Source organism: Phyllostomus hastatus, unplaced genomic scaffold (assembly GCF_019186645.2).
Source record: "Phyllostomus hastatus isolate PE091 unplaced genomic scaffold, TTU_PhHast_1.1 phas_scaffold_78, whole genome shotgun sequence".
In the NCBI taxonomy this organism is placed as follows: Eukaryota; Metazoa; Chordata; class Mammalia; order Chiroptera; family Phyllostomidae; genus Phyllostomus; species Phyllostomus hastatus.
Window position 1 is genome coordinate 76,395,058 of NW_025334041.1, and position 144,179 is coordinate 76,539,236.

Below are 144,179 nucleotides of genomic sequence, written 5' to 3' on the forward strand. Positions count from 1 at the left end.
GGCATTAAAAATATGAAATGTTGCCATTTGTGACAACTTTATTATTATTATTATTATTATTATTATTATTATTATTATTATTATTATTTAATCAGCAGTGTCACCCACATTAACGTGGCCTAAGGGATTAGTAGAGGCTTGTGAATGTCAACTTCAACAGGGCATAGATTTTTATCTGCTTATTTCTGTTTTTACCTGGCACCTGGAATAGTGCCTGCATGTTTATAGCATGGTTGCCAAACTCATTTTCACCGGAGGCCACATCAGCCTCACGGTTGCCTTCAAAGGGCCAAATGTAATGTTAGGACTGTATAAATGTAACTACTCCTTAACAGTTAAGCAAGAGCTCAGCGCTGCTGCCAGGTAGAAACAAGGTGCTGGGCCGGATAAAACAAGGTTGGAGGTCCAGATTCGGCCCTCGGGCCCTGCGTTTGCCACCTGTGATTTATAGGTTAGATGAATCAGACTATACTAGTGACTATCATTTTGAACCTTTTATTCCTGATTGGATTTGTTTAAACTTACTTCTTGGCTTCAATTTCTATCTCAGGCTGCTCTAGCACTTTGCCTGAACTAATTTTTCAATTCGTCTCATCTGCAAATTCTACTTTGCAAATATGACAAGAACTCTTTTTAACTTCTTAACATTGATAGGACAAAAAATGACAAAACAAGGAACAATAATATTTGGACCAAGAACAAATTTCATGCTAGAGATGTGAGTACAGAAATAAATGTCAGCCACCTTCAAGGAGCTCATGACCTTTAGCAATTACATGCATTCAAGTCAGAGTTATAATAGGTGAGTAAATGCATTTGCTAATTTTTACTAAAATACTGAACTTAAGACACATTGCCTAAGTAAAATTTTCAGGAGTATGCTAAGTTTAAATTGGGTAATTTATCATTTATTCAGAAAAAATAGTGACTATTCACTATACAGAAGTCACTATAATAAGTGCTGGAAATATAAAAGTGAGCTCAGCCCACACTACCATTGCCCGCATGTAGCCTATGGGATTAGTAGAGGCATGTGAAGAAAGGAAGAGTGACACTTGTTTCAGAGGAAATGGGATGAGAAACTGCATGTGGGCTGTGATAAATTAAAGATGATCTGGAATGCCTGGGGTCATCAAATGATTTAAGCAGAAGAATAACATAATCTTCAATGCAATTTAGAAAGATTGTTCTGTAACAAGTGTGGTAGATACATGAGAAGAGGACAAGATTATAGACAGGGTGTCTCATTATAACAATCCTAAAGAAAAAATATAAGATTTAAAAAAAAATTAGTCATGGCAGTGAGTGAAGAAGGTAATTGATACTGCAAAATTTAAGCTTGCACATCTCAAAGAAAAAGATTGATTCAGAAATAAAGTCAACCAAGACATTTAAGCAAAACTTTTATTCAGAAGTATCCTGATTGAAAATAGTCAGGTAGTAACCTTAATTTAATTGGGTATTTTCCATGTGTCCTAATAATGATTTTATCCCTCTTAGATCTTAAACCATGTGCTTAGCTTCAAATGCTTTTATTTTTTATGGCCTTCTAGATAATGCCTGTTAATCTCCTCAGAAGATATTCAGTTTAAACCATCCAAATATTTCAGACTAAAACTTAAAAAGGAACTGTGAAAACTGTAATTTTTGACAGTGATGGAAGTCTGCTTTGATTTTAAATTTGGAACACATTTATGCATTCATCAAGTAACCTGCAAAGTTCTTATCCCACTATCATTTATGTTGCTCAGTGACAACTTTTTGTTTGTATCTGTTGATCATGGACAGTTAGAATTATACAGTTTTCAAAAATCTGAAATTTTGTTGAGATAAACACAATAATCTCACCCAATCTTAAGAGGGTCCTAAGCGAGAAAACAAAAGCAATTATCAGAGTGACACTGAAACCTGAAATGAGATGCTTTTATCCTTAAACTGCTGTCATAATAATGGCTTTGATTTAAAGAGCGGTCGCCTGTTCTGGGCTTGTTGTCAGCATTTCACATACATTGCCTCAAGCAGTCTTCACAATAGTCCTACACACAGGTATTTCTGCATTTAACAAAAAGGGAAATTAAGCTCACACAACCTAACTCATGACACCAGTGAGGAGGGAGAAGAATAGAATGAGTTCATAACTGTCTGACTGCAGTCATTTCCAGTTTTTGTTATTGAAACCTCCCCTGAGTTTTAACCCAATTATGATCCAGTGTATTATTCCTTCTGATCCTAGAAAAGGCTTTGAGCTTTCCCAAACACTTTGAGTATATCATTACTTGAAGTTACTGTGATAACGAAGATTTGACATAAAAACATGTCACTTAGCTGGTTTATCCAGACAGAATTCAAGAGACAAAGCTGAACTAGGTTTGCCAGAAGTGAGTTTAGTATGAAGATCATGGACATGGTGGGCATTCTCAGTAATGGTCAGGGTAGAAAAAAACAAGGAGGTTTGTGTTATTGACACTCAACTATTTTGCTAGGCCATACCTGCTGTCACTTGTGTTCCTTCCAGCTGCAGGACGGAAGAACAAACAATATCACAGACAGGTGCTTGAATACACGGTGTAGCATCCAAGGAGGAGGGCGGAAGATAGCGGGGCACATATTATATGGGGGCTGGGATCATGCCTTCTCCATGACATGATGTGTGAACCACTGCTAGCAAATAACTATTAAATATTTATAACCTGGATGACACTGGGTCCTGACCACAGCTGCGAAATTACAAACAAAATTCAAAATAGTAAATTGACAGCATATAAGTGAGCCTATTTCTGGGTGCCAGGTGGGATCTACCCCATAGTCACAGCAAAAGATAAGCCAAACTGAGAAAAACTCAGTAAAAGAAACTGCTGGCAGGAATAGAAGGGAAGAAGAAGGAGGCAAATTAGCAAGAAACCTGGCACAACCTCAGAGATTAGTTTTGATTTGTTTTGTTTTGTTTTGTTTCCTCTCAATAGAAAACAAAGTAATATTGTACCTTCATTAAAATTTAAACTCTTTGTCCCTTGACCACTATCATCATCATGTAAGAGCAGTAGTATTCATGGCTAAAAGTCATCCACAGTGCAAACCAGGTTCTAGGGGGCTGTTGTGTCTGTATTGTCAGTTTCTCACCACATCTTTATTTATGAATGTTTCTCTATCTTTGGCTGGACTCTTTGATATTCTCTTCTAAGGCCCATTTCAGCATTATGACGCCCAATGTAAAGTAGATATCCTTAGAAAAGCCCTGTTTTGACCTTTCCTATAATCGAAAAACTTTTTTAGCAACCTCTGTTAAACTTCAAATTCACTTAATAATGTGATATTTTTTGTGGCTGCTATGCTAAGCCATTGCATTGTCCAAGGATGAGGAGGTAGGTACTGGTTGAATCAAACAATGCAAGTAATGTGTATAGCACCAAGAAACAGCCAAATAGTATAGTTCCTATTTCATTGTGGGCAGAATGACCATGATAAAACTCCCAGATGCAGTTCTAATTGGCATACAGTCTAAGATGTTGAGATATCAGATAACATGAGTTCTTTTTGCATAAACATTTAAGGGGCACTTAAGGAAAAGTATGAAGAATCATAACAGACATGTGGAGTCTGGCTCTGGACAAAGTCTTTTGCTCAGATGAAACTTGGGAAATATCTGTTTCAGGGTTTAGAAATGGTGCCTTTGAAGAGCATCCTAGGGGAGAGAAAGATGAGGTTCTTCAGACTGGACAAGGACACAAAATATTTCTTTGAGACCATGCGTGGTTCCAATTTAATATTCTTTTCTGTGTTGAGGTACATGTTGAAAATTTATCCATCAAGGTTTACTCAAAAGTAAGAAGCCAAGAGTATATAATTGCAATCACAGCATTCTAGGAAAAAGAGAGGGGCTTTTTTTGAATCTTGGTGAAAGGATTTAAGAGAGAGAAAATTCTCAGTTCTGTGAGCATTTCTACAGTTCTCAAGAAGCTAGTGAAAGGTATGTTAGTGGAAGCAGATGGAATGATGGGCACAAGGTAAGCATGAAGACAGAGTTTTACTCTGGCAAGGTCTGAGCCAGGAGGCAGGAATAATGATGGCAGCGACTTGACCAGGCAACATTAGGGCTGCTAGCAGGGATAGCTAGTGAAGCCATGTGGTTCTAAATAGAACCGTGAGTAGTAGAAAACATGCCTGTACCACCTGGATGGCACCAGCACAAAGAGGTGGGCTCCACAGTAAACACTGGCTAGGGACAATATGGAAGGTAAGAGTCACGATGTCACGTTGGCAGTACAGAGAACTGGCCCAGAGGCAAAGCATGCTCACTCTCCAAGACTATTTGACCTATTCTTTTTTCTTCTCTTTCTGACTACTTTAGGCAAGGAAATCATTGGTTAGTCTAATAAGAACAAAGGAGATTAATAAACCCCAGTATTTATTCTCAGTATTTAATCAGAACACCCTAAGATGTCCCTGCAAGAGAACAAAAGGAATTTTTTTTCCAGTTGAACTTTGACAACAAATTGTGCAAATTAGATTCTTGGCCATTTACTAAGTACTGGACATTCAGCAAAAATAATTAAAATTTTGATTTTGCTTTCCTAAAATATAAAAACAATCATACATAATTTTCAGATATATTCTGAGGATTAGGGTAGAGGTATATTTGGTAATATTTAGCATAATATTTTACTCATCACAAATATACATGCACACAAATTATAGTTTTGCTTTTTCCTCCCTTACTGGGAAAGAAAGACTGGGTGGTAGCATTTAGATTAACAGTGGATATAACATAGGGAAAAAAAAACAAAACATTTGTCTTGGTGATTTGGATTCTAGAATTTACCTTACTATGAAATGATTCAAGTATAATTATAATTATGTTTAATCTACAGTTAAATTTAACTGTGCTTATACAAGGCCAAAGGTAACATAACCTCTCCAGATTTCAGTACCTGTGTAACTTGATGAATGAACTGAGGTCAACTGAAGTCTTCACTGTCACTAACACTGGGACTCTGGCATACAGGAATGGTATGAGAGGACGTGCACACGGCCACTGTCTACAAAGAAGGCCCACTATGTGGTGAGGCTAGTCTGAGATGAAGAAAAGACAAATTCTCTCACCAAGCTCTAACTGCCACATACTTTTCAGATTTGTAGCAATTTGAAAATATATAAAGGCAGATATCTTGGGTATAAAATTTACCATCAGGTATTAGCAGTTTCAAGGATCAACAGAGAAAATTGGGTGGCAGGTTAAATGTGGCTCAATCATTGCCTTGAACAAAAATAGCACATGCATTGTCATACATGTGGTTTCAGTCTACAGAAACCATTGTACAAGAAATACCTGCCCTCCTGCTTAGAGCTCCAACAGATTTCTGGGTGGGGTGAGAAAAAAAATATTTCTTTTACATCTCACAGTGAAATTAGTCCAGAGTATTCTGGGAACTCATTCATTTCTTTACAACATCTGGAAAGAAGACTGAATATTGATCTCTTTGGACTGCTATGTTTTGTTGATGATATGGTTTCTATATTCAAGGGAAAAAGTTATTTGAGAATAATGAAGATGTTTCACATAGCAAACTCCTATACACATCTAGATAAAAAGCTGAATCCTGTCCTCAGGTTGTGCAATAGAATACCAAAGGTAAAAGTAAAAATGTAGAGATCACAGCTGCTCTGTGGCCAATTCACCACAGAAAATCTACCTCATAGCTGTGGGCTGGTGTCAGCTGGAACATTGTTTTTTGCTTGAGGAGATGCACACAGGTCAAACTGACAGGAAAGCAGACTGGGTCTCCTGATGTTGTCCTTTCCACACCGTTTCAATTGCATTGCCCTGGGGTTGCATAAGCTTTTTGTTAACACTACATATTCATCCCTTAGAATGCATGTTATAAGGGCAGAAAAAAACACAGTGTTATGCTGTCACTTTTCCATGAATTAATAAGTTATAATTGACATTCAAGATATACCCAGATGTGACTAAAATCATTCCAAATACAAATCTGTCAGCACGCCTCATTGATCAGTTGCAGTTAGTGTGTAAGTATTAATTCATTTAAATCTAAATGTATCATGTACTATTGGATACTGGTAAAGTCTGACCACTCTGTAAAATAAACAAGGCTTTTTTAAATGTGTAGGCCTTACATGACCAAAGATCTGGACATTATATTCCCTTATCCTTTATCTTCCCCATCAAAGCTGTTGTATCAGCAACATCATTTTATCTGGTTTCACAAACCATATACATTAACAATATTTTTTCCATATTTATCCAAACATGATCATGTTATTGAAATTAGAGACTGAATAAAACTTAGATCTACTATTTTATTTATTTTTAAAGATTATTTTAAATTTATTTTTAGACAGAGGGGAAGGGAGGAAGAAAGGAAGAGAAACATCAATGTGTGGTTGCCTCTCGAGCACCCGCTATTGGGGCCCTGGCCTGCAACCCAGATATGTTCCCTGACTGGGAATTGAACCAGCGACCCTTTGATTCACAGGCTGGCATTCTATCCACTAAGACATACCAGCCAGGGCAAAGAGCTATGATTTAAAAAAAAAAAAAAGATACTTATGAACTTAAAGGTTCAAATGTATAAACATCTAAATATTAAATATTATTGATAAGGATAACCATTTTAGAACACTTTATTTTTCTCTTGTTTTATGAATATACTACTTCAAAACCTCAGAATGTAGGAGAAGGGACTATTGCCTACTCTGTCTCATAAAATCTTGGTCTTTATTAAAATTTTTCAGTGCATAACAAGAACAAATAGCATTAAACCTTGATTCTAATATACTACACAATATCCTCAATAGTGATTGCATTTATTTATTTATTCATTTAACAAATATATATTTAGAACCAAATATAAACATGATTCTGCGTATATGTAGCCTGTTATTCTATAAAATATTATTTAATTATTCTAAAATTATAAACATTTTTTAAATAATAAGAACATGAGGTCTGCTTTTAGAATTTTTAGTTGCACCCTACAAAAAGATAAACTAAGTAAAAAGACTCCTGTTACCCAACTTTGTTTCACTTGAGTGGTAATAAGGCTTACATGAAACAGACACCATCAGTTCTAACTCTGCCATCCATGTCACCATGTAATTAGTCTTCAGATTTATAAAAATAATCTTAAGTGATCCAGGCCTTATTTAGTTGCCAGAGCCCTTATGCAGGTCATATAAAGCACTAAGGTCAGTAAAAGCCACCAAGAAACTGGAGTTTCTTCATTCAAATAGATGATAATGTTGTTTGTAAATACATATTTTCAGCTAGGTCTTGCTCCCCTCTCTGTCCTGTGCCCTCTTCACCATTTACATTAAAGCAAAGATGGGCAGTCATTTTAAACAGACAGCGTGTTTTTCCAGGGTATTCTCTCTTTTATCATCCACCACATCTCTTTTATCTCTGTTCTTAATTCAGACCATAATTACACCTCTGACCCTAAAGTATTTGGTTTCTCAAAAACATTAGAGTTGAAGGTGTCAATATTTTTAGGCATTGGTGTTCTGGAAACATTTTTTTCCTGTCATTTTTACTCTCTTTACATCATGCCTTCCTCTAAAAAAGTAGTTTTGCATGCGAACACTGACCTTACAAAGCCCAACAAGAAACGGTATTTTTAGGCCACAGACCCCTCTATGCTCAATGAAGGTAACCACTTACTCTGCCTAATTATACAGCACACTCTGACAGGGACGTTAGAGACCTTGGGTTAGAGGTAATATCCCTTCCTCTGTTCTGATTGTGTGCAAATGTGCTTTTACTAAAATATCAATCAGTAAACAAATGAATGTATGTATATGTGTATATATGTGCCTTTACTTCCAATATGAAATAGGGTCTGAGGATCTGTTAACTATATAATGAGAGTCTAAAGAACAACAGCATTCATCAAAAACACAGTAGTAAGTGGAAGTAACTCTATTGTGTCTGGTGTAACAAAATGTATATAAATATATACTTAAAAATGGAAATTTCATCACCTGGTGTCAGACTCTATAACTTTAAAGACAGTAAGGAATATATAAGGACTTGGGAAAACAAAAGAAATCAAAGTTAAACATAATTTCTTTAAAGGGGGTATGAAAATGGCCCTGGCTGGTATAGCTCAGTAGATTAAGAGCCAGACTGGGAACCAAAGAGTCACCTGTTCAATTCGCAGGTAGGGCATATGCCTGGGTTGCAGGCCAGGTTCCCAGTAGGGGGCACATGAGAGGCAGCCACACATTGAGTTTCTCTCCCTCTCTTTCTCCCTCCCTTCCCCTCTTTCTAAAAGTAAATAAATAAAATCTTTAAAAAATAGAGAGGGTGTGAAAATGAAAATATATTCACATATCCTTTGACTAAAGTAAAGCAAATTAGTTGGATTTTCTGAGTCATAAGCTTGAATGCCAAAACAAAACAAAACAAAACAAAACAAAAACCTATACTGAGGCCAGTCTATGGAAAGTAATTAAAATACTAGCAAATATTTACTTTGTGTGGGTTGCTATACTAAAGACTTTAAATGCATCATGTATTTAACTCATACAACATCCTGTTAAACAAGTACATATATATCTCCATTTTAGAAATAAGCAGATCAGTGAAGGTAGAAGTCTGCACCAAGTTGTACAGCTAGCAAATGGTGGAGCTGAATTTAGAACCTAGATCTCTCTAGCAATAAAGCCCAGCACTAAAACAGTGCAAGACCCAAAGCAGGTGTTCCATAAATATTCTTAGTGCTATTTAAATACTACATTCTACTGCTTTCAAGTGGCTGTAGCAGACCTTACACATAGACTTGGCTGCCGCATAGCTCTTCTGATTTTTTAGGTTCTACAGGCTCCACTTAAATGAATAATATATTTGCCTCTAAAACTTAATTTTAAATGCCACTCTTAGATGTTATCCCTTTAACATTATTCTTTAACTTTCAGAAAAGTTCAAATTACCCTTGAAAATATAAACCATAAAGCAAACTCTTTATTGAGACTATGCTGAAATTAGGTGGGGGTTTGGGAAGGAACAATCAAATGAACATCTTAAAAAGCAAGAGAACTTACTTTTGTAGATAAATTTCAATCCCATTCCTCAACCCTCACACCCACCAAGGACTAATAATAATGAACCAATAATGATAGTAATGTCAATAGTAATTTTTGGTATTGAGGTATTACCTTTGATATTTCTATTATCATTAATATATCTCTAAGAACTACTAGTCTACCCTTTATGAAAATTCACAGTGCTTTGGGGACCCTATATAACCTTGCTCATCCAAAAACCGGAGCTAAAAAAAAAGTAATGGGAAGTCAGCCAAAAAAAAGGGGGGCTGAGTGGGAAAGGAAGTGGTATCATTCTTTCCATTTGGGACATAAGCTTCTTATACAGCTTCGCTGTTGTCTAAGACTAAACTAGACACTGAAGAGATGTAGCTATGACTTACATGTTTCGCTTTACCACATAATAAAATGTTATAACGCAATGTAGCAAAAATGAACATCAAATGAAAGGGAATAGAAAAAGAGAGATATAAAAGATATCTGAGATAGTCATTTGGTGATTTGGCTGCCTATCAATATTGCCTATGGATTCAAATTTCCTGGCCTCCTGTTCCCATACCTACCACAAAGATCATTTTTATTTTATATCTCAAATGTAAATGTGACATCTTTATTTGCAGCTGTTGAGAATTTCCAAAGTAATTTATTTGAAGGCAGATGAGAGGAACTATACAAATTTGGATCTCTAAGACTATCATTTTACATGAGTTCTACTCACCATTTCTGTGTCTTAGTCTTTTGTATTTTTCAATTTTGCATAATTTTAATGAAAAAAAATATAGTACATTCTCTATAAATGCAAATAATTTTTGAAATTTATAAAGTGAAACTTGCCCTAGTTAGGTGGCTCAGTTGGTTGGTGCACAAAAAAGTTTCAGGTTTGATTCCAGTCAGGGCACACTCCTAGGTTGTAGGTTTGACCCTCACTTGAAGTGCATACTGGAGACAACTGATTAATGTTTCTCTCTTACATTTGTTTCCCTCTCTCTCTCTCTCCCCCCACTTCTCTCTCTGTAAAAAACAAAAATAAAAAAAGTGAAACTTCACTTCTCCCCAACCTAATACAGTTCTTGGAAATATATCGATCACAGATTATTTGCATTAGATGCACTCTTACAACTACACACAGGTATGTAAGCATCATGTTTAAAAGCAGGAATATACTATCTATATCATTCCATAGCCTGATTTTAATTTTTTTCTAATTTAATTTTGGTAAAATACATATACCAGCTTTTTGTTTCTAGTCCAGCACATAAGAAGTTTGAAAGTCTTCATCCTAGCAATAAGTAAAAAGCTAAACAAAGTGACAAATAAAGAACTCTTAGATCTGTAAAGGAGGTCCCAGGAAAAACTGTTTCCCCTAAAATTGTAGATACTGCTAGATGAATACAGAGAATTACGGCTTATTAGAGTAGAAACCCAAAGACAAAATATTTTGTAAGAACTGGTGCTGGGGTAGAAACCTAAATTGTTATTGGCAAAATGATGGAGGCTTAGTTTGGACAAGTGTGAGACATAAAATATCCAGGAGACCTAGGCATCAGAAGCTTCCCAAACTTTTGTGAGTTTTACCTATTGGGGTTTAACCAGGTTCTCACAGTGAAGTCAGAGAAATAAGTTTAAAGTAAATGGATGGAGATAGATATACCATGTTAACACTAATTAAAAAGAAAGCAGGAATTGTTATATTAATTTCAGATAGCCAACTTCTAAGCAAGGAAAACTGTCAGGGTTAAAAAGAGGCATTACCAATGATAAAGGGTTTAATTCTTCAATGAGGCATAATAATCCTTAATTTGTATGCACCTAGTAACAGCATCAAAATACATAAGGTAAAAAACAAAACAACCGCAAGAAGAAATAGATGAATCAACTATTACAGTAATAGACACCCCAAATCGTCTATTAAAAATGGACAAATAAAGCAGGCAAAAATCAGTAAAGACTTAGGTGAACTCAACAACATTATCAATCAACTGGATATAATGGACATCTATAGACTACTTCATTTAACAACAGCAAAATATACATTTCTGAAGCTAACATGCAATAGTCACCAAGATAGAACACATTCTTGGTAGTAAAAAACATCATAACTAATTTAAAAGAACAGAATAACACAATACCTGTTTTCTGACAATGAAATTAAGAATCAATAACAGAAAGATAAGTGGGAAATTCCAAAGTATATGGAGTTTAAACACAAATATCTAAGCATGGTCAAATAAGAAGTCTCCGGAGAAATTAAAAAAGCATTTTGAACTAAATAAAAATAAAAAAAAACACATATAATTATGGGATAAAAGTGAAAGCAGTGCTTAGAAAGAAAATTTACAACATTAAATGTGTATATTAGATAAAATGAAAGATCTAAAATTAATAATCTAAGTTTCTACCTTAGGAAACTAGAAAAAGAAAATCAAATTTATTTTTAATATATATTTTATTGATTATGCTATTACAGTTGTCCTATTTTCCCCCTTTATTCCCTTCTTCCCTGCATACCCCCTCCCACCTACATTCCCCCCTTTAGTTCATGTCCATGGGTTATACGTATAAGTTCTTGGGCTTCTACATTTCCTATACTAGGTTATTCCATAACCTCTCCTTTCTATTTTCTACCTACCATTTATGCCTCTTATTCTCTGTACCTTTTCGCCTTCTCTCCCCCTCCCACTCCCCCACTGACAAAACTCCATGTGATCTCCATTTCCGTGATTTTGTTACTTTTCTAGTTGTGTGCTTAGTTTGTTTTTGTTTTAGGTGTGGTTGTTAACAACTGTGAGTTTGTTGTCATTTTAGTGTTCATAGTTTTTAACTTCTTTTTCTTAGATAAGTCTCTTTAACATTTCAAATAACAAGGGCTGAGTGATGATGAACTCCTTCAACTTGACCTTATTTGGGAAGAACTTTATCTGCCCTTCCATTCTAAATTATAGCTTTGCTGGATAGAGTAATCTTGGATATAGGTCCTTGCCTTTTATGACTTGGAATACTTCTTTCCAGCCCCTTCTTGCCTGCAAGGTTTCTTTTGAGAAATCAGCTGACACTCTTATGGAAACTCCTTTGTAGGAAACTGTCTCATTTTCTCTGGCTGCTTTAAAGATTATCTCCTTATCTTTAATGTTGGGTAATGTAACTATGTGTTCCTCCTTGGGCCCAACTTCTTTGGAATTCTGAGCTTCCTGGACTTCCTGAAAGTCTATTTCCTTTGCTGGATTGAGGAAGTTCTCCTTCATTATATGTTCAAATAAGTTTTCAATTTCTTGCTCTTCCTCTTCTCCTTGTGATACCCCTATGATTCAGATGTTGGAATGTTTAAAGTTGTCCTGGAGGTTCCTAAGCCTTTCCTCATTTTTTTTTAATTCTTCATTCTGTTCTGGTTGAATGTTTCTTTCTTCCTTCTGCTCCAAACTGTTGATTTGAGTACCAGTTTTCCTTCCTGTTACTATTGGTTCCCTGTACATTTTCCTTTATTCACGTAGCATAGCCTTCATTTTTTTCATCTAATTTGTGAACATATTCAACCAATTCTGTGAGCATCCTGATTACCAGTATTTTTCACTGTGCATCTGATAAGTTGGCTATCTCTTCATCACTTACTTGTATTTTTTTTCTGGAGCTTTGATCTGTTTGTTCATTTGGACCATTATTTTTTTTTGTCTTTGTGCGCCTATTATGTAGTGAGGGGAAGAGCCTTAGGTGTTCACCAGGGCGGGACAACCGATGTCTCAGCATTGTGATGTTGTATGTGAGGGTGTGGGGTCCAAGAGGGAACAATGGCACTTACTCTGCTCTCTGCCTGTTTTTGGTCACTTCCCCCACTACTACAAGCAAGCAGGGCTCTTCCAGTGCTGATTCCCAGGTAAGTGGGTTTGTGTATGTTCTAGGACCCTGTGGGTCTCTCCACTGAAATCTTCTGTGAGGCTGGGAGTTTCTCCTGCCTCATCAGCCTCCACAGGTGTTTTCAATCAGAGGTTTGAGGCTTTATTTCCCCACATTGGAACCCTGTGTTGTGCAGTCTATCTCGTTCCCCAGTTGTTCCTCCCAGTTTATCTACACTCGAATGTGGGAACACCCAGTCCACAATCTGCTGCCTTGCCAGGTCTGCCAGCTGCCACCTCGCTCTCCAGCTGCAGCCTTGCTCACCTGGGTCCTCCTCAAGTCTTCTCTGCCCAGCTACCTGTTTCCATCCCTCCTACTGGTCTAGATGAGTATATCTTCTTTAACTCCTTGGTTGTTGGACTTCTATACAGTTTGATTTTCTGTCAGTTCTGGTTGTTTTTTGTTTTAAAATTTGTTGTTGTCCATTTTTTTGTTTGTGCAAGGAGGCACATTGTGTCTACCTATGCCTCCATCTTGGCCAGAAGAGCCCAGATAATCAAATTTAAACCTAAGTAAGCAGAAAATAAAGAAATAATAAAAATTAGAGTAAAAAATCACAAATATTGAAAATAGAAAATGGACAATAACATGGAAAACAAAAGCTAGTTTCTTAAAAAGAACAAAACTGATATGCCTAAAGACAAACTAAGAAAAACAAAGGGAGAAGACATCAAAAAATGGAAGAAAAGATATCACTACAGAGCCCATGGAAGTTGACTAGATAATAAAAGAATTCTATGGGCAATTCTATGCTCATGACCTTGATAATGTAAATGAAATGGACAAATTTTTTGAAAGACACAGTATGCTAAAACTCAACCAGAAATAAATTGGCAATCTGAATAGACTTACAACTATTAAAGAAATTAAATCAATAATTAATATCTTCCCCAAACAGAAGTTACCATGCCCAGGTGTGTTCATAAATGAATTCTACCAAACATTTAAGGAAGAAATTATACCAATTTTCTACCATCTCTTTCAGAGTCAGAAGCAGAAGGAGTATTTTCTAACTCATTTTATAGGAACAGAATTACCCCAATACCAAAATTAGGCACAGTATGAAAAATAAATTACTGATAAATACCTCTCATAATCCTAAATGCAAAAACTATCAATGAAATATTAGCAAATTTAATTAAAATGTAAAAAAAGTATATATCATGACTAAGTGTGATATATCCTGAGAATGAAAGGCTGGTTGAACATTTGCAAATCAACTAATGCAATTTATCACATCAACAGGATTTTTGAAAAAGCAAATCATCATACCAATAGATGCAGAAAAAGCATTTGAAAAATTCAACACCCATTCATAATGAAAATAGAGGGAAACTTTATTAACTTGATAATGAATAGATAGAAAAACATGAAAACAAACATTATACTTAATGATGAAGAACTGTAAGCTTTCCCATTAAGTTTAGGTATAACGCAAGGATGTCCCCTTGTACCTCTCCTTTTCTCTGTCTTTCTTCCTAATCTGTAGACATTTACTTTTTTCTTTCCTTATTGTATCAGGACTACTTACTAATGTAATTAGGCAAGAAAAAGAAGTAAATATATACAGATTGGGAAGAAAGACATAAAACTGTCATTGTCCACAGATGACATGATGCCTGCACTGAAAATTCTAAAGAATTGTCAAAAATCATTTGAAACTAATATATTATTGTAGCATGATTATAAGCTATGAGGTTGTAGTTTGGGAGACAATATTTGCAAAATGAATATCTGATAAAGTACTGTTATCTAAAATATACAAAGAATAATGAACTCAACAATAATAACACAAGCAACCCAATTAAAAAATGTGCTAAAAATATAATGGACACCTCACCAGAGAAAAAGTACAGAAGGCAAATCAGCATATGAAAAGATGCTCCACATCATGTTATTAGAAAAAATGTAAATTGAAATGACAATGAAATACCTCTACACATAATGACCAAAATACAGAATACTGACTCTAAATGATGAGGAGGATGTGGAGCAACAGGGCTCTCATTCACTACTACTGGGAATGCAAAGTGGTAGAGCTACTTTGTAATACAGTGTGGTGATTTCTTACAAAACTACACATATTTTACCAAATAATCCAACAATCACACCCCTTAGTATTTACTCAAAGTAGTTGAAAACTATGTTCACACAAAAACCTGTACATGGATGTTTATAGAAGATTTATTTATAATTATCAAAACTTGGAAGCAAACAAGATGTCCTTCAGTAGGTGATTGGATAAATAAACCATGGTACAACTATAAATTGGAATGTTATTCAGCAACAAGAATAAATGAGCTATCAAGTAATAAATAGACATAGAAGCAACTTAAATGCAAATTACTAAGTGAAAGAAGCAATCAGGAAATGATATATATTATCTGACTGCAACTGTATGACTTCGTGAAGGCAAAAGGATGGAGACAACATGAAGATCAGTAGTTACCAAGGGTAGGGAGAGGGAGGATAAATAGGTGGAATACAGTGGATGTTTAAGTTAGTAAAAATACTCTGTATGATAATATAACACTAGATCCATGTTGTTATATACTTATCCAAACCCATAGAATAAATAACCCCAAGAGTGAACCTTAATATAACTCTGGACTTTGAAGAATAATGATGTGTCAATGTAGGTTCATCAGCTGTAACAAATGCACCACTCTGGTGGAGGATGTTTTAATGGAGAGGATGTTATGTGAGTGTCGAGTGTCAAGTGTCAGGACAGGGGATTTATGGGAGTCTCTGTACATTCTGCTTAGTTTTGCTTTCAAACTAAAACTATCCTTAAAAAAGGATGACTATTTAAGAAAATGCGCATAACATAGAATTTGCATGTTAATCACTTTAGGCCTCAGTTTACTATTGTTAAGTATGTTCATGTTGTGCATATAATCTCCAACATGTTTTGTATCTTACAAAACTGAAATTCTATATCTATTAAAGAAAACCCCACTCTATCTTAAGCCCCTGTCAAGCATTATTCTCCTTTTCTCTCTAGGAATTTAAGTACACTGGGCACCTCACATAAGTAGAATGATACAGTATTTGTCTCTCTGTGACTGGTTTTTATCACTTAGCATAATGTCTTCATGGTTCATCCATGTTGTGATTGTGTCAAAATTTTCTAACTTTTTAAGGCTGAATAATATTCCATTGAATACTACATTATATTTAAATATTCATCTATTGATGAACACTTAGTTGCTTCCATGTTTTGACTATTGTGCATAATGCTGCTATGTTGTGGGTTTACAAATATCTTTAAGCCCCAAATTTTATTTCTAGTGGATATATATCAAGACATGGAATTGCTAAATTATACAGTAATTGAATTTTTAACCTTTTGAGTGTTTGTTATGTTGTTTCTACAGCACCTGCACAGTTTCCCATTCCCACTAGCAGTGCACAAGGGTTCTAATCATTCCACATCCTTGCCAACAGTTATTTTCTGTCTTTGTTAATAGCCCTTCTAACTAGTATGAAGTGGTATTTCCTTGTGGTTTTGATTTATACTATTTAATAATTAGTGATGTCAAACATCTTTTCATGTGCTTATTGGACATTTGTTATATTCTTTAGAGAAATGTCTATTCCAGTTCTTTTTTTAATGAAGTGGTTTTGCTTGTTGTTGGTACAGTTGAGTTTTAAGAGTTCTCTATTCTGGGTATTGATCCCCTGTCAAAAATGAGTATGTGATTTGTAAATATTTTCTCCCATTCTGTGAGTTCTTTTTTTATTCTGTTGATGATATCCTTTGATCCACAGAATTTTTAATTTTGGTGAATCCCAGTTTAATATTTTGTTATTGCCTGTGACCTTGGTGACAGAGTTACAACTTGCTTTTAACTTACTTTGTAATACATTATAGACATAATTTCCCACAACAACTGTATATAGGTATATCTCACTCTTTTCAATTGTCACATGGGTTTAACAATATTTATGTAAGATAATTTATTTTATACATTTATTTATTAAGGAGCATTTAGAAGACTTCTAACATTTTATTATTGTAAGCCCCACTGTAATATCATCATATACTCATATTTTTTTCACATCTGTAAATCTTTCTATATATTATGTTATTAAAAAGAATGTCAGATGATCAAAGGAAAGCACATTGTTATTTTGCTATGTGCTACTAATTGTCCTTAAAAGTCTGTCATTTATAGTATAATCTATTTTCTTATTCCCTTCACTTTAATTACTACTATTACTTCAATTTTTAAAATCAGATGGGTCAAACTGTGATATATTATTGCTGCCTGAATTTGAACAGTAATGATTATCAATGTCTAAATATTGTTACTGATATTATTTCAGGAATTACTTGCTTATTTTTAGTCTGTCCTTTTTTGGTTACTTTTCTTTAGAGACTCAAAGATCTTTTTATATTACGAATATTAGCTCTACTTTATATATGTTTATTTTTTAATTTTGGGATGGTATTTTAACCTTGTTTATGGACAAGGTTATGTTTATTAACTTTATTTTGTAGTATCACTTGCTAATGTTTATATACTTATTACATTGAATCAATTTTTTTCTTCTGAGCTTTATTAATGACTTCTGAAAATTTTCCCTACCTATAAGGTTACAACAATATTTGTTATGCTATCGTATGCTAATGATCACAGCTTCCCACCATCTGGTACAATGTGGGAGGAGATACACAGAAGTATAAAGCCAAGAAATGGATTACCAGAGCCACCCAATAGGCTAGTTACCATACACTGTAATCAGAATAAACCATAGTGCTATAGAATAACTTTAATTGTAAATAATGTCTGTTTTGCTCTCTTTTCATTGAAAATAGCAGTCACCTCCTCTTGTGTTTACTATCTTCACACGAGAGAGTATCTTCCATCAACCTGGCTACGTATTCTGAGGCTTTCTGAGAACCTGTAGGGATATGCTCACTTGTAAGGATATACACTTCTTGCTTCCTCTTATGGCAGAACTCTTAAGTTTACATGTTCTCTCTCTCTGTCCAGTAATACACCAGGCTGTGTGATAACAGCTTCCCTATTGTTTTTCCAAGTGTGGTACTAAAAGCTGTCTAGTTTGTAGTTTCTCCCTGCCAGCATATTTGGGCGGCTTTCTGCATGTCTGCCAACACTCACCCTCACCACCATCAGGACCCTGCACAGGTAGACTGCCATGAAGTGGGGTCGTGTGTTCATAAGGTATACAAGGTGCTGTGGGTGCCAGTGGGCCAAATAAGGAAATCTGTAGACAATTTGTCCCAGCAGCTCATAGGTGAACCTCTTGATGGAGTCTGTGATGCATTAGTAGGAGTAGAATCCTTAACCCCTTTCCTTTGCTCCACACTTTGGCTGCTAGTCTCCCAGACATTCATTCTGCTCCCCCATCACCATTTGTGCAGCTCCTGACTCAGTACTCTGGATAGTAAGGGAAAGAACTGGGTTGCTTTGGCAGAATACTCCACAGCTAGGAAAGCCAGGTGATTATTTGCATGCTTTCACTTTATTATTATTATTATTGTTATTGTTGTTGTTGTTGTTCAAGTAAAGTTGTCTCCATTTTCCTGCCACTACTTTCCCCTACCCCCCACCCCACCTCCTACCCTCAATCCTACCCCCTTTTGGCTTTGTCCATGGGTCCTTTACACATGTTCCCAGGAGAAATTATGGTACTGATATGTTGTTCCCTGAGGAAGTAGTGATGCAGGTAAAATCAAACTGTTCCTTCTACAGTTCCTCTAATCTTATTGAATGTTATTTTTTGTTTCCATCCATTCACTGAAACTCTTCTGCAGGACCCCTGGACTTCCACAACAGCTCTCTTGTCTTTAGGTGATTTTCCGAGTCAGTGTTCTACAGGTGCTCCCAGAACACAGCTGAGAAGGGCTGAAACTAGTTCATAGGACACTCAGGGTGTACTGTACGGACCAATGTCTATATGCCTATTACCTAATGCATGGGAGGGTGAAACTCTGCCTGAGTCCCTTGGCCTTTGCTGCTGAATCCCTACAAAAAGCTCTTTTTTTTTCTTTGTGGATAAATGCCAAATTGTTGTTTTTGAGAGGAAGGTTTGACAAAGGACATCTTACTTGGGCAATTTGCTGATGTCACTCCTGCTCAAAATGTTCTTTGAATTTGCTTGACCCAGATTCTACATAAAATGGAGATCTCAGAAAATGCTCTAAATGACCTGACCACTGCCAGTGAGGATAAGGAGGATAATTCTTTCTGAAAGGATAAATGTTCAACCCAGACCTTTCATAACTCTCACAGTGAAAGCCCTAGAAATATGAACTCAAACAGAAGAAAATTCATCATATAAAAGGGAAGACCAAAACAAAGAAGAGAAACATGAACATAATTTAATAAAATTATTAGACATAGCCCTGGCTGGTGTGGCTAAGTTGATTGGAGCATCATACCATAGACCAACATACTGCAGGTTTGATTCTCAGTCAGGGCACATACCTAAGTTCTGGGTTCCATCCTCAGTCAGGGAGTGTATGGGAGGCAACCAATCAATGTTTCTCTCTCAAATTGATGTTTTTCTCCCTCTCTCTCTTGTCTCTCCTTTTTTTCTCTCTAAAAGCAACAAAAAAAAATCAGCAGGTAAGGATTAAAGAAGTTATTAGGCATAGACAATAACTATCTATGTAATCTATATATTTAAAATAGAACATAGAGATAAAAACAAGAAGTAGATAATAAAAAGGGTCAAGTTTATTTACCACTTTACCCCCACAAAGATGGCTATAATTTAAAAAAGGGGGAAAAAGGAAAAATGACAAGTGTTGGTGAGCATGTGGAGATACGGAGATCTTCATACATTGCTATTGGAAATGTAAAATGGTGTAGCCACTATGGGAAACATTTTAATGGTTTCTCAAAAGGGTAAATACAAAATTGTGCCATAGTGGGGTCTGGGGAGTATAAAATTTGTATAACAAGCAGCAGGCTGGAAATTTAGGCAAGAGTTAATGTTTCAGTTTTGAGTCCAAATTCTGTGTGACAAACAGCTGGAAACTTGACCAGGATTTCTGTGTTGTCATTTGGAGACAGAATTTCTTCTCCTTCAGAAAACCTCACTGTTAATCAAACAACTAGCTGGGCATCATAACCTCACCACTTCGACATATAAATTAACTGTCACATTGCTTGTTAGTAGAAGCTTTCAATGCCATAAAACATTGGCCTGATTCAATTCTTTTGTTGGAGTTATGGTAGAAGCACATTTTGTGGGAAGGACTTTATCAGTCCAAGATCATGACCAGTCCACATTGGGCATAATAGCAGTAGTTAGAAATAGGCGCCACTGGTTATTTGGGCATGTTTATTTCTGTAGTGCAATCTACTCTACTCTATGTGACACACCAGTTGTATGTGTGTGATATTTTGTGCTCAAATTAAGAAATATGCTTTAAAATGAAGGCAATTTAGTAGAAGTAAAAAGGACTGGATCTATAATAGTGTAACAAATCTCTCAATTATAATAACATTTTGCTTGTAGCACTAGTACATTTCAAATTATCCAAAGTTGTCCATGCCCAGAAACTTATCAGACTGTGACCAGGCACACTTATTTGAGGGACATCTGGGAGAATATTTATTGAATGAAAAACCATTTTAATGATATGAATGTAATTGTCTAAGAAATATCAGAGTAATGTGAAAAATTTGTTGATTTTAAATATTCGGAGATGTTAACTGATAAAATGAAGAAACACAGTATAAGTTGAATATTTGGACTAGGATTTAATTATCCAGCAGTATTATTGGAAAAAGCAAAAATAAAAGGTAAATTACATACTCCTCTCTTGCCCAACTCAAAAATTACTAATCAATCAGTACAATAATGTTAAAATATGTTTTAATTTATTTTTATTGATTCATATTTTATTTTTAAATATATTTTATTGATTATGCTATTACAGTTGTCCCTTTATCTCTCCCCTTTATGCCCTTCTGCCCTGCACCCACCCTCCCATCAGTATTCACCCTCACCCCCATAGTTCATGTCCACAGGTTGTACATAAAAGATCTTTGTTAGCCCTGGCTGGCGTAGCTCAGTGGATTGAGCATGGGCTGCGAACCAAAGTGTCGCAGGTTCGATTCCCAGTCAGGGTACATGCCTGGGTTGCAGGCCATGACCCCCAGCAATCGCACATTGATGTTTCTCTCTCTCTCTCTCTCCCTCTCTCTCCTCTCTAAAAATAAAATAAATAAATGAATAAAATATTAAAAAAAAGATCTTTGGTGTCTCCATTTCCCATACTATCCCTAACTTCTTCCTGTCTATTTTATACCTACCATTTATGCTTTTTATTCCATGTACCTTTTCCCCCATTCTTCTCCCTCCCCATTCCTGCTGATAACCCTCCATGTGATCTCCATTTCTGTGATTATGTTCTTGTTCTAGTTGTTTCTTTAGTTTGTTTCTGTTTTTGTTTTACATTCAATTGTTGACAGTTGTGAGTTTGTTGTCATTTTACTGTTCATACTTTTGATCATCTTTTTTTTTCTTAAATAAGTCCCTTTAACATTTCATATAATAAGGGCTTGGTGATGATGAACTCCCTTAACTTGATCTTCTCTGGGGAGCACTTTATCTGCCTTTCCACTCTAAATGATAGCTTTGCTGGATAGAGTAATCTTAGATGCAGGTCCTTGCCTTTTATGACTTTGAATACTTCTTTCCAGCACTTTCTTGTCTTCAAGGTTCCCTTTGAGAAATCAGCTGAGAGTCTTATAGGAACTCCATTGTAAGTAACTGTCTCCTTTTCTCTTGCTGCTTTTTAAGATTCTCTCTTTATCTTTAATGTTGGGTAATATAACTATGGTGTGCCTTGGTGTGTTCTTCCTTAGGTCCAATTTCTTTGGGACTCTCTGAGATTCCTGGACTTCCTGAAACTCTAGTTCCTTTGCTAGATTGGGGAAGTTCTCCTTCATTATGTTTTCAAATAAGTTTTCAATTTCTTGCTCTTCCTCTTCTATTTCTGGTACTCCTATGATCTGGATGCTGGAATGTTTAAAGTTGTCCTGGAGGTTCCTAAGCCTCTCCTTGTTGTTTTTGTTGTTGTTGTTGTTTTAAATTCTTGTTTCTTTATACTGTTCTGGTTGAATGTTTCTTTCTTCCTTCTGCTCCAAACCATTAATTTGATTTGAGTCCTGGTTTCCTTCCCTTCATTGTTGGTTCCCTGTATATTTTCCTTTATTTCACTTTGTATAGCCTTCACTTCTTTCTCTATTTTGCAATTACACTAAATCATTTTTGTGAGCATCCTAATTACTAGTGTTTTGAACTCTGCATCTGATAGGTTGGCTCTCTTTTCATCATTTAGTTCTATTTTTTGGAGCTTTGATCTGTTCTTTTATTTGGGCCACATTTATTTCAGCTCACCTGTTATGTAGTAAGGGGCAGAGCTTTAGGTATTTGCCAGGACACTGCAACCTACATTGCTGTGTTCTGGTGTTGTATGTGGGGAAGGGGTCCAAGAGGGAACAGTGCTGCTTGCTGGGCTCTTGGCTGGTTTTCAGTCACTTTTCCCACTACCCACAATTAAATTGGATCCTTCTGATCCTGATTCCCAGGTGAGTGGTGTATTTGTGTACATTATAGGACCCTATGAGTCTCTCCAAAGAACTCTCCTGTGAGGCTGGGAATTTCTCCCACCACTGCAACCCCCACAGATGTTTATAGTCAGAGGCTTTCAGGCTTTATTTTCCCGAGCTGGAGCTGTGGGTTGTGTAGTCTGTCTTGCTCCCCAGTTGTTTCTCCCAGTTTATCTGCATGCTCCCACATCCATTGCCTCACCTGGCCCTCCAGCTGCCACCTTGCTATGAGTCCTCTTTGCCATGGCTGCCCATCTTTGCCTCTTCTTCCAGTCTGGATGAATGTTTCTTCTTTAACTCCTTGATTGTCAGACTCCCATATGGTTCAATTATCTGGCAGATGTGATTATTTTTTGTTTTTAAGTTTGATGCTGTCCTTTTGTTTGTGCAAGGAGGCAAAGTGTATTTGCTTATGCCTCCATCTTGATGAGAAATCAACATCTATTTTATTCTTAAAAAGCATAATTCTTTATTAAAAATCTACCATAAAAATAGATTTCTCTTTGGCCAATGTTATTAATTTATTCTATGCAGCATAATAAAGATCTTAATGCCAGGAATAATGTGGAGTATACTTTTACTTACATTATTTTGATAACTTTATCTAGTATCTTACTTAAAATATACTTACAAGATAAAAATATCCACACAGTGGCTGAACAGAGCAAAAGATATATTTGGTAGTAACTCAGTTCAAAATTGTTCAAATGCATCCTGTAGGAAGCATTCATAAAGCCAGCTCATATGAGACATTATTTATTGTATACCTTGGAACAGAATCACTACACACTTAGTAATTTGCTTGAACTAGCTTTCTTCTTAATATGGGGAGATAATTTGTCCCAATTGTAGGTAATATGTAAGTTATATCCTCCTTCTAGTATGTCTCAACTCTGCAGATTTTGCCTGTGGTATAGAGAAAGAAAAAGTGTTCTATTAATATAGAAAAATCCAACCTCACCATAAATAGAACTCAGAAATAAGGAATATATAAATGCCTTGCTTTTAAGATTTGTCAAGATTTCAAAAGTTATAATTAATGGTGAATGTGTTACACTGCTTGTAAGATTGCATATGAGTAAAATACTTTTTTTTTGGACTATTTAGTATTGATTGTTAAAAAAATGCACTCAGTTGTTGACTCAAAAATTCTATATAAATTATCCTGAATACAATATAATGGAAAATAATAATGCATGTACAAGGAGGTATTTCAGTGTATAAAGTTGTAGAACATGGGGCAATATAACTAGCTATTTTTAAATATTAAATAAAATATGATGTAGGATTTCCATAGATATAATTGCACACACAAATTGGTCATTTATATATGAGATACATGAATATCATACCATTTTGTAAAAAGTCACTTAAATTTATTTATAAGCACATATATGGAAATCAGGTTGTCAATAACTGAGCACAGAAAAAAAATTAATGAAGAATATCTATAGATTTCAGTAACCAGATCGGAGAAAAAATGTTATAGGTATATGGCATATACATGGCAATACTGAGAATTTTAAAAAATGGAGGGGAAGCTTATGACCTAGAAGAGACTCTGAGAAATGACAGTGAACACTTTCCCAGCTCCACACCATGAGATGCTGTGGGTGTGAAGGATATGAAGTCTCCTCTAGAGAGGTGATTTGATGATATATCAGAAGACAGTAGAATTTTAGATAAAGCTATATGATTAAGGGAATGTTCCAGGAAAATTTGAGAACATCGGGGAGGTTGTATAAGCTGGCAGCATCAAAATAGAATTTGAGAAGAAAGGGTGTGGTGGAATCAGTTGAAGACAAAAGGGAATGTATAGGTCACTATGTGGGTGAGATTTCAGGAAATAATAAATAATCAAAAGGTCTGAACTGTAACTAAGTTGCAGTCTTAAATACTATAAACACATATAAAAGAAATAAAACTGTATGGAAAATAAAATGTGTATGAAATAGAAATATAAATTTATGTTATAATTAGTTTTTCTTTTGCTTTTTTAACTTTCTATACCTTTTTGTCTGTCTAGTCTGTAAATTTCCTCAAATGAGTAATCATATTGTGAATTTTCCTGTAATTTCATATCAATTATTGAATATTTCTGGATTTATTATCTAAGTCCTTCCAGTAAAAATTAACTTTCCAAGGTAGTCATAGCTTATTTGTACCAGGCCACTATGGAATAAGAGGATTTCAGTGACTAAACTAACAATGTGACATAGAAGAGACTCTGAAGAACAACAGCAAACATATTCCCAGCTCCACACCATGAGATACTGTGGGTGCAGAGAATATGAAGTCTCCTCCAGAGAGGTGATTTGATGATATATCAGAAAACAGTAAAATTTTAGGTAAAGCAAATAACAGGATTTCAGTGACTAAACTAACAGAAAGAAGAAGTCAATGTGATTATTTCAAATCTACCATTTTCCTGAATAACATAATAACTAAATAACTATTTGTTCTGTTCTTCCTCCCCTGCTCCCCACCCCCACACACAAACACACATTTTCTATACACAGACTTGAAACAAACCTTAAAAATTAGTTATGTTTGATAGAGGAAATGAGGTATTGATACAGTTGATTGAGATTTTTTTCCAAAATGAAATTATCTCTGCTTATTCAAATGTGTTTTTTCAAACTCTACCTCAATTGATTCATAATTATACACACACACACACACACACACACACAAATGTTTCTGCATTATATCTCTCTTCTTCAAAAGGCAGAAGTGGTGGTAGAAAAAAGGAAACTGTCAAAAGTTTCATAGAATCTGGGATCTGTTCCAGTACACTGTTAAAGAAATGAGTGACATTAAACTGAGGCATAATTGTGAGACACAGAAGAGCCTAAACATTTCTGAAGATTAAAATGAAAAAAACTTTTATGATGGAAACTAACAACCAAGAAAATGTATGAGCAATATCTTCCATCCAAGACTAAGAGGCTCCCTATTCTGCACTTACACTCATCTCCCAATCCAACATTGTCAAGGACAGTAAAAGAAGACAAGTTTCAGTGAAATTGGAAAACATAGCTAAAGATGTCCAAGAACAGAAAGGACTATTTTTTACCAATAGGGAGCTTCCCCATCCTGGAAATGGTGAAGTAGACATGATCATCTATTAGTTACCATGTAGAATGAGGTGAATCTTCCATTGGTTGATAGACCTAGGTGTTTTCCACTACCTCTTTACTCCAAGAAATTTAAATCAGTAACATGACTACAATTGTGTGGTATTTCTGCTGGTTTTACTGGCCTGAAGTATCAGTTTAACTGGATAATTGGTGACTGACACTTTTTTGATTTAGTGTCAGCACAACATATGTCCAAAGCTCCTCTCTTTCTCACTGAACTTTGAAGGCTAAATGGTTGAAGGTTTGTTTTGAGCTTGGTTCTTCTGTAATTCATGCAGCTTCAAATCAATGTCTGTCTACTTATGGACTCAACCAAAGCCAATACCGCTGCTGATTGCTAAGGGGAAGAAAAAGGCTCCATAAGAGATCCCTGTGTACCCCTGCCTCAGCAGTCATTCTGCTGTTTCTATGGAAACATTCACCAGACAGAAGCATGCTGTACTGTGCAAGTGAATGAGAAGGCATGTAGGCATGTTCCTTTCATCACCACATCTCATAGAGTGCAATCACTCAATAAAATGAAAATAGGTGAAATTAATTATTTATTCTGACAGATAAATTTTTCGGAAGAATGTGAATTTTATTCAGAGATCATATATGCTACTCATTTATTTTTTCTTTCTCACAGTTAAACATTTTCTTCAGAATGACTTATAGAAGATTGGGAAAATTAAGAAAAAAAATAATTCACATTTATAAAGTGCCCTCCATGCACTAAACACTTTGCATGCATTTTTAATATTTCCTCAGGAGGAAATAGAGGTGTAGAATTTGCATGATTTTCTCTAAGTGGCACAACATCTGAATTGGAAAGCCTGGGCTAAAATCAGTCTATGTCTGATTGTAAAGTCCAGTGTATTCTTTGTGTCCTTAGCAGAAATGAAGGTCTCTGGGAGGTAAGCCAGCAGACAGTGGGAAAAGGGCACAGATTTAGGACCCAAATGCTGAAACAATGAAAAAGGATCATAAAAGCAGCAGAGACAAGTGGTGCAGTGGATTGAGAATGGGCTTGAAAGCTGGTAATAATATCACAGATCTAGGAACTGGTTCACTCTAGAATGTATTAGTATTGAAGCTCAAAATTGGCTAGTGGGCATAGAATCCCAATGGTTTAGTAATAGAAATCTATGTGAGATTTTGAAATTAATTTTATATATACCAAGAATACTTCAGTCTTTTGCTGCCAATCATCACTCACTCTGGGAAACAATAGAGGAATATTCAATTAAAATGTTCTTTTTAATTAATAGTAACTACTGTTCATTTTAGGCAAATGAGCTTAGGTAAAAGGCTGAATTGACACCTGGCCTTAGCATGAAGCCTAGGTAAGACTTCTTATATCATACCAAATCTATATAGTGCCTGTACCATGCTCATATTTTCTGAGAGGAAAAGTGGTGATTGGGTAAGTCAGACCAGCCATTCCTTGTCTCAGCAGCCTCTTTGAGAAATGTACAAAAGCGATTTATAACATTGCATTCTTGCCATTTCTGAGGTCCATTTAGGTGGTTAATCTGTCATCACATATTATAGCCTTACTAGTCTTATCTTGTTGTCCTAAACTTCTGATGTCCACTGGAAGAGAGAGATCTCTGGGCCTCTTCTGAACTTCCCTCAACTTCACAGCATCCTCTCTGAGGGAAGTCTCAGCACACTATTTGGGACAGTGTTTACTACTGTGCCTCAGGTTTCTATATCTAAAGCAGAAAACCTACTTCTAACATCTGTGTATAGTCTTCCTCTGTATATGGGGGTTTGTCCTCTTCCTCTACCCCTGTCTTCTTCTCTCAGTAAATTTTTGAACACCTTTCCTAATTTATCACATATTCACATGAGCCACTTAGCTGTCTTTCTAGGTAGATTTTAAGTTCCTTGAGGCCAAGGATTTTGTCTCATTCACATTTATACTCCCAGTATCTATCATAGTGCAGGATATGCCACAGATGTTTTTTAATCACTTGTGAATTAAGTTGCAGCATTCATGTCATTGGATTCTCCATTGTCCACTGGATCCACACAAATAATTCTAACCCTTTTTCCACATGACAACTTTTGATGTATTAATATATGAGGCACTTAAAAATGTCCCCCATTATTAACCTTTTGTTTTTTGGTCCTTAGATTTCACTGATTTTTTTCTTAAGGTAACACTTTGAGTTGTTCGTCATGTTGATAGTCTTTCCAGCATTCCTCCAAAAGCTTAGCACCCTCATGAAGAATGATAGTGGGTAGGCATGTGCCACCGATTTTTTTTCCCATATACATGTTCAACTCTAGTTCTATTTTATTGGCAGCTATTTCTTACAGGCAGATGGAAAGGTTTAAAATGTTGATGAGGAGTGTCTTATCTCTTTCATTTTGTCTGTATTGAACCATTTTCTAATGAATTTCAAATATCTTCTTCCTTAAGATATTTTTTATCTCTGTTGCCTATATCCTCCCTTTATGCCAGTTTTCAGTTTCATAGTTTTAACAAGAACTTTTCATTTTTAAATGCTGATCTGCATGAATTTTGTCAAGTCTAGACAATGCCTTTTTTTGTTCATCCCCTTCTCCTGGTCAAATTACAATTGGCAAGCATGACAGAAAGCAGTTTTACCAATTTTCACTTAAGAAGTAGAACTCAAACTAATCAGTTTTGCATTCAAGGTTTTTTATTATCTTTCCTTAATGTGTTTCTTTACCCTACATTCAAATATCTCACCCCTTATGTGCTCCACACTGTAGTCAAAGGTGCTTTTCCTGTTTTTCCAAATATGTATGCTTCCATTTGTTTCATATGCTCATAATCATTCTCTCTACAGCAAATCTAAATATGCTTGATAAAACCCTAACCCTCAAGTCTTTTTATTAATTTTTTTATTCTCACTTATTGTATCCAAAAGACACTATATATAAAATTTCCATCCCAGAAGTGTTTTGGTTATCATCAGAGGGACTTCTTAGAAGTCAGCCCACCACAACGGCCTTGAGTAGGATCCTATACCTGGTTAACATAGTAGTGTCAAATATGTGCTTTCTAAGTTAAATTGATGTACTTTTCCATACAAACCTATTAGTAGATAATAATTGAAAGTATGAAACTTTCAAGGCTATTTTTAAAAGATCCTTATAGATTGAAAAGTTTTAAATTATAACGATGGGAGGTCAGGCACGTTAATTTTATATCATATTTGTTTCTTTCAATCTTTTTAAATCATGGCTACATTTCTGCGCATCATTTTACCCTTGCTGATTCCCAATCATTTCTATTCCTGCTCTAAAACAAGAGAATAGTAGGAGTCTGTGGTGTATCCCTTCTTGAGCTATATTTGTTGCTGCTATCAATTCTGATTACTCCTTAACCAGTTTAATTTCTGCTGCTTTATTTGCCTTAATGAATACAGTTAAAATGGTATTAAAATCAAATTAAACTGAAATTCAGTGATAATAATAATATAGTATAGCTGTTTCTCATTAAGGTTTCTCACACTAATATGAACTCCTGCCTCTTTCAATTTACATACAACTTCTTCCCATGTGAACTTAAAATAGAAGTTGTTATAGGAATTATAAAATGTTTGGTTACTCTGTATCGGAACGTCTTTAAAGTCATAAAATGATGCCCATGTTGGAGTGACCTACTTGGATTTTGCATGCCCAATTGCTCACATTGATATTACTAAGCCATTTAACCTCTATTCTAAGGTTTATTTCTATTCCATCACAAATTCTTAAGCTCAAGGAAGTACTCAAGAAAGATTCTAAGGACTTGTGTGATGTAAACATAAGAATTTAGTATTAAATCTTATAGCTGAGTACCGCAGTTCATACTGACTGGGTTCTGTTATAATTTCTAAATTTGCAGTACATTTGTTCTATGGGTCTCTCATAGAGAGAATTCCTGCATTGTACTTAGTCATTTGAGTTCCCACCCAATGAATCTTTACTTTGGAATCAGTCATTTGAGCTTCTCTCTAATTTAGACTCTTTCAATGGCTGGATTTCTTCCACTGAATTCCAGTGTCCCTGTGACTAAGTTCCCAACATCAATTTCCCTCTCACTAAGTGTCATTTTCACTGGATAATTATGAGATTTTTTTTGGCCAGACTGTATATACAGCAGTTCATTTGTATCTTTGATAATATACTCATTTATAACTTGGGGAGTTCATAGTTCAATTATGTTAACACATATTCTCTTCCATCAAAGTAATAGAATATTTTTGCTTTCTAATTTTAAGATATGTCTTAATTGCAAGTTCTCCATTTTGTTTTCAGCTTTTGTCTGTTCAAGCTTTACCCTAGCAGAAAACTATGAAAGCCTGCTCTCTAAGACTCGGCCCTTTGGTCAGTCTCTCTCTCTCTCGGTATGAGTGTCTCCCTTTCTCTCTTAAAAAAATAAATAAAAGTATTACTGTAAGGTTCAGCCTTTTGTCCCAAGACAATGAGAACCCAGCCTAACATTACACTGAGAAATTTCCTTCCATTAGTTTGGTAGAGTCGGGTCTTATTTTGCTTACTGAAGTCTAGTTTACAGACTGTTTGCAGTTGACCAAACCCTTAGACAGTATATTTCTTACTTAGGGACTGTGTTCTCCTTCATGTAGTGATGAACTGGCATTTTTATTTTTACATTAGTCTAAGGCTACATTGCTGACATTGGTTCAATGACTTGAGGAAAACATGACTGAAGTCTGAAAGAGTTTCTTGGATTGGTGTGTATGTGTGTGTCTTTCTCTGACTGGCTTATTTCACTTAGCATACTACTCTTCAGATCCATCCATGCTGTTGCAAAAGAGGAATGTTCCCATCGATCTCTACATTTTACGGAAAATCCCTTACAGTCACAATCAATTTCCTTCATTAATATAAAAATTTGTCTATCTTGTTTTTCTTAGGTCAATTTTTTCTCCTACTCTGGAGCTCCTTCTATTACAAGTCTACCACTACCTGGTTTAGCTAATTTGAACACTGAAAATAATTATATCAAAGTAGTTTGGCCCTGGCTCGAGTAGCTCAGTGGATTGAGTGTGGGCTGTGAACCAAAACATCGCAGGTTTGATTCCCAGTCAGGGTACATGCCTGGGTTGCAGACCATGACCCCCAGCAACCGCACATTGATGTTTCTCTCTTTCTCTCTTTCTCCCTCCCTTCCCTCTCTAAAAATAAATAAATAAATAATCTTTAAAAAAAAGAAAAAAAAAGTAGTTTGCTCACTAAACACCTGACTGATATAATTTTTAGGTCTGATCCATAGTTAGCACATCTAGAGACAGAAAGCATAGCTTTCCACTCATATAAATAATGCTCTTTTAAAGATTTTGTTCTTGTCCTGGTAATATCACAATTATTCCATTGCATTGCTCTGATGTAGCATGGGTACTTTTTATTATTTCTTTTATTTAAAAAAGAAGGAAATAGAAACCTAGATGACTTGTTGAAGACTTGCAAAGATATTACTATTAAACAATGACAGAACTAGATTAAAATCACAGCAACCATTGAATAGACTAGCACGTTAACATTAAAGCATTTTGCATAATACAGAGAATGCTAAGTCTTTAAAATATAATATACTTATTTAATAGGGGCTATAAGTAGTGTATAATATGTCTCATTTTTGGTGTCCTATTATTCTAAAGTAAATGGATGAAATAAGGCATACTGTTTTTATCCTGACTGAAATAAGACACATTTTCAGATCATATTATAGATATTTAACAAATTATTAATGATAATGTCTTCCACATAAAAGTAATTCCCACACACTTTAATAAATAGTTAATATTATTTATTTTATATAAAAAAATTCAAAATATGGTGTTGCCATGATATTAACTGTGGAGTATGACTTAATGCATCCTCTTCAAAGTGGAAGGAAGGTTTTGGGCATCATTATCCATCAATTTTCCTATGTCCCAAATCTGGAAGTTGTCTTTCATTAAAAGTATATTCCTATTAACTGTAGTCAACAAACCCAGTGTTTTTTTTTTTAGTAAATACAGCTCCAAATAACATTGTCATTATGTTCCTCCTGCTTCCACCTTTATTTTGATCCTCATCACATGAACTACTAGAAAATATTCCCTAAATATTTTTTTTCCTCATGTCTCTTCCACCGTCAAGCTGTTCTTCACTGAACTGTATGAGTTGTTTTACTTAAATATGAGTCATATCCTTTTCTATAACTTAAAGTATTTTAATGGGACATTTCACCAGCAAATACAGTCTATGTATAATTTACATTATCTAAATAAATTCTACCTTTTCTTCATCTCTTCATCTGCTTCTTCACTATTTCCTTCAAACTTTGCATTTAAACCTTGAGCCATTCCTAAATATGTGTAACTTTCTAAAGACAACATGCTGCCTTTTGCTTTTCTTTTCTTATTCCTCTCTTCTTTCATGGGCTCCCGTTCCTCCTTCTAACCTTGTGCTCTTTAAATGTGGCTTCCCCACTTGTAATGCCAAGCCATACATTTTATTTTTGTTGCTGTTAGAAAATGTCTCCTTCCAAAACTCTGCTCAAAGTTCATTTTTTTGTTTGTTTGTCTGTTTTTTGTCCAAGACTTACTTGACTTAGGAGAAATAAACTTCTTACCTTTGTGTGGTAAAGGTATTTTATGCGTATGTTATGATATGTCCTACTGTAGATTGTATATTAATCTTGATTTTTATTATAGCCAAATTTTTCCTTCTGATTGAGCCACCTCTACCAAATAAGAACTTAATTAAATGTCTGGTATATAGCTGGGTTCTCCCAACATCATTGAATAAATGTATAGAATGGTATCAACAAGACAGGAAAGACTGAAGTGGAGAAAAAGTTGCACAGCCCTCTTTTATCAGTGAACTCTTTAAACAGAGTAGCTCACCAAACCTGCAAACCAGGTCTATGGAAATAAAGCTACAGTTAAACTTTTCTCTACCTAAGAAATGATTCTATTCACAAACATTTTTTTGGGGAGTATGGGTTAGGGGGGTAGTTAATATAGTTGAAATCTAAAACAGGCTCCAGAATGGTTTCAATACATTTTTATTTTGTGATTAAAGATAAATTAAGGAAAAAATGTGCAGAATAAGAAGTATAATATGCTATTGTTTATAAAAATAAAAACAATATATATGTCAATGTAAAAGTGTGAATGTCTTCATCTCTGTATGTGCATAGAATAGCTTTGAAAAATTGTGACCTTTAATGGGAATACTATGTGTCCCCAGCCAAAAATAGGATGCTGATTTATTTTTCATGCTTTTTATAAATACATTCTTTTCTAATTTATTAATTTTACTCTTTATAAATATGTACATAGTTGAACACTTACTGTGGAACTTTTTGTGATATAGTTACCCAAATTATGTTAAAAAACATTAAATAAATGGATAAGTTTTTAGATATTTATTGAGCAGAATCACTCAGTAGTTTACAAAGAATACCAAGAATTTTAGGCTTATTTAGGTTTTATTCATACAAGACTACACTCCTAAACAGACTAGTATATCTGTTTTGCTGATTTTTCCTTCTGCAAATTAACTAAATTCACTAATTTAACAAATTATTCTATTACCAAGTACATATAGTTCGAACTTTTATCTCTAAGAAAAATAAAGCATAATTTGCTGGTTCATTTAATCTATACAGACAGCTCTCATGGATAAGTCATACAAAACTAAATGATGGTTTTTTCCTCTAATACATTCATTACCTGAGCTATTTCTTTTTTTCTCAAGTCTTTTGTTCATTTGGTGAAGTCAGATCAACCAAGATAGTGGGAGATGTCCAAGAGAAGCAAGATTATCCTGACTAAAGATGAAAAAAAAATTTTAAATATATTTTATTAAGCTATTACAGTTGTCCCATTTCCCCCCTTCACTCCCCTCCACCCTGTACACCCCCTCGCACTCACTTCTCCCCACTTTAGTTCATGTCCATGTATCATACTTATAAGTTCTTTAGCTTCTACATTTCTCATACTATTCTTATCCTCCCCCTGTCTATTTCCTACCTATAAGCTATGATACTTATTCTCTTCACCTTTTCCCCCTCTCTCCTCCTCCAACTCCCCTGTTGCTAACCCTCTATGTGATCTCCATTTCTGTGGTTCTGTTCCTGTTCTAGTTGTTTGCTTAGTTTCTTTTGGTTTTGCTTTAGGTGTGGTTGTTAATAATTGTGAGTTTGCTGTCCTTTTCTATACATGTTTTTTTTTTAATCTTCTTTTCTTAGATAAGTCCCTTTAACATTTCATAAAATGAAGGCTTGGTGATGATGAACTCCTTTAACTTGACCTTATCTGAGAAGCACTTTATCTGCCCTCCCATTCTAAATGAAAGCTTTGCTGAATAGAGTAGTCTGGGATATAGGTCCTTGTCTTTCATGACTTGGAATACTTCTTTCCAGCCCCTTCTTGCCTGTAAGGTCTCTTTTGAGAAATCAGCTGACAGTCCAATGGGAACTCCTTTGTAGGTTACTGTCCCCTTATCTCTTGCTGCTTCCAGGATTCTCTCCTTCATTTTTACCCTGGCTAATGTAATTATGATGTGCCTTGTTGTGTTTCTTCTTGGGTCCAACTTCTTTGGGACTCTCTGAGCTTCCTGGACTTCCTGGAAGTCTAGTTCATTTGCCAGAATGGGGAAGTTCTCCTTTATTATTTGTTCAAATATGTTTTCAATCTGTTGCTTTTCCTCTTCCCCTTCTGGTACCCCTATAATTCGGATGTTGGGACGTTTAAAGATGTTCTGGAGGTTCCTAAGCTTCTTCTCATTTTTTTGAATTCTTATTACTCCATTCTTTCCTGTTTGGTTGTTTCTTTCTTCCTTCTGGTCCATTGTATTGGTTTGAGTCCCAGTTTCCTTCCCATCACTATTGGTTCCCTATGCATTTTCTTTCATCTCTTTTATGGTAACCTGCATTTGTTCATCTAATTTGTGCCCAAAATCAACCAGTTCTGTGAGCTTCCTGATCACCAGTGTTTTGAACTGTGCATCTGCTAGGTTAGCTATCTCTTAGTCGCTCAACAGGATGAGTTCTGAGGCACTGATTTGTTCTTCTGTTTGAGCCATATCTCTCTCTCTCTCTCTCTTTGGTCTGGTTGCTCCTGTTCTGGTGAGGGGCAGAGCCTTAGGTGTTCACCAGGGCTGGGCATCCCAGTCGCTAGATTGTGAAGTTGTATGTGGGGGCGGGGACGAGAGGGAACAATAGCAGTAGCTCCATTCTCTGTGGGACCTCAGTCCCTTCCCTGGGATCCTGGCTTGCGTGCTCTGCCCTGCTCCACAGTCGCCGCCTCACTGGGTCTGCCAGCTGCCGCTTGCACACTCAGAGTCCACCCGCTGTGATCTTGCACATCCCAGATGCCTTACACACTCCTGGTTGCCTTAAGCACCCAATTCTCCCTGTTCTCCACATTGTGCCCGGCTGTTTGTCTCCGCCCTTCCTACCGGTCTGGATGAATGGGTCTATTTCAACTTCTTGGCTGTCCAACTTCCATTCAGATAAATTTTCTATCAGTTCTGGGTGTTAGTCTGCCTCTAAATTGTTGTTGTTCCAATCTTGGTTGTGTGTGGAGGTACAGTGCATCCACCTATGCCTTCATCTTGCTGGAAGTTGAAAAAAAAATTTTTTTAATGCTTTGCATTAACTCTTCTATCAGTGGCAGATTGTTCCCAGCAGACACACTTTTCAACATGAACTCAAAAGTTAACTTTTGAGATGACTTATAAAATAGAGGTAGGTCATAGCTATCCAAAGTAAATCCATTGAGAAATATTGACAAAGCAAACATTTCCTATCATTTTCTCACATCTTTGTGCTTAAATGAGAATCTATTTTTCTCAGGAGGACACTATCAGACTGAACTGCTGGTCCTTCGAATGGAGTTACAGCTTAACCGATGTGAACTCACTCTTGACAATGGTTTGCTATCACCTATGAATCTTCATTTACTTCAACACAAAGTTGTAGTTCTTGAAGTACTAGATATTGCACCTGAATGACCTGCTATTGACAACAAATCTTTAGCAATAAGAGTAAAAGGAAGAAATAAAACTCCCCCAGTCCTAATGATCACAGCTTAGACTAAGTGTGATATCAGGGTTATTAGAGGAGGCTGAGTGGTTGGACTTCCTACCATTTCCTCCCAAAAAAGATGAGATCACCAACACTTCTTGGATGAAACTTTTCTGTGTTTCTGATCCTATTCCTTGATATAGGCTTCCCCTGTACATCTAACTATGAACTGTCTCAGAACAGCTCCAAATGCCAGATAAACCATGACATCTCTTAGGAAAGACTGACCTCTAATTACAGTGCAGACTGAACATATAACATAGCACAGGTTTACATATTACAGTACAATGCCTTCTTATATGTAATAACTGTGGTCAAAGACTCAATCTACAACAATGCTTCCAAAACTATCTGTTCATGTTCCTGAAAAAATTCTAAGAGTCCAAGAGCATATTACAAAATAGATATTGCACAATAACATTAGAAAATGTTTAGCAAAAAATGAATTATTTTAAGATAATTAGAACAATCTATCTTGATTCTTTATAAAATAGGAGCTGTAAATAAACTATGGTCTATAGTGTCTATGAGCACCTATTCAATTTAAAAGTGTTATATTCAGCACTGCCTTTTTGAATCCTTATAGCAATCTCGGAGACAAATGGGTTCTGCAGAAGTGATTCTGAGGCTCAGTTTAATGACAGAAGTTTTATGAGAAGGTACCTTATAATAAACACATCTGGAAGAAATAAGACATCAAGATTAGACAAAAGCAAAGTCCAGGTGAATAGCAAATCCAAACAACAACGATGACAAGCTCAACATAGCCCTGAAGCTAAAATGCTCCACGAGAGTTGTCTCATACTGGGCTGAAATGCTGAAGCCTTAAAACCTATTTCTAGCAGTTATTGCACATGGACTGTCCCCAGAAGAACTTGGCTTTGGGTAAAGTGGCAACTGAGGCAATCGTTGAAGGGGCTGTTAGCTGAAGTCTGCCTGTAGATATCATTACCATCAACCAGGGCAACAAGTCCTTCTTTGAAGAAGAATCTGGGCAGCAGGTCTCCATGCCCATTATAACCTCTTCCTAAAATAGAAGAACATAACAATCAGAGAGATAAGAGGAATCAATGTGTATAAAACCTCACAGCAAGTGGCAGATCTGGAAATCATAGTAGGATTTTTTTTTACTCTATTGTAAAATTACAGCTTTTCCCAATATTCCCAAACTACCTCTTTAGAACTAACAACAACAACAACAACAACAACAACACCCCTGAAACTTTTTAATATAATCTGATTTAACACCTAATTTACAAAACATCTTCCTTTCTTTCTATTCCAACATATCACAGAATGTTCATCATATGGACTTTGTCTCAGAATAATATTCTCTGATTTTTTTAAAAAAAATCCCCTGCCTAAACATTTCATTATATTTTATCTATTTCTCGATATGTCTGAAAAATTGCCCCATTAATCATTCCCTCTTTCTTACCTTCAATTTCCCCCCTATGGTTTATTTTTCTTATCACATTTAACATACATACAAGATTTCCTGCTTCTAAAAGAAGGCTTCCCATAGTGGCTTTTCTCACTTCACTGTCTCCACTTGCATCTAGTTCACACAAGTTTCTAAAATCCTGTAAAACTAGCTTTGTCCTAATTTTTTATATTTAAAATCTATACAAAAAAAATCCAGATTTGTCTCCATTTCCTATACTTTCTCAAAGTACATTGCAAGTGGAAATTTGCAAATGCAATACTCTTTTATTTTCCCATTGACTTAAAAATTAAACTTCTATCCCTTGCTTTCCACAACTGTGCATCTCTCAGTGTGCCCCGTCACCCTCTCCTATTCTCTGGCCTCTTGTCAATTCTCTGACTGAGGATTTAAATTCTATGCACTTTTCCCCTGGACCTCTTTTCCCCTTGTTTGTGCTGCTTCTGCGGTGAGTTCATTTTTATTTATATCTCAAGCTATGATCACATTTTTTTAGTTTATGACAGGAATCTACACCTACTGCTATACAAACCGTTAAGTTTAAAACAATTGATAGTCTAGTCATCTTACTAGTTCGCTGACCCAGGAATGCACTTTACTCATTTAATTTCTTTAACTTTCTCAACATTTTATTTTTTACCTAATGAAATTCTAAGTATTTTTAAATTCTGTAAAATCTCAAATCACTTATTTTTTTAACATATTTTAATTTAGTGTGTATGTAAGGTCCTTGGAAAATCATCATCTTGAAATTGCCAGAGTATACAGAATATAGAAGGTATTAAAATGTTTATTCAATGACTTAGATAAATAAAACAACATTGATTCAGTGGTCATGTGGGAATGTTCCCTGATGGAAGATGAATGCAAGCATTCAAAAAATAATTTTAGAGTGTCTATTATGTGTCAGGAACTGAGCTAGTTATAAAGAAGACAGAAAAACAATGAGGTATCTATACTTCAGGAATGTATGAATTGTGTGCAAACATACATAATACATCATAGTACATTTCTATAGTAGAGTTCTAAAGTAACATAGGGAAGTATCTTAGATTCCAAATTAGGTAGTCAGAAAACTATTTATTCAAAGGTAAGTAGTGTACTATATTGCTTTCTCTTTTCCCATTGTGTAATTTTAATGTTATGCCCTTAGTTTTATATAATAAATCTAACATCTATCATCTATCTATCTATCTATCATCTATCATCTATATATATATAAGATACACATAGAAACAAACACATATGCAACACACTCACATAATTGTTTAAGATTTTTGTGGTTCATAAAAATGGTTGCATGGTATTTCAACAGGTGTTTGATAATACAAATAAAACAAGTAAAATCAATCACTGACTATACAGCCAGTTAGATGTTAAGGAAAGGGAGGGGAGCCAAACATCTAATTAAGTTGGATTTACTAGGAGGCTAGAGCTTCCAGATGCCCCAGAGTACAGCTGAATCCTCTGCAAAATGCACAATAATCCCCACTAAGGAGGTAAGATTGGCTTTCCAATATCCCTCGGGACAACCAACCTCTTCTTGCATATTGAGATGGGAGGGGGCCCTGGCTAGTGTGGCTCAATGGATTGAGCAGTGACATGCAAACAAAAAGGTTGCAGCTTGGATTCTCAGTTAAGTCATATGCCTGGGTTGTGGGCCAGCTTCCCAGTAGGGGGCACTTGAGAGGCAACCACACATTAATATTTCCTTCCCTCTCTCCCTCCCTCCCTCCCTCTATAAAAATAAACAAATAAAATCTTAAAAAAATTAGAGGGGGTTTAGGGAGAGAGTAAGGAGGAGGGAGAACCAGTAGAAAGGAAAGTCCTTTCCTGAGAGCATGAGCAATAGAAGCCAAGATGATGCAGAAGGAAGACCCAGAACAAGCCCATGCAGATCCAGGAAAGACTGGTTAGTTTCACAGAAAGCCTCCTCTTTCCCAAGCCACAGATATATAATTAAAGCTTAACGAAAGCCGGGGGGTTGTTGGCTTTTGCTTTTGCCCCTTTGTTCACCCATGTTATCCCTCTGTAGCACATGCAAACCTGGACCCCTGTTGCAGGGGTCCAAGCAAGGATCCAAGTGCAGTGAAAGTCACAGCCCAGACACAGCCTTGTTGGCAGATGTTCATGTAAGGAAATGAGACACAGAGTTGTTCTGCATCTCTGGACCCTGGCCCTCCTGGGCCTGATAGCTTGGCATGCAGGTTTGTGGCCACAGAGGCTGGTCTTCTTCCACAATGAGATGAAGCTGAACCACTGGTCATGGATGAGACAGCAGACACCTGGGAGCAGTCCTTTGTTTTTATTCCAATAAATCTCACCACAATTACTCACATGTGTGGGTCCCCAAAATGTTTTTCTTGTGACTTTGGAGAACACATCGTGATGTGTTGGCTTGGTGAGTCTCCACACAGCTACATCAGTTCTGTCTCCATCTCCTCTAGGCAGGCTTCCTGGCAGGACTCCTCTTTCTTACTCTACAACTCATGGCATGGTCTTACTCCAAATTGCGTGGCTTCTCCTTTGTGCACCAGAACTTGTTCTGCTTTACAAAAAGTGAGCAGGGTACCACCCCTGAATGTGATCATCCAAATAAATCCCAATGTCTGCAAATTGAGATCTTATCAGGAAGCTGTAAAATCACAAAAATTTATGGTAACTTACTCTCCTTTTCCCCTTTCTCAGTTTAAAAAAAGCCTTGTTACTAGAACAAAGTCTGTGTGTCAAACCTTAGAATGTCAGAGTTTGGACATTTCTCAAGATGATGACAACTGAGAAGTTAGGAGACTTAGTGGTGCCTAAAACTCATTTTCCTTGCTGGTCCAGGCCAAAGATTTTTAAAGAGTTAGGGGAAACAGATATGCTGTGAGGGTGCTTGCAGGGCAAGTTTTAATGAGAGGACCTTGGAACTCAGTCATTTATAGTAAACGGCTATTATCTTGCTGGAAAGTGGACCCTTCAATTCTAAAAGTATCTGGTTCAAATTCTGATTATGTATTGATATCTTATCCATGTTGGGGAGGGGATCATGAGACTTTGATTCCAAGTACAGCTGTGGCTCAAAGTTCTCTCCTTTGGTCATGCACAGGCTTCAGTTAAGACTTGTCTTGATCTGTTGTCCCTGAAAAGCAACTCAGTATTTTGTTAGACAGGATAAGATCATTTTGAGCAAGTCTGCGGTTATAAACCTAGTCCAGCAAGTAAGATGGCTGTGAGGCATTTTTAAAAATATATATTTTATTGATTATGCTGTTACATGTGTCCCATTTTGTTTCTCCCCTTTATTTCTCACCACCCTTCACGCCCCCTCCCATCAGCATTCCTTCACCTTAGTTCCTGTCCATTGGTATACATGTAAGTTCTTTGGCTTCTCTCTTTCCCATACTATTCTTAACCTACCCCTGTCTATTTAATGCCTACCATTTATGCTTCTTATTCCCTGTAGCTTTTTGCCCATTCTCCCCACTATCTCTCCCCACCAATAACCTTCCATGTGATCTCCATTTCTGTGATTATGTTCTTGTTCTAGTTGTTTCTTTAGTTTGTTTTTGTTTTTGTTTTACATTCAATTGTTGAGAGTTGTGAGTTTGTTGTCATTTTACTGTTCATACTTTTGATCATCATTTTTTTTCTTAGATAAGTCCCTTTAACATTTTATATAATAAGGGCTTGGTGATGATGAACTCCTTTAACTTGACTTTCTTTTGGAAGCACTTTATCTACCCTTCCACTCTAAATGATAGCTTTGCTGGATAAAATAATCTTGGATGTAGGTCCTTGCCTTTCATGACTTGGAATACTTCTTCCCAGTCCTTTCTTGTCCTCAAGGTTCCCTTTGAGAAATCAGCTGATAGTCTTATGGGAACTCCATTGTAAGTAACTGTCTCCTTTTCTCTTGTTGTTTTTAAGATTCTTTCCTTATCTTTAATGTTGGGTAGTATAATTATGATGTGCCTTGTTGTGTTCTTCCTTGGGTCCAACTTCTTTGGGACTCTCTGAGCCTCCTGGTCTTCCTGAAAGTCTATATCCTTTGTCAGATTGGGGAAGTTCTCCTTCATTATTCATTCAAATAGGTTTTCAATTTCTTGCTCTTCCTCTTCTCCTTCTGGCACCCCTATTATTCAGATGTTGGAATGTTTAAAGTTGTGCTGGAGGTTCCTAAGCCTCTCCTCACTTTTTTGAATTCTTGTTTCTTCATTCTGTTCTTGGTGAATGCTTCTTTCTTCCTCCTTCTCCAAACTATTGATTTGATTTGAGTCCTGGTTTCTTCCCTTCACTGTTGGTTCCCAGTATATTCTGGTATATTTTACTTTTCATAGCCTTCACTTCTTTCTCTGTTTTGCAACCACATTCAACCATTTCTGTAAGCATCTTGATTACCTGTGTTTTGAACTCTGCATCTGATAGGTTGGCTCTCTCTTCATCGTTTAGTTCTGTTTTTGGACCTTTGACCTGTTTTTTTTTCATTTTGGCCATATTTGTTTGTCTCAGTTCACCTGTTATGTAGTAAGAATAAGAGCCTTAGGTATTTGCCAGGGCACAACAATCTACATTGCTTTGTTCTGGTGCTGTATGTGGGGAAGGGTCTGGGAGGGAACAATGCTTCGTGCTGTGTTCTCTGCTGGCTTTCAGTCACTTTCACCACAGCCCACAAGCAAACTGGACCTTTCTGGTGCCGATTCCCAGGGGGGTAGATTTGTGTACATTTTAGGATCCTGTGGGTCTCTCCAATTAATTATCCATTGAAGCTGGGAGTTTCTCACCCTGATGCAACCCCCACAGATTTTTTCAGTCAAAGGTTTTGATGCTTTAGTTTCCTGAGATGGAGCCCTGGGTTGTTTGGTCTGTCTTGCTCCCCAGTTGTTCCTCCCAGTTTATCCACACGGAAATGTGGGACTGCCCTCTCTATCAGTCACCTCACCTGCTCTGGTTTTTCCAGATGCTGCCTTGCCATGAGTCCTCTCCACCCCAGCTGCCCATCTCCACCCCTCCTAACAGTCTGTATTAATGTTTCTTCTTTAACTTCTTGGTTGTCGGACTTCCATACAGTTTATTTTTCTGGCAGTTCTGGTTATTGTTTGTTTTTAAATTTTTTGTTGTCCTTCTTTTGGTTGTGCGAAGAGGCAAAGTATATCTACCTATGCCTGCATCTTGGCCAGAAGTTGCTGGATCTGAGGCATTTCTATGTCTCAATCTTCTCATTTGGTGCTTTCTTGATCAGTAATCTTTTCATTGTCCAAACTCTCACATTTTGAGTTTTGCCTTTTTGAACCATTGGGCACATGAACCAGAGTTCAGTACCAGAAGCCTCCATGACAGAAAATCATATCTTGTATTTATGAGCTATTCTTAGGTGCCAGCGCTGTGAAAGCATTCACTAACAGTTTGCAATAGAACCAATAGTATGTGAGATAGGTACACTGCTCTCAAACCTATAAATCAATTTATACATATATAAATCTGTTTGGAAATATAAAACTAACATAGTTAACAAACAAGCAACTTCCAATTATATTCAATGTTTTTTGAGTACTCACTGCAGTTCAGCTCAAAATATTTTTGGCAAATACCAGTGATGGAAGAGTCATACTCTTAAGGCAGGAAAAGAGAAAACAGTAATATTAAAGAGTATTTTTATTTTTCTCTCATTTTTTAGCAACATATTCAAAGTGTGTCAGGAGACATGGGTTTAAAGAATGGGCATCAGCTTTTATAACACCCCTCACATTTCTTATTTTATTACTCCTAAATACATTCCTCCACCAAACACCTGTAATTAGATATAAATCCATTAATAAGAATGGCCTGCTGACAGATCTTTAGGATAGCAAAGAAATGAAAATAAGCACTGAAGTTGGAGTATAAAGGTAAATTTTTCCATTTGCAGCTATGTCTGAAGTGGGAGGATGTCCCTCAAAGCATGGACTGATGATTGATGTTAAAAAATAAAATAAAATAGATTTTAAAAACTTTATGTGCTTGAAGTTTTTGTCAAGAATACATTAAGGGCAGCTTGTTGGAGAATATTAATCACAAAAAAACCTCAATTTAAGTTGTAGCATTTATAGATTGAGGGAGAAAAGAAAAACAAAGAGAAGAATGGAGATTAGTAGAGCTTCTTTGTTTTGACATGCTAATAGGTCTTGCCTGAGGTGCTGAGTAATTGTAACACCCTATGCAAAGTCACCTCCACTATGCTCACATTATGTTACTGTCAACATAAAAAACATTCAAACTTGTAGAGAATTTTTGGTGAGTTATTTGAGCCAAACTGACGACGATTGCCAGGAAACAGTATATCAGAGGATTGAGAAATGCTCTGGAGAATGGCAATTTAACATCTTATTTTATACATTAGCATCAAAGGAGGAGACAAAAGAGTGCTGCATGAAATCCACTGGTGATTGCATAAAAGGTAAAATGATAGACACTTACTTCTTTTACATAGGTGAGTAAGAGATAGTTAACAGTTAACTATTAACATGATGACAATAACAATGAGAGGATTTGTGGTCTCAACTTGTGCCCAAGAGGTTTGGGGAAAAAGGGAAATTACCTGAACATTCCAAAGGTTTGTTATCACAGATGCAAAAAGACAATAGACAATCTTAGTTGATTTAGAGGTTGACCTCTGTTAGTGTAAAATAGACAGTAAATTTTTGCTGGGTATTCTCTGCAGGTCCAGCATTTCCTTAATCCCTGCACATGAGCAGAGTCTTTCTTGTATTCTAATGTTATTGGAGATCATTTTTTTATTCCTCTAGATTTCAATTTTGTCATATTTGACTGGTTTATTGCAAGTGAGATACTAAGAGAGTCTATTTACTGACATCTTACACCAATGAAAGCTAACTGTATACAGGTAAGATGGTATTGTTAAAAAATAAAATCCTATTGAGTAAATTTCAGTATCTGATTGGTTTTGTCAGTGTAAGAAACGTTCAAACCTGTAGAGAATTTTTTTTCTTTTGTTTATTTGAGCCAAACTGATGACAATTGCCAGGAGGCAAAACCTCCACTAGTTGAGATAATGCTCCAGGGAATGGCATTTTAGCATCTTATTTTATACACTATAGTCAAAGGGGGAGACATAACGGAGTTACATGAAATCCATTGGTGCTAGCTTGGGGAGGCAGAAGGAAGCAAAGTGGGGAAATCTCTGGAATTGTCTAACAAGTAAAATGGAGAAACACATACTTTTTTTTTCATTGGTGGGTATTCACTAGTTAACAACTAACATTTACAGTTCTCAGAGATAGTTTGCAGAGCAAGATAAAGATGAGGGACTCTCCCCTCTGGTGGGAGATTATGACCTGAGGGGTCCAGATAAAAGGGAATTACCTTGGCATTCCAAAAGTATGTTATCTTAGATGCCAAAAGACAAAAAAACAGGCTTAGTAAGGTAAAGGTTTGTTAGGGAAAGATTCCAGTTTAAGATGGGACTATTCACCATGAACTGCCTTTAGTTAGTAGGTTTTAATTTCACACCAACCTTTGTGGTACTTTAGATCTCTGAGTTAGTAAGGCTACCAAACAGGCCTCACCTGAATTTGTCAGGTTAATATGTGGCCCCTTTACTATCACAGCTTTATTTAATGATTCATGAATCAGGCAGCATCCCCTCTAGTAAATGGAAAGGAGTGCTGAGAAGACGTGCAAAATGAAAAGCATCTAGAGGCATAAAGAAGGTGGGAAAAGAGAGTGAAGCAAATAAGTTATTTCAAGAAAGGTCAAGTTTCCTTAGGGAAAGGCAAGGATTTGTCAGGCAGATTACCTCACTAGTACTGACCAAGAAATTCCAGTTGGACTTCTGAAAATAACATTCCTGTGAGAGGCTAAAACTGCAGTTAGGTTAAGGTATTGTCTTGTTTTGCTGATGTGGGCTTAGCACAAATGACTTCATTTTTGGTCTATTGTATCTTAAAAGTATTAAATAAGTTTGACTTTAGTGATGTTGATAGCTCATAGTAATCTTCGTGACATGAATAATTAACTACTACTATTTACTTGTTTCCTTTGGAAAATTTTCAAGACTTTTGGTGACAAATAACTTGCACTTAGACACTCACTACTTTGTAACTATGTTTCTAATTTCAAATGTTTTTCACCATTGCCTTAGTTTTAATGATTGATCCATACTTATAGATAGAAGAACTTGGGATAAGACTTTGAGACATTGACTGTCATAGAATCCTGAGTGGCACTCATGGCTATTTTTTTCTTTTTTATTTTTCTTACAAACATCTATAGTGCTAGCTTTTTCCATCTTGGAATCTTTATTTGATTCCTGAGAGAACATGATGTTTAGTCCTTTGTTATGGGTCTTACAGATTCAAAATGTGATGTAGACACTGGCCCACAGTGTCGGTGGCATTATGGATGAGATGAGATAAATTCACACAGATTACTGAGCCCTGTGAAGGAAAAGGGATGACATGGCCACTCTCTCAAAGGGACAGCACCTCTATCCTTGCCTTGACAAGCTTTTATTGGCTTTCTAATAGCATACATCAAAGAAGGTCTTCATTCATTATACTTAAGTTTGCTTTAGGTAATTACTTTTTTTTAATTTTTTATTTTAATCATTGTTCAAGTACAGTTTTCTCCCTTTCACTCTCATTCCAGCCGGCCAACCCATCCCTCCCCACTTCCCTCCCATTACCACCCTCCCTCTAGTTTTTGTCCATGTGTCCTTTAAATTTGTTCCTGTAAACCCTTCCCATTCTCCCCTGAAATTCCCTCTTCTCTCCCCTCTGGTCACTGTAAGCCTGTCCTCTATTTCAGTGTCTTAGACTATATTTTGCTTGATTCTTTTGTTGTTTAGGTTCCTGTTAAAGGTGAGATCATATGGTATTTGTCTTTCACTGCCTGGCTTATTTTGCTTAGCATAATTACTTTTTATAGATAGCAATGGAAGGGATGTTACAGATTAACAAGGAAAAAATGTTGCAAATGTAAGGGAATGACAAGAGTAACAGGTCTGGTTATACTTCAGCCCTTGGAAGAATTAGCACAGACTTCAGGAAGTTACTTTAAAGATATGCAGTAAGCATTTGCTGCCTGAACTCAGGGTGAGGGAGTTTTAGCAAGAGCAAGTCACAAAGCAACCTAGGTATAATGCAGGCCTGATTTCACACAGCAGAACTTCTTCTCAGGCATGGTCCTGCGTGCCAACTCGATCCCCAATGGTTTTCCATGTGGGTGCTGAGCTACATTTCCATGCCTTGTGAAGCGGTACCCTACAAAAATGTATATAACACTAAAAATAGCTGCATTAAATATATATCTAACAACTTATCTAAACCATTTCAAGATTTAGCTGAGGACTAAAATACACAATTTCTTGATATTGACAAATTCGATTGGTACTTTTTAATTGCTCCAAATTACATCCTTTTTGGACCTTGGGATACTTTCTAAATGTAAAAGAATGGATAGAGTACAGTACTACATATTCTGAGGTTACAAATCATAGATTACTTAAACCACAACCTCAAGAACTAGATTGTGTAGACTTTGTTGTCTTATAGTCTCAATTTCTTTGGTTGCATTATTCTTGTAAGACCATAATCATAATGTCTGGACTAAAAAGTTTGTTTGACGGTGACATTTTCTAAAACTAGTCTACTTGTACAAATAATAAAGTTTAAAATCTGATTAACCTGTACATTCTAGCTAGCAACAACTACATTGGCACAGAAAGATCTCAGGGATAGAATTGAGACATGATTCTAGCCCTGAGTTTATCAGTAATGATCTATAATTCCTGGGCAAGGTGACTTGCCCAGTTTCAAAGTTCTGTTTTGCAAAGCAAAACTACTTTTTAACAATAGACAAGATACATCACAGCTATAGCATTCTTAATACTTATAATAAATCATAATTTCACTTGGTACGACCTCTTACTCTTAGAATCCACTTTTAACAAAAGTTTTTAATGTGATTCTATATCATAAGAACAAATCTGTGCTTTTATATACTTATTCTATTATATAATTTCAGTAATACTGATATTCAATTAAAGATAAATTGTTTTGAAATAGGGGATTTCCAGTAGAGATGGAGATATAGGTAAACATGCATCTCCTCTTCAAACAATTAGAAATAGTCACAACTAGACTACCAAACAAATATCACAGAGATTCATCAGAAAGTCCAACAACCAAGAATTTAAGGAAGCCACATTTATCCAGATGGGCAGGAAGAGCAAAGACATAGAGATGCATGGAGAGTCACGGAGAGTTGGAGAGGTGCAGAGAGCTGTGGAGACATGAAAAGATTGTCCCACATCCACATATGGTGGATAAAAATAGGGAAAAATAGATCGGGAGTGAGGAATCCCAGCCCTAGACCAGGCGATCCAGCCCAGGGTTCCAGCACAAGAAAGTTAAGTCACCATAACTTCTGGCTGTAAAAACCAGTGGGGGTTGTGATGATGAAAGAAACTGCAGGATTCTCAAGAGAGTCCTCTTAAAGGGCCTGCAATGGACGTAGGACATACACAGACTCACCCACTCTTGGATTCAGCACCAAGGTGGCGAATCCTGTTCAGCAACAGCTGAAAAGGCACCAGTGGCATATGGGGAGAAATTGAAGTGACTGGCAACAGGGTAAGTGCTGGGAGATAGCTCTCTCCTGAATAAAACTCCAGAGGCTGTTAAAGACAGCAGCATTGTCCCCTCTGCAAGCCCTCCCCCACACAGAGCTACGGAGTGGTGACACAGATTGCCTTGCCCTGGAAATTACCTAAGGCTCTGCCCCATACAATTTAGAGGTGTGCTTTTCTATAATAGACTATACTACTAAGACAGGGAGTCAAAGCAACTCTACCTAATACACAGAAGCAAACACAAGGAAGTTGCCAAATGGATGAAACAAAGAAATATGGCCCAAATGAAAGAACAGAACAAAACTCCAGAAAAAGAGCTAAATGAAATGGAGATAAACAAACTATCAAATGCAGGGTTCAAAACAGTGTTTTTTCAGGATGCTTACAGAACTCACTGGGCACTTCAACAGCATAAAAAACACCCAGTCAGAAATAAAGGTTACATTAATTGAAATAAAGAAAAATCTACAGGGGCCAAGAATGGAGGGGATGAATCCAAGAATGAAATCAACAATTTGGAACATAAAGAAGAAAGAAGCATTCAATCAGAATAAAAAGAAGGAAAAAAATAATTTTTTTAAAAAAAGGATAAGTCAAGGAGCCTCTAAGACACCTCCAAATGTACCAACATCTGAATCACAGGAGTGCTGGAAGGAGAAGAGGAAGAGCAAGAAATTGGAACTTACTTGAAAAAATAATGAAAAAAAAATGTCTCTAATTTGGGGAAGGAAATAGACATACAAGTCCAGAAAGCACAGAGTTCCAAAAAGGATGGATGCAAAGAGGCCTTCTCCAAGACACAACACAATTAAAATGCCAAAGGTAAAGATAAAGAGAGAGTCTCAAAAGCAGCAAGGGAAAAGCAGATAGTTACCTACAAAGCAGTTTCCATAAGACTGTCAGCTGATTTCTAAAAAGAAACTTTGCAGGCAAGAACGGACTGCCAAGAAGTATTCAACATGATGAAAAGCAAGGACCTACATCCTATATTACTCTATCCAGTAAAGATATCACTTGGAATTGATGGGCCGATAAAGTGCTCCCCAGACAAAGTAAAACTAAAGGAATTCATCATCACCAAGCCATTATATGAAATGTTAAAGAGAATTATGTAAGAACAAGAAGGAGATCAAAACTATGAATGTTAAAATGGCAATAAATTCACAACCATCAACAACTGAATACAACAAACCAAGCAAACAAACAGAATAGGAACAGAATCATACATATGGAGATCATTTGAAGGGTTATCAGCTGGGAGGGAGAAGATAGAGAATAGTGGAAAAGATGCAGGGATTAAGAAGTATAAATTGATAAGTACAAAATAAATAGGGAGATGTTCAGAACAGTGTAAGACATGGAATAGCCAAAGAACTTACATGCATGACCCATAGACATGAATTAAGGGGAGGATTCCTGGAGGGAATGGAGGTGCTGGGTGGAGAGGGGCAAAGGGGCAGGGAATTGGGACAACTGTAATAACATCATCAATAAAACATACTTTTTTAAAAAAGAAAAATTGTTTTAAGGAAAAATCATACTCCTGTGTGGCAATTAGTTCATAGTGGTCCCTTCACAATGGTAACTTAGGCCAGTGATGAATCATTTTCAAATAAATACTGCCCTTGTATGGGGTATATATAAGTGGTTTTGACAAAGAGCTGTGCACTTCAACATACGGACTTGTATTTACCATGACAGTTAGATTTGTATTAATTGTCACATTTCACTAGATTTGCTTTGGAAATAGCTGCAGAAGTTTCTGAAACATTTTTGTACACCTAAGACCAGTGCAGAAAGTAAACTATCACTCAGGCTTTTTACAAACAGCATCTGACACCCTGGATTAGACAATAGAGAAACACTGTCACTCAACCCAGCACTGACTTTCATCTTTGGAGTGACCTTTTCCTCAAGACAAATTCCTTGATGATTGCTGACATTTGAAACAAAAATTTCAAAAAATAAAATAAAATCTAAAAAGGTTAAAAGTTTTCTAAAATTATGTTGTATAAAATGTTTAGATCTTGCTAAGTGGCAGTTGAAAGAACTCTGGGTGCTGATTAAAGGCAAACATTCTTTCCCTTGCATTCATGAAACACTAAGATGGTTTCAGTTTAAAACAAAAGTCAGGAGTGCAAAGAGATATTGTCCCCATAGCAACAATCTTTTTTTTCCTTTCTCTGTAGAAGGTTTATGAGATTAGTAACCTGTCAGCTAAAAATAAACTTCCAAAGGATTGTGGATGGAGAACTGATATTGGTATGCAAACCCAAGCCTTAAGCATCACCTCTGTGAGGTAAGGAAACATTTTAGTTCAGTTAAACTAAAAAAAGATTTTCTCTTTGTGCATCTGTTATTCAATATTTACCAACCCCAAGAAACAACGTGAGAAAACATTTTTTCTCCTGAGTTTTTAGTAGGGATTGTTCTCCATAAAAAGCTGTATAATTCTTATCTTCAGTACAAAAATCACTAAAAAGGGATTGATTTATTTACTAGCTTCTTTACAAAGTAAACAACACGTTTGATTTATGTTCTCTTCTCATCTGGGCAGCTAATTCATTCAGCAAAATCAAATGGATTTTTAAGAGACATGCATTCATTCAGTCATTCATTTGCTGGAGACTTAAAGGATAAATTGATAAATGAAAGAATGAATGCCCCAAAGGGAAAGATAGGAAGAACAGAGATTATACACCATATGCCACCCCCATTTTTCTGTTGGCAAAGTACAATGTGTGCCCTCATCTTGTTTAGGCCAAGTGGCTCCTACTCTGCTCCATGAAGCCATAGCATTCGACTGGTAGGGAATCATCTGAATCTGCAGATGTGTGATTCCAGACAGGTGCTGAATACCAGTTAATGGAATGAAACAGAGATTACAGATGAGGAGACTGAGGCACAGAGACTAATCCAGCTGATAAAGTCAGATTTGGATGATAAGCCCAAACACTGAGATGGGTTGGTGGGAAAGTGTGGTCAATGACTGTTGGTCTGTTTATTTTCAAGACCATTTTTTTACATGAAGTTGACTAATATATAATGTGAAAGAGAGAGGAGGTGAAAAGAGAGATTTAAAATGGGAGAAGATGACAGTAGGCATAATGGAAATTAAGAAATAAAAAAGTAAATGTCCCCTACTATAAGTAGGATAGATCTTAAAAAGATGATTATTCAAGCAAAAAATATTTCATTCAGAGTTATATGAATTAATCCAATAATGATGTTCATTTTTTATTTTTCTTTGTCTATTTTTCTTTGTTGTGTTTGTCTATTTATTCTTAACTTCTGAGTTAAGAGAAATGGGATACACACAATGTCTTCAAAAAGTAGTAAGGAGAAAGAAGGGAAGATATAGACATATATATATATTTTTGTTTCATTGTGATTCTGGATTCTACTCCTGAGGCTAATTTAATTCTTAGTAGTATGATTTTTTATTAGCCATTCTTGAAATGCAAATAAACAGGCAGGAAGGATTCCCAAGCTTTTAAAGAAAAGTTTAGAGAGTTTCAAAATAAGTAACTCTCTAGAGAAGTAATTTATGGTATTGGAAGAACAGTTTTTTAGAATCAGCTGCTGAGATTTTTATTTTTTTAATTTACATGGCATCTCTCCTCTGGCACATCCTGAGAACCTTTTCTCAGTCAGTCCCTCCCATTGTCAGTGGCTGTGACTGACACTTCTCTGATGATCTACTGTTACCTATGCAATTAGATAAGACTTTGCAGTATATGAAGGAAAAATATTTAAAACTGAGCTAAATTATACAATTAAAAGTAGAAGTTTATTATCTTTTGTCCTTAATTCAATATCAAAACAAAAAAACAATAAAATAACATAATTTCAAAATAATTGGATTAATTTTTTTCTTTGAATTAAATATTTTTCACAATTAATGTACTCGTAAGACTAGTTTAAAGAGTTTTGAAAAATAATTAAAATGGAGGTATCTTGTTAAAGTAATTTTTCTTTTGGTCAAACCATCTCATTCTTGCTGGTATGAAGACAGAGAATAACATAATATCGATTTGTTCTTCTTAGGAATTTGTTCTAAGAATAATACAAATGAGTCAAGCAGGACAAATTTAAGAGGTGAAAGAAAATGGAGAGAAATAGTAGATGCATACTGAATAAGATGGAAATGAGTTTCGAAGGTTCAGCTGCATTTGCCATGTCAGAATGTGGATCCAGAATTATTAAAAAGAAACCAGCTATACAAGTTAATGTAAAATCTTACATTAAAAAATATTGGCAATTAAACCACAGCTTTAAGAGAACTTCACCCTTATGCAAAATATACCCATGGACCAAGTAGGGATTGTAGGCTACCAGTTTTTAATATCCAAGTTAAGAAAATAGAAGTTTTTCTTTATTTTTATCTGATCTTGGTTCTTGCAAGTGGCTACCTCATTTGAATTAGCTATGTGGCAATAAGCATAAATGGACCCCAGATTGACACCATTCAAAGTTCACTGAAGCAGAAAAAAAGATCTAACAGATCTAGTCTAAAGCAGCAAGTCTGGATTTTCAGGAATTTTTACCAAGCAAAATTTTTCAAAATAAATGTTGATAAGTTATCAGTGTCAAGGATATTAAAACAAAACAGAAATTAATTAAAATGCCAAATAAAACCTCTCCCACTTAACAGGGAATTTGATCAGTGAGGAGGGGAGTGGTTGCTATTCACATCTAGTCCTACTTGGAAGAAGCCAGAAATTCTACCAAATATCCTATGATATCCAGAACAGCCTCTCTTATGAGGAATTGTGTATGCCCAAATGACAAGATTGCTGAGGCTGAAAATCTCTGCCTATTCAAAATTTGCCCTCCATTGGCAGGAAAGTTTAAACTCAATGAAATTTTAGGTTTGGGAATAAACTGATACAGATAATTCTAAAATATCTAAAGTACTTATAAATGACTTAAATTTTAAAATTAGAAATTCACAGTTAATGAATATACTTATACAGCATATACTTGCTGAGACTTTTTAAATTATTGAGGTTATATTCACATAACCAAATTAACCATTTAAAAAAAGTGAATAATTTAATAGTACTTAGTATGTTCACACTATTGTGCAATAATTGTATCTAGTTCTCAATATTTATCATCCCTGAAAGAGACCCTGTACCCATAAAGCAGCTACCCCTCATTTTCTCTCCACTGCCCCTTTTTCAAGACCCAGCAACAAACTCTGCATTTTATCACTATTCTGGATATTTCATTTAAATAGAATTATTCAATAGGTGACCTTCCACATGTGGCTTACTTCAGTTGTCATGTTTTTTTTTCTGTTTCTTTTTTTTTTATTCCCCTCCACCCTGCACAACCCCTCCCACCCACATTCCTCCCTTTAGTTCATGTCCATGGATCATACATATAAGTTCTCTGGCTTCTACATTTTATATACTATTCTTAACCTCCCCCTGTCTATTTAGTACCTACCATTTATGCTTTTTATTCCCTGTACCTTTTTCCCCATACTCCCCCCTACCTCTCCCCACTGATAACACTTCACATGATTTCCATTTCTGTTATTTTATTCCTATTCTAGTTGTTTGCTTTGTTTATGTTTTTGTTTTTTTAAGTTCTATTGTTAATAGCTGTGAGTTTGTTGTCATTTTACTGTTTATATTTTTTATCTTCTTTTTCTTAGATAAGTCCCTTTAACATTTCATATAATAAGGGCTGAGTAATGATGAACTCCTTCAACTTGATCTTATCCGGGAAGTACTTTATCTGCCCTTCTATTCTAAATGAAAGCTTTGCTGGATAGAGTAGTCTTGAATGTAGGTTTTTGTCTTTCATGACTTGTAATACTTCTTTCCAGCCCCTTCTTGCCTGTAAGATTTCTTTTGAGAAATCAGCTGATAGTCTCATGGGAAGTCCTTTATAGGTAACTGTCTCCCTTTACCTTGCTGCTTCTAGGATTCTCTCCTTCATTTTTACCTTGGCTAATGTAATTATGATGTGCCTTTGTGTGTTCCTCCTTGGACCCAACTTCTTTAGGACTCTGAGCTTCCTGAACTTCCTGAAAGTCTATTTCCTTGGCCAGGTTGGGGAAGTTCTCCATTATTTTTTTTTCAAATAAGTTTTCAATGTCTTGCTCTTCCTCCTTTCCTCTGCCATCCCTATGATTTAGATGTTGGAAAGTTTAAAGATGTCCTGGAAGTTCCTGAGCCTCTCCTTATATTTTTGAATTCTTGTTTCTTCATTTTGTTCTGGTTAAATGTTTATTTTTTCCTTCTCCTCCAAACTGTTGATTTGAGTCCCAGTTTCCTTCCCATCACTGTTTGTTCTCTGTACATTTTCCTTTATTTCACTTTTCATAGCTCTCATTTTTTTCCCCTCTAATTTGTGACCATATTCAATCAATTCTGTGAGCATTCTGATTACCAGTGTTTTGAACATTCCATCTGATAGGTTGGCTATCTCTTCATCACTTAGTTGTATTTTTTCTGGAGCTTTGATCTGTTTTTTCCTTTGGGCCATTATTTTTTGTTTGTCTCAGTGTGCCTGTTATCAGCAACCATGTTTTTGAGGTTTATTCACAGTGTCACATATCAATATATCACTCCTTTTTATAAGTAAATAATATTTCATTTTATGTATCTCCCACAATTTGTTTATCCATTCATTGATGGAAATTTGGGTTGTTTACACCTCTGGTTATTGTGAGTCATGCTGGTATGAACATGTGTGTACATGTATTTGTTTGAGTACTTATTTTCACTTATTTTATTATATACTAAGAAGTGTAATTGCTCCATCATATGGCAATTTTGTATTCAACTTTTTAGAAAATGCCAAACTCTTTTCCACATGGGCTAAACCATTCCCACTGGCGATTTATGAAAGTTCCACTTTTTTTCTACATCCTTCCTAACACTCTGCTTTCTGTTATTTTGACTTTACTCATCCTGGTGGGTATAACTCATAATGTTTTGATTTGTATTTTTCTGATGACCAACAATGCTGTATTTTCATGTGCTTGTTGATTATTTGCATTTCTTCATTGGAGAAATGTCTACTCCAGTTCTTTGTTCAATTTGTAATTGGATTGTCTTCTTTTGCTTTTGAGTTGTAAATGTTCTTTATATATTCTGGATAGTATACTGTTATCCCATATATAATTTGTAAATATTTTGTGCAATAATATTGCACAAATAATAATAAATATTTTGTGTAATATTTTATAATTTGTAAAAATATTTGTAAATATATAATATTTTAAATATTATATAGGGTATCTATTCACTTTCTTTATAACACCTTGGAAACAACAACAAAATTTTTTGATGAAATCTAAATTATCTATTATTCTTTCATTGCTCATGTTTTTGTTATCATATCTTAGAATCCATTACCAAACCCAAGATTATAATCATTTATTCCTTTGTTTTCTTTTAAGAGTTTTATGGCTTCAGCTCCTACTTGATGGCCATTTATCCATTTTTATTTTTTATACAGAGTGTGAGGTAAGGTACATGGATACTCTGATACATGGATATACAGGTCTTCCCCCACCCCATTAGCTGAAGACACAATTTTTTCCCCATGGAAGAGATAACCCTCTTGTCAAAATTTAATTGACCAGAGACATATGGGCTTATTTTTGGACTTTTGGTAATATTCCACTGATTCATATATCTATCTGATGCCAATAGTATACTGTTTTAATTTTTATAGATTTATTGTAAATTTTGAAATCAAGAAGTGTGAAGTGTGTACTTTTACATACAGAACACTGTACAAGATACTGAGTAAAAATTAAAAGAAATTAAAACTTGACACCTTTCTTATTGGGAAAAAACTATATATAAATGAATGGAAAATAATAATGCAAGCTAGCATATAACTTAATACTAATATGTGTTGTTCATATAATAAGAAAAATAGAGTGAGAGAACATGGATAGAACAAGCTCAAATAGTTGAACGTGTTATGGATGAAATAGGAACTGATATTCACTTTCAAGGAAAGGTTAGAATTTATATGATGAGAGGAAACTTTAAAAATATTTACATTGAATGTTTCTTTATATATTTTCTGGTTCACTATGTCCTACTATTACTCTGGTTTTCATGTACTGTACTAGGAATGTGGCTAATAAGTAACTGAGATCAGGAAAACTAGCTTCTTTTGAGCTATTTTGAATTTTTCAACCTTTTTTTAATTTCATGTCACACATGAACTAATTTACTAAAATTCTTTGACACACCAAAATATTTACTTTTTGCTGATCTGTCAAAAAACTAAAAGTTGAAGTTTGAATCATTAACACCAAATGTCAATTGTTTCATTGGTTGTTGTCTTTTTTAAATTTGACAATTAAAAGAAAAAGAAGCTTTTGCTTTTGAATAGTCAGGTATTGCATGTTTTAAAAATTCTTGCAGAACACCAGTTAAAAATCACTAAGGTAACTGATTGAGTAGTAATGAGTTCTAAAAGCTAACGACCAATGAATACTGCCAATATTGGTGTTATAATCAAGAATACACCCTGGCTAGTGTAGCTCAGTGGACTGAGCATGGACTGCTAACCAAAGGGTCACAAGTTCAATCCCCAATCAGGGCATATGCCTGGGTTGCAGGCCAGATCCCCAGTGGGGGCCACGTGAGAGGCAATGACACATTGATATTTTTCTCCCTCTCTTTCTCTGTCCCTTCCCCTCTCTCTAAAAATAAATAAATAAAATCTTTAAAAAAAAGTGAATACCTTCCCAGTAGGTTCTACCTCATTCTTAAAACCCCCACTGTGCTCTGGCTTTTCTGGCAAGCTAAGTGTATGGCCTTCTTTTATACTTAGAGTAACCTAATTTATTCTTCTCGCTTACTTTGTGTGGGGTCAATACCAGGTTCTCCCAACACTCTTGAGGAGGGCTGGTCTCAAGATCCCTGGCCAGAAGGAATGTGTATTGCTTTGAGATGGATTGTAACTCTCTCCTTATCTCCTCTTGTGACTGCTTCTTGACCTTTTCCTTCCACTTGTACACATTGAATTAATGTAGCTCCAGGCCACATGTAGGTTTGTGCAACCTGGACCCATGCTGCCTTTGTTTGGGACCTCTTATAATAAGCTTCAGACTGGCGCAGTCTGTCTCTCTCTCACACTGAATTGCAGGCATCGGTGCACTATCCTGTTATGTGAGTAATGGCATATTCACATCTGCAAGTCTTCCGGGTGGTTTTTCTCAGAATATCATGAACACTTAAGTAGCTCCCCCATTTGGGGCTCCTGCACTATACTTTGTAACACATTTGTATTGTGCATTTTTTGATGAGAAAAAATATCTACATATGCAAACTAAAATGATCAGTGAACTTGTTAAAAAAAGTGAGCAACAATTCAGCTTCCCCGATTTTTTTTAACTGATCACTATATGGTTAACGTACAGCCAATTTTTCTGTTCTTTGACTTCTCATCTATCCCTCCCACCATCCCTTCCTGTTTTTCCATCTTTCTCTTTATTTTTAGAATTCATCTGCCTCCCCACTTCTACTACAACTCTAGGCCCCTTTCCTCTCTCACTATTTAGGGGTTGTTAAAGCACAGATTTCATCTAATTATTTCTTCCCTATGTCTGCTGAGAATGTTATTAAGAAGGTGGATTTGAGAATTATGGCATGTTATCCTTAATAAGTTCTTTTGTTGTAACTAATGTTTAAGGCTCAGCAGAACTATTTTTAGTCTAGCCTATATCAAATTCCCTATTTTCTCTTCTAAAAAGTGGTATAGAAAGCAGTTGGTGTTGGTTTGTCCTAACCCTGCAGTGTACCTGAGGTAAGTATGCTTCCACAGGTGATTCTGGGTTCATAGAACAAAAAAAAAGTTTCAAGCTAAATCAGACAGGGTCTATCACTCTCAAAAACAAATCAAAATAAAAAATAAAATTAAAATACAGAGAGCATATAATCAATGGATTTATGACTGCCCACTCTTTAACATAAACTTGCAAATCAATCACCTAATTTGCTGAGTCTTTTTGTAAAATTCCTGAGTATTTTTAATCAAAGACTACTAATCTGTTTTCTATCTAAAGGAAGAAATATATGTGTAAGTGTGTGTATGTATATATATGTGTGCATATGTATACATACATATGTGCTATGCCTATTATTTAACTGTTTCTAGGTGAGGTTCAAAAAAAATTACTGAAGAGTCTAACTTAAAAAAGGTAGGTTCCAAAAGAAACTGTTTTTTTTCCAAGATTCAGATAATTGAAGAGAGAGTGTTCTCAAGGTGTATATTTTTAAAACTCCATTCTGGCATTTACTTGAATTTCTATAATAACAATTATCAAATAGAATGTCTTCCCATACTTGATGGGTGGCTTTATGAATATCCAAAGACATTCTCATAACCATGAGCTATATAAAAGTGTATACACTTGTAATGAAATATAAACATCTTAGGCTTCTTCAGTCCTTAGAGGCTGTAGAGGGCTGATGGAATGGAGGGGGAGCACTGATTTATTGTAATGTTAAATAGTATATATACTGAGGGAGTCCAAGATCCAGCTCTGAAAATACAGAGCTAAAATTGACAGAGAATCCTGAGGATTGCACTCCAGCAGCAAACATAGAATTTCTCATGCCACAGTGGTGTCTATAGTTCCTGCATCCACACATAGTTGAATCATGTTGAGGTTATGGAGACTCATGTCCATGCCCTTCAAACCTGCAGTGGCGGGTAATGCTAGGTGCTTTCCAACTGTGTGGGCACATCTGAGTAAACTCATGTGTGTGTAATTTCCCTGTGGAGCAGAGTGCCTAGCTCTGGGTTAGTTTCTTTTCACTGCAGTCTTTAAGACTTATTTGAACTATCTGCAGGGTTTGACAAAGCTGTTCAGCTTCTCTGAATCAGTTTGCTTAACTGTAAAGTGAGACATTTCAACATGGTGCTATTTAAAGCTCACATGCATATAAAATCTGGTGTGTAACTGTTGCATATAAGAAAAATGAAATAACACCTGTTTCAAATGATTTAATTAAAATTTAGTTCACAACCTACTATTATGAATTAACAGCAAGGTTTTTAGGGATAATTTTCACAGAATAATGGAGCTGACTGCCTCAAAAAGATATTCTAGCTCAGTTCTGTTCCATAGAACTTTCTATAATAATGAATAGATAGATATTTTACACCTGTGCTGTCCAATACAGATGTCACTAGCCACATGTGGCTATTAAGTTCTTGTAATGTGGTTAGTGTGAACCAAGAACTACTTTTTAAAAAATTTTAAGTAGTTAAATTTAAATAGAAATAGCCACATGTGGTCAGTGGCTACTATATGACACAGCACAGATTCTAGCTTCTATTTCTTAAAAATATCGATATTGTATACATTATGAAGCAATTGTTTGTTTAGATCTTTTCAACCACAGTTTAAAGAAATACTTAGCATATTAGTTCACTGTTTTCATTCTCAATGTTGTGTTTAGCATCTCTTTGTGCCAAGGACTGTGGTAATGACCTGGTATAGTATGTTATTTAGGACATAGCCCATGAACCAACCTCGGATAGTACACTGCCTGCTACGTATGAGTATTAGAAATCCTGTGACAGTCATATGTGATTTAATTCAGGTAAGCATAGGGTGCCACTGGGATCCAGAGAAAGTCAATTACACCTGACTAAAAGAAAATGCTTCCAAAAAGAGATGAAATTTGAGTTGAGTGTGAAAAATGAAAAGAAGTAATGAGATGCAATTACTGAAAAACAACTTCCAGCAATAAATGCTTAGAATTTCTGGATAAAGGAAAACAAGATAGAATAACCATGCTTACAAGAAAAAAAAAGAACTGTTCAGCTGTTTAAAAAGGAAAAGAAACTGACAACTAGATTGGTAAATACATGGACTAGCAATGCATCTCACATGGGACTATAATGACTCTGGAGGTTATTGTTTGGTGTAACCTAAAGACTTGGGGCTTGGAGTCTCTCCAGGGTACTGAACCAGGTCCTGGGATTGGAAACAGAGACTTCCATAAAGTCAGAGTCCTGTAGGAAAGGGTCGCACCCTCGGTGAAAGGTTGCATGAGCCACCAGAGAAGTCCACCCAGTCCTATCTCTTAGGCAGCGATTCTCAAACTAGGCTGCACATTAGTATTATCACCTGGGATGCTGACAAACAAATAAATGCACATTAAAGAGCAAAACACAAAGATGCCAAGGCCATGTCTGCAAACTAATTAAATCAGAATCTCTGTTGGTATCCATCTTTATTTAAAGCTCCACAGGCAATTCCAAAGTGCTGTCAACTTTGAAAACTGCCATGGGAGGTGATCCTTCCTCCCTGAGTATTTAGGTCCTAAATTTCATGCAAAATTGGGATTTAAATTTATTTTGGTGCCTTGAACAGAAAATCATAATCAGAAATATTTGTAAGAATATCTTCCCTAAATTGTTGATATTCCTGGGGCTCCTGGCAAAAGCACCCTGAAGGGATATTTCCATAATTTAGGATGCCAGAAATCCCCACAGATAAAAGAAACTCTTCCAAAGTTGAACTAAAAAATAAAAACAATAAACAAAAAATGTAAATAAAAAATTTTACAGTGAAGAGCAGTTAGTGATGTAGGGCAAAATTAGAAATCCAAGATATCAAGAAAGTTGAATGATAATTTGAAGAAAAACATATCTTTGATAATGATTAAAACTATAAAAAAATTCAAACTATAGGAGTAGTCAAACATTGTTGATGGTTTATTTTGTCCCAGGCTGTGCCAGGTACATTCTGTATGGCCTTAGTGTGAAAAAGTAAAAACAGAAAAACCCTAAAGGAGAGTGTTTATGAGGGAACTTTTTAAATGGACTTTTATCTTTTATTTTAGATTTTTAGATAGAAAATGGCTTTTCATTGCATTGTTGCTAGGATAATTTTCCTAATGCATATTTAACAGCTAATTTTCATAGTATTTCAAAAAAAAGAGGAAAAATTAGAACACACAGCCCGTCATCATTCATATATCCTATTGGTTTTGGTTGTTTCTCTGGGGAACCCTAATACATATGATGAATTGCATATTGGCTCTAATTCTTCCCTGTTTTCCATACATACATCAATTTATATTTGACTTCACACCCTCTGTTGATGAACATGGAATGGTCTTGTGTCTTGCTTTGACCACAAGCTCTTAACAGACTAACACTAGCAGAGGCTTAGAAACATGCTTGCTTCACTGGGCCTTCGCTCCTGTGCCTCTACGATCCTCATCAGAAGGATACATTCTAACTAGCCCAAGGAAGCTTGGAGACACACTGGGAGAGAATTGATCCAGATCATTTAAGCCATGGTGTGGATGACTGAAGTAAGTGTAGATGAAGACAAATGATGAAAAGGGGATTGGGGCCTGTTATGTAAGTCATACATGGGAATATTACAGTCCTACTTACTTTGGGGATTTGGAAAATGATCAGCATTTTCTTGGAAGAGATGTAAATTTTAGAGATAACATATAAATGAAAAGTGTGCTGTGTCAAGAATCAGAACATAAATTCTTGCTTTAATATTTTCATGATTCACAGAATAATTAAAGTACTCTCCACTTAGTTATGCTGACAAAATAGTAAATAAAATGTAATGAAAATGAACTTAAATCTTTGTCTATGAGATAATACAGGGAACTCAATTAATATTAAATTCACGTTAACCTTAAAATATTTCTAAAATGTATATACTCAAGCTAGATTGGATGCTGAGAGTATTCCTGTTCCCAGGATACTTTAGACAACAAAGTAATAGATACGTGGTTTGTTATATTAGAGAATAAGTTGACAAAGAAATATTAATTTTTGACAAAGCCAGAAATTTTCATAGTTTATCTTAATTTTTTACTATATTATTTTCCTCTGACTCTCAAATTTTTTTGTGTCCCATTCAAATCAAACTTAATGGCAGAACTTTGAAATAAACCTATCTAACCTTAAATACCGAATCTTCCATGTAACAGTTGTGTGACTGTGAGCACATTATTTAATCTTCCTAAAGCCCAGTTTGCTTATTAGTAACATGAGTGTGAAAAAAAAATTTACTAATGTGATTTAGTAAATTGCATGATAACAAACATAACACAGTCGAAAAGCATGTCACACTGCCTGGAGCCTGGTTTATGCTCAAATGTTCCTAATAACAGCCATGATGGTAACCACAGCTCATCGCCTGATTCTCCGTAAAGTCCAAGGAGGCAAGCATCTTCACTTCTGTTGTTTTCTTCACACAACTTTACACAAAAAATGTGTTCAATATGTACATATTGATACAACAAATATTTTCTATCTCATAGGATGTTGTCAGGATTTATCATCTGTCCAGGTGCCCTCTGAGTAGCTTTGTATTTCTCTGAGTTGCTTGATACCAGATTTCTTTGAAATCTATTCCTTCAGTAGAGAAAAAATGTTGAAATCTCACTTATCTTAGAATAATATTCAAAATACTTCTTAGATTAATTATTGCTTTTCGCATTCACTATTGTCCCTGATAGAATCAAAGCTGTGTTTACACTCCTGGGAGAGGTGCTGGTTATACATCACTAACCTATCTGATTTTAGTCTCCCTCTAGTCTCTCTGGCCATCCCCTCAATCACAAGTATCCTGGCAAAAATGACCAAGGGAAATTTGAGAGATGCAATTTAAAAAAGATTACTGCAGGGGACCTATCTGCCTGGCCTTCCAGGGTTGGTGGTAGGATGGGCAATGCAGAAAAAGAGAAATTAATGGTAATGCTGCTTTCATGATGGCTTCTGATTTATTTCCTTGTATCAACACTTTTCTTCAATGTGTTCTCCCTTCAGCATCAGCCCCTTCCAATCAATTTATTTACTCTGTTTTGTACAAATTGATCTTCCTTCCATGAACTTATCGTTTTTTACCCCTTTTTTTCTGCACAAGGTAGCTGTCGAAATTAAAGAGATTTTTGCAATCAACTCTGAGCAAGAAAAACTGAATGTTCTTTGTAAGAACCATAGGCCTAATGTTTCTCAAGTTTTCCCATGACCTAAGAGTTTTCACAACTGTTTTCTGTGTTTCTGTGCATGACTTTTAGGGCAAATGTCGTTTCCTTGCCTTGACAGGATGGCAAGGAACCCAGCAAATTACATTCTTTTATGTTTGTTTATATTGAGGGTTTTTTTTTTTTTTGCTAAATGAGATAGAATAAATCTTGACTCATTTCATGTTCCTCTTACATAGAGAAATAAATACATACATTTATTTTTATGTATGCTTCTACAATATTTGACACACCAAAAAGACAAAAAAAAAGGCAAACTACTGTTTTTTCCTTATAAAATGGATCCATATCAAGGAGCTAAATGCATAGTATTTCACAGCTTTTCTTCCCCTGGTTGTCTTAGAAAGTTTGTTGTTACTCAGGAAAAATTTTGTTTTTGATGTACAAGGCATCAAGAACACAAAACTCATTATTTAATGAACACATGAGCATGTGTTAAATATCAGACACTCTATCTTAGATGCTGCCCAGAACCATTTACTTCACACCAGAGCCATAATCCCAGCATTCAGGAACTCACTGTCATGTCACCTGCGATCCAACAACAAAAAAGTCCTATATTATAATTAATGATATATCAAAATATGAACAAAATGTGCAAGACACAGGAAGGGTTGGGAAACCTCATCTGTCAGCAGATCTCAGAAGGTCTTTGAGGTGATGGAATTGGCCTGAGAAAAGATGAAAGGACCTGCTTGAACAGTAATGTGGAAGATGAACAGGTATAGGAATTTTAAAGCCGGAGGCATGGGGCTTAGGTTTTAAAAGAGAGAGAAAGTGGTCTGCAATACAAATAGCTAAATGCAAAAGTCTCTTGGCAACCATTTCAGATTTCAGGAGAGTTTCTCCAATTGCAAAATCCCATAGAGCATCTATGTATCTTGCTATTTACCATGCTAATTTAAAAAAATCACAACAGCATCACAAAGTTTAACATACATGTTAAACACACATACAATCATGTGAAATCTCAATGATTAAAGATAACTTTTTCACACATTTAAGGGCATATCTTTTCATGTGTTGTTCTATGTAGCTATATAGATACATTTATGAACAAAAATAAAAATGGATCATACTTTTTCCCAATTTATCCATGTGTATTTTTTATTATTTATTGCTTATGCTATTACAGTGTACCTGCTTTTCCTCCCTTTTCCCACCTGCATCCCTCTCCATTTGCATTAGTTTAAAGAATGTGTTTTTTATATGAAAATTATTTTTACTTTTTTTTAATTTTAATCATTGTTCAAGCACAGTTTTCTCCCTTTTACTCCCAAACCAGCCCTCCCACCCAACCCTCCCCACTTCCCTCCCATTACCACCCTCCCCCTAGTTTTTGTCCATGTGTCCTTTAAATTTGTTCCTGTAAATTCCCCCTGAAATTCCCTCTTCTCTCCACTCTGGTCACTGTCAGTCTGTCCTCTATTTCAGTGTCTTTGGTTATATTTTGCTTGCTTCTTTGTTTTGTTGTTTAGGCTCCTGTTAAAGGTGAGATCATATGGTATTTGTCTTTCACTGCCTGGCTTGTTTCGCTTAGCATAATGTTTTCCAGCTCCATCCAAGTTGTTGCAAAGGGTAGGAGCTCCTTCTTTCTTTCTGCTGCACAGAATTCTATTGTGTAAATGTACCATAGTTTTTTGATCCATTCATTTACTGATGGACATCTAGGTTGCTTCCAGCACCTAGCTATTGTAAATTGTGCTGCTATGAATATTAGGGTGCAAAGGCTCTTTTGGATTGGTGTTTTAGTGTTCTTAGGATAAAGTCCCAGCAGTGGAATGGCTGGGTCAAAGGCAGATCCATTTTTAGTTTTCTGAGGAAGTTCCATACTGCTTTCCATAGTGGTTGTACCAGTCTGCAGTCCCACCAACAGTGCGCTAAGGTCCCCTTTTCTCCACAACCTCTCCAATACTTGTTTGTTGCTTTGTTTATGATGGCAAACTGACTGGTGTGAAGTGGTATCTCATTGTGGTTTTAATTTGCATCTCTCTGATAGCTAGCGATATTGAACATTGTTTCATGTGTCTTTGGATTTTCTGTATGTCCTCCTTGGAGAAGTGTCTGCTCAAGTCCTTTGCCCATTTTTTAATTGGATTCCATGTCTTCTTAGAGTGGAGTCATGTAAGTTCTTTATATATTTTGGAGATTAAACCCTTGTCGGAGGTATCATTGGCAACTGTGTTTTTCCCATACAGGTGGTTCTCTTTTAATTTTGATACTGTTTTCTTTAGCTGTGCAGAAACTTTTTATTTTGATGAGGTCCCATTTGTTTATTCTTTCCTTTATGTCCTTTGCTCTAGGGGACATGTCAGTAAAAAAGTTTCTGTGTGAAATATCTGAGATTTTCCTACCTACGTTCTCCTCTAGGACTTTAATGGTGTCACAGTTTATATTTAAGTCTTTTATCCATCTTGAATTTATTTTTGTATAAGTTGTAAGTTGGTGCTCGAATTTCAATTTTTTGCACGTGACTGTCCAGTTCTCCCAACACCATTTGTTGAAGAGACTATTTTTACTCCATTTTATGTTGCTGCTTCCTTTGTCAAATATTAATTGACCGTAGAGACTTGAGTTTATTTCTGGGCTCTCCATCTGTTCCATTGGTCCATGTGCCCGTTTTTATGCCAGTACCAGGCTGTTTTGATTACAGTGGCCTTGTAGTATAGTTTAGTGTCAGGTATTGTGATCCCTCCTACTTTACTCTTCTTTCTGAAAATTGCAGCAGCTATTCAGGGTTGTTTATGGTTCCACATAGAAATTTTTCTTATGTAATCCTTATTTTCTCAATTTGTTATACATCTAAAAAATTATCTATCTTCCATAAGTTCTTAGATGTCTAGTTGTTGGATCAGAGGACACTTTTTAAGATACTTTTGAGCATTTTAACAATTTTCTCTTTGTATTGTTTTATAAATACAAATCTGATGCTTAATGTTCATTGCAGTTGCATTAAAAAAAAAAAACTTTCAACCCAGACATAAATATAGTGAAACATGAAAGAACTGCTACCCTCCAGTTATGCTCTCACTGTCTTTATTGTCACCCCAACCTCAATACTATGGTTGTTGTTTACATATTTGATGCGTACTTTTGCAATGTTTTGGGTTTGATTCCATGTACATGTGGTAACTCTAATGTCTTCATATATATATTTTCCATGTATAAAGATATGTATATTATTGTACACATGATTTATCATTTATAAAAATATTAATAATTCTAAATATTGTCTTTCAAATAATTCAGATAATAGGCATCTTTAATGCCAGGACATAAATGTTTAACTGATTTTTTTAACTGAGGTGCAGTATTGCATGTTACAGATTGGTCCAGTTTTATTAGTTCCAACCCATGTTCAAGTAATTTGCAAGAAATTTACATTAGAAAGAATTAGTAAAACTATTTTCCAAAGGTTTTAGATTTTAAACCTGAAGTTCATTCAGAAATTACTTAGTGGATAAACTTTCCCTGTTTTAGTTAAGTACAGAAATGATTAAAAGTCATACAAATATAAAAATTATAGTAGAATGGCTGGCTATATTGATTTATTAAATGTTTCAAAATAGTAATAATGTGGAAAATTAAACATACTTAAGGTGAAAAATAACATGATAAGATGTAATGTATTTTAATCACAGTCTCTGTGAGTAAGTTCCCCTGACACGCTTATACATTCTGTGGCTCCTACAAGAGCAGTGACATTCAGAGAGACATTAGTAAAGGTAGAAATACAAGACTGAGCTACAGTATTAAAGGCACTTCCACATACAAGGAGACAACTGTACTTGGACAATAATAAAAAATAAAATTAAAACAAATTAAAAATGTAATTTAAAATAATTAAAATTGAAAAACAAAAAAATAAAGAAAACTTCACAGCATCAAAAAATAAATAAAGACACTTCCAAATACAAGGATTTGAAAGGCTGTAGTCATTCTATAGAACTTATTTCTTATTAGAAATAATTTTCTCTCCAATTCTCAATGTCTTTCTTTATCTATAAAAAATAGAATAATATTTGTTCTGTCTTACAGAAATGTTGTGAAGTTCAACTTTAAAATTCTGTATGATAATGCATATATAGCTAAAGCATCATCCAAGTATAAGATCTTGCATTGAAAGTTGCTGTATGTGTGTATGTGTAATAATTACACACATATAAGTATTAAATTATATAGATTATAGTAATATCTGCACTATTATTTAAGTAATGATTTACCTAAGACTTTCTAGGGCAGGCTTGTATGAAATGTTCTGTCCCAATGTTATGTGAAATACTCATCAATCCATGTATCACTTTCTTTGTTGTAGTTTTGGCTTCTATATTATAGTTTCTTAGCTATTGAAAAATTTTCTAAGTGTTCAGGAAGTATTTTGTACTAGTTCAGTCAAGTTTTTGTATGGCCAGTTAAAAATATGAATAAGACACATTAAATTCTCTCCTCAACTTCAAAATGTGTTGCCAGGATATAAGGTAGGTGAAGACATGTATGGACCACTCATAAGTATTGTAGGTGGACACATGATTTTTTTTGAATCATGACTTTTCCTTATTTGAGTTTTTGCTTCTGATTTATTCGTATTTGTATTTTTTAAAATCTCTATGACCTTCGCAGGAGTGACTCAGTGGACTGAGTGCCAGCCTATGAATCAAAGGGTTGCTGGTTCAATTCCCAGTGCATTACAGGCTGGGTCCCCAATGGGGGACATGTGAGAGGCAACCATACATTGATATTTCTCTCCCCTTCTTTCTTCCTCCCTTCCCCTCTCTCCAAAAGTAAATAAAAAAATGTTTTTTTTTAAAAATCTCCATGAAGTGCAACTTGCTAATTTACCCATTAAAAGGCTAGGGTCAAATTTTATATAGTTGATTCTTTCCACTCCCCTGAGATACAAAGAATTTTGAAAATATTTTTTGTTTATACTAAAGAACAGAAGGTTTGTAAATCATATTTGGTTCTGCTAAATCAAATTTGTAAAAAATGTGTATATTCTCTTTAATAAACAGGTTTAATATACCTGGAAGTATTGGCATAAATTATAATAAATATGAAGTCAAAGTACAGAATAGAGTCACAGAAAAACTATGATTAATAGTACAGAAGTAGCATTTAGCAGATGCATATTTATTGTTGAAAGAAATGGAATAATAAAAAAAAAAACAGTGAATGAGTGAGATAGACTGAAAGAACATTTCTATAAAGAATGAGAATGTCACAGGGAGAAAATTTTCAGTTATAACAGCAAATTTTCATTATAACAGCAAATGTTATATCCAGTGTACAAAACAGGCAAGTTAACGTATTCAACCTCAACTGGCCAAGATGGGCTCAACTTTTAGTAGTTGTTATCCACAAATTGTTGTCAAAGCAAAAACAAATGAACAAACAAACAAACAAACAAAAAATAGTAGTTGAACCCTAGGGGATCCACTATTTAGAAAGAGAATTAGCTAAAACAGTATGGAAATCTATAGAACTAAGGAACATTCAGAGGAGTGGATTCCCATGGGGGAGTTAACCAGATTAATTCACTCATTGTGTATTATTTAGAAAACTTACACTAGAAGATGAATGATATGTTTCTCCTTTTGAAGACCCAACATAGGGGATAGTAATGTACCTGAGAATTGAGTAATGTTTCCTGCATTCATGTAAAGGCATTTTATCAGTGAGCATGACAGAAAAAAACAATTTACAGATGTGCAGGGCAACTTGCAAAATGAACATTAGACCCTACATTAGAAAGAAGAGCCATTTAGAGAGTGTGCAGGTTTTAAGTTCAGAAAAACAGCATAAATAAGCCACTGCCCACATCTACCTCTGTCCTCAATTATGTCACTTGATGTATGCTCTCTGCACAGTGGCACTATCTATCAGTCATGTTAATAGGCTGATATGCTAAATGGTTTGGGATGAGATTTATTTACTACCATTGCAATAATTATTTGTGGTACTAGGGAGGTATTAGAAATATGGAGTGGAACACTTTGTAAAGTATATAATTATTTAACCACTATGCTGTATACCTAAAACTAATTCAAAGTAATATTGAATGTGAACTGTAATTGAAAAATAAAATGTAAAGTTCTTGGAAAATATCTAAAAAACAAAAATTGTTTATTAGCAGTGATATTTCAAGAGTCCATTTCTTAAAAGTGCATTACTCATTTTAAATGACTCAAGGTAGACATATATTATATACTTGCATCGAGATACCCAAATTTGAATGAAAAATAAAATATGGAGTTTCATCTCATCGGAATTGGACTCAACTTTGAATAAAATCATTGCAAACATGATACCTTGGAATAGCAATATTAACACTTGCAGTGACACTGCCATGAATATTTCTCTTTCAGCCAGGTAAAATCCTTTACCTTTCTTTGAAGTACTTTCATTCCTTAAACTTTTTCTTCCGACTGAATGTCCTTCTTTGTGATCTGTGTTATTGATGAAGGACTCAAGAGCTGGAAAATTTTAGTTTAAGGTAATGGTTAATCAGCCTTGTAGTTAATGCATGTAAAAAGCTATTGTTTCAGGAACTGCAGGTACGGTCCACCCTGACTCCAGTGGGCCACAGCGATTGAACTTTGCCCTCCAGAAAAGACCATAAGCAATCGAGGTGGTACCCAAGGAGCCATTGTATTCCTGAAAGAGACAGTCCACCACCCAGGATACAGATAAAGAAAGTCACCAGTCAGCGGATGAAAGGATTTTAGGAAATTGCAGTTTGCAATTTCCTAACATTGCAAAGGAGTGGGAATCCACTCCTCTGAATGAAATTCCAGATTGCAGTTTTTAACCTTGTTCCTGAATTCCAAATCTCTTATTTACACTTTTTCCCCTTGAATTGCATACTCTTAGCTATACTTATGCCCCCTTATTAAAAAGGCTGGCTTGAAAGGAAATGTAAGATGGTCTATCAGAGTACAAACCAGCCATCTTCGGAGATCGCTGGTCATCTGAATAAAGCGCCATAAAGATTCAATCCCTGTCTCTGCCTAGTGGGTCTAGTAGGTAACAGGCAGCCCAAATGCTGGCTTTTCTGGTTTCAATATCTCTCACCGGTATTAATCATCCTTTTCTCATATTTTCATGATTATAGGAAATCTTTCCACCATTCCCTACAGAGAATGACTTTCTTCCAAAATATGTTATCATTGGACTTACTATACTGGTATTGTTATTGTTTTTTATTTATTGCTTATAAGACAACAAACCTGTTGATTTTTAGATCTTGCCTAATTAATCTCCGAATTCACAAAGTTTACCACAGGGCCTTGTATATAACCAGTAAGTAGAATAATATATACTAAGTAAAAATTAGTTTTTAAAAAATTTGTATGCAATGACAAGAATCAACAAAACCAATTTCTTAAAATGATTTTATATTGGATGCTATCAGTTGAATGATATTGCCCATCACCGTGGTAGGGAGTAGCAGATTAATTTTTTTTTTTGAGTCTTGTTTTTTGGAATGAGTTTGTAAAGTGACAGTGTATTTAGTTTGTTAAAAAACAAAAGACCTGGTGATCTGAAAGGGTCAGTTTCTGTTTCTAGGTAACACCAGAGCAGAGGCCCCAGGCGATTGACAGCAACTGACCAGTTGCTCTTGAAACCTGACCGTGGTCAAAGATTGGTCACCTTATTCACTCTGGTGCGTCAACATGTCAAAGAAATGAATCTCAGGTTCTATTTCAATAACAATAGTTCTTTGACTTACAGAACTTGGCAAAATTTCTCCCCAGCTTCAATCATTTGCAGGTAGGTCTTCTGCAATTCATGTTCTTTACAAAATGAAGAGAAACTACCATAAACTATACAACAAAGTAAAATGTTATCTAAACTAACATCAACATTAGTTTTGTGACTTTTAATTTAGCCAGAATTGATCACTTATATAAGTTTAGCATGGTAATTAGAAGTATATCTATCTCCAAATAAAAACCAGGGGTTTATGCATATACTATCATTTTAATGCCCATGTGTGAATGATATACATGACAGAGGAGTTAAGCATATTCTTGGAGGCCTGAGTTCAGTAATCAGCCCTGCCATGTATTACCCCATGCACAGGGATTTTCAAAGGTGGCTTTTGCCTTCATAATGGTAACTACTTCATGGTTTAGTTGTGGAAGATTAAAAGAGACAATATACACAATGTCCACTGTAACTAAGTTTGATTTTACATATCATTTTTATTTATTTACGTTTACTGGGATTACTTTGGTCAATAATATCATATAAGTTTCAAGTGCACATTTCTATGATAGCAGAAACCAACAATAAAACAAAGACAGCTGACTGAATGGAAGATGATATTTGCAACATCAGCTCTAACAAAGGTTTTAATATCCAAAATATGTAAAGAACTCATAAAACTTAACACCAATCAAACAATCCAACTGAAAAGTGGTTAGAGGATCTGAACAGATACCTCTCCCCAAAAGATATACAAAAGGCAAACAGATATGTGATAAGATGTTCAACCTCCCTAGGTATCAGGGAGATGCCAATCAAAAATACTGTGAGATACTACATCATACCTCCTAGAATGGCTATTACCAACAACACAAGTGATAACAAATGTTAGAGAGGCTATGGAGAAAAGGGAATCCTCAATCACTGCTGGTGGGAACATATTATTTTTTTTAAGCACTAAACTTTTTTGAGCTACTACACTGCAGGTAGTGAGGTAAGTTGTTTACATTTATTATCTCACTTTATTCTCACAATATACTATTATCATTTCCTCTTTCCAGATTTGTCACTGAAGTTTACAGAGGTTTAGTGACTAGCTCAAGTCCTTGAGCTGGGCAGTGATTAATATACTTTGTATTTTGAACATGAATTCTCTGACTTTAAAACCCAAATTCTTATCAACTCTACTATAAGTTTATGAGTGAATATTATATCTCTTTTAAGAAATTCAATTTATTATGTTTTCCTTACTTTAATGGCTACGAAACTTACAAGCAGATTTTCTTTTATCTATTAATAACTTGTGAATTACTTTTCCATTCCTGTCATCCCATGTTATTTTCTGTATTTCTTCAAGCCATATCAAGTTATGTATAACAGAATAAATATGAATTTAAAATACTTACTAATAGAATTGTCCAAGGCACTGAGAAAGTCTAATAAGAAATTGACAACAGTTTATTTTGTCAATAGTCCTGTAATAGAATTAAACAAGTATGTACATCAATACAAGTAATCTTACTGTAAGAAATAGATAGATGGAACTCTCTTAATGAAGGAAAAAGGATCTCCAAAGAGGCAGTGATTTTCAGTGCAAAGAGCACCAATGTTGGAGTCAGGGTCCTTTGATCTAGTTTATCTCAATGTGACCTTGAGCATAATGGGCAGTGCTACTGTGTGGGGTGCCAGTTTCCTCCCCTGCCAAATTTTCTCATCTGATAGTAGTTCCCTATTCATACTGCAAAGTGAAGTTTTAAAATAAGTGTATGAAGCATGAGAAGCATCTTCTACCATTGTCATTTTGCTGTTGTTAAGGTGCTGTATTTAAAGAGTGAGTAGATAAGAAATCTTTTAGGTCCTCTTTAGTAATTGAGGACCTAAATTATATTCGGATTGTAGTCCTAGTCTGAATTTTCAATTTAGTCCTACCTTATTTTGCTCTTTTTATTATACAAAAACTTAGACTACAAGAAGATTCTGCCAAATATCAAGATCTAGCCACTTTCTCACTTCTAGAATACCTAAACTACAACAAATTTGGGGAACAAATGAGGCATATGATGAAAGAGTGGTATAGGCTTTCTTATAAATTGACAAGAAAAAATATTTAACCAGATTATATCAGTGTGTGCATGTTGTTTGTGTTCATAGTATTATCTGAGTTGTAAAATCATACATATTTAATAATTTTGATTTAATTATCAAAATACATCATTAAATATAAACACAAAACAATAAAACAGGCAGCAAAACAATAAAACACAAGCAACAAAACAGTTAAACACTGTTTCAAAAAATGAAATAAAAAATTATAAAATGTATTTTTCTTTATTTTTATTATTGACACTATTACAAATGTCCCCATCATAAAATACATTTTGTAATTGCTTTAGTTAATACATACAAAGTAAGACACTGATGTTCATACTATATCTTACTTCCAAGAGAGTCATTGGTTAGGAGTGTTTTCCCATCTGTGCTAAATGTAACGTGGGAAAAAAATGGGGAGAGAAATCCCACAGTGAGAAAGACATCTGAAAAGATATCTGTGGCTCTATAAAAGACATTCACTTTATTCCTTCTTTTGGCAAATATATGAGAGCTAACTAAATTACACTGTCTGAATTTTCTGAAATTTCTTAGAATAATTTCAAATATCACATCTATCCATGGGTGTAGATGAGAGGATGTTGAGTGGTAGGAAGAGGAAATTTCCATATATACATAAGGTGATTTGCATATATGCATGTGCAAATATATGTATGTAAAACTCATGTTTGATAAGGAAATAAACAAAGGTGTCATTCTTCTTTAAAGAATGCCCTTAATTGTAAGGAGTTATTTGTGTGCTCATTCAATGTTTGTATACAAGAAAGCAGAGAAGATATCTATCTTTTTATTTGTTTATCTATTATGTCTAACAGTGTTTATGGCACAAAAATGTTACTTAATAAATGGATTTTCATTAAGAAGTAGTAGAGTGTATAATCAAGCTAATGAATGAATGTATTCTAGGAATGAAAAAGTAGGCAAATCAAGCTTACTTACAGAAAAGAGTCATAATTGTAGAGTACTTTTAAAAAATAGGTTAGATAAAGGAAAACTAGATTTTTGTCATCTTGAGAGTCTGGCAGAGGGATTTAAATTTAATTTGGTAGAAATAAAAAGCAAGTAGACAGAATGGCAAGAATAAATTGAGAGATAAATTGGTTATTAACAATACCTAATTTGGTTTATGCCATTTACTACAGTCTTTTTCTTCTCAAAATTCTTTTTTGTAGCCTTAACTGATTTCTCTCTCTCTAGAACAGAATGAAATAATAGAAATGTAAGGGCCTGAGAAGGAGTTTACCTGATTTAAGTAGACAAGAAAAAGAGCAAGTGGCCGGATGGTGTGTCTCAGTCGGTTGGGGGTCCTACAGCAAAGTTGAAGGTCTCCGGCTCCAGGCAACTGATAGATGTTTCTCTCCAACACCTACATTGCTTTCCCTCTATTTCTCCCTTCCTTCCCCTCTCTCTAAAAATAAATAAATAAAAGCTTATAAAAAGAACAGGTGGCATAGAACATGATTAGAAATCAGAAACTGACAGTAATGATACACACTGTATTCACACAGCTTCAGCTTAAACTGCGGAGTAACCCACTGTGTCAAAGGTCACCAAGATGACCCTCAGTTAGATTATCTAGAATTGCTCTAAAGTTATTATGTTCATGTTTATTCTTTATAAGAGCAAAAAATATAGATTTGGATCAGCAAAGAAAAAGGTGCCTCAGGCAAAGTCTGAATGAAACAAGTTGCAAGCTTTCAAGTATCCCTTTCCAGCGATGTCACATGGAATATGTTCAACTTTCCCCAGTAATGATGTATGACAATATACACAAAAATGTTGCCAACCAGGGAACCTCATCTACTCTACATGTTCAGAATGTTTACTGGGGATCAGTTATATAGGCCTTCAGCAACTTTGTAACTGACCTCAGTTACTCAAGTTCCTGACCCTCAGATGAAAAGTTATGTTCACCATAAATCACATTGTTAGTACAAACTTTTTGTAAAAACTAGTGCAGTACTGCTGTAGGTCTCAGGCATGCAAATACACTCTTACAAAATGGAAAATTTCAGGAACTCAGTTCCCAGGAGTAAGCAAGGGCCAACCCTTAAAACAGGCCATTCCTGGGAATGTACATGGTTTGAGCAATCCTGGCCTTCAGAGTGAACCCTTTTTTGTGCACCTACACTTTAAAAACTGCCAAAATGTTTATTAAACATGATTGTCCCTGAAAACTAAAAGGTAGAAGAAGGTATAAAGAGGACAGAAAAGGTCTAGTTTACCCTTAAGCTCTATTTAACAAGCAAAGTGAGCAAGAGGGGTTAAGAACAAAAAAACATAATTTAAAAAAACTGCCTCTACTTTACAAATTAAAGAGGAAATTATTTAGCAAAATTCAGTTGACATTTTATTAAAATGGCTGTGCAAATCACTTGATAAATACCTGTGAAGGCCTGCCCTTTATGTGTCTATCCTGGAATCTTGAAAAAAAAAAATGATTAGCGAGAAGGTATTAGTTCAGCTTATATGGATGCTATATTTAGGACAGCTTAGGCCAATGACAGAAGATGCATCACAAAAATAAGCTGACAAATATTTTATTATTTTTAAACACTTTCTTGTCATTCCAACCCACTAATGTCCCCATGCACGTTAATGCCCATTTTAATACCAGTTCAGACTCCCTTTGGCTACTTCAGTTAATATCAAAATTCATGGCCCAGTAGAAAATGTTCAACTTTGTTTTATAAATATTTTTTGTGGAAGCAGATGTATATAAAGTTTTGCTTAGTGATTGTGTCTAAAGGGGGCCCTTAAAGTATGAATTTAAGGATTTGTGTTGTTGATACAGAAGCCAATGAAGTTAATTATTCTTTAAGAAGTCTGAAGAATGTTGAAATTTAAGAACATATTTGGGAATACAATATAAAAGTGACTCCCACATGGTCATCTAAACATATTAAGTGGCAACAATAATATTCCACTGCATACACATGTCAATGATTATCCCCACAATGAATACTTGCACTGCCTCTCTCTGGAGATGGACATGCCCTGACATCATACACAGGCCTAGTGAGAAACTGGTGAGCTGCACATGGACCAGGCTGTCTTTATCCCCCATTCATATTCGTTTTTATTAAAATTAGTTTCACTAGAGAAGAGATGACGTGTTTATCACATTCTTGCTCATGGAAACATTTTATATATCAATAGAAATATATATTTATGATAATTATATATATAGTTGTATATAGTTGTATTATATATATAATATCTGGTTAAGGAGTGTATTATGCTTTAAATTGTCTTGTATCAATCCACTGTCCTCTGTAGCTTTTATTTTGACTTTTTATGTTATTTTATAATCCGAATGTGCATCCATAAGAAGATATTTCTTAGTGTGTGAGATACAGAGGCTTTATTTTCAGTTTTACTTTTCTGTCCCATTGTGAACATTGCTGGCAAATTATAAAATAAAATGCCATAGCTATCAATATCTGTTCCTAATTCATCTCATTAAGTAAAACAGTAAGTTAAGTGAAGGGCTTTTATAGATCTTTTGCTCAAACTTGACAAGTGACCTACTTTCTGTGAAGATTTTCACCAACCTGAAATTTCCCCAAAACATAATCTTTTTTTCCCTTTTCTTTTTGGCCATAGAAAAAGGTCAGGTTTATGATGGTAATGCAAAAGTAAATTAAAAAAATACATCTACTTAAGTGTTTGATATCAGAACAAAATACAAGACAATTGAGGTAAACTAACAGGTGTCTCCATAAAACAAGCAGGTAATTCTCTGTGACTCTCCTGTTTCCCTTATTTGTGCTCAATCCATGTTAGTGGCAAGACCTCATTTGTGAAGAACACTTCGGAAATAAAATCTCAGGGTGATTTCACAAAATGAAGTAATGAGTGGAAAGGGCTAATGACTTCATTCTTTGAATCAAAACAGACAATTTTAGAAAGGTTGATTATGTTTCAAGATTTGTGAAAATGTACCTAGTAATCATTCTAACTTTGTTTTTAAAATGTTTTATTAATATTATTTTGGTATGCCTGCACTTAATTTAAAGTAAAGGCAAAAAGAGGTTATTTTTTACATAAACATGACCATAAAAATGTGGGTACGTTGTACAAATAAGGTGCTGTGGCTATCGTCTGTTGTCTGCTTGAAACCAAATAGCATCTCAGATAGCAAACCTCTACTACAACTCCTTTACCCACCACTACTGTTTATTGAGCAGTTCCTATGTGTTAGCACTTCTGAAAGTATGTTGCATGCACTCTTGTTCAGTTCTTAGTTCAATTTATAGAGATCATGTTATGTCTACTTTAAAGAAGTTAGATTTCAGTGAAGTTAATAGAACTGCTCAAAGCCAAAGACAAAGGTAAGTGACAGAAAATAGATACAAACCTAGCTGTTTCTGAAGTCTGTGCTTTGCAACACTGTGCTGTCTCTTCTAATGCACCTTACATGTAGCTATAATTTTATAGTTACATGTAACTATAAAAGTATTGCTCTTTCTGAGTTACACTTCTGAGATGGAAAGGTAGAGAGTACTTTTGATGAGCAAGTAAAGAGAGTGAGGTTCGGAGGACTCAAGCAGCAAACCCAGCATTATGCAGAGAAAGCCAAGTCCCACCAATCCCAGGTCCAGAGCTTTTCCCATTGGACCCGCCATTTCAGTCTCTGCCTGTATACCATGCACCTCACAAAATAAAAGCATCATTCCAATGGGGCTTCCCATTTTCTTCCATCTTTTATTCCTGATTCAAAACCAAAGCCCCATTTGCCAATAATTTTCATAAAATACTGTAACAAATGTGGTGATAAAAAAGACATATTCTTTGTGCTTAAGTTAAACACATGACAGAGCAAATTTAATGAAAATGAAGCACTGAAATATTGGGGAACACAAAAACATTGTGTCAGAAGTGGAGAGAAAGGGGCAATTAGGTCTCCAACTTGCAAGGGGTGACATCTGAGATTACCCACACACTCCACTTTTTTTTAATGAACAAAAGAGGAGAAACAAATTTGAATGAGGGCAGAGTAAGTCAACTGTAAAACTCTCACAGTCATGGTATATAGATAAAAACAATAACTGTTACAATTTGCCAACGATGAGTGTAGGAATTTGAAGAGAGCAAGTGAAAAATATGAAACTGGGATACCACTGCATAATAATGGCATTTTACCAGAGAACCTGAAGGATCTGCTTCTCATTGTCTCAGTGGATAGGAGCATTGGAATAAAAAAGCATCTCTCAGATGAGTAAATGTTCCAGAATGTTTCACCATATAGTACAATAACATTTTCATTTGAATTCAGCAATTTAATGGAAGAGTGAAAGAAAAGAGCAGCTATTACATGTGAAGTTGTTCACTTTTTTATAATTTTGGAGAATTTGTATTCAATATGTACTTGGTGAGCATAACCCAAGAAACCAGCTAAAGAAAAGGGAACCAACTGTGTGGGAAAACATATTTGCCAATGATATCTTGGACAAGGATTTGATCTCCAAAATATATTAAAAACTCACATGACTCCACTCCAAGAAGACAAACACCATAATTTAAAAATGGGCTAAGGACCTGAACAGATACTTTTCCAAGGAGGACATACAGAGGGCCCATAGACACATGAAAAAATGCTCAACATCACTAGCCATAAGAGAGATGAAAATGAAAGCCACAATGAGATTCCATTTCACACTGGTCAGAATGGGCATCATGATCATCATCAGCAAACAATTTGTGCTGGTGAGGTTGTAGAGAAAAGGGACCCCTAGTACACTGTGGTGGGAGTGCAGACTGGTGCAGCCACTGTGGAAAAGAGTTTGGAATTTCCTCAGAAAACTAAAAATGGAGCTGCCTTTTGACTGCTGGGATTATACCCTAAGAACCCTGTGTCACCAATCCATAAGAACCTATGTACCCCAATGTTCATAGCAGCACAATTTACAATAGCCAAGAGCTGGAAGCAACCTAACTGCCTATCAGTAAATGAGTGGATCAAAAAACTGTGGTACATTTACATGATAGAATATTGTGCAGCAGAGAGAAAGAAGGAGCTCCTACCCTTCATGACACCTTGGATGGATCTGGTGAGCATTAGGCTAAGTGACATAAGCCAGGCAGTGAAAGACAAATACCATATGATCTCACCTATAGCTGAGAACTAATCAACAAAACAAACAAGCAAGCAAAATATAACCAGAGACATTGAAATAAAGACATACTGACACTAACCATAGGGGAGGGGTTAGAGGGATAATGGGGGAGAATAGGGAATGGGTCATTAAGGACCATGTATAAAAGACACATGGACAAAGCCAAAAAGAGTAAGATCGAGAGTGGGAGGTAGGGATGGGTGAGGTGGGTAGCTGATTCAGGTTGAAAATGGAGACAACTGTACCTGAATAACAATGAAAAAAACATAAAAATATTTGATTGCTAAGAGATTTTATACATTATAAATAATTTCACCACAGTGATACATGTCCACTGTTACTCAATCCACTAAGGAAAATGCACAAATATAAGAAGTGTTGTGCAAAGACAGAACTAAGGGGGCAGGAATGAGAGAAAAATGTGGCCTTAATGGAAGAGAAAAACTGAGATTGGAAACAAAACCAATAATTAGGAATGACCTAGCCCACTAAGGCAAAACTAATATAAAACACTGGCTCATAACATATTACATGTTTTCTAGGTCTGCTTTAAAAGCTTAATCCCTAAAAAACTGAAAATTGTCATTAATTTGCTTTTCAGAGGCAAGAAGTGTTAATAAAATTAAAAATGGTAACATGTGACATTTAAATAAAATTTCACTCAAAAGGAAGTGTTTCTCAGTAGATGTAATTAAATAGAACATTAAACATTTTTTAATCTATTTACTACTGCAACATTTTCCCCTACTGCAGAGTTGACCTGTTGTCAAGGAGATAGATGCATATATGCAGAGTTTATTGCAGCTAGTTAACGGTACTATTTAAATTCAAAAGTATCCCACACCACTGAATAATTTACAGTCCATGTGGAAGACTATATCATATATTATTTATGATAGCAAAAGCTCAGGGACATAACAATACAATATATTTCTCAAGCTCCAATTATTGCCTTTCGGGTCACTTTAAAGTGAAAAACTTTGATTTGCTACTTAGGGAATTCACTATTCACACCAGCTGCTGAAAGACATATTACTGATTGATGGCAATCTCTGGAATGAGGTTAGAAAATGGAACAAGTGGGCAGGTGGGTGGTGAGCCATCAGTGGTTGCTCTAGTGATACCTCTGAATCATTCAGATCTGGAAATTGTCTTTAAGCAGGGCTGAATCTGAGCCATTAAGAAAAACAGGTATCTGGCTAGGTGCCAAGAAACCACCCTTTCCCTGCCAAAAGTACATCTTCTACCTAGTTCACTAAAGTCACTGAGGGATAATCTATAAAGACATCTCCCATTTGTTGGTTTAAGCAGCATAATAGATTCTGTGGAATACCCCAATGATGACACTTCCTACTTAAAGACTGAGACATTCATTGCCCCAGTTTGTGGACATTGGCATCATAAAATGTCATCTGAACCCCTCTCAGGAAACTGTACTATTCAGAAAAGCACTGAGTTGCCCAAGGTTATGACCCGTCAAGGCAGAGAAGCCTACATCCAATGATGGGTCAATGCAAGGGAATAAGGGCTTGGCTTCTTGGCTTTAAGAAACTAACTTTATAAGATCATTCCAAGTCCAGGATTCCCCAGCTGGAACCAGCTGAAGACTTTGTGGTGACTACCTCAGTTCAGCGCCTCCTTCGGCCCTGTCCTTTTCCTTCACTCTCTCACTGTTGATCGCAGAGGCACTCATCAATTTTGCCCACAAATATCAGCTTCAGAATCTTTTTTACCCAACCTAAGATAGTTTGTGCCAAAAATGCCTGGGGAAGATGACTTTAAACTACAAATTTGGAGCTACCACAAGCTAGCTGGCAATTAGAACTCCACTGCTGCTAGAATGCAGAGCATTTTAGTCTCTTGCCTGTAAGAGCAGTGCAGTAATTGAGATCTTCACCCTGGTCAACCAAGAAGAGCCATATACACTATTAAAGGCCTATCTCAGATATTTAAAAATTCTGTGTAAATAATAACCATTAGGACAATGGATTGAATGGTTCTTACTAGGAACTATTGGTTCATTGGATAAAAAAAAAAATAAAAGGCAGAGTATGATTGATGACTAATTGAAAGCTCAGAGTGAAAGCTAGAGGGCTTCCTTGGTAATATATACTTAAATTATCTTTTTTTTCTTTGCATTTGGAGGACAGAAAAGGCTTAAGATCAAGCCCAAGACTTAAGTATAATAGCACAGTTGTGGAGGAAGTTGAATTCTCAAACTTGGAATATGCCTTTCTAAGATCAGGATCCTAATAAGGAAGGAGTAAAACCCAGAAGTGTGTGATATGGCTATTTGGGTAAATATATTCTAAAATATAAAATATTCAAATACTTTCCAAGATTCAGGGCCTTACTGAGAGGCCTACTACTCCTTGTCAAATGCCAGTACTCTTCCCTTGATTAAATTCAATGTAGAGGTTATTACCTTGCAAAAAAAAGCATGTACCCCAATCAGGATCTATCTACACTTCTCTAATCCACCCTTCTCCAATCCACACTTCTCTAATCCACAAAATAACCTGCAATTATTAATCAGTAATTAAGATCAGGTAACAAGATAACCAAGCTGGGGAAGCACAGGGCCTACTACAAGGGGGAAGATACTACTTCCTGAATTAATCACTGGGCTCAACCAAAGTTTAATATTAAGAATCAGGGGAGTCCTCATAAGATTAGCTTTGAGAATGCTGGAGTAAGGAGAGAACATGAAGTTGAAAGAAGAGTTTGTGGATAAACTCCTATAATAAAAGATTTAATATCTTGGCATGGTGCTAAGGCTGTTTTTTGGAGCTTTGGTTCATTCTGAATTCTATAGAACCATATATAACACAAGATGGGGAATCTTACTAATGGGGAAACTAGAGGACACTTCGTTTACCCAAGTGATAAGATGCGCTGGAGATAAGGGTGCCAGCACTGTCGAGCAGCTCAGTGGTTGTCTTCTGCAGACCAGAGCTAGCAGTTAGAGATGGCTGTTATATAGCATTGGGCTTAAAATGTGGCAATAGGAATAAAAAGATTGTAAAAAAAAAATAGATAACAGGTGGTGGACAGGAGGTACAGTCATCAAAATAAGAAAGACTACCTAAGAGGTAACTGTAGAATATCTTAAATAAATTAAGATCTAAATGACCTATCAAGATGCTTAAAAATGCTTGAAGTCCCTAGAGAAGTGGTTTTCAAACAAGAGGAATTTTTTTTCTCACAGGCCATTTGGCGATGTCCAGGGGTATTTTTGGTTGTCCCAACTGAGAAAATGATATTACTGACACCAAAGAGGTAGAGGCCAGGAATGCTACTATACACCCTACAATGCTCAGGAAAGCCCATCATAAGAAAGAATTATCCAGACTACATACAATGCCTACAGTTCTGATTTTGAGAAACCCTATTGTAGGAATAAGGCAGATAGAATCAAAATAAATTAAGGATAGCTCATCAAGAGATAAAAAGCAGACATTACCAAACAAGTCTTAACTCCTAGATTAATTTCCAGGTTGAGGCCAGTTTTCTAGATCCAGAATCCACTGACTGAAGGAAGCATTGGGAATCCTGGAAAAAAGACCTTAAAATGCCATAGTTATTGTATAATATGATTGACAGAGTCCTTTCCCAAATAGACCTATAGCCATTTACTCAGGTTACTTCTACTGGGAAAGGGAACACACAAACATTTTGAAGATTACCAGGCAAGGAAATCAAGGTAATGCTATTATTTATGAACAAAAAAATCATTAGGACTTCTAGCAGAGGCATATGTTGCCATGGTGCGGGGGTGGGGGGGTGCAGATAATAAATGAAGGCTTAGAACACATTGGGGTCTCTGTGTGTTTGCTGTTTCCACAGATTCAGCCAGTGATTACTTTCCATGTCCCCAAAGTATATTTGAAATCAACATGTATAAATTGGCAGAATTCAAAAGTCAGTTACTTGACCTGTATTAGATCAGTTATAATTCTGGAAGCCTCTACAACTATCTTTATGCACTAATAGTCAAACAGTAAATCAAAAACAATGGCCAAAATTATTTTCACCATTAAAAGGTAAGGGAGGAACCCAGCAAAAAATGGTGTAACAGGGACTATTGTATGAAGCAAAGAAAAAATGAGAAAATTTATATAAAACAACAATCTTTCAAAAATGAGGTGACATGAAACAAGAGAGTGTTCTCTGACATATGGGAAACAAAGAAGAAGAATCCTAATATTTTTCAAGTTCACTGCCCTTAATAGAGTTTTTGAGCATAACCCAAGAAGACAGAACCTGAGATGAGCCTGGCAGACCCACAGAATTAAAGACATAGAACTGAGAATCCAGGGAGGCCAACGAGCAGAGAACTTTAAGGACAGGGGAAAGAATGTAACATAGGGACAGAATTCTGGAAATCAGCAGAGGAAGAACTCCAGAGATCTGCAGAGGGTTCTCTTTGGCTATTCAGCAGAGTAGTGATGACCACATGCATATGAGAAAACTACCTGAGACCAAGAAAAGAACCACTTGAAAGAATTGAGGAAAAAGTATCTAATACTCACACAAAGCAAGAAAAATTGCTTACCATACCATTCAGAATTACAAACCTCATAATCCATGATGAACTGAGTAGACGAATCAGAACCTTTTGTATTACTGGTAATATACATATGGCCCCACTTAACAGATCTTAAAAAGCTAAGCCAAAAATAATTACCTTTTTTCCCAAATACTTAACATTGCAAGATTCAGCACCCAAAAAGTAAAATTTACATTCTGACATCAAATAAAAAATTGCTAGACATTCAAGAGTTAAAATTAGCAGATGCTGTGAAAAGTAAAATACACTTAAGAAAACCATGCACACTTCATTTATCCTTGCCCTTGCCTAAATAGTAGTAGTAGTAGTAGTAGTAGTAGTAGTAGTAGTAGTAGTGGTAGTAGTAGTAGTAATAGCTTGAGGAATTCAGCCTAGGAGAATTTCATCTAATCATCAAGTAAGGTGCTAGATATTCTCAATGGGCCTTTTCATTTACTCACAAATCTCTCATAAAAAGCCAAGACACAAGGTTTCAGTTTAGGTGTAATGTAGAATCAGTCATATCAGGCTTTAGTCTACTTCAGTTCTGTTCCACTGGTGAATAGTATATGAAAAAACATGGCTCTATAATTCTTAAATTACCTGCTGCTGTTCTTATGTTACCACGGGATATCTCATAGAGAAGGGTTCTATATCTGCCACAGTCTTCTAGATATTTTTTTAAGTTTCTGTGCAAATACACACATAGCTCAATACAACAAGCCCAATCATATATTATTTAACACATGAAAATTAGGGTTTGCTAGTTAGGGCTTTGTGTTCTTTCTTAAAGTAGACTTACAATTGCCTCTTTGTTGACCCTAGAGATATTAGTGGTTAGCCAGGGTAAGACTTGGAAGTGTTTCTCAACAGAAAAACTGAAATTCTGTCCATAATTTATCTCCCTGAAATTTTCATAAATATTATTTTCTTTAGGTTTGGTTACATATCTAAGTAAGAACACAAAATAGCACATAAAGGAAAAAGGTGTTGAAAAACTCTCAAATAATTTTCTGTGTTTGGAATCAGGTAGATGATCAATTTTTGTATCTGTACATTTTGACTTTTTTGAATACCGTTAGACTATGTCAGTCTAACCATGAGAACTAACTTACTAAGAAGAAATTTGAGGCTTGAGGATATAAAATAGAAAAAAAACACACATTCTACTCTATGATTAAAAAAATCATAATTTAACACTTTAGTTTTCAGATTATAATAATGAAGTACAATGACTGAAAGTGATAATCTAGCCAACAAAGGCTGGAAGTGAGCAACCATTTTCTCAGTCTAGTTACTTTCATTCTTGTCTGTGGGTAGTTTATTGCAGTATTGCTCCCAAATTTCATTCATGCTATAAAATCTACCCATAGTGCATTTTCTCTTTTAAATAATTATTTTAAAAACTTACCTTATTTAGGTTTAATTGGATGTTTTCCTCTTCCAGAAAGTCAATTACTATCACTGGAAAGGGGACCAGGATATAGGTGGGTCTGCCCCGACACTGTCTGGAATGTGTGGGTTCTTGACTTTGTGCAAGAAAGATTTCACAATTTTGGGTCCAAGTAATTTTGAGAGTATGTTTATTAAAGCCTGGGAAAGTGTAGGAAAGGAGAGGCTTAAGGTAGAAGAAGCAAGATCATAGCAACAAGAGGGAGCCTGTGTGGAGCTGCCTTGGCCCTTTGGAAGCATGAGGAAAAGTCAAGCCTAAGCAAGGCTGCCTTGGTGTTTTACAAAGAGCCACAAACACAGAAGCAAGCCAGCTGGACTGCATGGGCTCAGGAAACAGGTTCCAGAGGCAAAAGAAGAGCCCTTGGAGACAGGTTCAGTGAGTTAGCCTGGGACTAGCTGCTGCTGCCTGCTGCTGCCCTGGTTACATGTCTTCCAGGAATCTTTAGAGCTTAGGAGAAAGAAAGCAAAGTACATGTCTGGAAGAAGAAAGGGGGTAAGGTGTGGGCATATCCAAGGGAGAGTGTACACTGGGTTCTTTGTATTAAGGGGTTTTATCTGTTTTCTAAAAGCAGGAATTTTATGGGAAGTCTCCAAGAAGGACCTCAATAGAATATTCATCAGCTTTTCAGGTATGTCCTTTAAAAATTTTCTAAATTCTCACCTGAGGACATGCTCATTGATTATAGAGAGAAGCAAGTGAGGGAGCTAGAGAGGGAGATAGACCTCAATGTGGGAGAGAAACATTGATTGGTTGCCTCTCATACCTGCCCTGATTAGGGACTGAACCCACAACCTGGACATGTGCACCGACAGAGAATTGAACTTGTGATCTTTCAGCCCCTGGGGCAATGCTCCAACCAACTGAGCCATACCAGCCAGGGCTCCGGGTGTGTCCTTTTGTATGCTGATTCATGAAAACAAGCATAGACTGTCATTATCCTGTCAGTTTCACCTTCAAAGAATGTCACCTAAGAGACTGAACTGAGGCAGGTCTGCCCCGGCATAGTCTGGAATGTGTTAACCATTTGCCTTTTAAGTGTCTTTGGTTAGGGAAGACAGGACATTGCGATTTATTATCCGGCTATAAATTGCTCAGCCCTTTAGCTATCTGTCTCTATTCCATTTGTCAAGGAGTGTCCCTAGCTTCTAAGTATCCTGCCTTAGTACCAACATTCCATTTCAGTCCCACACTGATTGGTCGTTTTTCAATATTCTTGTTGGTGGAATTATGAAACAAATCATTCTCTAGTTTTGACCTCTGTCTACATTTATCTCCACTTTTAGGGAGACCTCTTTGAATCAATCCCAATGTATTATGCTGCTGTTACCTCTTTAGCTTACGACATTATCAGTCTCCTTTCTTACATTGGCTTATTCCCCTGACTTCCAAATTAGATGAGGCTTTTAAACTTTATCTTGAATTTTCTATTTGTTCCTCTTATTTCACTGATTGCTAAATATCTTTAAAAAACTGATCAAATCTCCTGACTACTTTTGTTTATTTTACATTCCCTTTCTCAACCTCTCATAGCTAAGATTGCCCCAAATTGAAAATTTAAATATCAACTGAGATGTTCAATTATTGATCCACTGATATTTTTTCTGGGTCTTTTTTTACATTTGTTTTGCATTTTGAAGTTATAAAGTATATCTGTAAGAGGTAGGTAAGATTTTTTAAACATTTAATTATTTATGGTGCCTTAAAATATAGAAGTTTGGATTTGGGGCTCTGAAACCAGGCATCCTAGGTTTTAATTTCTGTTCAGTGTTTCTGTGTAGTTTTTGAGCAAGTTATTTTATAAAGATAACATACCCCACATTTATTTGGAGAATTTCTAACCCAATGTTGAAATTTATGGAGGAAATATATTTTGTTTAGTGAAAGAAGCCATATTAAAAAGAAAACATATTACATAATTCTAGTGATATAATATTCTAAAAAGGCAAAAACTAAGGAATGGAAAACAGAGCAATGTTTTCCACTTGTGGAGGAAAAGATGGCTGCTGGCAAAAGGATACACAAGGGAATGGATAAGGTAATAGAACTGTTATGTGTGGCACTGAAGTGGTGGAAGCATGGCTTTATGCATTTATCAAAACCCATAGAATTCTATGCCATAAAGGCTGAGGTTCAATGTATGCAAATTTTTAAAAAAATCTATCATGTGCCTGGCATTCCAGAATGTATTGTGGCTTGACAAATAAACTGAACTGAATAAAAATTAATGACATAACCTTAATGTAGAGAGGAGAGATAAAAAGAAGTTGATCTAATTAACACTGAAAATGGTGTTTAGACTAGAAACTGTAAAGCTAAAGCTAAGTAGATCTGGGCATAAACGCTGTGCTGGAGGTGGTACATGTATTCCACATTGACACATGGCAGCAATTTTCAACCGCTGAGCCACAAGACTTTTAAAATAGGCAACAATTCACTATTTAGTCAGGGGCACTGACTTCTTTTCCCTTAGTTTGTCAAATAAGAAAATATCAACAGCCAACACAATAATAGCCATCTGGTATAAATGAATAAAAATTAAACCTAATTTTTTGTTAGATCAACAAAAAATATATTTTTCAGTGTGCTGCAGAATTTTCATAATTAGTTTATGTGTGCCATGAAATAAAAAAGGCTGCAAATTGTTGATGTACAGTGTAACAATTCTGACTCTGCTTTGTCAATTCAGGTTAAACAAGAAAATGGGTAGTGAATTGTGGGGCTGGGTTTCTCCTGTTAGGCATATAAAGTATAGTAAAGCAAGAGAAAAGAGCTAGAATGAATGACATGATACTAGACTGGAGTAAGGTTCACCAATATGAACTCAGGTTTAGTTTTATATAGATACTGATGGATAGATACAGATGGATAGATATGTTATATATACACACACACACACACACATACATATAACATAAATATCTAACCTACATAGTTTACTAAGAGGTTCTGGAGGCACCAATAGTCCAGTAGCTAAGAGCATACCCAGTGCTCATGTTTTGGTTTCTAAATGCCATTACTCAATGGAAAGGACAAGGACTCCTTGTAGAAATGGCTGATACTAGGACTAGGTCATATAATGTGCCAGATGAGTTTAGGACACCTTCTAGTATCAGAAAATGTGGGGAACCAAGCCCCCAGGAAGGGGTCAAAAGTTAGGGTCCTGCATTGTGAGAATGATGCTTGGGCCTGTTCCTTGGCCTCGGGGGAGGTGACCTGACACTACCCCGGCCTTGTGTGTTATCGGATTGTTCCCAAGAGAAGGACGGGGAGGTGCCGGAGCCTTGGGGGCGATGCGTCGTGTCCTTGGAGTTAATCTAAACCAGGATGTTCTGTACGTGACCTGGAGGGGGTGTGTAAACTTTCTTGAACAAAGACTCTCATCGTGTAGCAAGCATTCTATTTTTAGAACATCTCACTATATAATGACAGGAGTTTTCAATAAACTTGCCTTTTGCCATCAGAGCAACTGGTCGCTCTCTCTTTTCAGTCCGTCACTGCGCATCTCGAACCCACTGCCTCGCTGGCCGCGGCAAGAAAACATGAAAGTGCTCAAGGGATTAAGAAATACAAATTGATTACAGAATAGTCATGGAGATGTAAAGTACAACATAGGGAATATAGTCAATAATATTCTAATAACCATATTTGCTGTCAGATGGGTGCAAACATTATCAGGACTATCACTTAGTAAATTATGTGATGTCTAATTACTGGGTGTACACCTGAAACTAATATAATAATGTATGTCAACTATAATTAAAAAGTAAAGAAGAAGAAAGTGGAGGAGGAGGAGAGGAAGAAAAGAAAGTTCTCAAAAAGCTAAGGAAGAGGGGAACATAACAAAAAAAAAAAAGAAAGAAAGAAAAAAAAGCTGGCTGGCTGGATAGCTCAGTTGATTGGAGCATTGTTCCTACACAAAAATGTGGGTTCTATCTTTGGTAGGAACATGATGGGAGGCAACCAACTGATGTTTCCCTCTCACTTTGATGTCTCTCTCTCTCTCTCTCAGAAAATCAATAAACATATCCTCTGCTGAGGATTTTTTTCAAAAGGTATATGGAAACCAAATTAAAAGAGCTACTAAGAAATGCCAAGAAAAAAAACAAAAGGAAAATCTACTCATGGTCAAAGCTGGAATGGTTTTAGTAACAAAATGTATAGAGTGGTATTGGATTAAAACCTATTGTATAAAACAAATATAAATGAGTCTATACTGATATTAATAAGTGATTGAACAAATAAATAATTTGGGAAGAAGGGACAAATCCTCCTTAAAAAAGAATTATAAGTATTGTATGTAAATACTGCCCCCTCCAGGAGATGGAGCTGAATGCCAAATCTATACATGTTAAAACACTTAAAAACTCAATGAAAAGAAAACTTTCTTCATCTGAATAAGTATATCCAAAAATCTACAAAGATCATATTCAGTGGTAAATCTGAAAACCTTTCCATTTTTAAACAGGAATGAGACACATAGGAATACTAGCCAGTGATGCAAACAAACAAACAAAAAATGCCTAACAATAAAAATGAAGGGGAAAAAATTCTATATTTAAATAAATGACATGACTGTTTACATGAAAACTCTAAAACAATATTTGAAAAAAGTTGTAATTGGTTGTTTCAAGGTTGTGAGTCAAGGTCCCTATGTAGAATTCATATATTTTATACATTAATGAAAAAAATGAAATATGAAACTTATAAAGATATCATTTATAATAGCATCAAAATGTCCAATCCATAAAAATAAATTTTATAGAAGATGTGCAACACTTCTACTCAAAACATTGAGTGACATTATAAAGGAAATTAAAGGAAATCTAAGTAATTAAAAAGATATGTCATCAGCTATTAAAAGAGTCAAAGTTATAAAGACGTAACTCTCAAATCAATACATCCTTTATGTAGGGAGCTGTTTCATGTGGTGTGGAAGTGTAGCTCAGCTCCCACGTGGAAAATGTGGGAAAATGTGGGAAGTGAGTTGGCACACAGAACCACACCCATGGAGAGGCTTTTCCCTGGGGAATCGGGCCTGCATTGACCCTAGGCTGCTGTGAGACTTGCTTTTGCTAAAAGTCCCTCACCATGAATTGAGGAAGCAAGTGCTTACTGTAACTTACTAAAGTCTGTGCTAAATCTCCCAAGTATGGAGTATAACTAGTTCAACCACTTTTCCCCTTGGTCTGCAACATCCTTCTCTCTGAAGTAATTAACAATATTCTGTCCTTTGTTATCTGTAAAAGGTAATCACCTGCAGAGAACCTGTGCATAGTAAATGAGGACCATCCTCCACGTAATGTTCTCAGAAAAGCAATAAAAGCTTGTCCAGGCAGGGGCTGGGGCCGGGGCCCCTCGCTCTCTCAAGGAGTGGCTGTCCCATCCCTTTTTCTCCGCAGGACTTCTGTTATCCATGTGTATTTGTTCACAGCAGCCACAACACATGGATCCTGCAGGCCAGGATCCTCATCATCTCTACAATAACAATAAAAATTACACAGATTCTTGTGAGGTTTGGGGGTAGAGTAAGCGGTGAGGACAGTATGAATTGAAAAGATGATTTGAAACTGTATATGGGAAAATAGCCAAGACAATCGCTGACAAACAATAATGATGGAGGCATCTACTAGATACCAAACATTATTCAAATCTTCATAATATATGACAGTATATTGGTGCAAGGATAGACTACATAGTCATTTGATGTAGGATGATGATCCTATACTGCAGTGCAGTGGAGAAAAATGGTATTTTCAATAAACTGTTTATCTCTTCCTTTATATTTTTATTAATAAGCTTTACAGTTTCTTTTAAATCATTTTATTTTTTCCATTTTATTGTCTAACATTTAGTTATTTCAGAAACTCTAATGCCTTAAAGACAGACACAAGGAGCTTGGTTTTCACATCCTCACAAAGAACATTTTATGCTCTCTCCCTGCTGTGTAAGTCCTCTGGAGACCCTGGCTTTGTGCTCGGTTGTTTGTCAGCCCCAAGTAAATGTTGCAAAGACCAGAAGAACAATTTCTTTTCTGTTGATTGCAAACCTGGATAAATTGAAGGTGAACTTTTCAAATGTATCATCACTTACCATGAAAAAGTTAATATCTGTTATATTTAATTGATCATTTACATTGGCTTTTGTCTATTAAGTGGGTATTTAAAGTTATGAATGTCAGTTTCAGTATAACTTTAGACATTTCTCCCAGGTTAGAAATTTTAGACCTTTTATTAATTTGTTTTCTAAATATTCTGTTATGTGAACTTTACTTTCCACTTTTACCCATTAGATAATAGGGAAATTTGTGCATATGAGAGAGTTTGCACATTTCTAGATTTTAAAATATCTTGCGCCCATGTCATTAACTTACTATACCTGCTATAGTAAGTTAAGTTAAGTTAAGTTCCCAGAATTTGGTCTTTCATATTTACCTAATTTAAATTATAATTTTTCTTATAGATTCACTGTCCATTTTTAATAAATACTCAACTACTTCAAATTTTATGGTCATTTTTTACAGTTTTCCTTAAAAAGTAAAACTACACCTTCTCTTAGCTCTATTTCTTAATTAGTTCACTGATACTTTGAAAGGGTAAGGTTTTTGAAATGTTACAATATGGTCTGGTATTTAAGTCCATTATGTCATGTTTTTTATCTGGAGGAATAGAACAGTGAGTTCCAGCCCTGGCTGGTGTGGCTCAGTGGATTGAGCACCGGCCAGCTAACCAAAGGGTCACTGGTTTTATTCCCAGTCAGGGCACATGCCTGGGTTGTGGGCCAAGTCCCCAGTAGGGGCATAATGGTAAGAGGCAACCACACATTGATGTTTCTCTCCCTCACTTTCTCCCTCCGTTACCCTCTCTACTCTCTAAAAATAAATAAACAAAATCTTTTTTAAAAAAAGGAGAACTGTGAGTTTTATTCTGTCTTGGTATAAATCTCCATTGATGGTCTTCTGCCTCTTTTTCTGGTAACTGTTTTCTCAGCAGCTCTTCAATGAAAATACTATAAAGATGAGGATGGTTTTAATGTATCAAATCCAAACTCTCCACCCACTGTACATAGGGAGGGCTAGTTAACTTTCATGGTGTAAGAAAGTCTGGATCTTGTAGTGAGAAAACAAGACAGAGGTGGAGTAGTGCATAGTCTCTGATGCTGTCCATTTGTGAGAACAAGTTTGAGCTTACCTTAAGAGGATGGCTGAGAAAATCCACATTAGTTATTATTGTCACCAACTGCTTTTACTTTCTGTGTATTATTGGGTGTTTTATAAATATTCAATATTCAACATAAAGTAGGATGTTTCTGAGTTTTTTTAGGAATTACTTTTATATTAATATTTTATTTTGAAATATATCACATTCTACATGGCATTAAATATTGAAACCCCTAGGTTAATCATGTAGGTCTTAAAGGACACTTGCAATATATTTTTTGTATGTGTACTCATAGCAGTTCCCTGCAGATCTTCATTTAGTTTTTTAATTCACAAACTCAAATGTAGACCTGACTGCCACCCTAATAGAATCTAAATTCTTAAATTCATTTCAAAGCCAAAAGGACAAGAGGGAAATATTTGCAGAACAGCAATCCCATTGTTCTTGTCCTTCCACTTTTTACCCTTGGCTTTCTCTGGATGTTTGTTAATTTTACTGTAGTTTTATACAGGAAGCCTAATGTTGAACTGCAACAAGACTATGCTCCTCAACTCTTAACCATCATGCCAGTGCAGACCCATTGTTAATCTTCTCTTAGAAATGCTATACTCTAAATTGTAAAATATATATATATATAAAATATTTATATGTATTATACACACACACACACACACACACACAAAATCCAGTACTGTCGAAGAACAAACTTGATGAACATATCTCAAAAATATAACTTTGTCATAAGGGTTTAGCATCTCTTCTTAATTTTATATATATATAAAATTCCCAGATATATATATTCCATATATATATATATATGGGTCTCCAAAGAATAAGCTTGCTAAGATTCTAAATCATAAATTAAAAAATATATATCAAAACAGAGGAACTAAGCTAAGAAGATGAATTTTGGGTATGAAGCCAATGGATTATGAAACAAGAGCCAGGTATGAGAAATATTTACCAATGGAAGCTAAGATTTAGGGATTAAGCAACTTCTGAAGTGGCATTTGAGGCATTCCCTAGATTGTCTGTGATCTTACAAATGGATGAGAGGAAAGCATCAAAGGAGAGTGAAGCCCATAATAATATTTTTGTTAAATGCTGGAACTGCAAAGCCATATTAAACTTCCTTGCAAAATATCTCTCACTCTGATCATGAAGTCAGTGAAAAAATGCACAGAAAAGAAACAGGCATATCATTTCACAACTCATCTGAAAAATAAAGCACTTTGGAGATTTCTGCCTGACACCTCACCATCAAAAATAAATGCTTATAAAGAAGATGACTAGAGTCTCAAGTGAACATTCATATGTTGCTTCAGAAAATGGCCAAAATTGTTTTTATTGAAATGCTAATTTAGGAAAATATGAGCATTATTTATAGAATGTGTGAAAAAATGAGTTCTATCATCCAAACATGGGGTATCTTCTTTCATGATTTATTACTAAACTATTAATACTACCTTCTAAATGCTGCTCACCTTCCTTATTTTTTATTATAGTCTAAACCAACACCATCTCTGCTAAAATTTTTGCAACATTCTAAAACTCATCTCAGAGTTTAGGCATGCTGCTCTCCAGGCTTATCTCAATAATACATTTAAAGTGTTGTAAATATCAGATACCATTCTCTTACTCAGAACACTTCTGACATTTTCTTATTGTGAAGCTTAATTCCTTCAATGTGACTTAGAAGGCTCTTCATGAACTGTTCTTAGTGTATATTCTTGCAATTTTGTTAATAGCATCCACTTTACCTTCAGGATTTTCCCTGTGTTGCCAAGTTCATTATTGGCCACCAAATGCTTAGCACAATTCTGATTCCTAAATCTAGCCCAATATCTTCAAGGCAGAGAGACATGTAACATGACCATAGCTATAGTAATACAGATTAAATATTTTACATAAAAGTCTAGGAATACATAGAGAGGCATGTCTTAGTGAGTTCTCTATGGTGTGAGAATCTGGTTCTTAGTTCGGTGACAAAGGAAAAAAATCAATATTGTATTTCATTTGAGACTTGAAGGATTAAACTTTGCATCATATTTAAAGCTACAGAGTTAAAAGGCATGACCTGGCCCTGGCTGGTGTAGCTCAGTGGATTGAGGGCTGCGAACCAAAGCAGCGCAGGTTCCATTCCCAGTCAGGGCACATGCTTAGGTTGCAGGCCACGGCCCCCAGCAACCACACACTGATGTTTCTCTCTCTCTCTCTTTCTCCCTCCCGTCCCTCTCTAAAAATAAATAAATAAAATCTTTAAAAAAAAACCTTAAAAAAAAGACATGACCTGATGAGAACCCAGGCTAATTCAACATTTAAAAAACAATATAATCCATCACATCAACAGGCTCAAAAAGATAAACCACACGATCTTATCAAAACATGCAAAGAAAGCATTTGACAAAATCCAACACCCATTCATGATAAAAACTCTCAATAACCTAGGAATAGAAGGGAGCTTTTTTGATTGATAAAGACTATCTACTAAAAAATTATAGGTAACATCATACTTTTAAAAAAATAAATACGTTCATTACATGAACTAAGACCGGAGGGAGAAGGATATGTTTGCCTCTTCAGACCTTGATTTTCCTCAGGTAGAGCTATAGCTCCTCGCCCTCCAGCATGCAGCCAACTACGTCATCAGCCACACCATCCTGGTCTTAGAGCAATGCATGTAAGAAGCTTGTCCTGCTGGAACTGCTCCTCTGTAAGACTGCTGATTTTGCCATTCTTTTTCCTTTTGTCATATTTCTTATCAATTTTCTCTGATTGTTTTTTGTTTAAAATCTTTTCCTTCTCAGCAGTCTGCTTGACCCCCTTCTTGATCCATGGGCAGTGCCTAGTGGAACTCCTACCACTGCTGTGCCCTTCCAACAAGCATGATGCAGTTTTATACTAGGGTCTTGGTACAGACCAGTTCATTGTTGAGTGCATTGTAGATCACATCAGTAATCCTTGTGTTGTATGTACAACACTGTAAGCTCCAGGAAGAATTGCCTACATCCAACATCAAGGCTTGGTACTTCTCGTTGCCTCCCAGCAAACAAACTCTATGGATGTGGCGAGGGCCAATCTTAATGTTTGCAGGACATCCCAGCTCATATTTTTGCCTCTTATTGTAGGGCTTTTCTTGACCCTTTTCTTGTGGCACTTCTTTTAGTTGTCCCAAAAGATGCCAATTTCTTAGCATCTTCTGGAAAAGAGCACTATCATACTTAATGGTGGAGTACTCACAGCTTTTCCACTAAGTTCAGTTAGAAGGCAAGGATACTTCCTATCACCAATCCATTTAACATAGTGCTAGAATTCTTTGTTAATGCATAGAGTAAGAAAGAAAATAAAAGGTATACAGCTTGGGAAAAAATATAAAACTGTCATTGTTTGCAGATGACATATCTATGTGGAAAATCTAAAATAATTGACAAAAATATCTCCTGGAACTAGTAAGCAATTATAGGAGGTTGCTGTTGCTATAGTTAATATTCAAAAGTATAATGTTTTCCTATATTCCAACAATGAACATGTGAAATTTGAAAATTAAAAACACAATTACATTACATAGCAACTGAAAAATGAAATACTTAGGTATAAATTAAACAAAATATGTGAAAAAAGCTACATAACTCCAGTGAACAAAATGAAAGAATTAAATCAATGGAAAGATATGCCATGTTTAGTGAGAGGAATGTTCAACTTTGTCAAGATGTCATTTCTTTTTAACTTAATGTATAGATTCAATGTAATTCTAATTAAAATTCCAGCAGGTTGTTTTATGGATATTTGTACAGTTATTCTCAAGTTTATATGGAGAAGCAAAAATCCAGAATCACCAACACAATATTAAAGAACAAAATTGAAAGACTGACACTACTTAACCTCAAGAATTATTATGAAGCTCCAAGAATTAAGACAAAGTAGCACTGGGGAAATACAAAGTCTGTCCAGAAAAAGTCCAGCCATCGTTAATACAACAAGAATGGTTTGCGTGACATAGATGTAACCTGGCAGCCAAGGAGAGTGGACTGGAATGTGCATGCATGAACAATGATGACTTCACTGTACTAGTCAGTGGGGATGGTAGTCTCCGTTGAGTGATGTGGCCATCGCATCCAAAATCACTGAGTAGAGCAACTACTCCACATCAAATTTTGCATTAAGTTTGAACATTCCTTCATGGAAGTTATTTGGATGATTCTGAAGTCCATAGTTATGGGCAACTGGTGACTGGCAGCTTCAACATGACAAGATGTCTGCTCATGTATCATGTCCCCTGCAGAGTTTCTTGGCAAAATATCAAATTAACAAAGTGACTCAGCCCCACTACAGCCCAGATTTGGCACCCTGTGACTTCTGGATTTTCCCAAAACTAAAATCACCTTTGAAGGGGAAGAGATTTCAGACCATCAATGAGATTCAGGAAAATATCATGGGGCAGCTGATGGTGACTGAGAGAACTGTGTGAGGTACCTAGGTACCTACTTTGAAGGGGACTGAAGCATCATTGTTCAATGTATAATATTTCTTGTGTCTTGTATCTTCTTCAGTAAATGTCTCTATTCTTCATAGTATGTGGCTGGATACCTTCTGGACAGACTTCCTATATCAAGGGAACAGAATAAAGAGCCCAGAAATAGATTCCCATAAACATTTAACTAATCTTTTTTAAAATTTTCATTCTATTACAGATGTCCCAATTTTTTTCCACTTGCCTTCTTCTGCCCCTCCCACTCACCACTCCTGCAATTTCCATACTGCTGTGCATGTCCATGGATCATCCATACATGTTCCTTAACTAGTCCCTTCCCCTTCTTTCCACCATTATCTCCCCTCTTGTCACTGTCAGCCCGTTCCATGCCTGTGGTCATATTTTCTTTGTTAGTTTATTATTTATGGGTGAGATCATATGATATTTGTCTTTCACTGACTGGCTTATTTCACTTAACATAATGCCCTCCAGTTCCAGCCATGCTGTCACAAAACATAGGAGTCCCTTCTTTCTTTCTGCTGTGTAGTATTCTATTGTGTAAATGCACCAGTTTTTTAGCCACTCATCTACTAATGAATACTTAGGCTGTTTCCAGCACTTGGCCATTATAAATACTGCTGCTATGAACATAGGGTTATATAAGTTCTTTTGAATGGGTGATTTGGGATTCTTAGGATATACTCCCAACAGTAGAATCACTGGGTTATAAATCAGTTATATTTTTAGTTATTTTGAGGAAATTCCATATTGCTTTCCCAGTGACTGCACCAGTCTGCATTCCCACCAACAGTGCACTAGGGATCCCTTTTCTCTAATCTTTAATGAAAGAGAAAAAGAAATACAATGATGCAAAGATATTTTCTTCAACAAATGGTGCTGAGACAACTTGACATTCACATACAAATAGATCTATATATAGACCTTAAACCCTTTGCAAAATTTAACTCAAAATGGAACATATATCTACATATGAAATGCAAAACTATAAAAATAGGAGAAAATCTTGATGGTGTTGGGTATCACCAAAGGCATAATCCATTAGAGAAATAATTGATAAGCTGGACTTTATTACAATTAAAAACTTCTGTTCTCTAAAAGATAATGTCAAGAGAATAAGAAAAGCACTGCCCTGGGAGAATATGTTTGAAAGATACATATCTGATGAAGGACTATTATTCAAACTATACAAAGGACTCTTAAAGCTCAATAATAAGAAAATGAACAACTCAATTAAAAAAAAAAGCCAAAGACCTTAACAGACATCCCACCAAAGAAGATGTACATATGATAAATGAGTACATGAGAGGATGTTTCACATCATATTGTCATCAGGGAAATGTTAACTAAAAGAACAAAAATCGGGCTACACACTTATTAGGATGGGTAAAAGCTAGAATATTAACAACAGCATATGCTGACTACGATGTGAAGCAACAGGAAATCTACATTGCTGTGGGAAAGCGAAAATGCAGCAGTTGCTTTGGACACAGTTTGAAGCTTCTTACAAAACTAAACATAGGGTGGGACAAAAGTAAGTTTATAGTTTTTTGTCTGGAAAATAATACAATAATTAATAAATACTAGTACAAGAATAAACTCTGTTTTGCATACTCACAACTGCACACCTACCTTTACCCCACCCTGTATGCTTTTACCATGTGATTCAGCAATCACAGCAATCACACTTCTTATATTTACCCAAAGGAGTGGAAAATTTATGTTAGCACAAAAACCTGCATATGATTGTTTATAAAAGCATCATTTATAACTACCAAAACTTTAAAACAACCATGTCCTTCATTAGGTGAATGGGTAAATAAACTATAGTACATCTTGACAATGGACTATTACTCAGTACTAAAAGATATGAGCAATCAAATCATGAAAAATAGAAGAATTTTAATTCATATTACTAAGTAGAAGAAGGCAGTCTTCAAAAAAGTATGTACTGTATAATTTACATATTGAATAATTCCAATTACATGACATTCTGGAAAAGTATGGAGACAATATGGAAGTCAGTCAGTGTTTGCCAAGGAGAGGGGGAGGATGGAGATGAATAGGCAGAGAACAGAAGATATTTTGGGCAGTGAAAATACTCTATGATGCTATAGTGATAGATACATGTCATACAGTTGTCCAAACTCATTACATGTAACCTAGCAAGGGTGGATTACAATGTACACTATGGATTTTGGGTGATTATGATGTAACAATGTGGGTTCATCTTTGGCAAATAAATATAATATTTGGATAATGATGTTGAAAACTAGGAAGGCTATATATATGTGGGAGTTGGCATATGAGGAAATCTGAATCTTTCAATTTTGTTGTAAACTTAAAATGCTCTAAAATAATCTTAAGAACACTTTGCAGCAAATATAACATTAATATGTTATAAAAAGTTATGCTCTGATGAGAAAATATGAGAAACTGAGTGTGGCTAAACCACTAAGACAGGGGAACATATGTAAGAAGTAATTTGAAGAAAGGTTGGAGCCACATCATGAAAGATCATAAATTCAAAAGTAGAAAATGCAGATATGCTACAGTTCATAGGAATTGTTTTGAGGAGTAAAGTGAGGTGAAAACATTTTTAAAAGATAGCTAGGTTATATTATGGATGACTCATTGGACTGGGGGATGTTTCAGAGAGACAAGAATATCAATGAATGAAGTGTATTCATTCAAACACATGTCTTGGTAAGGCAAAATTTTGTGGGGTATTTGATTAGGTTTTGCTCTTTGTCTCACTTTGTGAGAATTGATGAATCATTAAACCTTATAGAGTGTGATAAGCTTAGATTCAAATTCTATCTCTAGAAAATTCTAGTTATGAGAACTTAGATAAATTATTTAGTCTCTTTAGCCCTTGTTTTTCACCTATGAAATCAAGAAAATAATAGCAATTTTATTAAACTTTATAAAAATTATGGAAAATAGTCAATATCAAGGTCCTAAATTGAAGTAACTGGCACAGAATAGATGCATAATAATCTATACTTGTTTATAACTATTATTCTTATGAATAAGGTTTTAATGATTGATTTCTAAAAATGGTTTTAATTCTATATGTAGTCAACAAAATGCTATTCGCTTAATCACATACCAGCCTTTTCTCCCTATAAATACAACTTCACTGTTGCATGTCTGGGTTCCTTCTGCTTCTTGGGTTCTCTTTACCACAACATTATATATTTTGTGGCAATATGGGAAGAAGGGAAGCTTAAACCACTCTGAAAGAAGCCTCTTTGTACTTGAGATTCATGAAAGAAATTGGTTCTCCTCAGTATGGCATGATACTCCTTCTGTGTCACTATTTATTGTTCCTGAGGGTAGTAAACCACTTGATGGCCAACATCAAATGGGCCACCATAAGATGTCACAATAGCCTACGTGAAGAGATGGTGAGATTTTACAACATCACTGTGTCTGTGGGATAGATTTGAATGAACACTTATGGGGATGTATCTATCAATCATCTTGCTTCATAAGGAAAAAAAGGAGTTGATTTTCAGGCTTTTGGCCTATTAAATTGTATAATTTAATACTATGTAACTGAGAAATCATCTATCTTTTTTCCTTATTTTTAATTCTTTCTGAGATGTCTCACCTATTTGAACCTAGCACCTATTTGAACCCATAATTCATCACTTCATAAAGATTTCACTAAAGGATACACTTCTGCAGAATCATCACTGAGAAATGTAGGATTTACTGAAGACAAGGAGAGATACTAGATCATATGCTCTTAATAAATTTTAAGAAAAACACAACTCTCTTAAAGCATCTATGTGGATGATCCTTAATTCTCTCCATTTTGCCAATGACTCTTACCCCCACAGGAATGCCAGTCTTACTATAGGCTCTTCTCTTTTCTGTTTCCCATATGTATTTCTCCCATGCAATTACTAGCCAGGCCTGACTCTATTTAGCTTCCGAGATCAGATGAGATTCAGCACATTCGGGGTGGTATGGCTGTAGACAACTCTATGTATTTCTAATCACACATCCATTGTGATGTGGAATAATTAAGTCCTTCTTCTAGCTTCCATTTGTAAAATCACCCATGAAATTCATAATGTGCTAGGGATGAAATCTTTCTCTTCCTGTGCTACATTTGATACGGTTTATAAAAGAATCATTCCTCCATGAAGAGCAACATCCCCAAAAGAACAATGGTTAGAAGCTCTTTTTAATCTTTGTATAATATTAACTGTGAGAGAGAAAATCATTTAAAAACTAGGAAGTACAGGTATGCATGGGAAGTGAGATTTACATATGTTCATTTTAGTATAAGTTGTCTGCTTTCGTAACATCCATTTGTGATGTCTAGTACCCTGTTGGAAATAAAGGTGTTTATACTATGGCCAGGGATGAATAGTAAGATTAGTATAAATATGATAAGTAAGAAATGATCTGATCATATAGGTTATAATGCAATAGGGCTGGAACAAAGTGCTTTAATAGGTAATAAAAGGTTTGTAGAGCTTTTCATACCAGGATGTATTTGGTGTTTCCACTCTGTCACTGTACTTACTCACAGGCCCGCCACTAAATAGGAAATCTTCCATAGCTCACAATATATCATGAAAAATCTACATGCATGTTCTTTTAGTTCTTAACAGCATATAATAAAAAGCATTCATTTTAACTATAAAATTTAGATAAAGTTAAACACAGATTAAACTTTTTTTTACCATTTATATGTTTTGTTTTGGACTGGATATCCCATGTTATGACCTGGTAAGGCATGTGCAAAGAAAGCCATTATTTCATGGGATTTTTTTGCTTTTTTTTTTCTGTACAACAGGTTTCTTTTAATCTGTTTTGTTCAAGGGAGTCACTTTTTAGTGTGAATTACTAGTATTGAAAGAGTTCATTATGAGAGAAATGCTCTTTTAACAGAAAATGGGCAGTTAGATTCACAATTAGCTTCATATTCACAAAACCATCTTCTTTCAGTCTGTACTACTCAGCACACAAAAGTCTTAACTCCCTGTACTTTTTAAAAATTTAATCATTATTCAAGTACAGTTTTCTCCCTTTTATTCCAATCCAGCCCTCCCACCCACCGCCCCCCCCACTTCCCTCCCATTACCACCCTCCCCCTAGTTTTTGTCCATGTGTCCTTTAAATTTGTTACTGTAAACCCTTCCCATTCTCCCCTGAAATTCCCTTTTTTTCCCCCTGTGGTCACTGTCAGCCTGTCCTCTATTTCAGTGTCTTTGGTTATATTTTGCTTGCTTCTTTGTTTTGTTGTTTAGGTTCCTGTTAAAGGTGAGATCATATGCTATTTGTCTTTCACTGCCTGGCTTGTTTCACTTAGCATAATGCTTTCCAGCTCCATCCAAGCTGTTGCAAAGGGTAGGAGCTCCTTCTTTCTTTCTGCCTCATAGAATTCCATTGTGTAAATGTACCATAGTTTTTTGATCCATTCATTTACTGATGGGCATCTAGGTTGCTTCCAATATCTAGCTGTTGTAAATTGTGCTGCTATGACCATTGTGATGCATAGGTTCTTTTGGATTGGTGTTTTAGTGTTCTTAGGATAAAGTCCCAGCCGTGGAATGGCTGGGTCAAAGGCAGATCCATTTTTAGTTTTCTGAGGAAGTTCCATACTGCTTTCCATGGTGGTTGTACCAGTCTGCAGTCCCACCAACAGTGCACTAGGGACCCCTTTTCTCCACAACCTCTCCAACACTTGTTGTTTGTTGCTTTGTTTATGATGGCCATTCTGACTGGTGTGAAGTGGTATCTCATTGTGGTTTTAATTTGCATCTCTCTGATAGCTAGCGATATTGAACATTGTTTCATGTGTCTTTGGATTTTCTGTATGTCCCCCTTGGAGAAGTGTCTGCTCAAGTCCTTTGCCCATTTTTCAATTGGATTCCTTGTCTTCTTAGAGTGTAGTCGTGTAAGTTCTTTATATATTTTGAAGATTAAACCCTTGTCTGAGGTGTCATTAGCAAATATGTTTTCCCATACAGTTGGTTCTCTTTTAATTTTGATACTATTTTCTTTAGCTGTGCAGAAGCTTTTAATTTTGATGAGGTCCCATTTGTTTATTCTTTCCTTTATGTCCCTTGCTCTAGGGGACAAGTCAGTAAAAAAGTTTCTGTGTGAAATATCTGAGATTTTCCTACCTACGTTCTCCTCTAGGACTTTAATGGTGTCACAGTTTATATTTAAGTCTTTTATCCATCTTGAATTTATTTTTGTATAAGGTGTAAGTTGGTGCTCGAGTTTCATTTTTTTTGCATGTGGCTGACCAGTTCTCCCAACACCATTTGTTGAAGAGGCTATCATTACTCCATTTAATGTTGCTGCCTCCTTTGTCAAATATTAATTGACCATAGAGACATGGGTTTACTTCTGGGCTTTCTGTTCTGTTCCATTGGTCCATGTGCCTGTTTTTATACCAGTACCAAGCTGTTTTGATTACAGTGGTCTTGTAGTGTAGTTTAGTGTCAGGTATTGTGATCCTTCCTACTTTACTCTTCTTTCTCAAAATTGTGGCAGCTATTCGGGGTCATTTATGATTCCATATAAATTTTTGAAGTGTTTGTTCTATGTCTGTGAAATAAGCCATTGGTACTTTACTAGGAATTGCATTTAACGTGTAAATTGCTTTGGGTAGTATGGATATTTTGATGATATTAATTCTTCCAATCCATGAACACGGTATATGTTTCCATTTGTTTGTGTCTTCCTTGATTTCTTTCCTGAGTGTTATGTAGTTTTCTAAATACAGGTCTTTTACCTTTTTGGTTAGATTTATTCCTAGGTATTTTATTTTTCTTTTTGCTTTTTCAAATGGTATTTTTTTCTTGATTTCTGCTTCTGCTGTTTCATTGTTGGTGTACAGAAATGCCTTTGATTTCTGGATATTGACTTTGTATCCCACTGTTTTGCCAAATTAATTTATTAAGTCAAGCAGTTTTTTGGTGGAGTCTATAGGATTTTCTATGTACACTATCATGTCATCTGCAATCAGTGACAGTTTTGTTTCCTCCTTTCCGATTTGGATGCCTTTTATTTCTTTTTTTTTTTTGTCTGATTGCTGTGGCTAAAACTTCCAATACTATATTGAATAGAAGTGGTGAAAGTGGACAGCCTTGTCTTGTTCCTGATCTTTGTGGAAAAGATTTTAATTTTTTCCCATTGAGTATGATGTTGGCTGTAGGTCTCTCATATATGGCCTTTATTATGTTGAGGAATGCTCCCTCTATTCCTACTTTGCCGAGTGTTTTTATCATGAATGGGTGCTGTACATTATCAAATGCCTTTTCTGCATCTATTAATACAATTATGCGGTTTTTGTCTTTGCTTTTGTTGATGTGATGCATTACATTTACTGATTTGTGAATATTGTACAATCCTTGCATCCCTGGAATGAATCCCACTTGGTCATGGTGTATGATCTTTTCAATGTACTGTTGGATGCGGTTTGCCAGTATTTTGTTTAGGATTTTAGTGTCAATGTTCATCAGCGACATTGGCCTGAAGATTTCTTTCTTTGTTGTGTCTTTATCTGGTTTTGGAATTAGGATGATGTTGGCCTCATAAAAAGAGTTTGGGAATCTCCCATCTTTTTGGATTTTTTGGAATAGTCTGTGAAGAATAGGGCTTAGCTCTTCCTTAAATGCTTTGTAGAATTCTCCTGTGAAACCATCTGGTCCAGGGCTTTTGTGTGTTGGGAATTTTTTGATTACTGCTTCAATTTCTTTTGTTGTTATTGGTCTGTTCAGGTTTTCTGCTTCTTTTTCATTGATTTTTGGAAGATTAAATTTTTCTAAAAATTTGTCCTTTTCACTTAGGTTTTCAAATTTCTTGGCATACAGTTCTTCATAGTAATTTCTTACAATCCTTTGTATTTCTGTGGTATCTGTTGTAATCTGTCCACTTTCATTTCTGATTGTGTTTATTTGGGTCTTCTCTCTTTTTTTCTCGATGAGTCTGCTTAAAGGCTTGTCGATTTTGTTTATCTTTTCAAAGAACCGGCTCCTGGATTCATTGATCCTTAGAATTGTGCTTTTAGTCTCTATGTCATTTAATTCTGCTCTGATCTTGGTTATTTCCTTCCTTTTGCTTGCTCTGGGCTGTCTTTGTTGTTGTTCCTTGCGCTCTTGTAGATGTAGGGTTAGGTTGTTTGTTTAGAATGTTTCTAACTTTTTTAGGTGGGCCTGTATCACTATGAACTTCCCTCTCAGGACTTCCTTGGCTGTGTCCCATAAGTTTTGGGTTGTTGTGAGTTCATTTTCATTTCTTTCCAGAAAACCTTTGATTTCTTCCCTAATATCATTCTTGGCCCATTCATTGTTTAATAGCATGTTATTTAATCTCCATGATTTTGAGCGTTTTGGGTTTTTTTTCCTTGGGGTTGGTTTCTAGCTTAAGTCCCTTGTGATCTGAGAAAATGCTTGGTATGATTTCAATTTTCTTGAAATTCTTGAGGCCTGTCTCGTGTCCTATCATGTGGTCAGTCTTTGAAAATGTTCTGTGTACATTTGAAAAGAATGTGTATTTAGCTTCTTTTGGATGGAGGGCTCTGTATATATCAGTAAAGTCCATTTCATCAAAGGTATTGTTCAATGCCACAATATCTTTGTTGATATTTTGTTTGGATGATCTGTCCATTTTTGATAGTGGGATGTTAAAATCCCCCACTATAATTGTGTTGCTGTCCATATCTTTCTTGAAGTTCTCTAAGATTTTCTTTATGTATTTGGGGTTCCTATGTTGGGTGCATATATATTTACAATATGTATGTCTTCTTGGTGGGTTCTTCCCTTGAGTATTATGAAGTGACCTTCTGGATCTCTCTTTATGGCCCTTTTTTGGAAGTCTATTTTGTCTGATATGAGTATTGCTACCCGGGCTTTTTTTTTCCTGTCCATTTGCTTGGAAGATTTGTTTCCAGTCCTTCACTGTCAGTCTGTGCAGGTCTTTTATCCTGAGGTGGGTCTCATACATGTGGGTCATGTTTTCTTATCCATTCAGCTATTCTATGTCTCTTGATTGGATTATTTAATCCATTTACATTTAAGGTTATTATTATAGGTACTTATTCACTGTCTTTTATGTATGTGTGTTCCTCTCTCTCTCTTTTCCCTCCCTTCCTTAAAGTAGTCCCTTTATCATCTCTTGCAGAGCTGGTTTGGTGGAGGTGTATTCTTTTAGGCTTCTTTTGTCTGGGAAGCTTCTTATTTGGCCTTCTATCTTGATTGAGAGCCTTGCTGGGTAAAGTAGCCTTGTTTGCAGACCTCTGGTTCTCATTACTTGGAATATTTCTTGCCATTCTCTTCTGGCTTGAAGTGTTTCCATTGAGAAGTCAGCTGTTAGCCTTATTGGGGCTCCCTTGTATGTTACTTCCTGTTTCTCCCTTGCTGCCTTTAAGATTCTCTCTTTGTCTTGAAATTTTGCCATTTTAATTTTGATGTGTCTTGCTTGGGGTGGGCGTCTATGGGTTCCTCTTGATTGGGACTCTCTGTGTTTCCTGGATTGGTGTGACTTTTTCTCTCATCAAATTAGGGAAGTTTTCCTTCATTACTTTTTAAAATAGGTTTTCTATCCCTTGCTCTTCTTCTTCTCCTTCTGGTATCCCTAGTATATAGATATTATTATGTTTCATATTGTCTTGCATTTCTCTTAATCCCTCTTCATTCTTTCTGAGCCTCTTTTCCTTTTCTTGCTCTTTCTGGGCATTGTTTTCTACTTTGTCCTCTAGCTCAGCTCACTAATTCGATCTTCTGCTTCATCAATCTTGCTTTTCGTTCCTTCTACTGTGTTCCTCAGTTCAGAAATGGCATTCTTCATTTCCTCTTGGCCCTTGTTGATAGTTTCTATTTCCTTTTTCATGGTTACATAGTTTCCAGTGAGATCGTGGTAGCTTCCCTCTGGTTTCTGTTAGCTCATTGTGAGTTCATTGAACTCCCTGATAATCATTGTTTTGAACTCACTGTCTGATAGTTGAGTTGCCTCTGTTTCATTTAGCATTTTTTCTGAGGCTTCCTTTTTTCCCTTTAATTAGGGATTGTTTCTTTGTTTTCTCATTGTTCGTGAGATTCTTCTTGTTAGCCTCTGTTTCTTAAATTGATCTGTTCTGCTTCCCTGTGATTATGGTGTGAACTTCTGTGGTAGAATACCTGTGAGATTCAGTGATGCAGTCTCCTTCATGTATCCTGGTGTTCACAACTTCCCCATACTCTTTTTTGTGATAAATTGGAGTAGTAAGGTAAAATGATTTAAGACAGAAAGACAGTATACTATGATATTTACATTAGCAGCCAGTGGAGAAGAGATGGGATATCCTTTGGCTACTTATTGTGTTAACCGTGATCCTCCACCCCAGTATCCATGTTTTAGAAAGGATGTAAAGAAGGTAAGACTCTTACTGGGGATTAAAGGATTGTTAGTTGTATTTAGAAAGTTGTGAGGCTGTGGGAGGTCAGATTCTGAGGTAGGGTTGGAATAAAGATTAGTAAATAGGAGTAGTATGTAAAATAATAGAGACAACCCCCACAATAATATAATTCAGGAAATTATAAAGTGGGCTGAGATCAGGTAGGAGTGTTGAGTAGTATTTACAATTGTATGAACTAGGTCTTATTTACAGTAATATTAAAGCAACAATCTTGTGGTAGAATCTATGAGATCTACATAACAAGAATAAGGAGTATAGGTCCTTGAGAGGTGTACTAATGGAACACAGATGAAGGATAGTAAATTATCAACAAACTGTGACTGAGATAACAGGAGGAACCTATCAAATGACAGTATAACCAGCCAAGCAAAGAAGATTATACAGAAAGAAAAAGAATACCAAAATACTATTAAAATAAAAAATGTTGGAAAAGTGAGAAAAAGAGAATACAAATTGGCAGTAACTTGCAAGCTCAAAAAAAAGGGAAAAAAAGCAGAAGATGGAGTGCAGGAGAGATAAATTTGGAGTGGAACGAATAATACTAGGATGAATGGAAGAGAAACAAGGGATTGAGAGATATAAAAATAAAAAGAAGTGAAAAATAAAAAGTCACTTAAAACACAAGATAAAATCAACCAACAGCCAAAACAAAAACAAAACAAAACAAAATAAAACAAAACAAAAAAACCTCTTGTTGGTTTCTAAGTGGCCAGACCAGTTTTTCTGGTCTTGCTGGCTTTAGCAGGCTGAGGGGCGTTTGAAATGTTTATCACTCTTCCCAGTCAAATCTCAGTTGTTGTGGAAAATCCACCCACACTGGGGGAGATAACGAAGCACAAACTTTATTACCCGGGGCCCCAGAGTGGGTGGCTAACATCCAAATCCTCTGAACACTGATCCTCATTCCCCTGGGGTTTAAATAGTCCCAGGCTTCCTACCTACATTGCAAAGCAAGGTTACAGATGCTGAATGGGGAAGTTAGGTCTAGCTACCTTATATGGGAGACAAAGAGAAAACGCAGGAGAAATTTGCAGAAGCTACAGAGCGTAGGAGCTTATCATGGGAGTCAGTGTACGACCTTGAGTAACTGGCTGTTGCTTTGGTTACTACTGGTCAGCTTCTATAGTCCTGTGTGAAATTTTGCAAGTGTTACAGTTATAGAGCATAAGAAACTTTTGGAGTTTTCTTTTCCTGCCACACAGTAAGTTTCTCTGGTACTATCCCCAGGACCAGCAGGGCGCTCTCCCCAGAGCCAATCTGACTTTCCCCTACAGGACCCTGGGCGCTCCCGAGCACGCTTTCCGGAACTCACTGCTGCGGTTTCGGGCTCCCTGCCCCCTCAATGCAGGGCTCCTTCGTCTTTTGGGTTTCAGGAAGCAAGCTCCAGGGATTGCCAGGAGACGTGCCCTTCCCCCAAAGTCCACCTTGGCGCTATGTTCTCAGGAAGCACCCACGACTTTTGCGGATTCACGGTGCAATCTCTGGGGATCATAAAAGAGCATGCCCATCCACCAAATTTTTGAGTTTCAGGCTCTAGGAACTCTTTAAGCACCTGTCTCTTCCAGGTTCACAGCGTGGGAGTCAGGATTCCTGAGGGGGTGCCTGCTTCCACAGTTCAGCACCGCAGGCTCCAGAAACCGGAGATCGCCTGCACCCTTCCCTGGATCGGGGCTTCGAGGTCTGGGTTTTCCACCTATCCACACTCCCACCAGGCTGGGGCTGCGGGCACACTTCCAGGCCACCCCTGGAGGCACTCACTTCTCCCAGGGCTATGGATGGGTGCTCGCAGCCCCCCCCCCGCCCCGGCGATTGTCTCCCAGTCTAACTGCCCTCTCTGTGCCTTCAAGCCGCAAGGTCTCCCCTGGTGTTGCTCAACCCTTGTAATCTGGGGAGGGAGCAGCGACTCCACTCTCCCAGGTGCCCTGAGGCAGACCTGGGAGCACCTGGCCTGGGGATTGCAACCCCCCTGGTCCCTGCGCTGATCCCTGGGTCCCTTTTGTCCTGAAGCGGTCTCCTTTCCATCTGGTTTTTCAGTGATCGCTATAATTTTTGATGTCCTGTTTTCAAAAATGTTTCAGTGACCTAGGCCACTTGCTCTGTTCCTCCACCAATCCTCGAGTTTCCCTCCTCTTCACAGAAGCCAAGAATCATGCTGCCTGGAGCAAAGCCACCATCTTTTCCAATCTGCTTTTTGTTTTATATATTTTTTTAATTACAGTTTATGCCCTGGCTGGTATAGCTCAGCGAATTGAGCATCAGCTTGAGAACTGAAAGTTCACCAGTTTGATTCCCAATCAGGGCACCTGCCTTAGCTGCAGGCCAGGTCCCGAGTTGGAGGTGTATGAGAGGCAACCATATGATGTTTCTCTCCCTTTCTTTCTCACTCCTTTCCCCTCTCTCTAAAAATAAAATAAATCAAATCTTTTAAAAAAATTAAAAAATAAAATTACAGCTTACATTTAATATTATGTTGTATTAGATTCTAGTGTACAACATAGTATTTAGATAATTATGTACTTTATAAAGTGTTACCCCAATATTTCCAATACCACCTGGCACCATGCATGGTTATTACAATATAATTGACTATATTCCTGTGACTATTTTGTACTAAATATCTAAAATCATTTTGTTTTCTTTTTCTTATTAATATATTATCTAAATACTGATGGTAACAAAATGAAAAAGTATGTAATTCCCATCCTCCTAAGAGTGGGCTGGTGATTGAGACTTAGTGCCTTTCTTCCAAAGAATAAACAATAGAAAGGGGAAAATAGTAACTTCCTGAGGATAAACCTGACAAATGCTACCTTAGCCAAGTGATCGATACAAATAAGCCACGTTGACATCATGTACCTCCTGGTATGATGTGAAAAAGGAGGGGACTTCACCTCTATGGTATTCTTCCTCAAAATCCACAAGCACTGTCTAATTGTGAGAAAACATTGCAGGGAGGAAGACAAAATGAGAGACATAAAAAACATGGCCAGGGCTTTTGAAAAGTATCAAAGTTATAATAAATAACTGCTGTATGAACAAATGTCATAGATTAGAGGAGACAAAAGAGACATAATGATTAAATGCAATGTTTTATTCTATCCTGGATCTTGGCTGATAAAAGAACTAGTGGGAAAACTACTTAGTGGTGAAATCTAAGTAATTTTTTAAATTCAGTTACCAGTGTTATGCCAATGCAAACTTCTTAGCTTTAATAAGTGTACCATGGTTATATGTTTTATGGGGAAGCTAAGGGAAGGGTGAGTACTACATTCTTCTGGTAACTTAAAATCACTTAATGAAAAGTTTTTAATAATTACAACAGTGGTAAGTATTATTTTAATAAAAGAACAGGGTGCTTTTGAGAACACATATGAAGAAACATCTAGGGCAGAGGGTGGCAAATTATATAGGTTGCTATATACAAATTCTGCCCCGGCCTTTTGTGAGATGACCTGAGAGCTAAGAATACTTTTAACATTTTAAAGGGTTTGAAACACAACAAAACAACAAGAAAAAAGAGTACGTGACAGAGATCTTACATGATGTGCAAAACTAAAATACTACCCACTGGCCCTTTGCAGAAAAATTTTGCTACCCCATGGTTAAGAGAATCCTGAAATAACTCTTGGAAGAAGCAACTTTTAAACTGAAAACTGACAAGTCAAAAGAAGTCAGCCTAAGGAAGTATGATATGAATAGGAGAGAAGGGTAGGATGCTAAAGTGCAAGGCAACATTCCAGGTCAATGAAAGGCACGAGAGAAGGCAGAAAAAAACAAAGTGAAATTATGGCTTGCTTAAAAACTAGGAGTAGAAATAATGGCTGTGCTCCTGGTGTGCTTGATGGGCACGGGAGGAGCTGATGACAGTGAGACGAACAAAGGCTGCAGCCTCAAGGCCCCATATGCCACACAAATGTATTCAGACTTTATTTGAAGTGGTTGGATAGCTACAAACTGGACAGTGACATGATCTGTTGTGTATTTGTAAAACAGTTCTCTCTGGCTTAAATGGGATGAGAGAAACCAAGGAGGAAGAAATCTGGAGACTGACAGATCATTTAGGCTTTTGTCCACTTTTATTTAAAAAAGAGTAATATTGCTAAGTGAAATAAGCCAGGCAGTGAAAGACAAATACCTTATGATCTCACCTATAACAAAAACCTAATGAACAAAACAAACAAATGAACAAAAGCAGAAGCATGGAAACAAGGAACAGACTAACAGTGACCAGATGGGGAGGTAGAAAGGTTTAAGGGAGGGAAGAAGGGGAAGGGTCTAATCAAAGAACATGTATAAATGACCCAAGGACATGGAAAAGAGGGTGGGGACTGACTCTGGGAGCAGGGCTGGACAAGGCAGGGGATAGCAATGGGGGAAAATTGGGACAACTGCAGTAGAACAACAATTAAAAAACAGAATAATGTTGGCTCAGTCTGAGATAATGACCATGAGATAAAGGGAACTGAAGGAATTTGAATTGGTTTTATAAGGTAGAATGGGTAGCACAGAGTATAGCACATGGGTAGTACATGGGTAGAATATAGACAGAGAGGGAAGGAGATATCAAAAATGGCAGCATGTTTAGGTGTTACCAAGATTACAAATAGATGTGGGGGAGCAGGTTTTGGAGGAAAGGATGTGACACGGTTTTGAAGCAACCAGTACTGATAAACAGTCTGTATCCCAAGGTGTAGGTTTCCAGCTGCTTGGTCAACGAAGCTTCAGTTGAAAAGTTGGCTACCAAACTAATGAAGTCATAAAACCTAAAATATCCTGTAACTGTAAGGATTACTTAGTCAAATCTCTAATCCTGGCTTAAATGAGTCGTACAAACTTTTCTGCCAGAGAGCCATCCTTCTGATATGAAATATAACTTCTCACCCTTGCCCCAAACGAACTTAATACTCCCTGGAACCAGTGACCTAGAAGTGAACGTGCAACATGGTGGGAAATCTAATAAGCAATGGATTCCTAATAGCTCTATTGTCCTAAAATTCTGCTGCAGACAAGAATGATTGAAAGTGGGCTGCCTGTTAGCGGTGCCCCTATGCTCACCCTGAAATCTGGCTACTTCAAGATAGGAGCACTGGCAGCTGCTGCAGGAGGAGGCACACTACTTGGTTTACTGTTCTGCTTTTCCCTGCACCAGAGTGCTCATTTTAGATACAGTTAATGGCTATTTCCTAAGGTAGCTATTCCAGGGCCCTTCCTTTATTACTCTGGGCAACTATTCACATCTAAACTAAAACTGCCAGTCAAGAATTTATTGAAAAGTAAAGGAAAGGTGTCAGTTTAGTTTAACTTCACAGTTTATTTAGTTATGTTGTTCAATCTTTTAAAATGAAATATAGTATATTCTTTGTAAGGGCTATCCATGGGCATTCTTTCAAGTAAGAGTTTCCTACCACTATAACTAAATTAGAATATTCTCAAACATATGTAATTTTAAATTATTTTTGTCTTAGATCTCTTTCTTAAACTATTGCATGAAAAGGAAATGGTTTATTTAACTCAGCATAGAAACTTTGAAAAGCCTCACTCTTTGGCATTAAAAATCATAAACAAGTTGTTACCACTCACCTAGTGACTTTAATCCTAAGCATCAAAGTTCAATGGCACAGGACTCAGTAGATAAGGAAAAATAACTAGGAAACTAGTGAGAGCTGGTCTTTCAACCTTAAATTTAAAAAAAATATACTAAACTTTTTTGCATATGATAATTTGCATATGAAGTGGTTTTTAAAATATCTTTTACTAAGGGATAAGTAGAAAATGTGAAAGGTTACTTAATTTACCTTAGTAATTTAATTTTCAAAAAACAGTCTCTATTTGATTCAGTTTCCTTGGCTTTTCAGGCTTCAAAGCACATTGGGTATGTGTATATGTGTGGGGGGGTGTGCTAACATGCCAGCACGATCCAAAGCTTATATGTGTGTCATTGTTATCTATAAAAATGATGATGGGATGATGCTTTTTCAAAATGCTTAGGAAATCTAAGTAGGCAGTAAAACAGATTCTCTGGGAAGCCAAAAGTAACTGAAAAAGAATATCAAACTTTTGCAGGAAATTCTCCTAAAATGTCTAAGGCCATGGAGGCCAAGAGTGGCTTCTCTGTAGTGAAATCACTTATCAAACTCAGATCTTACAAATTCTCAGTATCACCATTTTGAACATTAATTACTCTTTACCTACAGTTGGAAATGTGACAAGAAAGGTTGTAGAATATTGTTCTTACTGAGTCAAGAAGATCTTTGACCAAGTCCCACAATCTGGATTAATTATGATTCAATGTTGTCGATATTATCAAACATCTACTATTTTCTAAAATGTCTGTCACAGAGAAAATATAAGGTATCTTGGAGAATTTTATAGATCCAGACATATTTTTTATAGTTTCATTTATTTATATAATAATTCATGGCATATTTAACTACTTGAAACCATAGGAGAAAATAAAACATCAAAAAGAATGACATACTTCTGATATATATGTAACTGGGCCATTTTGGAGCTTTGATGATAATGGAAGGAAATGCACTTGATACTTCTCATAAACTTTTGGAAAGAAAAATTTTACATTAAATGTATAGCTATGATCCAGTGACCGGACACTGCAGATAACAAAATGATTCCACATTAATTGGCACCTCAGAAATAAAATTCTGGTCACATACTCACAAATCAATTTAAGAGGAAATTAAATGAGAACTATCTAAAATGCATTGTGAAAACCCAAAGACCTTTTGCAAGATTGTACATTTCCTCCCTCCTTCCTTCCTTCTTTCTTTCCTTCCTTCCTTTGTTTTAAATTATAAGAGAGTAGAAGAGATACAAATAATCAAAGAATACAAGACTGTAACAAAAATATAAAAGAAGAATGGCAGGAAGATCTGAGTTCAAAAAGAGCTGTGGCTTGTGACGGTATTGAATAGAAAAGGTGCTTCTTCAGGCAATGTTTGCAGAGGTACATGGGGAAGGGAGGGTCTGTTTAAGGTAGGTGCTATTATTATAACAGAAGTCAAAGAGAAACTTTACCCTACTATAATTTTTCTTTTATTTCCATCATCAAGTAGAAAGCTCTTCAAACTTAAGCGTGGGGTAAGTATAGAAAATAGAGAATTAAATGCTTAAATTTGGCATCAAGTGGTTCAGTGCCCATAGCACCACAAAGATAACATGAATTATTGAGGCATGCAGGTTTAAAAATGAGTAGAATGTGGAAATATAGAGAACTGAAGAGCACATGTGTATCCAAAGGGATTTATGTTTCATTAAAAAAATAAAAGTACATTTTGTGGTGAAAATGCTGACCAGCAACTAATTATTTTTCTTCTTTCTTTTAAATAAAACTCCTAGAAACACTCACCTGGGCTTTCAATTCTGGAATTGCAGTGTATGAAACGTCCTAAAAAATTTCCCAATACATAACATCTGTGAATACAGAATGTACCTTTGTAAACACTTGTTTTCTCAATGTGTGTTTGGTTGGGTGGTCGATTTGTTTTTACTTGTTTGTTTTTTTAGTCACTTTTTACTACTGAAGAAGGTTAGAGACATCTCAGTCATCACAAATTTAAACCAGAGGTATGTCAGAGTAGGTCTGAAGCTACTCTGAAGTTTATGCAGACACTGATAACTAAGTAAAACGGTGTGATGGAAAAAAACATATTATCAAAAGAGACAATATTTATCAACTGCCTGAAATGATCTATAGGTTCAAAGGTGTTACTAGTGAATTAAGAAGCATTCACCTGCTGTCACCTAGATACGCATTTATATTCTTTGTGTTGTCATGGATACACCTAGACAAATGTTAAGTTGGAATGGCCCACAAAACAAAAATGATGGTCAGCTTAAAAAAATGAAATTAAATAGTAGAACTAGGATCTTGGAAAAAGACACAAATATTTATGTTCCTGATATTGTAAATCATTGTTTGAATGGTGAAAAGTGTAATAAATGCTGCTGGGGTTACAATAAAATATGGTTGATTTTTACTTCACATCATGTAGACAGTTCAATACAAGTGAATTAAATATTGGCAATGACAAAAAACTTGAAACTTTTAGAATAAAATATGCAATGATGTAATGATAACTTCTGTAAATAAATGGAACTCTTGTCACAAAATACTCAAATTATACCGGAGGTATTGATAAGTTGACTATATTTAAAATAAAGTTTACTTAATAACAACTAGAAAAATTAGTTCAGATATAAGCCCATGAAAAGATAGTTACAATATATGTAGCCAAAATTTTAAATATAAAATATAATAAATATTATGTGTAAATTTACATATATATAAAACAATAATTTAAAAACAAAAAATATAAAAAAATACCTGTGCAAAAGAAATAACAGACACTCCACAGAAGAGGTCAAGTGAATTGCCAATAAATATTGGTAAAGATAATTACCTTCACTATTAAACATTGTCAACTAGAAAACATAAATGGATAATTATTTTCATTTTATGTTCCACTAATTATGTTCTGGCACAACCATCAAAAAAGCATTTTTTAATTGTAAAAACAACAAGAATTGTCAAAGGTGTGCCAGAACATAATTACCATATATATTCTACAAGAGGAAATGTAAATTGATACAATCAATCTAATCTACAATTAGAAAAAATTGAGAGTGTTTGGCAAACACTAGCAGATGTGAAAATTTGTATATCTTAGGACATGATAATCCAAATATATAGCTTAGAGAAAATATCATACATGTGTGCAAGATGACGTTTACCAAAAAAATATTTTCTGATATTAAAAAATCAGAAAAAACAAAAATATCAAACAACAAAAGAATTGATTAAAAAACTGTTGTATATTTATAAATTAACATAAAAAATTAGAGATACACGTGTCAACTTTGTTGCATTTCATATTATTTGAATAGAAAAAAATTCCAAAAGAATATACACAATGTTTCCTCTACACACAATTCAAAAGGCATGAATAAATACTCTTTGTTTTTTAAGTTATACGTGTCACAAAATTATAAACCAAAGCACAGGAGTAGTTACAAGTCATGATAGGAATTATACATAGTATGTGAGGAAAAGGCAATTCAAACAATGAAGGATATTATGGAGTTATTTTAAATTTTACTGTTTCTTAAATTAGCTTAACTATATGAAGATGTATTGTTTTATTTTGTACATATTTATATCTAATAAAATTATGATAAATACATTAAAAAGTAATTTAAATCCTCCACCTCTTCATCCTAATTTGTTTAGTTAATATCTCTATATTGATATTATTATTTTCTTTTTTGAAATTATTTTAAGTGTATACATGTTCTCATAATTTCTAATGAAAACCTAATGTGAATCCTCATCTGAATTTCCTTGATACTTGATTGCTTACTTCCTTCCTCTTTGTTATATAAAAATGCATTTATGTATACTTTATTGAAATGTGTGTGTATGGTAACATATTTTTCAGTGATTTATGTTCTTTTCCATTTTTTTTACACTGGAATTCCAAATACATGAATGTTAAACCACTTATTGCTAAGGTTTGTTCCATATTTTTCCCCAAACCTGCCTTTGTAAATTCTTGTACTTTTTAACATTTTTATCCTGTGTTTTCAAGTGTACTGATTTTTTTTCTTTGCTGTCAAATGTACTCATAAATCCATTCTAGAAATGTGCTTCATTTTATTTTTGCATTGTTTTTAGATCTAGATGCTGCACTAGGTTTTTATTTTTTATGTCCATGTATTTCTACATTATGTCCATACTTTGTCTTTAAATCCTTGAGTATATTTGTAATACAAATTTTAAAGTATTTTTCTTTTAAATCCACCTACTAAGGCACGGCTCTTCTGGAAAGCCTATAGAATACAACAGCTGTTTAATGACATCTTTCCATTCTGGCTGATAGTGTAATCTCTCTATATCACACTCAAACAAGTATCTTTAAGTTGTAAAAATAACAAATGTTGTCAAAGATACCCAGCAGCCAACTGTTAGCACCCCTCAGAGGAAATGTTAACTCTAGTGAACTCTGAACTCTGGTAAGTTTACTACTCCCTGGTGGTAGTTTTTTTCACAGTAATTGTTAATGTCCTGTCCTGTGTAGCTGACCCCAAACGTGTACACCTTAGAATTCAAATAAAGACTCAAGAGGAATTCTAATCAGATTTCTGAAGCTCTGATAATCTTCCCTGTAAATCCTACCCACTTTAATTTTTTCTCACCTCTATGTCTTCCTAAATTACTAAGACCTGCATATTTGCTTTGCAATAATCTTGAAAAATGCCAAGCCAGAAGGCAGTCTGTAACAGGGGTTGCTTACTTTGTTTCCCTTGTTTCAGGGATCACAGACTATCCTGCCTGGTTCCTATTATCTGAAAAGAGTCAGTTCACATATTCTGAGTTACTTAGTTGTTTAGACTAAGAGGACAGTCCAGTACCATTTACTCGATCATGCCTACACATTTTTAAAATAGCCTAACATCATTTAAATAACTATTTAATAAGAAGAAAGAAGTCCAAAGAACACAGGCATTTTAGGATTGACTTGATATTAATGCAAGTTATATATCTCTTTGGTTGCATTGGGCAGCATAAAACAACAAAATCTCCCCAAAGGAATGAGTATGTAATTAGAAAGGATTTGATAATAATAAAGTTTATTGAATACACTATGTAATCCCCATGTAGACAAAGTTACATTAAATCATATGTGTAAATATGTTCGTTGGCCTAGATTTTCTTAATTAAAAAAGACTGCACTGTCTGCTGCTTCTGAATCAAATAAATTCACAAACCTCTTGAGCAAAGTTTTATTTGATTTTCACTTACATCAGATTCAAATTTGCCAAAATTATAATGAACTGATTTTGATAGGATTCAGCTAAAGAAGTACTGATACTTTTGAGAAATCCATGTTATTTAATTTTATTTATTTTACATTTTTTATTGTTCAAGTACAGTTGTCTCCATTACCCCCCAACCCCAGCCATCCCCACTTTCCACCCTCGATTCTACCTCCCTCTGGTGTTGTCGATGTGTCCTTCATACATGTTCCCGAAAACCCTTCTTTTCCCCTCTTTAGCCTCTCCCCACCTCCCCTCTGCCTACTGTCAGTGTGAGTGACAATACGAAATCCATATTATTTTAATAAATAATATGCATATGAAGTCTATATTTAAAATTTCTTTAAAGTTTTATGAATATTTATTTTTAGAATGTTGATGCTGCCTTGATCATAACTATTTGATATTATTAATTTAACTGGATGAGACTAGTAGACTAGTGGTCAACTAAAATGAAGCATATACTCAAAGCCTGAATAGAAGTAAAAATGTACTTTATCACCATATGGCAACAATCACAAATAGCATTTATTAAGTACTTACATGTAGCAGGAACTTTTCTGAGTACTTTATAAATTATTTTTAATCCTTTTAATCTGCCTTTGAGATAACCTCTATTTCTATCCTTGTTTTATTCACGTAATAACAGGGGCTCAGAAAGATTAATACTTTTGTTTCAAGATACAAGACCAGGAAAAAAAAACAGGATTTGAACCCTGACAGACTGATTCTAGATGATATCTTTTGACTCAACTAGATGTTACCACTCAATTTGCCACAGAGAAAGTTTTAGTAACATTTATTATAGTGTCCCATCCCTATTTACCCTACATGGAAGTGAATATTGAAGTAAACAAAATTTAATGTTTTAGAAATAAATATACAACCCAATTGCACATTCTTGTTTCTTTCTTTTTATTTCAATGATAAAAATCTTATTCACTAATATGGATGCCTTTTGAGGAATTTATACAAACTGTCCAGTGTTCTTGGGATTTATTTTCCACATATCTTAGAGGAAAGGGACTCATTAAAAATCTTAAACTAAAATGGCATCATAGTTAGTTGAATGTATGTACCTTGCTTATAGATATAATTTGATCAACACAGACTAAGTTATTAACAAGTATATTTTATCTTTTCATAAGCAAACAATTTTAATGAGATATTTTCCAAAGAAAATAAAATTATTAAACCAGATAAATGAATTCAACTCTGACAGGGCACATTCATATGTGTAAAATTAATTATATTATTTATTTACTTGATAAACATTTGATATCATTTAACGTGGTGAAGGCTTTCATATTTGTTCTGCCTGTTATTGGAGGCTCTGTGCAGTTTCAAATGCACGTTTTGTGAAGTCTAGTACTTGTATATTTGTAATTTAGTAGATTAGTATTGGAAGAGGTCATTGAGAGGACATGACCAGTAGGTGGCCTGGGAGCTGGACCCAGGCAATGGGAGGCTTCCGCCCCCTCCCCTGTCCTTGAATTGTGCCTTTCTTCCCCCACAGCAAAGTCTTTTCCAAGGAAACAGTTTTGAGAGAACGATATGTTTCTGAAACCATCTCAACTGCATGCACAACTGAACCCAATTAAGGACTCTGTATAAACATTTAAGATCCAAGGGGGCAAATGCAGAGATTAGCTCCTCTTTCAAATGCCCAATACAAGCCTCCTAGGTAAATTCCCTTGATTATTAAACTGGCCACCTACTAATCTGGAATGATTTGCCTGTTTCTTCTGCCTCTCTTTGCCCTTCACACATGGTGGGCCAGCTCCAGATTTACCCATGGAAGCTCTCATATTTGCAAGTCAACAGTTAGTATTTTAGTATTTAGTATATTAGTAGATTTCTTCTTTAAATGTTTTTCAATATAAGAAAAATTGAACCATGTGGGTCTAGAATATTCTTTCTAGGAAATTATTTCACTACAAGTTATTTAATACATATAAGGTTTTCAGGTTATTCCTTTAATATTGGTATGTTTTGGCAGTGTGTTTCTAAGTATTTCTGTAATTAAATTATCAAATTTACTCCAAAACAATTTATAATTGTTTTGGAGTAAACAATTAAGAAAATGTTATTTTCTTATTAACTCTCACATTCCTCATATTGGTAATTTCTCTTGATCTCACACTTCCTATCTGATAAATCTTGCTAGAGTTTCTGATTTTCTGAAAAAAAAAAACACCACAACTTTTTGCTGATTTGATTTTCTTTATTATTTCTGTTTTATATTTTATTAATGTATAATCTTCTATTTATTTTTAATGTATTCTGTTCATTTAGTGTTTGATTTTATCTTTTCCTGTAATTTTAATGTGGAAATTTAGGTAATTAATCATCTGAGACTTTTTTTGTATGTATCCTAAACAAAGGGTGTTTTAATTTTTTTTAACTTATTGATTTAGAGAGAGACAGGAAGGGAAGAAGGGAGAGAGAAGAGAAAGAGAGAGAGAGAAACATCAATTTGTTGTCCAACTTATGCATTTATTGGTTGCTTCTTGCATGTGCCCTGGCAGGAGACCAAACCTGAAGCCTTGGGTACTGGGACAATGCTCTAGGCAGTGGAACTGTCTGGCCAGGGCCTAAACACAGGTTTTCTTGACTACAGGTTTCCCACTAAGCGCCATGCTTCCTTGACTGTCACAGGTTTTAATATATTTTTGTGTTATTGTTCATTTGGTTCATAATATGTTTTAACTTCTATTACTATTCTTTTTTTCAGTTGTTATTTAGAAGCATGTTATTTAGTTTTCACATATTTGGAGATTTTTGAAAGGTCTTTTTGTTATTACTTTTTTAATTTAATTCCATTGTGATCAGAAAAGATTGTGCATGTAGTCTCAGTCTATTTAAATTGATTGAGGGCTTTTTATATTTTACAGAGTTGTTAACATCTTCCATACTTTACTTAGTCTCCTTGTATCAATTATTGACAATATTATATCAAGTACTCAAAACTATGAATTTGAATATTTTTCATTTAATTTTTTTGTTCAATTAAATTTTGCTTCATATTTGTAAGTGCTATTATTAAGTACATAAACATGTAAGATTATAATCTTTTTGATGAATTGAGTCCATTATCAATAGGAAACATTTCCCTTCATCTTTGGATTAATATTAGCTATGAACTTATTTACATTTTATATGTATGTAATTACTCCATTTTTATATTAGTGTTAGCATAGTATAACTTTTTTAATACTTTTACATTTCTCTATTTACTATAACCCTATACTTAGATTTTTTAAGGTATATTTCTGTTATTAAATTATGTGTTTAAACTATTTTTATTAAGCCAGCTTTGAAATACTTGGGCTTAGATATACTATATTTCTACTTATTTCTATTAGTTTCACATGTTTGTTTTCTACTTATTTCTTCTTTTCTTCCATGTGTTGTATTATTTGTATGTATTTTAATAATTTTATTTTAATTCCTTGATTGACATAATAGCTAGAACCTTTTCTTACTTTAATAGTTGCTGTAGAGCATATGGTGCCTATCTCTAACTTATACTACTTCATGTAAAATAAAATTATCTCACATCAATGCAATTCCAGTTTCTCCTCCTGGCATTTGTTATATTATTGTCATGAACTTTGATAAATTTTACATTGTAATCTTACTGTTTTTGCTTAGTACAATATCTTTAAATAGATTTCAGAATCAAGATTAACATGTTTCTTTTTATTTATCTACCTATTTCATTTTTGTTTTGTTTTGTGTTTTGTTGTGCTCATAATTCCTTTGGTTAGATAGAGATTTCCACCTGATATTATTTTTATTCTGTCTGAAGAAATATCTCTAACATTTCCATAGTACAGTTATGCTAGTGACAAATTCTCCCACTTTTTATTACATCTGGAAAAGTATTTTATTATACCTGAAAAAGTTTTTATCTTGCTTTTGAAAGATATTTTCACTATAAAAGATGTTTTCACTAAGTTGACTTTTTTTCTTTTAATAACTCAAAGATACTGCCTTACTGTCTCCATGCTTGCATTTTTTCCAATAGAACTTCATTGTCATTCTTATCCTTGTTCCTCTGTGTGTAAACTCTTTTTCCTCTGATTCTAAAATATTTATGTTGTCTTGTTTTTAAGGAATTCAATATCATATGCCTTTTCTGTAATTTTATTTCCTAAGAATGTACTTAGGATCCTTTAAAGTTTTTGGATCTGCAATGGTTTTAGTCAAATTTGGAAAACTTTTTTATTCACAATTACTAAATGTTTTATCTGACCCACCTTCTTCTTCTCTCTTTTCAGTGACTCCTATTACAAACTCATATATTAGGCTTCTTGAGATTGTTTAACATTTCACTCATGCTCCTAGCAGTTATAAAATTATTTATATTTTATGAAAAATTAAATATATAAAAATAATTCAGCTTATTTCATCCAGTATTATATGGAATTTTAGTGGTAAGGAGGGGAGATACAAATTAGCTCTGTTGTAATTAAATATTTTTCATTTAATTTAATTTTGTTACTTTTTATATATGTGGGTTGTTTATATAACATTTTATGTGCAGATTATGTATTCGGATGGAGTGACTTTCTAAGAATCTTGATCCTTAGGCTACACAAAAAATACAAGACAACTAACTATTCAGAAATTTGTCAATAAGCCAGGGGATTTTCCATGCACAGTGTCACAGAGCACACAGAAAATTGAGATTAGTTTCATAAAATCATTTTTTGGTATGGGTTGAAGACATAAAGTAGAGGAGAGGAAATAGACACAATCCAGGCAAAGTAAAATCAACAAAGAAGAGGGATGGGAAGGGTAATAAATGTGTGACTCTAACACAACTAAAGTTGTAGTAGACCAGCCATATGAGATAAAAACAGCAGATAAAGCTTGAAGGGATTTGTTCTATTTTCTGCAGAAGTGGGCTAACAGGAAGAAAAACAAAGACCATGAAATCAGATTATTCACATTCCAGCTCCTTAAGGATCTGAAACTAGCTTAATTAGTACATTTTAGAGCAATAATAATGTTTTTATTCCAAATGGAAAACAAAGCTTAATGATCTTATTATCTGACTCTTTTTAGCAAGTTGGATTTCAAATACTTCAAAATGTCTATGAATGTAAGACAGTTGTTTCTTTAAAAAGGTAATTATAAACTAATTGGGCACAGACAAATCTGGAAAGCACAAAATTTGATGAAAGAATTTTTAAAAAACAGGAAAGAATAAGAACAAAATTAATTGGACCTTAACAAGAGCAAATAAATCTTATAATTATGACACATACTACCTCTAGTTAGAAATTTGCTTGATGGTTAATTTTCTGTACAAGAATTTTCAGTGTAATTATTAGCACTCTTTCATAAACAGATTCGGAATTCTTACACAGTTAATGTTTTATGGGCCAAAATATACATGCACTCAAATATAAATGTGCATCACATAAAAATAATTAAATGTTTGTAATTATAAAACACACATACTTCTACTTTTATAATTTTAATAATTCACATAATTCCTCATCCTGGTGGGTTGTAAAATAGAAAAGATAAGCTTTTAATCTCTAAACAAACACAAGTAAAGTTGATTCAAGCCTTCAGTAATTTGATCTTTTCAATAATCCCCTCCTTCCCCTCTAATAAAACAGGAATATTTAAACTTCACCTTCAACATATTCTGATCATACTTTACCAACCTAACATAATTTCCCCCAATTCCAAAATAAGTCTTTTCTCTTATTTAACCATATGTATGCCTTTTACTATGTAGTTCTTTTTCCTCATTGCTTGCCTCCCACTCTGCCACTTTTCAATATGAAAAGATCATCCATCTCTGTGCAGTTTAAATTATACCTCCCTGCTTGAACACTCAAGCTCTCCACATTTTTTCTCTTTATTCAATTTTGAATATAATGTTAGCCCACACAGTTGGTCATTTAATTATTATTATTTTCTCTGATTTAAAAAAAAAGTTTAAATCCTCAAATAATTTTTAATTTTTTTGAAACAAAAAATCAAGCTTATTCTTCTTTCCTACTTTTCAAAGAGCATGATGCACAAATTAACAAAGAGGAAGTATCCCGAACATACTAGCTATATGATTGACTGATTGATTGATGAATGAGATATTAGTTATGGTGTCAATCCAGGAATAAGACACTCATAGAAAGGCCTTTCCTAAATAATGCCATCTTCATTTTTGTCTTCTATTGAGATGGCTGAAGACATCTGAGACTAATACCTTCAAAGAGTTCTTTGTATGACTAAATACTACTCTAAGCTTTTGATCCTTCCAAGACACTAGCAAAATTTGAACTTGGCACTTGGTTTTCTCTCTGGGGCATGCTTCTTTGGCAGTTTATGTCTTAATTTAGCATCTCTTGCAATTTTGATAAGCTGGTAATTTCCAAAATCATCAAGTCCTGGTTCCTTTTGCTTAATAGTTGTTCTCTCTGTTTACCTCATTTTACTCTAAGCAGGAAGCTCGGAGCAAGCTATGTCCTCAACATTTTGCTTGAAATTCTCTTCAGATAAGTATCCAAGTTCATTGCCTTAAGTTGTGGTTTCCACCTTATTGTAGGACACAATTTAACTAAGCTTATGCTTTTAAATGACAAGAACCTCTGTTCTTCCATTTCTCAATAACATTTTTCATTTCCTTCTGAATCCTCACAAACAGTGCTTTTAATGTCTACCACCAGTCTGTTTGTAGTGCTTTAAATATGGTCTAAGAGAATACAGAATTTCTCTACCATGACCTTCCTTTTTTGAATTCTCACTAGGAGAATCATAGCATCCCTATTTCTTCTAAGAGTCTGTTTAAGGCAATCAAAACAGTATCAGTCATGTTCTTCAAAATCCTTCTAGCCTCTACTCACTACCCAATTTCAGTGACATGTTCATATTTTTAGATATGTAATACAGCATCATCCCATTTGGGGCACTAAAACCTGTATTAATTTTCTATTTTGGCTCTAACAAACTACCACATAATTAGTGGCTTCATACAATACACTTTTATTGTCATATAGTCATGGAGGTCACAAGTCCAAAAAGGGTTGAAAGGACCATGTTTCTTCTGGAAGCTCTAGGGGAGAGTTTGTTCCTTGCCTTTTTTACCTCCTGGAGACTGTCAGCATTCCTTGACTTCTCATTCATGTCACTTTAACCTCAGCTTCTATCTTAGTATTGTCTTCTCTGATCTGACCTGACCTGCTGATCCTTTTTAAAAAGACCTTTAAGATTACACTAAATCCATCCAGAAATTTCAGGATAATATCCCAAAGTCAAGACCCTTAATCACATCTGCAAACTTCCTTCTGTCATGTAAGGTAACATATTTATAAGTCACAGTGATTAAGATATGTATATCACAGAGAATTGTTATTCAGTTTATCACAGAGTTTAAAAAAACAGTATTGAATTTATTATGTATAAGATTGTTTCAAGAATTAAAATAAATTAATTTATGCACTTAAGATGTTCTTGACCTATCACTTGTGCTCAATAAATAAAACATGTTTGTATAGGCAGAGCTATTCTTAGAAACAAATTAAAAATAGATAAATATCTGACACCATGTATTATATATGTATATATACCTTATATACACATGTGCTTATGTATCTGTAGCATTAACTGTAGTGTTCAGAAATGAACATGCCTTTGGAATGTGAGATGATTCAAATATTCTGGGTTGGGGTAGTGATGTAGTGAAATGTAATAATTCTCTTTATTTTTCTTATTGTAGCTATTTCATATATAGGTATTAAGAAAATGATTTATTTTCAGTGAAAATGTAATTAATGTTGTCCTTTAAGTAAATAGGGGAAAAAAGGGAACCGACTTCAGTTTTTCACTATAATGAATTATTTAAATAAATTATGATAAGGTCATATTGGTCTGTGCTCTATACTCAAATAAACATTTTCTGGAGAAGTATTTAATGATATGGGGAAATGTTAATTATATATGGGTAAGTATAAAAGTTAATGGCCAAAGAAAGCATGCAAAATAATTTCAAGTCTACAGTATTCAAAATATTTTTTTCTTTGCATTTTTCCTAAATTTTCTATAATATACATAAAATATTTGCATAACAAAAAGAAGTCATTAAAAATTCAGAAAACATACAAAAACATTTTTTTATTTTTTAAAAGTATAAATTTTAAAAATGAATAAACATGAATTTAGAATATACCACATCTCCCCCCCAAAAAAGACAAGAAAGGCATGGGATATACAATATATAGTAATAATTAATGCCATTTATTTGGGATTAAAAACAGAATAAATCTCATTTTTGGTGCTATCTGGAATTAGGTGAATTATTTTGCCTCTCTTAACTGTATTTCCTGATCTTAAAGTTGATAGAATAACATTAAATATTTCATAGTTTTGTGAGTATTATATGAAGTAATTAATGAAAAATAATTTAGCAGTGTTTGTCATATAGTAAGTGCTCAAGAGAGTTCAGATTAAAGTCATCACCATCGTCATTAATAAATAAAAATTGTAGTTTCTTAGCTTCAACTTCAGTAAATACAACTAGTTTATATTTAGTGCAGGATTCACTCAACAAATATAAGGATTTCTTAGATAAATGAATTAGGTGAAGCTGATTTTTGTTACCTCTCATACTTCCTACCCTATCCCCTCCTTTTGAACCACAGATTTACCTTTCCTTGAATGATTTTTTTCTTTTTCTCCTATGCACATACCTTTTAATATTGTATATAATTGAGTGTTTCATATGTTTATTACCTGTCATAAGATTCCTTAAGGAAGAGTCTCCAGTTTGTCTTTTTGCCATACCCCAGCTTGTAGAACTGTGTCTGGAAGAGTAGGCACTCAGTAACTATTTGCTAAATTAATGAATAAATGAATGAGTTTAATCCTGGTTTACCTCTGGTTTGAGACTGAGATCACCTAGACTCTCAGTGTACTCACTGGCCAGACAAGGAAGAGTATATTTGTGCCATGGCTGAACTGACTCAGTGGATTGAGTATGGGCCTACAAAACAAAGAGCAGCCAATTCAATTCCCAGTCAGGGCACATGCCTAGGTTGTGGGCCAGGTCTCCAGTAGAGCGCACATAAGAGGCAACCACACACTGATGTTTATCTCCCTCTCTTTCACCTTCCCTTTCCCTCTTTCTAAAAGTAAATAAATAAAATCTTTTTTAAAAAGGTGTATGCGCATGAGATTCCACCTAAGTGATTAAATACAGGATGTGTGGTAGAGTGGGTGGGATAGTGACTTAACTATACCAGAAATATGGAATATAAATTATTATATTTTCTTTTTTACCTTCCTCATTCACCTAGTTTCATGGTATCTTCTTACCCTACATCCACTTGAATTCAGAAATTTTTTTTGCTTGGCTATGTGGGTAAAATATATTGGGATTCTATCTGGTGCTGAAAGAATATTTTGTTTTGGTTATTGACAGTATTTTTATAATTATTAGCATCTTCCCAATAAAGCCTTTTGTATTTTTGTTTTTATTTGTAAATGTAGTTTGTTTGTTAAAAGAATATTTCAAATTTAAAAAGCACTCTGCCAAGACTAAGAGATGAAGCAGATCTACTTAATACATAGAAAAAAACACAGGGAGACAATCAAAATTAGAAAAACAAAGACATACATCTGAAATGAAAGAATAGGACAAAACTCCAGAAAAAATAAATAAACAAAATAGAAGCAAGCAAGGAATCAGATGCAGAGTTCAAAGCACTGGTTATAAGGATACTCAATGAACTAAAGGGGACAATAGATTACTTCAGTGAGACCTTAAGCAAAAAGACAGGAAACATAAAAAAATATTAAAAACTATAACAAATGGCCAGTAAAAAATGAAGAATGCATTAGATGGAATCAATAACTGATTAGTTGAAGCACAGGATTGAATCAGTAATTTGAAAGACAAAGGTAGCAGAAAACACCCAATCAAAACATCAAAAAGAAAAAATAAATAAAATAAGGATAGTTTAAGGAACTTCTGGGATAACATCAAATGTGACAACATTCAAAATATAGGAGTACCAAAAGGAGGAGAGAGAGAACAAGGAATTAAAAACCTATATGAATAAATAATAAATGACTGAAACTGTCCCTAACCTGGTAAAGGAAATAGACATACAAGTCCAGGAGGTACAGAGAATCCCAAACAAGATGAACACAAAGAAGCCCACACCAAACACATTGTAATTAAAATGCCAAAGGGTAAAGACAAAGAAGCTTAAAAACATCAAGAGAAAAGCAGTTAGTTGCCAGAAAGGGAACTCCCAGAGTCAGCTGATTTCTTAGCAGAAAGCTTGCAGGCCAGAACAGATTGGCACAAAACATTCAAAGTGATGAAAAACAAGAACCTGAAATCAAGATTACTATACCCATCAGAGCTATCATTTAGAATTGAAGGAGAGATCAAGAGCTTGCCAAACCACAACCACAAAAGCTGAAAGAGTCCATCACCACTAAATCAGTATTACAATGAAAGTTCTCGCTATTTAAGAAGAACAGGAAAATAAAATTAAAAATAGGAATAAGAAAGTATCACAAAAAAAATTAATTCTCACTGACAAGGGCAAACACATTGTAAAGTGGTGGCTCAAGCAACACTAAAGCTAGTACAAAAGTTAAAAGGCAAAAGTTGAATCCTAGCTGGTGTAGCTCAGTGGATTGAGCAGGCTATGAACCAAAGGGTTACCAGTTTGATTCCCAGCTAGGGCACAAGCCTGGGTTGAGGGCCCAGTCCCCAGTGGGGGCCACATAAGAGGCAACCGCACATTGATATTTCTCTCCCTCTCTTTCTCCTTCCCTTCCACTCTCTCTAAAAATAAAAATAAGTAAAACAAAAAAAGGCAAAAGTTGAAAGATCATGTGTAATTACAACAGTAAATTAAAAGAAACACACAAATATACACCACAATAAAAATAAAAAATAATGATGAAAACATAAAAGTGATTTAAAAATGTGTTCAAATGTAAGTAACCAGCAACTTAAAAAAGACTGATATAAATATAGCTTGGTATATATAAAGCACATAGCTTGGTATATGCAAATCAAAAATCTACAAGAGATATACATGAAATAAAAAGGAAAAAATCAAATGCAACACTACAGAAAGTCATCAACATATGAGAGAAAACAGCAAAAGAATAAGAAATGAACAAAGAACTAAAAAGTTCATAAAACAATGAATAAAATGGCAATAATGACATATCTATTAAAATTACTTTAAATTAAAATGGATTAAATTTTTTATAGAAAAGACTAGTGGATAAAGAAGATGTGGTACATATATACAGTGGAATATTTCTTGATCATAAAAATACCACAATAAATACATTTTACCTTTTTGTGACAGCATGGATATATTCGGAGAGTACTGTGCTAAGTGAAATAAGCCAGTCAGAGAAAGAAAAATACCACATGATTTCACTTGTGTATGGAATTAAATGAACAAAAAAACCAAACAAACAAACTCATAGATACAGAGAATAAGCTGATGGTTACCAGATGAAAGGGGAGTTGAGGAGATGGGTATAAAAGGTGAAGGGATTGAAAATACAAATTGTTACCAAAATAGTCACAGAGATATAAGGTACAGCTTGAGTAATGTAGTTAATAATAAATATATATGGTGTCAGGTGGGTTTATTTATAGAGTGGATCACTTTGTAACTTATACATATGTCTAACCACTAGGTTGTACAAATGAAACTAATATAATATTGAGTGTTAACTGCAATTTAAAATTTTTAAATCAAATTAAAAATAATAGACTATAGGGATAAAAATCTACAAAAAAAGGACCTTCCAGAAAATGTCCAAGAATACTCTTTGTGGTCATGAGAATATATTCTGGAAAACTAGTGAAAGATGAGAGACATTACTTAGGATTCCCATTGAAACTTTGGCCAGGCTGATGGAAAGCATCATTTCTTCAGGGTTCAGTTCTCACAAGACAGTCTCTGTGTCTTATCCCTCATCTGAAACTGTGAGTAAAATTTTCTTCTAAATTGATTTTATAACTGTTTTAAGCTTCAGCTCAGATTGGGAAACTAAAAATGCTGTGTAAAAAATGAAGCTATATGTTTCTTTGGTGCTGTGTTTGAAGGTCTTTATAAATTTTAGATATTAATCCCTTATCAGATGTATCAGCAAGTATGTTCTCCCATTCTGTGGGTTGTCTTTTAACTTTGTTGATGTTTTACTTTGCTGTGCAAAAACTTTTTAGTTTGATGTAGTCCCACTTGTTTATTTTTTTCTTTTGTTTCCCTTCCCTAAAGAGATATATCTGATAATATATTGCTACAAGCAATGTCCAATATTTCACTGCCTATTTTTCTTCTATGATTTTCATGGTTGTGGGTCTAACATTTAAGTCTTTAACCCATTTTGAAATTATTCTTGTGCATGTTGTAAGAAGGTGGTCTTGTTTCATTTTTCTGTATGTAGCTGTACTATTTTCCCAACACCATTTATTGAATTTTAAAAAAAATGGGCAAAGGACCTGAACAGACACTTCCCAAAGAGGACACATAGATGGTCAATAGACATATGAAAAGATGCTCAGTGTCACTAATCATCAGAGAAATGCAGACTAAAACCACATTGAGATGTCATTTCAAACCTGTCAGAATGGCTATCATCAATAAATCAAAAAATGATAAGTGCTGGTGAGGTTGTAAAAAAGGGGAACCCTTTTGCACTGTTGGTGGGAATGCAGACTGGTGCAGCCACTGTGGAAAGCAGTGTGGCAATACCTTAAAAAATTAAAAATGGATCTGCCTTTTCACCCAGCAATCCCACTTCTGGAAATATATTCGAAGGAGCCCAGAATACTATTCAAAAGAACATAAGCACCCTATGTTCACTGAAGCATTATTTATAATCACCAAAGTATAGAAGCAGCCCAAGTGTCCATCAGTACATGAGTGGATAAAATAACTATGGGGCATTTACATAATGGAATTTTAATCAACTGTAAGAAAGAAGATAATTTTACCTTTTTTGGCAGTATGGATGAACCTGGAGAACATTATGCGAAGTGAAATAAGCCAGTCAGAGAAAGACCAGTACCACATGGTTTAACTCATATATGGAATCTAATGAACAAATTGAACTAACAAGCAAAATAGAGATGGACTCATAGGTAGAAAACAGGATGACAACTAAGGGAGTGGGGCATGTAAGGGAGTGGAGAAATTGAGCAAAAAGGATAAAGGACTAATGGACACAGACAACAAAGTGGTGATTGTGGGGGACAGGGAGGTAAAAGGGAATTAAGTGATAATGGAAAAAAATACAAGAAAGATTGAAAAATAAGTAAAATAAACAGAGAATCCATGGCAGTCTCAAGATTAGTTTTGGCATTTTTGCCTATAAAAAGATGTTTAGATTTCTTAAGACAAAATAAGAAAACTTTTCTTCAGTCAATATTTCTTCTTATATGGGTTCTTTACTCCAGGTATAGTAGCCTTTCTGTTTACCTTAACAAAATGCTTTACTTTTTCTTTCTTTCTCATTTTACTCTCCCTTTAAAAAAAAAAATCTTCACCTAAGGATATGTCTTTTGGTTTTAGAAAGAGAGGAATAGAGAAAGAGAGAGAGAGATGACAGAGAAACATCCATCGGTTGCCTCCCAATGTGAACCAACCGGGAAGCACACCCACAACATTTTATGTGAGGGACAACACTCCAACCAACCCAGCCTCCCACCCAGGGCTTCTCACCCTATTTTTATTTTACTGAACTGTCCATATTCTTCCGCCATGAATCATATATTTCAAAACAAAGACTTATTCTAGTTTTCTTGAATAAAAATTATTGCCTAATTGTCTAAGATAAGTTTGAATATTTATCACATTGTGCTATACATATGAATCTTCATTCATAGTAATTTTATGGTAATTTTTCAAACTGTTTCTTAGCCAAGTAAACCAAAGGTGTCAGCATAAGTAGTACACAAACAGGAAAGTAAGCCCTGAAATATTCAGAAATATGATAGTCCGCTAGTGGTTGAACCTTTTAGGCAAGATTCCCAGACACTGTGCTGAGATAAGACCTTCACAGGAGTCATTCTAGGTGAATTACTTACTGCTTAGGACAGCACCTCACTTGCATTTAATGATAGCTCAATGATCTTAATTATGGCATAAGTACATTGCTCTAAACAAAGCTAGGTACTCTGTGGTAGAATAGTAAGTGACAGATGGTATTGTGTCAGATAGGCAATGAATCGCTAGGGCGGTGAAACAGGAGCACATTGACCTCATTCCCAGAACTTTCAAAATTTCAATTTTATTGGGCAGAAGTAGGGAGCTGTGAGTATCCTAATATAGGACTTTATTGAAATTATATTAATACAAATAATTCAGGAAGTGGTATTGCCCAAACTTTCACTAAGTCACTGCTGAATGAAACAGATAGACATTTCCACTATATAATCATGGCAAAAGTTTCTTTGGTTACAGAAAATGATTAAAAACCACCAGAAATATGTGTAGACAATCATGAAAATGAGGACAAAATTCAAAAATGTGAAATTAATAAAATAAAGGATGTTTTTTAAAGGAAATATACTAAATATTTCAGTACTTTAGGTTAAAACTGAAGTTACTACTCTGCAATCAATATGTGAAGCATGTGTAAAATAATAATCAGATTAAAACCCCCTTTATAAAAAAGAAAATAAGGATCTCAGGTAAAAATAATACAAAAATTGCCAGTGAGACATATTGTGGTCAAGATATTTATCTGAAAGGGTGAGATCGTATTAGGCAGTTATATGAAAAAAAAATTCGACACACAAGTGACATGGTTTCAGTGGCCTCAGACATTCCATGGTAACATTCAAACTGCATGACCATACAATCTCACTGAGGGGAGTGGGGAAAAAAGGGTGCTCACCTGTGCAATCCTGGAAATGAATTTAGGCTATGAGACTAAAGGCAAAAGATATTAAGCATAAACATTTACTTTAGTTGGTAAGGGTGTTTTTCACAGGGATATGGGCTAATAAATATTAAACCACTACACATTTATACTGGAAATGATAACAGAGGGTCAGATCCAGCTTTTTCATTGTTAAAGTGATAGCTTAACAAATAAGAAAGGTAATAAGGCTAGAATGTCTCATGTGGTACTGGATTAGAGTTGAAGATATCAGTTTTTTATATTATGCAGATGGATTGTAGAAACATTTACAGGTATGTGTACATGTACAGTTTGGCATACACAAATATATTTCTTCACTCTTTCACTTAAAAGTGTCAAGAATGAATAACACCTCAGGAACAATAAGCACACACAGTACCCAGATCTTGTTTCTTAAATTTTTTGTTTTCAAAAAAAAGAACCATGGCCCCTTGGAGAAATGGCAAATTTTAGGACAGGGTCAGAGAATCTACAAGATGAGCCTATAGTAGTTTCTTGCAGTGCCAGAAAGTAAAGGAGGGCTAAAAAATCTATTGATGGGGGTATATTGAAAGAGTCAACTTAAAGAGCTTCAAAGCTAGGATAATTGGATCATAAAAATAAAGTAATATTGTATTAAACACCAAATATAAAATTATTATCCATGAGTCTATACTGATGTAAATAAATGATTTCCAAATGATGGAATAAAGAAGAAAATGGCAAAGAGTAGACAAATCTCTCATGCAGTATTCCAAACAATTTATGCACATATTTCACTTTGAAGGAAGTGGAACATACCTTCTGACTCCTTAAGAGAAGACTGTATGTGGTGGCTTTCTTCTAAAAGAAATAGTATGGGAAGCCGCTGGGGAGTGTAACTTTACAGTGGAGAAACCTGCCCAACTACCTCAGCTGCATCACCCTGGCTACCAGGTGATCAAGGTTAACATAAAAAAATCAATCATGTAGTCATGGTGATAGTATCCATCCTTGGTATGATGTAATGAAAATGGCACTTTATCTCCAAAGCCTCCTTCCCAGAAGCCAATTATTCATTCAAACTATCAGAAAAATATCAGACAAATGTTTGAAAACATTTGTCTTCAAAGTTAGCAACATTGGTCCAAGTTCTTCTCACACTGACATTTCTCTGAGTTTCTCTTCTGCCTCTTTTTTCCAACATTAACCATCCTTTCATTACATTGAGCTTATCTAAAAAATCCTAAATAATTCTTCTATTTTAAGGTCAATTGATTAGCATTAAAGTCATATACTACTTTAATTATCTTTTTGCCATATAAGAAAACATAATCACATTTCATGAATTAGGACATGGATATCTTTGGCAGACTATTCTTCTTCTACCTACTACATGAGGAGTTTACCAATTCTACACAAAATTAAAACACATTCAATATATTCTGCAATCTCTTTCTTCATCTTAGCAATATATTTTATAATATATTATGCCTTGAGGAAAAGAAATATTTACCTAAAATTCAGCAGTTTAGTTTTTCCATTTTTTTAATAAAATTGAAATAATTTAACATATTGAACATGCTGTGTTTGATGTATTTTTAATTCTTCTATGGATCTATCAGTGTACCTATTTATGCATCTATCATTATAGAATAAATAGAATATTGCATACAATATTACATGATGAAAATATCATGCATAATTTTATTCATGTAAAATCAAGTTTGTTTTATTATATTAATTTTTATTCATCTTTAATTAATAAAATTTATTTTATTAATATCAATTAAATGCATTTTATTTATGTTAATTAATTAAACTGATTAATGCAATTTATTTTCTGTATTTTAAATGTCATCTTTTCTTTAAAGAATATTACACTTTTTTTTAAAGATTTTATTTATTTATTTTTAGAAAGGGAAGGGAGGGAGAAAGAGAGAGAGAGAGAGAAACATCAATGTGTGGTTGCTGGGGGCCGTGGCCTGCAACCCAGGCATGTGCCCTGACTGGGAATAAATGTCATCTTTTGAATTTTAAAAAATCTTTATTATATTTTTTCAATTACTATTTAGTCCCCTTATGCTCCCTTATGCCCTTCCCCCCCAGCAATCACCACACTGTTACCCATGTCCGTGAGTCCATTTTCCTTTGGTTCAGTCCCTCCACTCCCTAACCTCCCCACAACCACTAGCTGTCATCTATTCTCCATCAATGAGTCTGTCTTTGTTTTGTTTATTAGTTCAGTTTGTTCATTAGATTCCACATATGAGTTAAATCATGTGGATTTTTTTCTCTCTGGCTTATTTCACTTAGCATAATGTTCTCCAGGTCCATCCATACCGTCTCAAATGGTAAAATTTTCTTCTTTTTTACAGCCGATTAAAATTCCATTATGTAAATGCCCTATAAGTTTTTCATCTACTCATCTACTGATGAACACTAGGGCTGCTTCCATACCTTGTTGATTGTAAATAACACTGCAATGAACATAGGGATGTTTATATCCTTTTGAATTAGTGTTTTGGGCTCCTTTGAATATATTCCCAGAGGTGGGATTGCTGGGTGAAAAGGCAGATCCATTTTTAATTTTTTGAGGTATCACCACACTGCTTTCCACAGTGGCTGCACCAGTCTGCATTCCCACCAATAGTGCAAAAGGGTTCCCCTTTCTTTGTAACCTCGCCAACACTTATCATTTTTTGATTTATTGATGATAGCCATTCTGACAGGTTTGAAATGACATCTCAATGTGGTTTTAGCTTGCATTTCTCTGATGATTAGTGACATTGAACATCTTTTCATATGTCTATTAGCCATCTGTAAGTTCTCTTTAGAGAAGAGTCTATTTGGGTCCATTACCCATTTTTTAAGTGGGTTGTTTTCGTTTTTTGGTGTTGTTTTGTAAGTGTTTTGTAAGTTTCAGTTATTAACCCCTTATTGGATTTATTGGCAAATATGTTTCCCCATTCTGTGGGTTGTCTTTTTATTCTGTTGATGATTTCCTTTGCTGTACAAAAACTTTTTAGTTTGATGTAATATGATTTGTTTATTTTTCTTTTGTTTCCTTTGCCTGGGGAGATACATCTGATAAAAAATTTCTATGAGGAATGTTTAAGATTTACGCTGCTTAAACCTATGATCCATTTTGAGTTTATTCTTGTATGTGATGCAAGGTAATCTAATTTCATTTTTCTGAACCTATCTTTCCAATTTTTCCAACACCATTTATTGAATAAGCTAGATTTATCCCATTGAAAATGATTTCTTCCTCTGTTGAATATTAATTGACTATAAAGGTATGGGTTTATTTCTAGGCTCTCTATTCTGTTCATCTATGTGTCTGTTTTTGTGCCAGTATCCATGCTGCTTTGATTACTATAGGCTTGTAGTATAGTTTGATATTAGGTAGCATGATTCTTCCAACTTCATTCTTCTTTCTCAGGATTGCTGTTGCTCTGCAGGGCCTTTTGTGGTTCCATACAAACTTTTGAAATATTTGTTCTAGTTCTGTGAAATACCCCATTGGAATCTTGATAGAAATAATGTTGAATCCATAGGTTCCTTTGGGTAGCATGGACATCTTAATGATGTTAATTCTTCCTATCCATGAACATAGCATGAGCTTCCACTTATTTGTATCTTGTTCAATTTCTTTTTTCTGTGTCTTATAGTTTTCTGAGGACAGTTCTTTTACATCCTTGGCTAGGTTTATTCCTAGGTATTTTATTCTTTTGAAACAATTTTAATTAGATTGTTTTCTTAATCTCCCTTTCTGTTAGTTTGTTATTGGCATATAAATATACAATGGATTTCTGCATATTAATTTTGTTTCCTGCTACTTTGCTGAATTCATGTAATAAGCCAGTAGTTTCTTGGTGGAATCTTTGGGATACTCCCTCTACAGTATCATGTCATCTGCAAATAATGACAGTTTTATTTCTTCCTTTCCAATTTGGATGCCTTTTATTTCTTCTTACTGTCTGATTGCTATGGCTAGTACTTCTAGTACTGTGTTGAATAAGAGAGGTAAAAGTGGATATCCCTGTCTTGTTCCTGATCCTAAGGAAAACGCTTATAGTTTTTGCCCATTGACTATGATGCTGGCAGTGGGTTTCTCATATTTGGCCTTTATTATTTTTAGGGGTGTTCCCTCTAATCCCACTTTGCTGAGAGTTTTTATCATAAATGAGGTCTGGATTTTATCAAAAGCTTTTTCTGCTTCTATTGATATGATGATGTGGTTTTTAGCCTTCATTTTTTTATATGGTAAATCGCCTTTATTGATTTGCTAATGTTGCACCATCCTTGCATTCCCAGAATAAACCCTACTTGACCATGGTGTATGATCTTTCTGATGTATTGCTATATTTGGTTTGCTATTTTTTGTTATGGATTTTAGCATTTAAGTTCATCAGTGATATTGGCCTATATATTTTTTTCTTTGTAGTGTCTGTATCTGGTTTTGAAATTAGGGTAATGATGGCCTTGTAAAATGAGTTTGGTTGGATTCCTTCCTCTTGAATGTTACGAAATAGTTTTAGAAGGAGAGGTGTTAGTTCTCGGAATGTTTGGTAAAATTCACCTGTGAAGCCATCTGGTTCAGGGCTTTTGTTTGTTGGGAGTTTTTTGATTACTGCTTCAATGTTATTAGGTATAATCTATCTATTCAGATTCTCTGATTCTTCCTGATTTATTTTTGAAAGACTGTATGTATGTTTCTAGGAATTTATCTATTTTGTCCAGTTTACCCAGTTTGTTGGCATATTATTGTTAATAATATTTTCTTACAATCTTTTGTATTTGGTGTTAGTTCTTATTTCTTCTTTTTCATTTCTGATTTTATTGATTTGGATCCTTTCTCTTTTTTTCTTGGGGAGTCTGGTTAAAGGTTTTTCAATCCTGTTTACCTTTTCAAAGAACCAGCTCTTGTATTCACTGGTCTTTTGTATCATTTTTTAGAATCTATTTTAGAGATTTGGAGGAGTTAAGACACAGGACACTAAGGGCAGGAGAGTGCAACTGCTTTTTCATGAGACTTAAACAGGGATTTTTCCCAGAGTCATTATGACAATATTGGAACAGCTGAACTAGCGCCATCACGCTTTAACTATTTATTAAATAAAAGGGACAAGGAGAAATAGGGATTAAGGGTATAATTTGTGTTCACCTCTCTAGGTATACTTTTTTACTTTTCTCTGAAAGATGACATAGTGCATCACATGGGCAGCCTTGCCTTCTGGTATCCAAGAGGATTGTTCTCATGAGAGACATCTATAGGGCATGTGAAGGTGGGAGGAGAGAAAAAAGTGTCATTTTCCAGCACCATGACTGCCACACCCACTTTGGCAGTGGTTGTTCTTTTACCTAAGCCATAGCTCTTACTGAGGGGTCTTTCCCCAGTGACTAGAGCTATAGCCATCAGACAAGTCCATCTACACACTCCATCCAGCTCATACTGAAATTCAGTAACTGTTTCTTAATTTTGCTCTTAAAGACTGATAACAGTATTTAGCTAATTCTAATCTAATCCTTGCACACATCACCATCCTTTGTCGGTTCACTGAATCTAATGCACAACTATATACATAATTTATTGATTAAACTTTTCACTACTCCCTTTGAGGAGAACTCCATCTGTTCTCTGCTGGGAATCAAGCTGATATAAGTTACTGTGTTGTAGTTTAAAGCAAGGGCAAAGAACAACAGAGTTAAGATGATGACAAAATGGATCTTCAAGGTCAGAAACCTGGAGCCATAGTACCCTTGAAACAGCTCGCAAGAACTCTGCCAAACACAGAATATTTTCAGGCAGTTTTTTTTTCTTGTCAGAAGAAGAAATGTGCTCATTTGGACCTCTGTTTTACTCTCCCCTTCCCCTTGCTTAACAGCAGAGGGGATGCATGGGAGAGAGAATAGGTAAGAAAAGCAAAAAAGAGGTTTTTCTAGTCCACTCCAAACCCACCTTAAGACTCCAAGTTGCTAAAGCCACAGATAGGTCTAGCCCACAGTAAGGGAAGAAAGGGAAAGCACTTTAAGTAAAATTTGTAAATGAACTTTTTACAAATTTCTGTTTCTATTTCTGTTTCTATTTCAAAACAGAAATAGATTTTGAAAAATGAAGTGAGATAGTATGAATTAACTGAAGTGACTGGCAGTATATGGAATCTAGTCTCAAACTATAAAGGGATCATTGGAAAGGGTGTTATATAGAATTTCCAAGCAGTTACTGGAAAAATAAAATGGCTTGTCATCTGAACCTGTGAAGAAGTGAGAGTCCAATAAATTAACTGCACTAGGTGTGGTATGCTGTTGTCAGCCTGCTTTAGGATTGATCATGCAATAACAAATATTTAGGCATTGCATTTAAACAGTTCCTCCCATGAGATATAATTATTAAAGAATATATTATGATTTGCTTTTCTTCATTTGAATTCAGTCAGTAGCACTTGATTGTTCTCATTCCCTAGGGGAAAACTTGGTAAAAGGCTGTGACATAATAGATATATTAGTCTCTGCCCTGTGTTCCTAGCACAAAGCTCCTGAAACTTGGTAATTTTCTAAGTGATAACAGCAATAGGAGTGTGTTTTACTATGTGGTTTTTAATTATAGTTTCTGACATGAAGCTCCAAAACCCCTTGAAATTTCCTAGGTGGTAGGAATGTCTTTTGGGCTAATGAGGTGATAGGAATATCTTTTGTGCTAATGACGTGATTTTTCGTGTGTTCCTGAATGGGAGCTGGTCACCAGAAAGACCAAGCCAAGGAATGGAACTTTCAGCCTCACCTTTTTTCCTCAGAAAAGGAGAAAGGAGTTAGAAATGGAGTTAGTGATTGATCATGTCTACATGCTGAAGCCTTCATAAAACCCACAAAAGTATAGGGTTCATAGAGCTTCCAGACTGGCAAACACATGGAGGTGCTGGGAGTGTGGCTCACTGAGAGAGGGCGTTGCTAACCCTTCTCATAATATACCTTCCCCAACGCATCCAGATATTCATCTGCATCCTTTATTATATCATTCCTTGTCATTTCTCTGAGATACTCCAGCAAAGTAATCACACCAAGGAAAGGGTTGTAAAAACTTCCAATTTATAGCCAATTGTTGAGGAGCAGAGGTGGCAACTTAGACTTGCAATTGGCATCTGCAAATGTGGGGTCAGGGTTATGAGATTGAGACCTTAACATGACACTGTCTATCTCCAGGTAGATAGTGTCAGAACTGAGTTAAATTATGGAACACCAAGCTGGTATGACAGAAATGTTTGGTGTGGGAAAACCTTCAAATATCCAGTGGCAGAAGTCCTTTGACTTTGGCAGTAATGTGACAGTAAAGGAGAAATGCAAGAGGAAGAGTTTTTCCTACTCTGACGCCATGCTTTCCACTTATTCTCAGGCAATAAAAGTTTCACAGTCACTTTAAGTTACCAATCATGGTCTTAAATAAATAAAATATCTTCTCAGAATAATCCTAAATGGTACTGTGATTTAGAGTTGAAACTTCCCCAGTACCCAAGTTCAAGTCTAGTGCTAAAAGGAAACTTCAGTTTAAATGGTTAAGTGATTAGTTTCTTATTTTCCTCACTTAGTATTTCTGTTTCTTCCTCCACATCTGCTAATGATGGCTGTGATCTCTTCAAAGGGGCAAAGATATTCTTCCATCAAAGATTTTTAAATAAACTGATTTTAGCATTAGAGCTCTCTCTGTGGATTTTGTAGACATTTAAATCAACTCTCCTCCACCAGTCCCCCATCTGGTGTTTTTGCCCAATCTTCAGAAAATATCACTTAATAATGCTGCAGGTTCCTTGAGATGGCCAAAACACAACTCTATACATAATAATGGTTTAAAGCTCTCTTTCCCTAAGTTTCACATGAAAAGGGCAGTTAAGCCCACTCCATATTTTTTACTCTCAACCATTTTATATCCTCAACCTTAAAATGGATAAGTGGGTTGATAGGCATAATTTCTTAAATTTCCATTGTAATATCATTCTGATTTTCTTTAAACTTCAGCAGGAACATATTTTCCATATGCAACTGTGGTGTAGCACTATAAGAATGTTCTCATATTATTTTAGGGAGAACCTTGTATTACAGACTAAATGATTATGTCACCCCAAAATTGTATGTTAAGGCCTTAATCCCTAGTGCGAGTATCTGGAGGAAAAGACTTTGAGAAGTATTAGGTTTAGATAAAGTCAGGAGAGTGAGACCCCTATGATGGGATTTGTGCCTTTATAAAAACAGAAAGAGAAAAAAATTCACTCTCATTCACTCTCATTCTCTGTCTCTCTTTCTCTGTCTCTCTCTGTCTCTCTTTCTCTCTCTCTCATTCTCCCTCTTGCTCTCTCCTTATGTGAGCATACCATGAAAAAGTGCCTATCTGAAAGCCTGGAGGAAAACCTTAATAAGATCGAAACCTACCAGCACCTTGATCTTGGACTTCTCAATATCTAAAACTGTAAGCAATAAATGCCTTTGTTTAAGCCACCGAGTTTATGGTATGTTGTTTCAGCAGCACAAGAAGACCAAGATACCCTGGATGTTGATATACCCCAAACCCCACTCCAACAATTCTTTCAGAGATACTGTGGTTTCGCTGCCCCTACACATGGTGAGTTTTTTTTCTGCATGGGTTACACTCAATACAATTTGATCTGCAGGAAGTAACAGAGATGTAGTAAATCAGTGTACCCTCTCTCCCCTGATTCCTTTCTCTTCTCTGTAGTGTCTCCCGACCAGGAAGTTAGAGCTGGTTTGCAAACTCAGATCATCCCTTTATAACTTACCCAGCACATGACAAATTAATTTAATCCAAATTTGATTTCTGTGGGTATTTCACAGAGAATGAGAGCTCACTGGGTGAGTCTGAGGTGCCTTTATTATCATCCATCTTCTAAAGGAGGGACAGGTGTCTTCATAAACCATACAGAAAACCCAGCTCAATGGAAAAAGGTCAATTTATTAAAATAGACACTTTGTATTTTATTTTCAGTGAGACTGACTGGCTGCTTGATGGATCATAAATAAGTTTGTCAAGTTAATTGACCTGTGGTAGACTGGTCAGCATAGTTCTGTTTATAGAGCTAGTAAGGAATCAGCGACAAGGAGGAATGTTTAGGTTAGAGATTAATTAACTACATTAAAAACATGGGGTAGGGGGAGGCTCAGCCCAACTTCTTTTACTTAACTTTCATGTATTTTATAATAACCTCTTAATAGTTGTGTTACTGAATGCTATTCATAAAATTCAGAAAATGCATTTTTATTCATCCAAAATGTTGGAAAATATATCCAATATTTGGCATATTCAGACCATGGACTAGGCAATAAAGTCCTTGAGGGAAGCCACTGGATTTTTAAAAATTTTTGTAGACCTGGTTCCCATTACAGTATCTAATCTTTTGTATGAACTCATTAAAGTCTTTTTGAGTAGACTGAAATCTAAATTGCATCCATTCATGTTGAGTGTCCCCAGTTTTAGAGGCCATCTGGTATCATAGCAATTTAGAGTAAATTACTTAATTTTAAGCTAATTTTACACAAAAACAATGTGTTCACTTGCACTGCTCTCACCTTATTTTATGATCAAGGTTCTTTTGAAGTGGGGTCTATTACATAACTATTGCTTCCCTGTCCTTCCGCTCAGCTCCAGCACAGATTAAAGAAAGACACAGTTCTTTAGGTGCTAGGGCAAAAGGTGGTAGGATTGTAGGCAATGGGCAGTAACTGTTTTATATTTACTGAGGAGATAAACATAAGATAATGGCATTTTGAAGATAAAATAGGTAAAAGCAAAAATAGCAGATGCTGTTAACTACAGTTTAGGCACAAATCAGTCCATCTAATGGGAACAGAAGCATCTGATGACCAGAAATTACTGCAATGTATATAAAGTGATGTTATTTTCTCAATTAATTGTAATTTAATATTCTATAAAAATCTTTAAAAATACTGGCCCTGGTGGGTAAAGGTGAAATTGACAACCATGTATCTGGGTGTGTAGTAAAACAAATATATGAGGTAGAGCAAATTACCTTTCTGATCCACAAATTGGATTCATTTGTTTCCAACCCAGCTATGCAGCTGTACTTCCATACATTTTAGATTTATTTTGTCCTGCAAAAAAACAGTGAAATCATACCAGTTGATAAATAATTATTTTTTCTGATCCAAATTGGAGTCTATAGAAGGCAATACTGAATATAAAATTAAGAATCATTGGTGGCATAATTACTCAGATTATGGAAAAGATGTGGAACTTTTCTTTTTTGTGTGGAAGATTCTCTCCTTGTATCTTACAAAGTATACAACATGGACAACTGTAAACTACAGGTTGATAAACTCCATTAAATTTAAACTGTATACAAATGTAGAAACATTCCCTAGGGAGTGGGATTAGTTTTTTCACAGTAAAAATCTCAAACAGTGTAGTTGCTGAGGACACTGAAGTTTAGGTAGTCATACACAAATACCTGTAAATTCAGAAATAAACAAAAATGTCTTTTGGAATGAAGATTGAAGAAAATGGAAATCAATAAGGAATAGAGCCTTCTTCATGATTTTGAACACATGGGATTTAAGTAATTAAGTTTTGTGCAATCTATTGAGATTGTAGATTTACTAGGCCTTATTATCTGTTTAAGTTTGTTTCACAATATTTTAGGTCTGACCCAAATGACAATTATATAAGCTAAAATAAGGTAAAAGAAAAGTTAGAGATTTTAAACAAAGCAGGGGATTGAAAGAATGTGGATAGACCTTTTGAAAAAAAAACTGAGAAAAAGAGAATAGAGTTTGAAACATGTAAAGGGAGGAGATAAGAGAGTGAATTAGAACAGGAATTTTTCAGGGGAGGAAGGTTAATAACTTCCAGTTATTTTAGAGTGCTAATACATACAACTTCAGAGTCTAGTTCCAAAATGCAGCCACAGCACCTTACCAAGCCATAACAATGCAAGAATAAAATGTTGACTTCTCCAAGTATAAAATCCCTGAACTTTCATAGCTCTATGACATTTATTTCTACTGAAGTAATAGCTCACCAGCTCTTTGAATGTTCTGGAGGGAGAGTCTGATCTTGGTCAGAAGAGGATCTTCTCCACAATAATGATCTAGGTCACTTTCTGGGGGACAGTGAGCATTGTGTGTCCATGACCATCATTGAGACACACCTAGAAATTAAGATACTGGGGCCTTCCTTCCCTATCTCAAATTAATATATGAGTCAGAGAAAGGTTGAGATAGATATATTTTATATTGGATAATATTTTATTGTAGTGAATAAGTCTGCAGTAAATCCTGTATTTGAAAACCCTACCACTGGTTGATTTCCGCATAATATGTCAAAGCAAGTGAAGGGAATGTAACATAATTTATTTTAGAATTTAAACCACTGTAGCTTTGACATATACACCCTATTGTCTAAAAAGATTGAATCATGAGTTCCTCTCCACATGTCTATCATGTCATAATAAGCCCAAGGCAAGGATAAGAAGATAAGAAGATAAGGATATCCAAACTAAACTACTATCAGGTGTGTGTGTGTGTGTGTGTGTGTGTGTGTGTGTGTGTGTGAGACAGAAATAAACAGAGAGCAAGAGATGAGGGGAAAAATGGGGGTGAAAGAAA

The 144,179-nt window shown here is 35.2% G+C and overlaps 1 pseudogene; it reads right to left on the reverse strand.

Moving 5' to 3' along the window:
- Positions 1-94,511: 94,511 nt before the first annotated feature.
- Positions 94,512-95,101, reverse strand: LOC123811296 (annotated as a pseudogene).
- Between the last annotated feature and the right edge of the window lie 49,078 nt (positions 95,102-144,179).